We start from the raw sequence: 144,179 nt of genomic DNA, 5'->3' as shown, positions 1-144,179 counted from the left end.
TTGGCAAATGTCTTTGCCTTGGGACACATATTATCATTTTTAGATTTATAGTACGATCTAAAACCTGAGTAATATATCTTAAAAAAAAATCCCCATTATTTATTTTTGCACAGAAGAGCAAAGCAATTCCTTTTAAACTCCAGTACCAAGAAATGAATAGATTAAGGATAAAATAAATCTATTTTTTTTCCTTATTCTGACAAAATAAGTAACATTAATGCTAGCAGTGTGAGGGCTGAACATTAAGTGCTGCACACAAAATTCATTACAGAATCATTCAGCATCTTTATAAATCTAAATAAATATAAATATCCATCCTGAACCTCCTGTTGCTGATCTCTCTCTGTCCCTGCTGCATGTTTTTTACATAACATTAGGCATGTGGATAATGTGGGTAAAAGAAATACTAAATGTTGTGAATAAACTCCAAAATCTTTGTGAATAACCTCCAAAATCGAGCTCCCGGTGCTCAATACATCTCCTGAACTCGCTATTAGCACTCCTCACTGTTGAGCCACAGTAGTGGCTTAGTCACTATTTAATAAATTAAAGCACATTTTTGATCTCCAAAGTGTCATGCCTATAATTTATCTAACGAGACACACTTTCTTAATCCATCAAGGTTTGATGGCAGCTTTTAAAATTAGAACCATTAGAATATCTCAGAAGTTTCCCTTCACGCACACCTTTTCCTGTTGCCCCGTTCATTCATTTTTATGTCTTGGAAAATAAATGTTCAACTGATTTGTCTTAGTCTTATCATTCAATTTAAAAATGGGGCTCATAAAAAAGAGATGGGCAAAGACTTTTGCCAAGGCCTGTAGTGACAGTTCAAGGAGCAACAGTTTTAAAGTGAAAGAAGGCAAATTTTGATTGGATATAAGGAAGAAATTCTTCTCTGTGAGGATGGTGAGGCCCTGGCCCATGCTGTCCAGAAAAGCTGTGGCTGCCCATAAATATAATATTTTTTATTTGTAGGTGATGTAGATGATGTCTCTTCATTTTCTTAGCAGATTTCCAGATGGAATTTCAATATTTGAAGAGATCTGAAACACAGATTTACCTGATGATAATTACTGCTTTTGATCATGGCACAGGGAGACACCACTTTGGCATTTTCTAAGAGGCCAAATTCTGCTTCAATGTGTGAAAATAATTGCTCTGATTAGTGTCACTGTGAAAATAAGTTTTGATTAATTTCACTGTAAAAATAAAGGGAAGCTCATGATTTTTGATAATTCTGGGATTCCTCTGATCCTGAATTTATGGCAGTGTAATTTCACCTGGATAAGGAATGAAGAATGTTTTCTCCCAAGTGCTGTTGAGTGAAAGTGCTTTTATTCTCTGACCTCTTTCGCAGAACCTTTACTTTAGATAAATATAACTATTAGCTGTAATTTTGTTCCTCAAGACAGATATCTGGCAGCTATGACAAGATACATTTTCTTAGGAAACTCACATCTGAGCAGATATTTCATAGTTGCTTGTGTTCATGTAAGCAATAGAAAACTCATTTTTAGCCTATTACAAGGCAGTGTTTTTCTGGCCTACTTTGTTTGCTAATGTGTAAGAAAGGAGAAAAGAGGAAAAAAACTTTGTGTTTCACAAAGGAAGTCCATGATCAGATATCTGACTATGGAATTAAAAAAAAATTAATTAGGTGACTTCTGTAATAATTTACTGATGCTGTTGGTATTTATTTACTCTTCCTAATTTGTCATCAAAAATATCTGCAATTCCTGTAATTTTTCATTATTGTGAGGGTAGAAATGAAGCCATATTTTGTGTAAGTGGTGTGATCAGAGATCACCTAGCATCCTTCACTTGCATTCCTCAGCTCCTTCCCCAAGCACAAAATGAGAACTCTTCCAAATACTTTCGGAGCAGGAATTAACAATGCAGCCATATGTATGTAAATTTTATGCATTTAGAACAATCTCATGAAGTAAAACAAATGTGTCTGATAAGAAAACTCTCCTAGCAAAGATTGGTGTATCTCTTGTCTCTTGTTGATTGCTAATGGAGCACTTTCATGTTCTGAATTCACATCACCCAGCCATTATTTTGACAGGTCCTAGATGAAACACACTCCAGATATTTTTTTTTTCCTCTTTAAGAAAGTAACTTACGAAAAACAGATTTATTCTCCGCCTTGCTCATAAGTTTCAGGCCCATCAAAAATCCTCTTTTATCTGCCTTCAGATTGTGTTGGTTGTCAGTCTCTTTACAGTGGCTTGGAAAGCATTCAGGCTTGTCAACTTATTGAGAGTAATCTGAAAGAGCATAAAGGAATTTCAGACATTCCAAGGGCTGTGCGATGGTAAGATGCATCTACTACGAAACCTGAGATAAATTCATATTTACTGCTATGCAAAATAAGGTCATGCAATAGCCTGAATCTCTTAGAGCCATTTCAAGGTGTCTCACAGAGCTGCAAATGCATTCTGGGTGTCTGCAGGCAGTGCAGGGGTATAAGGACAGGCCCTGCTGCGTTTGTGACACTGGGGAATGGGTTCAAGAAGGCCAAATCCTGGGAAATGCTTGTACTTTGTTTTAAAGATGACAAATCTCTATGGTCTACTAAAAATATTTTCTTAGACCGAAGACAATGTATGGAATGTGACTGTTTATTGAAACATTGACGCTCTAAGGATGCAGAGTGGAGATGATTCCATAACAGAATGCAATATTCAGTCATTAATGCTGCAGGGAAATATTAATTTCTGAAACAGCATCAGTGGGATTTGTGCTCCCAGGTTACAGGCATGAACTTGCCCAATGGTGGGAATTGTTTTGGTGTACAAATCTGAAAAATGCATTGTTCTCTCCTACCTCTTGCAAAAAACGTGGCAGGAGCTGTTTCTCTCTGCTGGTGGTGATCCAGTTTGTGTTTATTGGGTAACCTGCCCAGTTGTGCTAAAAAAGATAAATTTTTTAGGCTCTGCTAAAAAAGATAATTTTTAGATGGTATGAAAAAGCCAGAAACCTGACTTACCACAAAGGTATAGGGCAGGAAAAAAGGTAATTTTGCCACCATTCCCTCTGGAGGTTGATTATCTCTGAGAGCACAGTTTAATGACTCTGGAATAGTTTTCTCCTTGGAGCCTTTTCAAAACAGTAACTCATTCCTTTTTATCAGATTCCAGGAGAAAGAGGGAGCTTGACATTATTGCTGTTAGAGAGATGTAGGCAAATGGGTTAAGGAACTTCTCCAGCGAGGCTGGTGTAAAACCTGACACAAAAATCCATAAATAAAGCACTTGATCTACTGGAGGAGCAGTTTTAAAGCACACCTTCAATCTGCTGGGCTTTTCTCCCCTAATGTGTGGGGATATTGCTTTATCTGGGAGATAATGGGCACAGAGATAAGCACAGACATCCACACAACTCAAACTGAAAAAACTTCTGGTTTTGGGGGATTTTTGTCCTCATATTCTGAAGAAATAGTGTTAAATATATGAATATTCTGAAGAGTAAGCCTGTAAAGGGATATATTTAATTTCCTTCCTAACATGCTAGTGTGTTGATATAAGTGATATTCATTCAGATCCCTATCTGTGATTTCAGATTGGTCTCAGCTCCTACTGGTGGTGTTTTCAAAGGAGTCTGAGGGCTCTGAATGGTTCTGCTTTTGCAGAGTTTCACTGTAACTTTTGGGCTGGCTCATGGAAATTTATACATTCACATAAATTAAATTTTTATGCCTGCCTAATGGCAGGTTCATTGGTTCTGGTCTGAGAAGAATTTTGGTGGGGTGCCCAAGGACTGGAGGTGTGACCCTGTGGATATTTATTTTATTTTTATATATATATAAAAATAATTTTATTTTTATATATATATAAAAATAATTTTATTTTTATATATATATATATATATATATATATATATATATATATATATATATATATATATATATATATATATATATATATATATATATTTATGTGTATATATATATGAGATATATTTTTAATGTATATTTATATATTTATTCTATATATTATTTATTACCACTGTGCAGTTTGTTTCTGCTCTTGCCCTCTTTAATGCCAGAGTTCTGGATCATGTAGGATCCACCATGCTTCCAGAATTTATCCTGGAGAAGTCACAAAAATAGGGCTTTACTCCCTGCCTATCAGCTCTGTCAAGAGCAATAAAGTTTTCATCATTTCTTTGGGATGAAAGACTTATTAAAGTGTCTTATCACCATAGCCAAGTTTTATAGAGCCATTGCATACATCCCAAAATTACATGAGCAGGGGGAGTGTGAGAGGAAAGCTGTAGCTGCTGTAGTAGCACAAGACAGCACCACAGAGCTTATTTTAATTTCTAAAAAAGTTACTCAATAAAGAATTTTAAGAGCTTCTCTTATTTTTTAATTTCAATACAACAGCTAAAGTCAAAGTAAATGTATAAAAGCCACTTTTCCCCACAAAGTTAATCTCATCCCATTGTAAGTAGTGCTTATTTTTTAATTGGGGCAAATATCATTTTATGGCAATGAGTTTCTTGATTGGAATGAAAGGAGATTTCCATTTTGAGCTGTGAAATGCACAAGCAGAGGTTTAACAGAAGGAAATGGATGTGTTTGTGGAATGGGGCAGTTCACTGCACAGAGGAGTGAGATGAGGCTCCTGACATGGAACTAAGAAAACTGTGGGATTGGCATCTTCCAGGAGTTTGATTGTTCAAAAGCACTCTGGGGACCAGTGAACATAATGTTCTACTGGATGCCCCTTTGAAGATATCCCAGTCTGTCCGAAGCAGATGAATGTGTTGGTAGTTTGCTCTATCTTTATTTCCATGTTTATTTTTACACCTGGGATTCCAAGGAAAAGGAGCAACCTCTTTTAGGCATTTGGTAAGATTATTAAAAATAATAACTTCTAACCGGAAACAAATGTTATCAAAATTCTGATGTAGTCAAGGGGACAAGTAAATCTAATTAATTGTTTAAAGAACAGCTCGAGTGGAGAGGGTGAACAGATTGATTGGAATTTCCAGTACAGCTGTGGGAACAAAGCAAATCCACAGGATGAAATGGTCTAGATTAATGAAATGATTCTGCTTTGGGGCAAAGCTTATTCAAAATAAAGACAGAAATATATCTATATCATCTTTAAATGCATTTGAAAACTTTAGTGTGACTTTTCCTTTAGGCGAAGAACAATGGCCAGATAAAATTGATTATATTTTTCATATTATGCAACTGATTAAATTTTAAATATTTATATGTATGTGTTGTTCCTGTTTGGTTTACACCATTGGAATTATTCCTGATTTACATTGGGATAAGACTGAACTAAGCTCATGTTTTGAAATAAGCAAATAAACATATTTTTAAATTCTAAGAATATGTAAATAAAAAGATGGACAGGTTAAAGAAACCTGAACTGCCGCAGTTATGGGGAAGAAAATTAGGAACATTCAGTAGCTTCTCTTGAACACAACTGTGAAACTTAAAATCACTTCATATTGTCATTGCATATGTAATTATTAATTTAAATTCCCAAGAATGCTGTTCCTTTGGGTTTGTCAGGGGAAATCTCGTTGCATTTAGGGAGCATAATTGGCTCCACTGCCTTTGGGAGCTGCAGTTCCCTCCCATGGGCTCCCAGCACCTTGCTCAGGTGGGCTGGGGAGGGCTCAGCTGGGGTCTCCCTTGGTGTTGTGTTCAGAGGTGGAGAAAAGCTTCAGATCCAAATAAATCAGAAAACCGGAAAACCAGAAAACCAGAAAACCAGATCCAAATAAATCAGAGCTCTTCTGGAATCTTCCTTTTCCTGCACTGTTTTCAATTAGTGACTTCATTGCGAAAATAAATGATCACTATGAGAAATATCACTCCTCAAAAAGTGATCAGAATGCTCAACTTTTGCTTTGTACCACAGGGGCTCGGTGAAGTACAGAACATTTATGGTTCCATCTGGAAAGAATCTGCAGTAATGAACTCGTGTTGTTGTTTTGCCAATTTAACACTTCATGAAATGCTGAAGTGCCTCTTGCATGTTCAGAAAGGATTTCTGTTAGTGATTTTGTGAGAAGCAATTCAAACTGAATACAGTAATTTTGAACTGTTTGTTTAATAATATGAAGAGCAATAATAGCAATCATAAAATCATCTGCACTTGTATTTTAGCATGCAAAGAATCAGGATGGATGTAAGAATCACTCAGTGCCTTGGTGTGTGAGCATTGGCCCCACCAGGCTGATTTGCACCCCTGAATGTTTGGACTCTGCAGATCTCCACAGATTCAGGCTGCTCATATCAGCTGGGGATTGTCTGTTGCCTGTTTTCCAGGGCTGAATAAATCACAACAACAGAAAAATAGAGCTGGGGACTATTCAGTTGAATTCTGAATTGAATTCACACAAACCAGGCTCATGGACTTTCAGCTGACTTCAGATTTGCTCTGAAAGTTAAGTTTTTCCTGCATGAGAGCAGATAGGAAGTGAGAACTCAAGTGCTGGGAGCACTTGCTGGAAGTAGACTCATCTTCACTTAAAGTGGAGCTGATGTTGATCGGGGTAACATCTCAAGAATCAATGGAATGAAAACGTGAGAGGAGAATGAAAATAACTGGCTTTAAATACATCACAAACACACAGCTATTTTAGGAGATCATGTGATTCCTGGCACTCTTGGGACACAGTATCCCAAAATTCTTAAGTAATCTTCACTGTGTGTCCAGGATCTGAGCATATCCATGTGGTACAACCATGCAAATACAGAATATCTACCATAATTCTATTAAATTATGGAAAAATAAGTTTAGAAGCAAGTCCTTTTTTGGAAGGACAAACAGCACTTGGCAATTCTCATATCTATTTGCCTCTAAACAAAGAGCAAATAATATTTATTTTTGGGTTTTGTTTGGTTGGGGTTTTTGGGGTGTTTTTGCTGTGTAGGTGTATTTTAGCTCTCTAGTCATTCAGCTGGTGAGAATGGCATAGCAAAAATCCACATGCTGTGTGGATGGTTAGTTTGCATGTCCTATTTGGACTTAAATAAGGACACACCAGATGTTCTTTCAGGTATGAATTGTCTTCTTGTGGCTGAGATTTCAGGTTCCATGGCAGGCAGGTTATTGCTAATCACAGCAATTCTGAAGGCTCACTGAATTAACAGTAAATAGTGATGCTATCAGTGATGGTAATAGTAAGGACAGAATGATTTAAAGGAAAACCTAAAGCTTTTCAGACCTTGGTGTTTTCAAAGTCTCTGGGGACATCTTTTGGACAGTGTTCTCCTGGGGACTTGGATTCCCTGGCTTTACTGGGCTGAGCAGGAAATGTCCTGACAGAGGAGGAATGGAGATGTAGATGCAGCAGGGGAGCCTGGCATGCGTTTGACAGCACTGGAACTCAGTTTGCAATCCCAGATTGGCACCATCTGGATTGCACCACTCGAAATGGGATCATATGTGTACATGCAATTAGTTTATGTCAGGAGCTGTGGGGATTAGATGAAATTATGGAGCAGTAAACACTGCCTTGGAACCAGGCTGATTTTGTAAACTCCACTTGAAAGCCACTCTAATTCTGGCAACTGCCCCAGGACTGCTGGGCCTGGAGGAGAAAGTGGCACTTTCACACTCACAGCACATCATCCCTTCTGCTGGAGCTGAACAGCTTCTGCAGTGCAAGGTGATTTTCTTTAAAACTGCAGAAATACAGGGTGGGCAATCAGAAACTGAAGATAAACTGGTGTAAATGAGTAGTGAGAATGATGACCAGTAATCCTAAAGTAGTCACAAGAGAGGGAGCAAAAGCTAGAAAACTGGAGAATAAACAAATCTTTAGAACTGATTTCTTTATTAGTGTGAGAATTCCTGGCAGAGATGTGCAGCCAGAGGAATTTTTAGCTAATGTCTGCTTTCTTCTCTTTAGGGAATTAGCCTGAAATCCAGCGTGTGGATGAACATGGGGGCTTTTTCTAATTATATTGACAATTATTCAATGACTCTTTTCGTGTAATAAAAATCAGTCTGGAGTAAACTTAGAGGCTGAGTTGCTCTTCCCAAAGGAGAACAGGTGAAACTCTGAGATGATGTCAGTACTGAATCAACTGATGTTGACATTAAATCTCTCTCAGTGCTGAAATGACTCACAATGCACATCCAAATTGAAATCTCCTATGAAATTGTTCTGCTTACCTCTGGGGCTCACAGGACTGCTCCCTGTGTTCTTGCCAATCTGTCAGAAGCTCAAAATCTTTATTATGCATGCTGGGCTTTGTTTTAAATGGAAAATAGAAGGGGGGGAAATGCTGCTCTCTCATGCAGGTAAGATTCCCTCAGTGAATAAAGCCCCAGTCATTTTGCTTCTGGTCGCTCAGAGAAGCAGAGTGTCTGCAAGTAAAAAGAGTCTGAAAATATTTAATTTGGGCATCTAGGAAATGAACACACAGAGGTGCACACAGACACATAGAGACAGAGGAGTTTTCAAAGAATTTTTGCAGCAAACATAAACAAATCTTTGGGCAAATGCTGTAGATACTGATTTTTTCAGGAGGCTGAGGACTTTAATGGCTGTTTGGTTTTCTGTGTTATGGTGGCTCTGATACTTAGAGAAGAATGAGTATTTAAGAAAAATTTAAGAGACTATTTCTAAGTAATAGTTTAAGTTTTTCTGTGCTAGATTTTTGATAAAAGTTACATCTCTGAATAAGCACTAAATGCTTTTTATATAAAAATGTATCTTATGAAGTTTCAAAATTATTTCCTTTAATTTCTTCACAGGTAGTGAACTAAAGAGGTAAAAATAAGCTCAAATTAAAGAAACAAAGGGAGGGCTCAGTTCAAAAATTACCATAATAGATTGCAAATAATATAACCTGCCCAACTTAGAAGCCATGCTACTGAAATGTTCCACATCACAAATGTATGGAACCTTTGTTCCATAGAGAAATCTTTCCTAAATTTTGTCGGTGTGATCAACATGCATCAGTTGATATCAAAAAGTATATATATATAAAAGTATATATTTTATATATATATATATATATATATATATATATATATATAAAATATATCAAAAAGTGGGAAAAAAAACCAACAAAAAGACCTTACTAAAATAATGTCATTTCCATAATTATTTTCCTGTGGTTTGGCTAGAATGCTCTTATTCATTTTCACAAGGTATGCAGAGCTCAGAGTACCTGTACACCACTCTATATTTTTCCTGCTGTCATAATGAAAAATTGTATTTACTGCAAGAAGTGACATTTTTTGCCTTCTGACAAATTCATGGAAATCTCTTTTTTTACTTGCAAATATTTGCAAAGTAAGAATTGATACCTTTGCACAGATCTGCCTTGTGAGGTGCAATGACACTTAGAAGTTCTTTGATCATTTTGCATAGTTTGTCACCCTCCAGGCTGTTTAAATATACTTGGGCATGTTGATAGACTTATAAAACTGGCTGGGAGGGCTGCCTGGGGAGCAGAATTCATTATTCTGGGATGGGATGTAAGAGTTAGAACAAAAGACTGGAAGTTAATAACAAGAATTTGCAAGTTTTACAAGAAAATCTAAAGGTGACACTGCAGTCAAACCTGGGCGCTCAGCTGTCTTTAATGCCATTAAACAAATCCTGCTGTAAATGAAGTGTGGAACCTGAAGCGAGGTGGAGTTTCCTGCTGTCAGTGCTCCACTTGCATAGTGCACAGCAAAGTCTGGGTGCTGATGGAAAGATTCCTGCAGTGATTTCCCTGCAGCTCTCCCAGCAGACCACAAGGTCAGGGCAGAATGAGGAATTCACTCACTGGTGAGAGTGAATCCATCTCCATCACCACGAAAGTGCAGCCAGAGCTTTTTGGAAACATTTCTGTGTGCTGGGGGAGGCTTGAAGAGACAGAGAGAGCCCCTGGCAAAAGGGACCTGCTGGGATCCACGCTGGAGCAGGAGCACAGCTCTGCACTGCTGACAGGTGTGACTGCTTTGTGCTGCAGAACGCACGAGTGAAACATCTGTGCCTTGACCTTCACAAATACAAAGTCTCCAGATGTGGCAATGTGCAATTTCTGAACCTTTCCACGCTGTAGGAATTGTATTCTCTCTGCATAGAAAATATACATAATATGGTGTTCTGTAGTAATTTGTAGTTTCTGTCAGGCTGGGTGTATAAATACATAAATATGGAAAGTATTTGCTTTAAAAGATGCCCGCGGTGCTTTCTCAAACTTGTATTTATCAGTGTTTAGGAGAGGAATAATTAATCAGACAGATTACTTAGCTGTAGTTACATCCTTCACTGAAGAGCTCCAGGTCTTCAGCTCCAAACTGTAAAATTAACTACCAGGCAGTTAAAAATATGTACCTGGCCCATTCTTTCATATTTAATGGGAATTCATCAGAAATCCATCAGTCAAAACAGACGTGCAGAAGGAGAAACATTATTCTGTCACTTTCTAGTTCTTTCTGAGGCTCTGCAGCACCAGCTGCAGCTCTGAAATAGCTGCTTGGCTCTGGCATTTGGTGTAACTAAGCTGGTTTGTGCCCTCTGAGAACCTGGACCACACTCATTAGTGAAATTTGTTTTGCTTTGTTTTACCTCTGGTTATACTCTGATATATAGAACTTGAACAATTAGCCCAGAAGAAGTGTTAGGCGATGTGAAACGTCCCTTCACTTGAAGAAAATGGGTTTTTGTTGCCACCATAAATTTAGTTCACGTTTCATTTTCCTTTTGGCGTGTTCAAAAGGCACCTTTCTCTTTTCCCATTGTGGGAAATGCCTGACTCTGAGCACGCCCTGCAAAGCTGAAGGGTTCCTTCTGCAGGGAAAATGTCTCATCTGAAAATGATCGCCGGGTCTAATTTATAAAAATGTGTCAACATGACTAATTGTCAGATGAGTGGTGAAGCTTATTATGTGCAGCACAGTGCTGAATATCTTCCCTGAATGCAGCAACATATTTCAGCTGTGGCAGTAACATCTCAAACCCTTTCTCACAGCAGGTCAGGAAAATAAATGTGATGCTGCTTCAGAATAAATGGCACAAATGGTTCTAAAACACATGACAACTGGCAAATTGATGTTTATTCTGTTTAAGGACTGAGTCATATTTTAAATATGTATTTCACAGTGGTCGTTTTTGATAGAAATCTTTTCCATTTGTATGCAATTTTGCTGGAACCTTTCTGTAACACTTCTCGCTTGTTTTTCTCTGTATTTTCTGAGCCTCCTAGGACAAAAGACAACACAATTCTTGAGGGAGAACTGAAATGCAGCTGTTTCTACTGTGCTGGCATTGCAGTTAAGCTACTAATGAATACATATTCCCCAAGAGATGTGGATCCCAGAGCCACTTCCCTGGTTCAGTATGTGTTAAGAAGAAAGGGAAAATTAGAAAAGTTCACCCTGCCACAAAAACAAAACAAAGCAGTTCAGCTTCCTGTTACTTTAGAAATTAATCTAAGCAAAAATAATGGAGTCTCAGTGGGAAGGCTGTCAGCCGGGATCAAAGAGCTGGGGGAATGGACTCCAGTCTGCCTCCACTTTGCCTTTCACCCTCTCAGTTTTAGGAAGTGTCTCTTGCAACCTTCAGCACTCATTGGCTTCGGTAGAATTTGAAGTTTTCACAAAATATTTAAAAATAAGTGTTCTTTTGGGTTTTTGCATGGTTTTCCCACAGGTGGCAAGTTAAGAATCTGATCAAAAAACACAATTAGTCATTTTTTCCAAATCTTCTTTTTTTATTTCCCATATAATACATTTTTTTTCTTTTAATCACATCCAAACTCCTTTCATTCCCATTAACATTCCAAAGCTTTCTCCTCAGCATTCCCATTTCTTTACAGCTTTCCAAATGAGGCCTGTCACTCATGTCTCCCTTGTTGCTGTACAGATGAGATCATCCTGCATGCAGAGATTGATGCTCTCTGCATACTCAATTTTATGGCACACTTAGGACTCTCTAAACTTGTGTGACCTTACCAGGAGCTGTGAGGAGAAAACTGAAAAAAAACTCCAAACCACTCCTGCTGTGGTCTGCAGGTGCAGGGAGGGCAGAGCCTGGCACTTCCAAAGGTGTGGGAAGGCAAAAGTAGATGAGGGAAGCTGGGATGGGTCATGGAAAAGGGTGGAGCATTGGCAGCTGTTTGATGTGGGAGCTCAGAGACTTTTGAGAGAGCACCATTCTGATAAAATCTTGTTTTCTCTAAAGATGACAGTCCTTGGAATCCAAAGCAAGCATTCCACACTAATACCTTTTCTTTCTAAGTGAAAAGGCCCTCAATGTCTTTATTTTCTCTGTATCATCCAAGACTTTTATCAAAATGTTAGTCTTATAAATTATTTTGGCTTCTGGGAGGAAATATTATGATATTTACACGTCAGGGCTATTAAAATATAACTCTGGAGTGTCAAACCCAAGCTTCCTTCCCATGGAGTTTTCAAAATCTGTCACCAATGCACTCTAAAGAAATCCAGCTCCCCAAAAGTTCTGGGATGACATTTCTCCTGGCAAGCTCTTGTCAAAAAGCAATTGAGCAATTGTACAAATTCATTGCCTGCTGTAATATTCCATCTGGGGGGACTACCAGGGAACTCAGGCTCAAGAATTCCTCAGTTCTTGCTGAATTAAGCCCACTTTGCTGTGCCACCTGCACGGCTTGATAAAGTCTCAGGCTGCTGTTTCCTTGCCTCATCAGCTTTCCATCTGCCTCTCCTCCCGTCTGAAAACCATCTCCTCATTCCATACCCAGGTTTTCTCTTTGTGCTAGTGCTTGCTTTTTGGTTTTAAATTTTATTTTTATTCAACTTTGTAAACAAACCAAGTATTTGGCTAAAAGGACAAAAAAAATGAGTGTTTGTTTGTTTTTTTTTACTGCAGAGCACAGCATAATCTATTTAGTAATTCCTGCCAGGCAGAATAGTTTATTACTGTTAGAACTCAAAACTTTTGCTATAAACTTTTAAAACCACATAGTTGAACTTTACCTCATTTCATAGGTTGGAAATCAATCTATCAATCTTTAAACACCAGGGTGTCCCTTAATTTTTAAATATTTAGGAGTGGATTTGGGACAGATTAATATACCAGAAAACCAAATTGTGTGCTGAAATCCAGATTATAAAGGATGAAATATGACAACAAATCCTGACATACCTCATGCATAGGAAAATCACTGATACCATAAAGGTGAGCAGGAATCTCAGCTGTGTGCCTGCTGCATGAATTATTTCCTTTTTATAAACCCCCCCACACTGTTAATAATGAATGTGTCTGTTGATTAGAAACAAATAACTCTGAAAAGAAAGATTCCCTCTCTGCCACTTCCCAAGGAACAATGGGTGATTTCATGCTGGACATCATCTTGTAATCACAGCAAGACTAAAAGTTTTAAATCGTCATGCCTGCTTCTTTAGGACCCAAAACTGTGGTGTAATATTGGAAGAAAGATGTTCTCCAGCAGGTGCATGATTTTCCTTACTCACTGGACCATTGACTTGCTCTCCATAAGTTCAATTTTTCTTCAGAGATCTCCAAAGCCCCGAACACATTAAAGGTCTCAGTAGAGAACACCCCAATGTCTATTAAATTTAACAATAACAAGTCCCCAGATGAGAGCAATTAAGCTGTGAGGATTTGCAGACAGCTCCCGTGGATGCCTTTTCCTCTTTCCAGAGAGAAAGCACTCGAGCAGCAAAGTGAAAATGGAAATAAAAAGCACAAGGTTTGCTCCAGACATCCCACATTCTACACAGCCCCAGCCACTGAAACACCACAAAAAAAAACCACAAAGTGGGGCACTCCTCACTCTCAGCTGACAGAATTCCTGCCAAGTTTCTTGAGGGTTGGATGATGCATTTCTTGCTTACTCAGGTCTCTGGGAATGGCCCTGTGTGTGCATTGAGATGAGTGTGGCATGTGCAGGAATGTAAGGATTATCCACCCCTGATCTTTGCTGGAATCTGCAGGCTCAGGAGAAAGGAAGAAAGCAGAGGTGCTGCCAAAATTGTGCTTTCAGGCTGAGATTTTTCAAAACTGTTACATTTTTCAAAATTGTTGTTGAGATAACTGGCTCGCTGCTCAGAGTATTTTTGAAAGTTTGGTTCGTCTTGCTTGCTCATGGTTCTTTTAAAAATAAAAATCCTCTTCATGAAAAAAATAATTTTCATAATTATTATTTTATACGAGCTAACGTGGTTTTATGGTTACGCATATGTAATGGAAAGTGGTTATTCTTGACTCTTGTTAGAGAGCTAGAATTAATTTCCCCACTCTCACAGTTTCTATAGCAACTTCAGTGGAAATTGCCTATTTGGATATTTTTGTTCTGAAATAACTAAAATTTTCAATGTCACTTCAGTTGCTTCCAGAGTGATGCATGTTAGAAGAAGGGATTCACATCAGAGAGCAACATCTCACATGAGTTATATATTGATATACCAACAGCATTTTCCACTTGTGTCCTGCCTCTAGAGTATTTTATAATTTTATTTTATAATTTTATAATTTTATAATAATTTTATAATTTTATAATTAATTTTATAAAATACTCCTCTGGAGTATTTTACTGAGGTAAAGTTCCACAGGTCCAGCAAAGCTGTGGCTGGAGAGAGGACAGGCAAGGGAAAGCCACTTGGACCTTTTCTCATTTTGGAAAAACTCTCTCAGATTTGTGTCAGAATGGGCCAAGTGGATTTAGGTGGTTGAGGTGACACTCTTGGAAAGACAGCAGTGTCAGGGACCCTTGTCTTGGTGTCATCTTCGTGTTTATATGAAAATCATACACATTAACAATAGTTAGAATTTAATCTCAAGGCAGATGAAGCAAAGGCAAAGACATGTCTCCGACCCACTCCTCTTTGTTCTCAGAGAAAATCAAATATATTGGATTTTTTAAATTATTATTTATTTTTATATCTCACCATGCAGATGAGATATCTCAGCAGAGCTGTGGAAGAGCCATCCTCCTTCCCCTGTAAGAGAGGAGAAAAGTGGAGCTGCAGTTTTCATAGGGAGGAAGATGTTTGGGGGTGTCTGATCTCTGGAAATCTTGGACACCAGCACAGCTTAAATGATTCCTTTACAAAAGATAGAAATCTGAGCTGAAAAGTGGATGTTCCAGTATTATCCACATAATCCAGTGCTTTCTGGGAAGAGTCCCAGTGCTTGGGAAGCTGATTCTGTCTCTTAATCCATTGAAAGCATCAGCTCTTTCTTGGACTGTAATGGGAAAGAATTGTGCTTTCCAGTTTATTTTTCAAGTTAGGTGAACTTTTTATCACCTATTCAACTCCTTTATCAATGGAATGATACACTCTAGCTCCAGCTTAAGGGATAAGCAATTTTCCCTAAAATAATCTGAAGCAACTTCCTGATGTCCTGCTTTGTAGAGTCAGAGTTTGGAAATGTGGATTGTGTTTTCCTCGGATGTCAGCGGATGAATCTCTTCTGACTGAGTTCATTAGATGGTATAGTTGAAATGCTATTTAAGCACCAAATCCCAGAGATAAAATGATGATGTTTCTGGTAATAAGGAGGATGGAAAGGAATTCAAAAAGGCAGCTGTTCTCATACATTACAAAGAATCAATATTCAAATCAAAGCAGATGATCTGAGTTCATTCAACTCAGAACCACATGTTAGCAGGAGTTATTTTGAGGATCAATGCTGCAAAATAAAAATGGTGCTTGAAACCAAAAAAAGAAAATAAATCCACAGGTGCTCTTTATGCTTTTAATCTTATTCATGATTTCTTGTTGTGTTGTTCTAGAAGTTTAAATGATTGTGAAAGATCCATTTCCTTTAAAACTTCAGTGCTCTTTTGAAAGGAAGTTTAATTCTGTCATTTCAGAGTGCTGAAGAGTAAGAGGAAGAAAAGGGCCTTTGGGAGAAAAGTGATGTCAACTGAAATTACATTTTCAGTTTGCTTTTGCTTCCTAAATTTTCTTTTAATGACTTTTTTTTTTCTTTTTTCTTTTTTTTTTTAATTAGCAAATGTCTCATTAGCTTATTAGTGGATTGTTTTACATCTGAGCATTTGTAAGGAAAACGAAGGAGATAAAATGGGCAGAAAGTGATATTCTTCTCATCAAATAGTTCATAGGGTTCTCAGTCAGCAAACAAGAGAACCAACGTTGGTACCTAAAATGTAATAAAATCAGCTTCTCATGTTTCCTCTTTCCAGAGAGTTTTTAATCAGTAAGATAAATTCAGTGGGAGGTATTTGATGCTTTGCTTTGTGTAAAATAAAGAATGAGGCAGTGAAAATGGTGGGGGGTTGAGATTGACGTGGGAAGGTTCTGTGACCCAATTTCTGTAAGAATCTCTAAAGTTATGCAATCTGGAACCTGGGATGGGAAAAGGGAGCTGAGCTCCCTCTGCCCACCCAGCAGAACTCAGTGTTTGCTAAATTCTGTAAATACTCAGCTCTTTGTATGGTCCCTAAATCATGAAAAATTCTGACAAACAGGGTGTGCCTGGAAAAACAACAGCAAAACAAAGCAAGGTTCTAGAAGAATTTCTTCAGGATGTACTCTTGAAACCTCATTTTCTTGATAACCCATTTTCATCTAACATTTCATTTAGAAGAGGAAAATAGAGTGGACCTGATTAACAGTAGTGATCAAATTACCCTTTAACCAAAACCTAAACCTTCACAGAAAGAACAATTTCTATATAAAAGGACAAAAGACTGTTTTCAGTTTTGAAATAGGCAATATCAGGCTAATGGAAAAGGCACTCTTAACTTTTCATTCCCGGGTGCTGAGGCCAATTGCCACAGCTCAGCCCTGTGCACAGGTTGGACTTGATGGTCACAGAAACCTTTTCCAGCCTCATTTTTTCTGTGATTCTTTGACCAAACCCCTGCCTGCCCAGTCAGGGTGGCTGCACCTGAATGGCCTTTGGGGAGTCATCACTGGAAAACTCCAACTCCCTGAGAATTATTTGGGATAATGCAAATTGCCTCAGGCCAGAAGCATTCCCTGGTTATTTTACCATGTTTCATTGCCTGGTGTCATTAAGAGGGACAAATGTAGCCACAAGTAGAATGTGGGAAAAAATTCCACTGCCAAGGCACCACATAAACATAACAGCCACGACTAATGAACAATTAGGGTCGTGTTTTTGATGGCTGATGACAGTAGACGTTGTAAAGTGCTTTGAAATCTAATGATAATAAGCTGTGTAGAGCTGTGTGATGTTAATTGAGGAAGTAAAAATGGATTAGAGATCAGCATTGCTGTGCCTTCGTGGCACAAGTTCCTCTGTAGATGGGCTCTTTGTTAACTGCTTTTGCTCAGATCCCTCAGGATACTTTATCATTCAGCTTACAAACATTGTTCCAAATATGCTCTTTTTTTCCTAATGAATGGAAACGAAAGCTTTGAACTGACAGTTGAATCTTCACATCACTGAGAACCTCATTATTAGTTTGCAGTAGCTTGTGCGAAATTGCATCTTGATTGCAGGAGTCACAAAAGCACATTTCAAACCCTGGAAATATGAAGCTAATTCTAAAGATCGACCTCAGATTTTAGAAGAACCATGGGACAAATAGGGTTTCAGAAGAAAGTTTTTTCAGCTATTGAGCCTTCACACGTGGTGATGCTAAAATTAAAATGGGAATAATTCAGCTGGAATAAACGGAAGGATTTATCAATGCTCGCTGAGCTATTCTTACCCAGCATCTGTATAATTATAGAATGTGTATGTAAAGAAAGGGGAGAAAAGGCACTGATCCACCCTGTGGCCCTAATTAGAACAGATTTGCTCTTACACCAGACCTGTGTCTGTCCACCAGAGTCATTGGCCGGGCAATTACAGGAAAATATCTCTGAACAACACAGATTAAGGGAAATTGTTCCTGTGAGCAAACAGGGGGCTTTCTGACTCAGACTGGAGCATGAACACATAATTACTGATAACAGATAATCCCAGACCATTCAGACACATAATTACTGATAACAGATAATCCCAGACCATTCAGGTCCCAAGGCTTTGATGGTGCCCAGTGGATGGCTCAGAATGCAAATGGTCATTGTCCTTGAAGCTGCCATGAAACAGCTTCCCTTGGAGCCAGGCCGGGCTTTGACGTGTGTTTCAAAGTGGAACTGGCAGCACACTTTGTTCTGGATCCTTTTCCCTGTGCCACACTTTGTTCTGGATCCTTCCTCTATGGTACACTTCGTTCTGGATACTTTTCCTACGGCACAGTTTGTACTGGGCTCTTTCCGTGTAGCACATTTTGTTCTAGATCTCTTTCCCAGTAGCCCACTTTTTTCTGGATCCCTTTTCCTGTAGCACATTTTGTTCTGGATCCTTTTCCTATGGCACACTTTGTTCAGGATGCCTTTTCCTGTGGCACATTTTGTTCTGCATCCTTCCTCTATGGCACACTTTGTTCTGGATCCTTTTCCTGTGGCACATTTTGTTCTGGATCCTTTTCCTATGGCACACTTTGTTCTGGATCCTTTTCCTATGGCACATTTTGTTCTGGATCCTTTTCCTGTGGCACATTTTGTTCAGGATCCCTTTCCCAGGGGCACACTTTGTTCTGGATCCCTTCCCTTTGTCACAGAGCATCCTTTGATCCAGCTTTGAATATCGATGAGCCAGCTGCTCATCTCTGCTTGCCATCCTCAGCCATCACTTGTGACCTGTGGAGGTTTATGGATTCCTGAAGGGAGACACTGTTGGGAAATTAAAAACACAGGAGTGTTATTTTTGTAGTGCCTCCAAAGGCTTCTTCCAGCCATTCAGGGTTCTCCGTTTGGAAATAGTGTTTGATAATACAGGGCAGCATAAATATGTTTGATAATGTTTGGAAATACAGATTAACATCTCTCCTGCTTTCATGCATCCCCTGTACTTCTGAGTGGTCTGTGCACAGATTTCCAGAGGAAAAAGAGACAGGATTGATTTGTCTGAGTAAAATTAACTGGTACAAATGGACACTAACAAAAAAGGTTAATTTGCTTTAAAAGATCAACAGAGCTGCTTGCAAATCCTTTTGGTTTTTCATGCTAAATGAGCCAGGTATTGCAGTTCATATAAAAAGGGGTTTTGGTTTTTAATCTTGCAATGAGGGAAAGACTGAGATCAAATAAAAGGCTCTCTTGGGCAAAAGACAGCAGCAGAAAAGATACTTGACAGGACTTGTACATATGTAAGGCCCTGCTCCTTTTGAAATCTCTGATAGAGGTTGAAGCCCATAATATTCATCTTGTGGTCATTTAAAGAGACTCCATTTAAGTGATAAGGGGCTTTCTGATGATCCTCTGGAAAATTAAAAATAACAGATCCAATATATAAAATTTTATTAGTACTTTTCAATTACCTTTCAGTTTCCTTTCATTAATCATGCATCTCCATGAACAAGATGATAAATTATAAGTGAATACTCAAATATAATAATTTTAAAAGTGATTTTTAATAAGAACTCATGGCTGACATGAAATACCCTGCAGGAAAATATAAAGAGCAGTTTTGATAATTCCTCAGGTTTGTTTTCTCTAAAGTCTCATTGCTTTGCATCAATGACACGAGAGCTTGAATTTTGTGTCTGATGATGTTCTTGCCTTTTTGCAAGGGAATAAATGTTGCATTTTCTGGAGGAATTACAGCTGATCTATAGATCATGCTTATATTTCTGCATAACTATTTGCTTATAGATAGGCTCAGTGAATGGATCAATATTTGAAATAGGAGATACCAGCTCTATATGTTCCCCTCCTACTTAAAGCATTCAGCAGGGAAATAATTACTCCTGTTAATTGCTGGGTTTGATAGATAATGAATGATTTGGCCAACAGAGTTTCCCTCCCGATTTTGGACTTTTAGCAAAAGCAGGAGTTAAAGCTATATAAAGGAAAATTCAAAGTAATAATGTAATATAAAGTATTATAACAAAGACTTCATACCATAAATCATAAAATTTTACATAAAATTTTTCTCATCCACTCTGATCTTTGTTTCCTTCTCATCTGTCCTCTGACACACACTGACACATTCAGGCAGCTTTAATGACTGAGAATCTTCCAGATTTAAATAATTCTGATAGCATGGCACAAGAGACAAAGCTTGAGTAGAAAAACTAAGAAGTAGGAAGTTGAAACTGGGAGGGAGAAGTGCAGCTTGAGAGATCTTTGGAGAAGGGAATCTCCTCCCCTCCATCTCTCTTTTAGGTCATTCAATCATTGATTAAAAGGCAATTTCTCTCCTAAAATTCAAAAAAAAAGTATTTTATGGGTTTCTAAGATGTTTATGTGGCACTGAGCGGTTTTTAGACATGATTAAGCACCTCAAATTTGATCACGTTTATTAGTTTTCAAAATGCCATTTTACTTTAAAAAAATAAACTGAACCAAGACACAGCCAAGTCAGTCAAATACATCATGTGTACCTGATGTAAAGTAAAACACCCATTTTTTTCATCTACATTAAAAATCAAATACGTCAGATTCTAGAATATAATGTTGTAATTAGTAAATAAAACAAAAATTAACCAGATGATACACAGGTAAATTTCATTCTAAATTTCAGAGAAGGAATAAGAAATTCTTGCTGATTGATATCATGCTCAGAAATACATCAGGCTTTATTCTTTTCACAATTTCTATATGGTTTGATTAAAATGTTCCTGATTTTTGAAAGTAGTAGCTTCATTAAAGAGAGGAGCATTGACAAGTTAAAGGCAAATAGAATTCCTTGTCAATTATCTAAAAAAAAAATTAAAACTCTGGCAAAGCTGTTTTTCAGATATGCTACACTTAACAAAATTTTGTCATTTTCATAACACTGAATAAAATAAATCGTTTATTAGGCAAGTTCAATATAGTTTAATAAAAACATTAATTTTCAGTCTTGTTATAGAAAGTACCATAACTCCCTAAATCACTTTTTATAGAAAACACCATAACTCCCTTAAATCACAAAAGTAACAGGGAAGGCTTTAAGCAGATTCTGGGTTGGAAAGGCCACAATTTGCTGTTGTCTGCAAGGGTAGTTTTCTTCCAAGTGCTTTGAAAGATATTCATTATGCACTCATCACATGGAAAAGAAGAGGAAAACCAGCTTGGGAGGTTTTATTGTGGTCAAAACAATGCAAAGTTCAAATCCTACACCACTTTCTGAGAGCTATAAAATGTTCCTCACGTGTCACCAGGTACCAGAGAAGCTTTGTAGGAGCTGCTCTGTCTTTGGTTGATTGCATTCCCCTCTGGTTTTGTTAGAATTGACACTGCCCCTTGTTTATCATCTCTTTACATTTCCTAAGTGATTTGTCCTTTGCAAATGCTTACTTACCAACAAAATAAAAAATCCAAGTTCAGCAGTCAAGGATAATCAGGAGGAGAGAAAGGATAAAAGAATCACTTGGAAGCTGATCTGATGCCTCGGTTTGCAAAATGCAATCACGTGGTGATGGGACTTGGAGGGTTTGGAATGGGGGTGGTAAACTTGCCACATTATAGAATTAAATGAGAAATACACTCAAAAGGGGTTTCAACCACAAATCTTCCTAGATAGGGGTGTTTTATTTAGAAAATGATTTAGGAGGAATGGGCTTACCTGGGTAATGCATCATTAGAAATGACAATAACTGGATGAACTGTTGTGGAAGAAACATGTAATAGCACAAAACAGACATGATTAGAAAAATATTTGATGGAATCAATTTCTTTGGTTTTGTCAAGGTCACACTTTGATGAAACGTTGAACAAAGGCATTTTGAGTCGGGAAATAAAATCTGTATTTAGAGAGAAGAATGGGTGCATTGAGAGCAACAATTTTGGTTTTGTTTTCATTTTTAATTGTATCTATATCTATCTATATCTATACTATCTATATCTATATATATCTATAGCTATAGGGTTTTTTTTTGTTTTTTTGTGTTTTTTTTTTTTTCTTCAGAAAGATGCATCAGTTTCAAACAATCATCAGCTTGTACTTGTTGGGAAAGCAGAGAGAGGAGCAGGGGAGGCAGTGTCCAGGAGCATTTCAAGGCAGTGTGTCTCTTCATTAGGCACACTCCATAAATCTCAGGTGCCAGGCACCACAATGCCTTGTGCAGGCTGCATTAATCTGATAGATAGCACAGTGCCCTCAGCAGGATCCAAATGCCACTTGCATTTCTCCTGCCTGACTTTTGGGTAGAGCCATGCAAAGGACCAGGGCTCTGTCTGGGCGAGGATGAGTTCCCAGCATTTTCGTGCCAGGTAGGACAAAACTCAGTAATTCAAATATTCCCTGAGTGAAAGGCTGAAGTTTCAGGTGAGTAAGAGAAAGTCTTTGATTAAAAGATGGCAGCAGCAGTAATTTTGATAATGCTTTATCTTCTCTTTGATTGTGCTATATAAACTAATAAATTCAACTAAAACAAGCTTATAATAAAATAGAGTAGGGATTTTTCATTCCACAACAGTCAAAGGAGTTTCTCGACCTTTTCTGAGCTTTTTGACCTTTTCCCTTCAGTTTATCCCCTAACTAATATTGGTAACCACATGATTAAATGTTTCAACCTCAGCAGTTATTGAGCACTTCTAGAAAAGTGATTTGAATGAAGATTCCCACTTTATTTTGGGTTTTTTTTAAGGAAAATGGGAATCCCATAATGAATCCTTATTGGACATTAGGAATTACAGCTGACTTCCCTCCCTAAACAAGATCATTCTTTCCTTCTTACCCCATTAATTTAACTCTGGGTGCTTGGGCACTCAGTAAATAAATGGCAGCCTGATGCTACTTGTTTCTTCATTAAAAGAAAATAAGGCAGAACATTAAAATATTATGGGACAAATTCAATTACACACTCTGGTGTCAAAAACCATAATTTCTTTTCAGGGAGTAGCCAATTCCTAGAGCAGGTCAAGCAGTGTATGAATTTTGTTTTATGAAATTAGGTATAATTCATGATTGCTAATGCTTTTAAAATATGCCTAAATGTGGAGAGCTCAGAAGGATTGGTTGTGTAACTTAGTGCTTTTGTAATAATAATTTAAGGGGGAAAAACCCCAAAACACATTGCTCTGAGGAGCTTTTAGACCAATCTAAGGGAAAAAGGAGTTTGTGCATGGATTTTGGAAAAGGCACAAGGCTGAATGTTAAAAAGGTTTATACCAACTACTCAGTGTCTTTATTTAATCACTTTGAGCAGTTAGGAAAGATAAAAGTAGTGACAAGAAGTGTTTTAATTACTCTCTAAGAAGCCTTATGAACTAAGGCTTCCCACTGTTCTTGAGCCAAAGAGGAAGCCCTTTAATACAAAGTGCACAATGCAGTTTGAAGTCCCATTTTTTTAGGCTACATTGTTCCGTGCATTTCCATAAAAATGAATTAAATGTAATTAAAAATCTTGCAGCAGTTTGAGTAAACAGGCATTCTTCCTGGCTCCAGTTTGATTCAGTGCTCTGCTGAGGAGAGATGTCCTTTCCTTGAGATAAGATCCAGGGTGGAAATACAGAATGTGAAATTCTGAAGGTCAGCTTTGAATCACACAAACTTGAGCTTAAAAAGGCAGCCCCAGTTCTAACACACTGATTTGTATTAATTCTGCTTTTTAAAATGCATGAATCCTGTGTGTTAGAAGCAGAAGATCAGAGAGGGAGTGCTTTTGTTTTCCATGGTTGTATCTTTCAATTTTTATGGTGTCTGGACCAATAGGTCACTCTGCTGGCAACCAGGGATGAGAGGGAAGGCACAAAGTGACACCTCAGGGAGTGTTTACTTGATTCTCCCATTTTACTTTTGTTGCACAGCATGGGATGTTCTTCTTGTCTGAAAAAATGTTTGTGCATATATTTATGGGGCTGTACATTTATGTGGGTTCATATAGATAGAACTTTATATAAATATGAGCACATATATATATATATATATATAATTGTATTATATTAAATATCTAATATTTAGAGGTCATTGCAATGCATTGTGTTTTAGCCAGGGGATGGGAATTTTCTGCCTGTCTTTTCTGTCTTTGGAATATTCTTGGCCTTGTTGTGTTCTCACTGTGTGGCAAGGGGCAAAGAGCTGTTGTGAGGGAATAGGGGATGTGCTTTTTTTGTGTTTTTTTTTGTATGCCTACAGTTTTCATTACCACTCAAAAGCACACAACTCGTGCAAGAGTTGCATAGTAAAGTTAGGCTCCTAGAAGAGGAATTCTGTTTGGTTCCAGGCTGGTGGCTTGTTAGAAGAGCAGAAGGATGGTGGGTGCAGTGTTGACTCTGATTCAGATCCTCAGAAACAGCCTGAGCTGTGGCCAGAGCTGCTCTGGACTCTGAACCATGGAAGCATTTCCACAAATATTTAGAAAACGCCTTTTCTTTTTTCTGTCTCTTGCATGCTCCATGCCTCTGTTTCCTCAGAGTCTTCCAGCATTAAGTGCAGGACCTGAGTTCTGATTTTTTTTACACAAATTAGCACTTTGAAATGTCTTTAGATGATGCAATGAAGGTTTCCCCATAAAACACAAATTTCAATTTTCCTGCCTCCCATAACTGTCTGTAATACCTGGTATGAGCCTCCTTAGTAACACACTGAGGGCTGATGAACCTTGTTTTACATTAGGTCTGTTCTGGGGATAATTAAGTTCTAAACCATGAAGGAGTAATGAATTACTCAAAGAGTAATGAATACAACAAAGTGTTCAGGACTTGGAGAAGTCTGATTGTGAAAAGATGGAAATGTTTGAATACACACACAGAGTGCCTTTTGCTATGTATATATGCATTTATCTATATGTCTATCTATTTATCTATCTATATCTATATATCCATATATCTAGATATCTAGATCTATCTATCTATATATCTATATATCTATATATAATCTATATATCTATATCTATATATCTATATGTCTAGATATATCTATCTATATCTATATATTTATATATAATCTATATATCTCTATCTATATATCCATATATCTATATGTCTAGATCTATCTATCTATATATCTATATCTATACATCTATATATCATCTATATATCTATATCTATATATCTCAATATCTACATATCTCTATATATGTGTGTATACCCACAGAGTAGTCCAAGAATCGTGGAAAATATCAGCAATGAGAAATCCTGCATTTTTTCCTGCTACTTTGGTGGTTCACAAACAGATGTTCTCCACTGAAGGAAGCACATGGGGCTGTCAGGTGATTCTTTCTGAGTCCCAGCTTTGCCCATGTCTTGCTTGGATTCCCCAGCAGGACCCTGGGCTGGCTGGTGGTGCCTCACATGGTGTGAAAGATAAATAGAACCGACTGCTCCCTCCATATGCTTGGGATTTGACTTCAAGAAATCCCTCAAGTACAAACAGAATTTCTGTAGGACAGAGAAGCAGCGCAAACCTGAAAGAGGACATCTATAAAATGCAATACTGTGTCCCCTGAAATGTTTCCTGTGAATAAATGACTTATTTTCTCAGACAGGTGTTCAGGTTCCTTTTGCCAGAGCCTGAAAGCAGATGTGAGTTGTGTGACCTCTGGCTGCAGGTGATTCATTCATTAATATTTTTATCTGCTAATCTGGGACTGGAAGGGGTGTAGGAGGTGGGCAGAAGAATCCATTGTTCCATGGGATTCTTGCCTTTGTCACTGGAAGGAAATTTAATTCTGTTTAATAACTGGCAAGTCCAGATGCATCAGAAAAGAGATTCATTTTTATGAATTGTATATTTATATATACAATTCATATTGTATATATATTCTTTTTTATAGAATATATTCTATAAAATATATTCTATAAAATATATTCTATAAACCTATATTCTTTTTTATGAATTGTACACAGTTGTTCTGCTTCCTAATATATTTCTGTGCCATAGTGTTTTGTATATTACTAAAATTGCATAAAATGCAACATGTTTGACTGCCCAGTAGCTGCAGAAGAATGGGAGTTTGCTAAGAACTCTAAAAGAGAGACAAGAAAAAAAACTATATTGGTATTTCAGTGTGCAATTTAATTACAATGGATTGTTTAACAAATGAAAGAATGGTGGGTAAATGGATTATGTCTCCAAAAGTGTGCTTTTAAAGGAAAATTCCCCTTAAATAGGAAAATGATAAAGTTCAAACACAAAAACACCTTTGGCATCAGCAAACCCCATCTGGAATGTTCACCAGCAAAAGGAATTTGAAATCTTCCTGTTCCAGTTTGTGAATGTGCTACTTTGTTTCATTATTGATTCAAAAGCTAAGCTGGAGAGTATCAGGAAAATATTTGGTTTATTTTGGTCTTTTATTTTGTTTTGGGGTTTTTTTAAGTTTTTTATTTTTTTTTAAACAGACTTCTCAATCTGTCATGGTGATTTCTTTTCCATGGACTTGTTCAGTTATTTTTTGTTATAAAATAGCTTTGGAAATGTTTGTGTCAACTGTAGAACTGAAACATTTTGCCTCAGACATTTTCACCAACTTTCATAAATGTTAATTTTCTTCTCTGATCTTTCAGTGTGGGAAATAAGGCAAATGTTGGGGTTTTTTTCCCTCTCCTTTATTCTTTTTATTTTCTTCTAAAGGGGAGGGATCATGGATTATTAATGAAGCTAAAGGGAAACAGACCCTTTAAACCTTTGTTTCCTATTTGATCTTCTAACATAAATCACAACACTTTTCAATCACCCACTGATTGTAATTCTTCTGAAAGTCTCAGTGTAACCCAAAAATCAATATTAACAGATGTTGTTTGTTTAAGTCTGAAAATGTTCCAGAAAAATGCTCGTCAAACGCATCCCATCTATGGTTTCATAAAATTTCAGATTCTCACAATCAATATCAGCAGATGTTCGCTACTTTTATTTTATTTTATTTTTTCCCAAGGCATTGCAGAAGTGCTTCTTGCAGCATCGTTTGGAAGGCAAATGGAAAGCACAGGGTCTGTGACAGCACTTTCAGTGCTGCCAGAGTCAGAGCTGGTCCTGGAGAGGCAGAATTGTCTTCATCCACTGCCACTGGAGACCAAGAATTAAACGGGAAATCTCAGGTGCCCCATGAGTGATTGGGTGAATCAATCTGCAATGTGCTGTCCACACATGTTCATTCCATACCAGGGCTGGATTAGCATTTCTTTATCTGGGGAGAGCATTCATGCAGACAGGAAATGTCCCAGAGATGGAGAGGGGACTCCCTTCCGTGGGTTTTGGATGTTGTGTGGGTTCCAGTTTGTTCCCCTGCCGTGAAAATTATAATTTCTGCATTTCCCAAGGCCTCTGTTTGAAAGAGGGATTTTCAAAAGTTATTATAAAAGGGAAACAAACCCCAAACCCTCCCATTGGGCAGTTTGGAGGAAAGAGTGAGAATTTAAATGTACATTTCCAGAACGTAAAGCACATAATGGGTATTTGCTTACTAAAAGCAACAGGAATTGATAAATTTTCCAGAAATTTGAGCCCTCATTGCAGTTCTCACAGTCACCTCTGTCTGCTTTGAGCCACACTTCCATTTTGCAGTGAGAGGACATCCTGGGATTTATCCTGGGATAAATAGGTGTAAATAGGTACCCTAGGATTTATCCTGGGATAAATTGGTGTAAATAGGTACCCTAGGATTTATCCCAGCATAAATTGGTATAAATAGGTACCCTAGGATTTATCCTGGGATAAATTGGTATAAGTAGGGACCCTAGGATTTATCCTGGGATAAATAGGTGTAAATAGGTACCCTAGGATTTATCATGGGATAAATAGGTGTAAATAGGTACCCTAGGATTTATCCCAGGATAAATTGGTATAAATAGGTACCCTAGGATTTATCCCAGGATAAATAGGTGCAAATAGGTACCCTAGGATTTATCCTAGGATAAATGGGTGTAAATAGGTACCCTAGGATTTATCCTGGGATAAATAGGTATAAATAAGTACAATATGATTTATCCTAGGATAAATTGGTGTAAATAGGTACCCTAGGATTTATCCCGGGATAAATTGATGTTAAAAGGTACCCTAGGATTTATCCTGGGATAAATTGGTATAAATAGGTACCCTAGGATTTATCCCAGGATAAATTGGTATAAATAGGTACCCTAGGATTTATCCTAGGATAAATGGGTGTAAATAGGTACCCTAGGATTTATCCTAGGATAAATGGGTGTAAATAGGTACCCTAGGATTTATCCTGGGATAAATTGGTATAAATTGGTACCCTAGGATTTATCCCAGGATAAATTGCTATAAATAGGTACAATAGGATTTATCCTAGGATAAATTGGTGTAAATAGGTACCCTAGGATTTATCCTGGGATAAATAGGAGTAAATAGGTACAATAGGATTTATCCCAGGATAAATTGGTATAAATTGGTACCCTAGGATTTATCCCAGGATAAACAGGTCCAATTCCCACTGCCAGCTGCCAGGGACTACCGCATTTTGCAAGAAATGGGTATCAGCAATAGCTGAGTGCAGAGTTGTTGGAATTGAGAGGGGAAAGTTTAAAATTAGCAGAAATGATGAATGCTAACATATCATAAGTAATTTCTACCCAGCTTCATCAAGGACACAGCTGCTGGAGTGTGTGACACCAGAGAGAAAGTCACTGGATGTTTACTTGGTGGAATGAAATATAGCAGGAGTTTGCAGATTACATTAACTGAAATAATGTTGCATGAATACTCCTTTTCAGGGATTGTGAAATAATCAGGAAGAAATGGAAGAAGTGTTTCACAGATAAAACCACTCGGTGATGAGTAGTGAAAAGATGGTTTTCTTTAAAACTGTGTGGAAAAGGAGAGGAAAAGTTTTTTAAAGGCCAGGTTGTTTAGAGAATTGATATATTAGGACTTTACGTACAGACAATTTACAATGCATAAAAAGCAAATTCATTTTTTTTAAGAATTTCTCTAAAACCTATTTTTCACATTTTCACAATCAGCTGAAATAATCAGATAGGAGTTCAGGTAGCAGGAAAATTACATCTGTGACTCTTCAGATTTTCCTGCAAAATATTAAAACCAACTGTCGTATTTTGAATTTCGGAGATTTTAATAGTTTCTTTTAGACCAAGGAATGGCTCGGGGGTAAGGGAAAGATGTTTTATAATGACAAATCTACCTTTATTTCAAAGAAAGAGTCAATTTTAGAGAAGAAAGAATAAATTTTATGAGGGTTTTCAGTATAAAATAGTTCTGGAGCCTCTCAAATCCATCTGCCTGGGAGTGTTGATGGCAACATTTGTTCTGCCTTGGGAGAATCCTTCTAGGCATGGCAGAGAGGTCAGAAGGGGTTTTGTGGCAGGCTTGGCCTCCACTCGGTGCTGGGCTACAGAGTCACAGATTTTATTGAAGAGAAGAATTTTGCTTTCCACGTGGATCTGCCAGTGTATTGAATTAATTAACATTAAAACTGTGAGCAGTTCTGTGATCTCACTAAGGAGTTTGCCCTTGAAAGGAAAGAGGTTGAAAGAGTATGGTTAGGATTAAACAGTCAGAAATGGATTGTGCAAAAACACGATGAGCTCTTGGATGAAATAATTAGTTCTAGAGGTTCATTAATGTAAAAATGAAGTGCCCAAACGCAGCGTGGGGATGGAGGGCTGGGCTGACTTTGGCACTTGTATAATTTGAATTCTCTGCTGTGTCCATTTTCTATTGATTGGCATTTGGCAGATGATGAAAATTGGTTTCACTAGTGAACGTTTTGATGGTGGTGTGAGGGAGAATTCCTGTGGAATTCCAGCTGAGGAGGGGCTCTGAGAGATCCTGAGAACAGGAAAAGGAAACTTTTGGAGGCTGTGACATTCCAGAGGCACAGCTCATCAATGGTGCAGCCCTGCTGCATCCCCTGAGAGCAGGGTCCTGCTTTATGGGGGGAATCAGCTTGGGCTGATGGGCCTTGCACTGGGAGAGTTGAAAAAGTAAAAAAAAAAAAAAAAAAGAGAATTTTGGAAGTGAGAAAAGGCAGATTTCCAAACAGCAGCAGAGAATAATGAATTGAATAATAGTCCAAGGAATTCAGGCTGCTGCTTATCACTCTTCAATTAACTCTATTAGGGAGATCTTTGAAAAGTTATTAAAGAGTGAAAATAAGCTGCAATCTCCTTTTCTTTTCATGTGGTTACTGGTGAATAGCTCAACTCACAGACCAGCTGCTGGGCAAAATAAGGAACCCTTTTATTAAAGACCTTTTCCAATAGGCAAATGATAGAAAACTATTGATCCAAAATGTTCTATTGCGCTTTCAGATACTTATTTGAAACTTTTAAATGCTTCTTCGTGTACATTTAGTATTTGATTTGATTTATTCAGGCAGCAAATTTTGTTTATTCAAATTGTGCCCTTCGGAAGGGGAAATAGAAGTTCAAAGCAGCTTCGTGAAATCAGCAACTACCCTGTGTGTGTGACTCTATTTCTGCTTTTTCAGAGGAGGATTCTTGATCCTCTACAGTGAAAAGACTTTCCAGACAGCCTATCAGAACTCAGTGTTCTTTTCCTGTCTTTTCCCCCCCGGACATCATTGCTCCTCGAGGTCTGTGCATGTGTTCTGATGGGGATATTTTCAGCATGATCCCACAGCTGTGTTGCCACAGTTGCTCTGAACCACAGTTTGCTGAGGTTGTCAGCTTCAAATCACTCATTTAAACTCTCTATTCATCTCTGCCACAGGTCTCAAAACCAGCTCTATGGAGACTTTTAAATTTTATTTGGCTGTCTAATAGGAATGATAAAAATATGCCCGTGGTGGAGAGTGACCACGTATTTGAAGTGTGATTCATGACTCCTGCCCAAAAGGACTTCTCACTTGAGCCAGCATCTCCTTTCCTCTCAGCTGCTGCAGCTGAAACTGTGGAGGGGGGATTTAAATTCAAGGCGAGCTTCTTATTTAGCACTTCTGCCTTGCCAAATGCATCAGAGACAGGAAATCACTCAGCTTGCCAAAATTCATCATACTGTGTCTCCAAAAGTGAAAACAGGTTTTTCATACAGCAAAGCGAACGCTGTGTTTTGCCACAGATAATGTTTTGAAAGTTGGTACAAGGTATCTTTGTAGCACAGATATATTTTCTTTTCCAAACTGATTGCAGACTTCAAAGGACTGAGCTTTTTGAGATCCTCTTAAAACTAATTAATCAACTTTGCAAACTGCGTGTCTTCCTTTCAAGTAGAACCCACAATCCCTCTACCTTGGGGAATAATTTTCTTGTTTTCCTAGCATTTTCCAAATCTAATTATTGTACATCTAAATAAGAGATTTGTTATTACACAATGCGATTAATTAGATAATGTTATTTCTTTATCAGGTGAGAAATCACCACAGGATTGATGATAAGCTTATGAAATCAACAAAGACTGTATAAGGCAAAATGCAATTACTTCTCAATTAAAAATCCATTGGACATATTTGAGAGATTAATAAACAAATTGGATTTGTTTCTACACAAAAATTATTGGATTTTTAAAAAAAGACGAATCGTATTTGATGCACCTCATCTGAATCTAAAACATAAACCAAAGCAAAAGCATAAACTCAGTCAGCTAGAGGTAGCAGAGACTTAATTTTTCAAACATGATCTCTAAAAGGGCTGAATTTTAAGTCAATATTTCACCTGGATGCTGCTATATTCATTAATTTGCCACTTAATCACATTTAAAGTCTTTGTTGGAAGTAGGGTACTGCATTTTTACTTCTATAATCTCAAAAAAAAAAAAAATGCCCAAAATGCAAATAGTCCCTAATTAAAAGTTGAAATAAGATTATTTTCAAAGTTTTAAATCCTAATGCAAGTTTAGGAATCCTGATTGAGCAGCATCTGCTCTTCATTCCTAAATCCTCATTTTGTCTTCAGATGGAGAAAATTTTGATGTCTCTGCATATTTCTTCCTTCAAGCGTTCAGGATTTCCCACAGGGACCTGCTTGTGGTTTGCATCTGCTCCTCAAGTCCCACATTACCTCCCTGCCTTCCATCACAGGTGGGGGACAGGAATCCTGCAGGGGTGAAGTGGAAACGATCTGTGCATCAGCACGGCAGGACAATATCTCCAATAAGCAGAATTTAACTTTTTTTTTGGCAAAAGGGAATGTTACCAAAAATTTTAAAATGTATTGACTGACCTTGAGATTTAAAAAAAAAAAAAAAAATCCAACTTCAGTCATGCAGCTGCCAGGATCTGACATCAGAAAGTATTTGGATTCATTGGAGGGTTTTATACAGGAGGAGAGCTGCATATTCCCCCTGTCTGCCCACAGCTAATATCCCTATTGCTCATAGCCTGCCCAGTGCTGTGTCGTATTTCTTCCCTCTATTGTGCAATGAGTGTTTGGATTTGATCCTGCATTCCACTTGGAGCTGCTTTCTCTGGAAATGACAGAAAGCCTGGGACTCTGATTGCTGCTGCAGCTTTTGCTGGCTCTTTGATCAATGCCAACGTGAGCGAGTGCTCTGGGATTTGGTTTCATTGCAGTTTACTAAAGGCCTAATACAAAACCTGTGGAGGCAACAGAAAAGCTTTTGTCTTTGGATTGGGCCCTAAAGAATTGCCAGTATCTGTTGGAAAACCACGTTGTACTTTACAAATGAAAAGATCCCTCACGATTTCTAACAGACTGCAGCAACACCTCCATTAAAATCAGATAACTTTGTATTTTCTATCATTAAAAATGAGATTTTTTTTTTCCCTTTGAAAATTCGTGAGGTAATGCAGACTACAAACTTTTCTTTATATGAACTAATCAGTTTTTTGGGGTTTTTTGTTTTTTTTTTTTGGTAGTCTTAATGGCATGAAGCTCTGGATCTTTTCTCCTCCAGCCTCAGCAAATGAATACCTCGAGGGACAGAAATTTCATATACTCCTTTTCCCCCAAGGTTATCCATTCTGCTGACTGCATGGCAGTCTCTCTAAACCATCCTATCAATTGCTCAAGTGTGAATGCTTTGTAATATGTTTCATATCTGGAAGGTTGAAGTTTTCTTCTCCTACTGGGAGTTTCATATTTTGATTAGACAGTCTGAGTTTCTTTTTTTTTTTTTTTTTCTCCTAGGAATTCCTAAAAAATTATCTTGTTGTACAAATAGTTTGGCAGCTGAAACTTTGTAGTTGCTTGTGTCGGATTTACTTTCCTCAGTAAAGCAGCAGAAGTACCCTTCAATTTGGATTACCTTCCACATCAGTAATGCCAGACTACAAGTTTTTTGCTGTAGTATCTTACTCAAATATGCATTTTAAAATATTATCTCCTCTAAAGGCTTTGGTCTTCTAAATAACTTATTTATATTAGTTATGCACTGCTATGCTGTTCAAACCTCTTGGGCAGCAGCAGTCTAAGACTGGAGAAAACTGTCTGTAATTTACAGCTCCTGCCTTCTAATTGCACAAAAGCAGATCTGGGGAACCTGCTTTGTTCTGATTTATGCACACCAGGATGGGGGCTCTTGGTCTGCCTGAGGACTCGGCTGTGCAGGTGCAATGCAAGGAGCAGTGAGGCCATGAGCGAATGAGGCAGCAGACAAACCTCTCCAGCCAGCAGGGCCTGCCAGGCTCACTCTGCTCCCTTGGGCAGGGACTCACTCCTGCTCAAACACTCCGTAGCCCGGCAATCTCAGAAGCTGCCAAACTCCCATGGTTGGTTTCTGGCAGTCTGCAGTGCTCAGAAGAGCCCAGGCAGGTCCATACCAGGCAGGGTCATTGATCAGAGGGGGTGATGAGCAGCCCTGAGCTTTCCCAGCTGGAAATGGTTCCAGGCTGGGAGTGCCTGGAAGGGCAGGGCTGGGTGTGCCTGCCTGGCCTCCCCCTCCTTATAGGGCATCCCCTGGGGCTGCTGCTGCTCAGGAAGGAGAATGAGCCCAGGGAGCTTTACCTCTGCCTTGGACAGAGATTTTTATTGATTTTATTTTCTTTATTTTATTCTATTTTTTTAATTTTATTTATTTTTTATTTTATTTTATTGTATTTTATTAAGTTTTATTTTATTTTTTATTTTTATGTTTTACTTTTTATATTTTATTCATTTTTTCATACTTAATATTTTATTTTAATTTTTATATTTTATTTTTCTATTTTATTTTAGTATTTTATTTTATTTTTTTATTTTTATGTTTTACTTTTTATATTTTATTCATTTTTTCATATTTAATATTTTATTTTAATTTTTATATTTTATTTTTTATTTTAATTTTTATATTTTATTTTATATTTTATTTTATTTTTCTTCTGTTTATCTGTGTGATGATGGGAAGAAGGAGGAAGGTAGGAATGCCTATAATGCTTTATACAGCTTTTATATTGCTTAATTCACTTTTTGGGACTTTTTTGCCTTTTGGATTTGAGTGACCCCAGGGGCTTTTCTGTGGGCATTAATGAGGGAAGAATTCTCCACTCTGTTTGCCCAGAGTGCTCAGTCCTGCTCAGAGAGATGAGCAAGGGGGTGCCAGGGCCTGGAGCCACCCATGAGAGGCTGTGGCACAGCACTGGGGATGTTCCTCCTGCCCCCAGATGTTCCTCCTGCCCCAGCAATGCCCCAGGTGCCAGTTGCAAAGGGAAAGGTTTGTGCATGGATTGTTGGCTTTGGATCAAAGCTGCTCTGATGAAGGGTTCATCACTGAAACTGGGCAAAGCCCCTCTTAAGCTCCCTCTTTTGATATTGTCAAATACAGATCAGACTGAAATGTGGGGTGTTTCAAAGACTGGAAAGACTGTGCTTCACTTATTGACTAAAGGAAAATTATCTGTGACTTTACATGAAAAAAAAGGATGTTGTGACTTTCTCTGACTCTTCTTCCACTTACTACCCCCAAAAATCAGTTTAAATTAACATCATTATCCACTGGCAGTGCCTCTCTTTCAGTGCTTTGTGTGGCAGTGGCTGGTTGTTTGGATTTCAGAATAAATATATTGTATAGAGCAAAAGATTCTTTTATGGGAATCTCTTGCAGTCAGTGATTGATGGTTTACTTCTTTTGGCAGGGGTTTATATCAGTTTCCACATTTGTGGTTCATTCCATTATCATTTTCTATCCCATTTGAACACACATGTACTTTTATTTCCAGCTGGTCTTGCACAGGCTCATATGGCAATTAGTTCCACAGGAAAACTGATGTAAGAAATTTGTTTTATATTTAAATCAGTCTTTTAACATCTTCTTAGCCTTGTAACCAGAAAAAAAAAAATGAAACAGAAGTACCTGAATTGCTTCTTTAGTATCTTTTTATTTTTATTTCCATGGCACTGTGATCAGTTCCACCCCAAAGGTATTATGGAGAGCATCCTCTCTGCTTTTCACATATTTGGTTTTTGGTTTTTTGTGGTTTTTTTTTTTTTTTTTTTTTTATATTGCCTGTACTTTTTAAAAGCTGTGTAATTTAGAATTAGATGTGAGACATAAGAAAGTTGCTTTCCATGGAGCAACAGCCAAATGTTTCCTTTCACTGGTGTGATTGAGAGCAGAAGACACAATTCCTGAAACACAAATAAGCTTTTTAGTTTGCTTTCATGAAGAAAGCAGATGTTAATTTTAGCAAAGAGGACTATTAGTTTCATATTTAGAGCTGGAGAAAATATTGTGGTTTTTAAGGACAGTCTCATTTGTAAAGAATGAAAATATGCATTCTGGAGAGATTAAATCCACTCATTTATAACTTCTGCCACATTAAAGGAGCTGAATATAAATTGATTGGATTAAGCAAATATAATGTTACATTCTTTTCAAATATGTTATGTATATGTAATTAAAACCAGATTTTATACATCTACAGTGTTTGCAAAATATAGATTTGATTTAAACACTTTTTGCATTCAGAATGGTGCACATGCTGTAATGAGTGTCTTGAGGGGAAAAAGTCTGAGTGCTGGGGCTGAGTATATATTTTAATATAAAGTGAGATGTGCACTGGGTCTGGAGTGAGATCTGTGCTTGCAGATGAGGAGAGCTGCTCATCCTAGGAATATTAATCCCAAGCACACCTTGCTCAGGATTATCTGACCTCACCAAATCTTGAGCCCAGCTGTTGAAACCCCCCCTTTGCCTCTCCCAAATGTGGATCAAGGCAGCAAAGGCCTTATCTGGGCTCCAGCTGGCACAGCTCGCCCTGAGAGCTTCTGCTGATCTGCCTGAGGAACTGAAATCGTATTTTAAATGCTATCAAAAGACTCTCAGGAGTGTACAGGGATTTAAGAGCAAAATGTTTGGCCATGAGGGAAGAGGGATGCAGATGCTTAGCTAGAGCTTTTGGGGGAGTTAGCAGGTTAGGTTCAGTTAGTTCTGTGGGAAGAGATGGAGAACTTGGCAGCAAATCTGTTTTTTCCATGGCATATGAAGGCAATGCCAGCATTCAGCAAGAACACATTGGTGTGAAGATGCTGATTTTTCTGATGCATGGAGAACGTGGGATTTTTAATGAGTATTTGGTGGTTAGGGGAAAAAAAAAACCCAAAGAGATGCATCAGAAACTGCTCAGACAAACAACCCCGTGCTGCTGCCGTTTGTGCAGTGCCTGACAGAGGGGTGGTACATTTGTTTTTATGTTTTTTCCTCAGGACCATGCTGTTCTGCCATGTTGCTGAGGACTTGTGCAGTCATAAACCATCTGCAAGGTTGCCTGAGATCAACCCCTTGTGAAAGCCAGGTAGCACAGCAGGAAAATTATCACATTGCTCTGGGGCCCCCAGGAGCCTCAATCCCTGAGCTTCTTGAGGGCAAAGCTCCTTAATGAAATCACAATATTTGGATGGCACGGTCCCCAGGATATGTAAACACGCTGCCTAAACAGCTGTTAAATAATTGCCAATGTTTATTCGGGCTCTCAATCAGGGAGAGGTGGATTTGAACACACTTTATGGTGCAGGGCTCCGTAAAGAACCAAGTTAATCCTTCTGATAGGGAAGCATTTCAGAGCTGCAGAGCTCTGGTTTTGAAGTCACTGCTCTGCTCTGTGCTGGGACAGTGATTTCCACACATTTTCACCCTGCTTTGTTCAGAAGTTTTGCTCTGATGCTGGGTTTAGATGATGATTGGGTTTATTCAGAGCAATGTGAGTTTCTGACAGGCCTGAAGTCCCAGCACAGTGGTCCCCAAACAAGGCTTGCTTGAACCAGTTTGTGGCCAGGTTTCCAGGCAAGAGTTTGCACTTGTTCAAGTGCCATGGCCCAGCGTGGGATGTGAATATTTGCTATAATACATCTGTACAGTTGTATGCTGCTGGATGCCTAAGGTTAGACTGGATGCTCCACACAGAGCATAATTTATTTTCAGACAGAAAGATGTTCCAAGTGGCAGAGCATGAAGTTAGGAGCAATGTGTGAATCCACTAAAAGAAAAAAACAGCATTTAGGTAAGATTTGTGTGTTTGTATCTCTTCAGTTTTGCACCTTTTATTCAGGATTTGTAAAGTGAAAATAGGGAGGGGAAAAACCCCAACACATTCCTGCATCTTGTGAGTACTTCGTTTATAAGTGGAAGATCTAATTTTCACAGTAATATCACTTATACAATCACTCCTTATCCTGATGTTTTGCACTGGTATAAAAATTAAAGGTTTAGTTTTACTTTATGCTTTGAGGAGCACGTGAAGTTTTCATTGAGAGCTTTATAGGAACACAGGAAGACAAGACCATGCTTTCATTTTATAGATCCAAAAGGGTAAATAGAATATGAAAACTGTTCCTGGATATAGGATCTAAATGTATGCAGTGTGATTGCTCTTTTCTAAATATTAACTGTCTGCCTTGGTGCTCTGCTCTGTGGCGTGGTGACAGCAGGAGAGCTGATGTGATATAAATGATGCCAATCTCTGCTCTGTTGGCATGAGCATCTGTCTCCTTGGCAGACTCCAAAGGCAGCTCCTGGCAGCTCTGGAGTTGCCTCTAGGTCTATCAGATGGTTAAGCTTCTGACTTTTCCTCTTTAGCTGAAGTCCACTCCATCTGGAACCTATTTAATTCTCTTTCACCTTTGATTCTGGAGAAACGCTGATGGAAGCACTGAGGTCTCTGGGCTGAGGACTCTGGAGTTGTTTGGGTGTTTGTGGATGTTGCACTTCTGCTGAGATATGAACCAAACTCTCAGTGTTACACACCAGAACTGAAATCTGAAAGTGGAAGAACCCAAAACCAGTGTTTCATAGAAAACTAGCAAGGGAATTACAATGCAATTTCTTCTTTTGTTTTGTTTGGGGGTTTTGTTGGGTTTTTTATGGCTGGCTCAGGTCTGCTGTAGTGTTGTCCTGCCTCTCAGTGCTGCCTGGGCTCCTGGGAGCAGTCTGACCTACCTGGACAGCATCGAGGAGTGGGAGAGAGGTAAAATCCAGCAGCAGGTCTGAGAGAGTGGTGGGTTTAGCCAGGAGGTTGCCACGGATCAAAGCAGAAAGCAGCCCAAAGATTCATCCAGCTTGGCAAATGGTTTGATGCAACCATGGGCACTCAACCTTCAAAGTTCTAGTGTAGACCAGGGCCACATTGCACCACATCCCACAAATCTGAATTAATCTCCTCCTTCCTGCTTCTTGGACCAGTTTCTTTGGTCTAAACACCAGGTATGAATTGTTTTCCCTTACAGCTGTAGTGGGATATGGATTTCTTAGAGACATAAACCAAAGTTTTCTAGAGAGATGAAGAAACTGTCAAAACAAAGTGGTCATTAATTCTTTATTAAATCCTGTTCTTTCTTTCATGCTGTTATATTGCCATTTAAACCACCTTGTTCTTTCACAATCTCATGCCAACATCAGGGTCTGGCACATGAAAGGGAAAGGGTCATCACCAGTGGAATAGTTCAAGCTCATAGCTCCTAAAATACCCCAGTAAATCTTAAAATACCCCAGAAAATCCTAAAATACCCCACCTTTGGTCAGAAGTGCAAAACCAACAAGAACAGAGTCATGTGCATTGGAAAAAACCAGAGCCAGTGGAGGACGGGAACAAACAGCTCCTGTGCAGCAAAAGCAGACAGCTTGTTCCCTCCTCCTCTGGATCCCAGCACACTTCCCAGGGTCTCTGTGACATCTGGCTCACTTGCTTCAGTTTCTCTTGCCTCTTTCTCTCCCACCAGGAGAAGGCTGTACATGCTGCTCCATCCTGCCATGCCAATTACAGCAAGGGGATAATGACACTGACTCCATTCCAGGGCTGCCTAGGCTGAGAGCCCATTAGACAGATGGGCAAAACATGGGAAAGACTTGACTGTAACTTTGAGAACTGGCATCTGAAAAGCCAGAAACTTATTTTTGCTTCTTGCCTGGGTATAGCATGGGCTTTCACATTGCTTTCATGTTGGTAGACTCAGATTTCAACCAAAATTCCAGTTACTACCTCTTTTTCTGACTTGTCTAATGTAGCCCATCTCCTCTGTCTGTGAGGATGACTTATGGAAACAAAGGGAAAAACATTCTTGGGAGCTGCTGTGTTGATGATCCTTATCTGAGGTTCTTCATTGTCTCTTCCTGGGCACACACAGTGCATTTGAATGCCTGGGCATCAATTTTCTCAGCACAGCTTGAGCCCCACTGGATGCTGTTGGTCTCTGAGCATTGTTCAGATTGGTCCAAGCAATCCCTGAACCTGACATCAATTTGTCTGCCAAAGCCACCAGTTTAATAAATAATGTTCTCAGCCAGGTAATGTCCCTTTAATATTCATATCCTGCTTCACTCTGCATTTTTATGTCTGGTTTGAGCAAAGACAGCAAGCTTGGGAAGCTCCTTTAGAAGAGAGCAGTGCTGGGTACCAGGCTGTCACACTGTGTGATGTTTGCCCTCCTCTGCTGCATATCAGGGAGGTGAGAGGCTTCTGAGAGGGAGATGGCTGAGGAAAGACACTAATTTGGGGTTGGCATTTGACAGACAGAAAGAGATTCAAGATAAAGCATGTTGTTACAGGTACAAAAATGAGCAAGGAATCAAACTGGTCAGAAACAGAGAGACACGGGTGACTCACTGGGAAATCAAGGAATCCAGTGAGGATGGGTTATTTTGGCTCTTCCCTTGCTTTACTTTGTGGCTTTGAAACCATTCTGATTCCTCCTCTAAATCAGTTCTGACCATCTCGATAGTTGGAAGTGAAAAACTTTCTCTTCCACTAAACTGGGTACAGCATCTTATTTACTTGTTAATGTAGCTGCCAGATTATATAACTGCCAGATCATGCAACTCCTACACAAATCCCCAAGAGAAACAGGATTAGCTGAGGGTATAAATACTTCACAAGTTGCTCTCTTTGCAGACCACGAGTGGCAAAGGTGCAACAGGAAACTTAATCCACAGCCTTTAGTCTCTGCATTGGCTTGTGTTTCAAACTGAGAAAGAGGAGGTTTAGATTAGATTTAGGAAAAAAAAAATCTTTCCTGTGAGGGTGGCACAGGTGCCCAGAGAAGCTGTGGGTGCCCCTGGATGTGCCCAGGGTGGGGTTGGATGGAGCTCTGATCAGCCTGGGATGGTGGAAGCTGTCCCTGCCCATGGCAGGGGTTGGAATGAGCTGGGCTTTCAGGTGCCTTCAAACACAAACCCTCCTGTGATTCTGTGACTGTGAGAAGGGCTCAGAGAATTAGAATATCTGTAAAGTTATCATATAAATTGGTAGATTATTGTAAGATCAGAGGACACGCTTTTACAGAGATGCAGGAGTACCCATGAAAATACCAAGCCTGCTTATATAAAACAGATATTTAAAGAGAGAAAAATACTTCAAGGAACCTAACAAATATTTTTAGAATACTGATGCCTCTCCTATTCTCATGCTGGGAATCCTTTGGTGCAGCTCTGTCACTTTTCTCTTGATGGATGAATTTTGTTAAAGGCATCTTGTGGTAATAGATGCTGGAAGTGCAGCCTGCTGCACAATACCAAGAGCCATCTCAGAATAATGGAATGTTTAGAGTTTGAATCCATCTGTCACAGGAAAAGACTACCTTAGATGTGGGAATCAAATAAATGTCTGAGCAACTTCATTTCTTTTGTGCTTTAAAGGAGATAAGGGTGGCTTTCAGGCTAACTTCACCAAAACAACCCTAACCTTAAACTTCATCCTTAAACTACATGTCAACAAAGTCAGGAGTGAACGAGAATAGAACATTTTCCTGCACTTCATTGGTGTATTTAGGATTATTCTTTTTTTTTTTTTGGGGAGGGGAGAATGAAACAAAACCCCAAACCAACAAAAAATAAACACACAAAAACTCCCCACATGAAATATGCAAGCCGGGGTTTTTTATTATATTAAAAAAAAAATATTCCTTTTATGTGCCAAGGGAATAAGTCAATTTGTGCTAACTAGGAAAGAACATGAAAAGTGCCTGAAGATGCAAAGGTTTATTTTTCTGCAATATGTGCCCCTGGTCATTTCTATCAACCAGCAGGGAAATGTTAATGGCTCATGCTCTCCAGTTTAGAGTTATTTGTCAATATTCATGTTTTGCCATTTTGCTGCTGTTCTAAAGTAACAAATTTAGAATGTTCAACCCCTGCAGTTGTCCAGGCTCAGTTCAGGAATGTTGTGGTGTAGCCTGGTCAGGAAAACTCCAGGAAAATGCTGTCCCACACTGGAGGTCAATGGAGGATGTCTCTGAGTTGAGGATAGAAACAAGTTTGTTGCTTAATCTTGACTGTTCTCACTTTTATAAAAAAAAAAAATATTTTGTGGGGAGGGAAGTGGAATAAAAAAAAAAAGGGCTTTTTTTATGCTGATTGAGAATGAGAAGGTAAAATATATTTTCTTGGGAAATAAAATCTTGAAGCTTAACATGGGTTTTCCTTCAGCAAACTTGCTAATGACCTGTTTTGAAGACATTTAGAAAAAGGAGCTTCCCAGTAGGAGACATTTATATTAGAAAACAGTTCCAACTTTTTGAAGTGTTTGATGAGGGAGAGCAGCACATCTGAGAAAAGGAATAAAATCTGAGTGTTGCCTCTCTCTTTTAAATGCTTATACAAACAGCAAAGATCCCACTAAGCTGCTGTTTCTTTTCAGGTGCACATAATGTACAGTTTTGCTTTCATGTTTCACAGGGGTTGTGCTGCCTGTGTGGGATTGTGGATGCTAGAGATAGAAACAGAATTCCTGATTTTATATCCCACAGAACCCTCACATCACTGCAGAACAGGGTTCTGCAGCAGGGCCAATAATGAGCTCTGCACTCAAAATACAGGAAATCAATTGGTGCGCGTCTTTCTTTTGAAATTATTTTGGTTTCCCTTGAATTTCCAAACTTTTTCCATAGTAATTTCTCTAATCATTGCTCTAAGAGTTTTTTAGAAGCTATTTCAAAGGTGGAAGAACCACAGGTATAAAATCCATTTGTGTCTTTGGAACTTTTTTCTCATTAGTTTTAAGATAAGTGAATATCTCTGTGCCTAACCAGGTCTGTGCTCTAAAAATTAGGGTGGAAATTAGAGTGATAAAGAAATAACTGAAAGAAAGTGGGGAATTTGAAGGCAGATAAAGAATGTATACTAGCACGTGGAAAGAATTGTAAATGGAATATTGCAGTGAACTTTCTGCTAAGACCAAGAGGAAAACTGACAAGTTCTCCAAAGGGGGTGTTAGAGATTACTGAATAAATTTCCTCCATGAAAAACCCATTCAAGCTCTCAAAAAACAAATACTTAATGAGTCAGATAGTCTGACTCATTAATTGAGAAATTTGAATTTGCAGGGCAGTGACTAAAGGTCCTGCAAACTCCCTGTCCCAAAATCTGAGCCCCCAGCCCCTGCTCTCTGGCTGGCTCACTCATCACCTTGTGTCCCCTAAGCAGCAAAACCAACCTTAGAGGGAGGAGAAGTGAGGGCAAACTGGGAAAAGCTTCCAGGAGGTGCTGAGCTCTCTCTGGTCCTTTTATCTCCATTAGGGTAAGATTAAAATACTTTAAAAATACTTATTAAAAATACTTTCCCAACTGGCAGTGCTGCAAAATTATCAGACTCTCCTTATCAATAACATCCTCCAGTACCAGTCAGTGGCCCTAACACAATGATTTCCTCCATTATAAAGTGAATTATGAATTCCTTATTCATCTGTGCAAGGATAGTTACACTCTACAACCAAAACACTCACCTGCCTTAGGATGGAACATGAAAAAACCCTGCAAAGGTTCACATCATCTATATGGGCAAAATTGAGCTTATCTAAGGCAGACAAGTCTGCTCAGGTCATCCACTATCCTAACAAGTATCTCTTGCCTAAAATACTAATGTCAGCATAATGGATTAGGACAGCTGTGTCAAATCCAATTACTCATTTAGCTTAGATTCAGTTTCCTTGATGGCTGTAGAACCAATAGGGAACAGAAACTTGATATGATAATGAAAATAAGTTTTGAAATAGGGAATAAACTAATAAATCACCAAAATATTATTTTGTGACTAGCTGGCACGGTGGGCTCCGAGCAGCTTGGTGGCCAACTTGACATCTTCTTGGTTCTGAAATGTATGTGGAAATTAGAAAATAAATCCTGCAGACAGGTACTGTGGAATACCTGACAGTTCTCTCCCTCTGTCCCACTTTGACAGTAGGGATGGTTGTAGATGGTTATTTCCAATGGAGAAATAAGAGAAAGATGGGTTTCTTTGTTTGATTTGAGGCCTTTTAGTGCCGAGCTAAATGTACGTGAAGCAGAGAGAAGAGAACAAAGCAGGTGAGAGCAGTTTCTGTTCCAGGTGTTAAATCCACCCCCTGCACCCCTGCTGAGGTGGGAGGGATGGAACACAGGGTCCTTTCAGGCTGACACAGGTAATTGTCTGTATGGCAATATATTCCTGGAATTCACTCGTGGGAGCTGCTTTGCTGAGCCTTTGGGGCTGAACTGAGAAGAGGGAGGAGTAGAAAATCATGGAGGAAAAATGTGGCTTGAAGAGAATAGACTGGAGGAAAAAAGCGACATAAGGGGTTTTGTGTGCTGCTCAGAAAGACTGAGCTGTTAGCAACCTTGCTTGGGCATTTCTGTGAAAGCTTTTCTAAAAATCACGTGAGAAATGCAGCAATGAATTCCAGAGTCACACATGATCATGTGCTCTGTTAGCCCATTCCTTCCTCTCCTGGATGGAAAGAGCAATGAGGAGGGCAGAGGAGTTTCCCTGTGTGTTTGTGACTCGCGCGTTTCGGGTCACTGAAATCCAGCTCCTCACTCCTTGTCTTTACAAGTTGCAATTTTCTGTCCTCTGATGGTCATGGCAGATGGATTTGTGTATGTTATCTAGGACAAACTATCTAGGACAATTTAGAATACAGACTTGCACTAAAAAACCCGGACTATTTCACTGGAAACAGATGTCATTAGTCTTTTACCCAGTCAATTGAAATTTCCCCTAAAATGATCACGTTACATCCCTGAACCCATTCTATGGAAATCTAGATTTCTGAGCATATTCTGTGTTCCAAATCCTGTTTTACAGGTGTGTGTGTGTGTGACCATTAAAATTAAATTTCTAACATTTAAAATGCTCCGAGTAAAAGCAAACAAGATTTCATCTCTGTGTGTGTCATATATTTGTAGCAAAGAGGAAGAGAGTTACAGAGATGGATTGGCTGGATGAAATGTTGGTATTTACAAAATAATTTACAAATATGATAAAATAACTCCAAAGCAGAAGGAAAACAAAACCAATGTCCAATTGTTAAATGCTGTCATGAGCCAGAATTGTAAGAACCATCAGGGACCATGATATTCATCCCCTTCTCAGTTTTCTGCACACAAATTAGGAATTTTCACTCGGAAAAAGGAAGGTGAAGATCATTCCCAACTTGTAAACTGAAACTCCTCCTGGTAGCAGTGGAGAATGTGCTGTGAGCAAGAGCTTGAGGTCGTTCTCAGGCTGGAAGTGCAGCTCAGATGAAATCCTGCAGAAACCCTGGAGGAGCCCTGCAGTGCCAGAGGCAGAGCAGAGGGCGGAAGGGATGGGATAAAAACTTCTTTGTTTAAAATTCTGCCATAGGCAGGGATGGATGGGGTCTGGGTTGGAAAAGCAGAGAGTCCAGCAATTTGTATCATCTCTGCAATATGCATGGTACAGATTTGGATGCTCCTAATGTGCCACAGATGGTCTGGTTGGGCTGCAGGACTGCCAAAAGTGAGTGTATGAAATTAATCTCTTTTTCACTCTATCACACCATCTGTTGCCAGTTCATTGCGTCTGTTAATAATAACAAGTAATTAATAATCATTTCAATAATTTAATTAATAAGTTCCTGATTGATTTGAAACCCTTTTTATTGGGGTTTACTGGTTTAGTCTCGGGTTCTTTTCATCTGTGCAGTTTGCAAAAAGAAAGTTTGACCTGTTTTCTAAATGACCAAACATATAAGTTAATTTAGTGTCTACCATTAATGCTGATCTATCAAGTTCTAGCAAAGCAGAAAGTCTCTTATCAATGAGGCTGAAGAGCAGATTTTAGAACTTTGCTGGATTTTGATTATCATGAGTGCACCTATGTTAATATCAGGTACAACCTGGCTACAGGAAGGTGATGGTCTCTAACTATTGTTATGCTGTTCTTTCAGAGAAAAAAAAATTCTATTTAACTTGGAAGAGATAAAACTTTCCTTCAGTTTATTCTCTTTCCACAATATTTTTCTCCCACTAATATACATTTCTAATTTATTTTTTATTGTATGCATTATGCCCTTTACAATGGTTTTTTTTATTATTACCATATAACTCTTCACTTTCTCTTTGCAAATCATTGCTCAAGAATTTCTGATACCATAATTTTGTATTGGTCCTACAAGCTTTTAGGCATCTAAAATAATTTATTATGGGTAATAACTGCAGTTTTTTCATCTTCTCCTTATAAGTGTGTTTTCAAACTTAATTAAGCATAGCCATATTTATAACAGGATGAAAGGTTCCAAAAATAAGCACAAACACCGTTCCTCATGATTTGAATTCTTTATATATGTATGTTAATTCAATAATTTTCCCCAGGCAGATTGAGTTACTTATTTTATTTCCTTTTACATTAGATTTTTATTTTTCCTCTATGATGTTTTATGTCTCTCTGCTCTTTCTAATATCAAAGTTTTGTCAGAGCCACAGGCTGGGGAACCAGGCAAAAATCAGAGTAGTGCCCCAGCCCCCACTGTACTCATACAGGGGAGTATCTCAATTATTTCTGGTGTTTTGTTCCTTGGCAAAGGCCAGAATTGAACCTTTCCCTCCCGGTTTATCATCTTTTACACATCCACCATGCATTACCCTGCTATTGGTTTGTAATGTATGAGCACTGTTTACTTTTGGCATGTTTAAAAGAAGTGTTTTGATTGATGCCATGTGAAACAACCAAATTATTCTTTTTTGATAGCAGCATCTGCTGCTTTTTATTTTTTTTTTTCTTTTTTGACAGATATTTGCATCCAGGGATTCTAATCCCACAACGCCCCTTTTTTTTAGAGAACAGGTATTATTAATTCCATAGCACATTCAGTGCTGTTTACTTTATCATTATCAAACTCATCTGTTTCAGATGGAGGAAATGATGGAGCTATGAATCAGGTCCTACATTTGAAAAGAAAATCCCCTTTCCCCTCTCCTCCCCACACTTGAATTTAGCCCATAACTCGAAAAGCAACATTCAGTTTACAGCTGGGTGTCAGTTCTTGCATCAGAAAGCTCAGTAAGAGCTTCAGGCTTTGAATTTAGAAGCCCCAAAGAAAACATTCCTGGAATTCTTCATAGCCCTCAGTGTAAATGCTTGCTTTTAAAAATCCACTTACCACGAGGTCTAGAGCACTGCAGCAGTGGATCCCACATGTTCATTATGCATAAACACACCAAAAAAAAAGGTGGGGTGTGTGTTTTAGACGGGTTTTGGAATGGGTTTTGCCTCTTTCTGTAGTATTATATAAAGTTTTGATGAGGTTTCCAAAGAATGATGCTGCAGAAAAGTAAGATGGGAGAAGGGCATTGGCCAGAAGAAGGCTCAAGAACTGCTCTTTTTCCTTTTTACAATGTGTTTTCATTAATTTTTTTATCAGTCATTCTACCTACTGTCTTCAAAAAGGAATCTAGGAGACTGTGGAGGCCTCACTGCATGGGAATGCAGAGAAATCTCTTTTTGTTTGTACTCAGTAAGTGTTTCTACATCCCAAAAAAGCAGAGCACACAGAAAAAAATGGCTTTTCTAGCTTTTTCCTTCTGGAAGCCTTAAAAGTAGATACGGAGCAGTAATCTGATTCAGAATAATGTAAGTGCTATATTAAAAATGAAATGTGATATTAAAGAATCATTTTGAAAGCTTGGGAAATGGGTTTCTAGTCTCACCATTTTCCTAGGTTTCATTAATATTGGTCACATACAATCCTTATTTTGTCTTCCAGGCCAAGTGAATTTTTATCTGTGCGTGTTCACAAGCACTGCTGAGAGGGGAATATCAGAGTTGAGGAGCAACATGAATTGGATGTCATTTTCTCTGCCACTTGTGTAATCTCTAATAACAGAGGCATCTAATAACCTGCATTTCTTCCTGACAGCTCACTGAGCTGGGAATGCAGGTTCCTGCTGCTCACCAGGAGCTGTTTTATTGACTGAACTCTGGAGAACTTGTCTCAGATTTAAGGGTGTGCTGAATTACAGCCAGTTGCACTGAGCAGAAATCCTCAAAATCTGTTTTAATTATGGCTTTTACCAGTACCTGAATGCAGAGAGAAAAATCCCACTCTCTCCATTCGCCCCCAGGAAGGAAATCTAAGCAAGATTAGGGCCCAGCTGATTCTTCCAAGTCTGGGCTCTGGCTCAGGAGGCAGTGAGGGGGTTCCATAATTCCACAGCCTGTGCAGTGAATTTCTGCTCTGAGGGAATGTGCCAGCACAGAAAAAAGGGGGCTTAATCACCCCAATACACTGGTTTAGTGGTTTTAGTTGTGTTTTAGTTGTATTTAGTTTTGTTTAGTTGTATTTTCTCCTTTCAGCCTTGACAGAGGAAAGTTGGAATTCGATTCCAAAGCTTCCTGGCAGGACCATGGCCTGAAGTCCCACCCTACAGCTGTGCCTGTGTTTGGTGGGGTGGCATTCCAGTCAAGGAAAGGGAATGTTATTTAAGAGGATTTTCTGTAAAGCTTTGAGACTGAGAGAATATAATTCATGGAGATGTTTTTAACCAGGAAACATTACCCACATAACATTTAACCACAAAACATTTTAAACCAGGATAAAAATCAAGCAGTAAATATCAACACAGCTCAAAGGAGCCACCAGCAGGCCTCCAGCACAGCAGGGTCCTGGCAGCTGGAGATTTTGGGGAGCCATCTGAAAACCAGATTACTTTCTCTGCAATGGTGTGAAATTTTAAAATTATTTATTTATTTTTTTTAATCTATTAAATTCTTACTACTAACATGAATCCAACCTTTGGCTTCCTAAAGCATGATATTTAATTTGTCATTCCCAGCTCCTGCTGCGGCCATGTCCTGCACAGAAGTATTCTGTGGAGGTTACAGCCAGCAGGATTATGCAACTACTGATAACACATATTCCAATATTTCTTACTTGGTAGGAAGTTGACCTGGCATCAAACACTAAAATAGCTGATTTATCATTGTTGAATAATAAAGCTGTTGAGTTCTAAACTGAATTTTAAGTGAAAAATCCAAGCTAGTCTTGAGTTTAATCAAAAGGTACGTGTTAATCTTGGAATGGCATTAGGGGCAGGAGCTTTGGCTTCCATTTCAGGTGGGTTCTTAACCCACCCCAGGGTGAGGTGTGTACCTTATTTCATCATCTGGACTCACTCATGGCTCCACGTGAGCTCCACCTGCCTCCTCTGGGTGTTCATTTCACCCCAGACATTATTTCATTTCTCAATATAAAAACATATTTTCAATATTTTTGAATACCTACAACTATTTCATTACTTCCAGGTGCTTTTTTTCCTCCCCACAGGCCACGACTAACTCAGAACAGATTCTTTCCATCCAGATAGCTCCAGTCAGATGTCAGCACTCATAGCCACTCTTCCCAGCATTAATTCAGATTTACAGCTGCATTTTGTACTTACAGATGTATGTATAATGTACACAGAGCTGTGCAAAATGGGATTTCCTTGTCATCCTGCCCACGGGGGCTCTCCAGGTGAGCTTCAAACACTCTTTGAAGGGTTCTTGCCAGAGGCAAAGCTCTTGCCCTCCAAAGTGTGGCAGCTCAGCACAAAAGCCTGGTCAGTCGTCAAGGGGAAAGAGCTCCATTGCTGGGATGAGAAAGAGCAAACAGAGAGAATTTATCAGTATTTCAGAAGATTTCAGTGGGAATTGATGTGCTGATGGATTTGAATGGATATTGCTGGGTGTTTTTTCCTGGGGGTTTTGCTCGTGGTTGGTTTTGGTGCTCAGGCCAGTGTTCCACTAATGCCCATTACCATTGAAATGCTCTTGAAACGTCTGAGGAAAGGGAATTTTGACTCAGGCAGAATGCAGAGAAGGTTTTGTGCTTTTCCAGCTTCCTAGATGTGTTTTAGGTGGAAATAATCATCCCGTTATTAATTCATAATTTGTTTCTTTCTACAACCCATGGAAATTCCAGATAAACATTAGCCAGAAGTCAAATAGCTTTGTGTGCTGCAGAGATTTTTTTTCCTAGAGTTTAATTGTTCTTATTTTAGATGTTCTTTCTTTTGTATCATTTTATCCTATTAAAATTTGCTGTCCTAAAATACCATTTTAAAAGGATTTGACAACAAAAGAAATGCGAGCTCCACTGTGTTTATCCCTGCTGAGACATGTATTGCTCTCATCTTAATGCAGGATTTAATTTCACATGCTTCACTTTATGCCAAGTCAGAGCAAATAAATATCTTGTTCTTTAGAATCTGTCCTGGGCCTTTTGTTTCTAATGGATCAAAATTCCTCATTCTAAGGCAAAAGAAAGAAAAAAAAAAAGTGTGAGGGGAGAAACAGAAGTATTTGATTCAAACAATATGAGCACTTTCCAAAAGAATAGCACAGATATAATAATTTTAAAAAAAGGGAAAAACAAAGAAAAATCTGTATTTGGGAGAGGCAAAAATGTCTTTAAAGAGGCTTTACTTGCTGTACTTTGGATATCAGAAAAGTGACTGAAAATGCAAGGAGAGGTGCAGCTCAAATCTTGCACTTCCACATTTCATCATTCTCATAACATGATAATGAACAAATTCTTTTGCAGTTGTTGATTTCTAAGTTCTGCTTTCTCACTTTGATCCTGGTTTTGATGCTGAGAGGCTTTTTGAATAAATAGAACTGGTAATTGTAAATAATTAACTAATTGTCACAAATAAATAGAAGGAAACCATAAAATTCTTTTCATTATGACCTTTATGGAAGATAGTAGGCAGCATAATTAATTTACCTGTAAGTTAATTTGCAGAGTGATTGCTCTCTGATAGGGTAAATAGGACTGTGGATCTGGAAATCCAGATCCTATGATTTAGGTCATTATTTATTTTCATTTTAAATGGCTATTCTTGGCACACTGAAAGCATGAAGTTAAAAATATTAATATCAAAATAAATGCTTTAATGGGCAAGTTCTCTAAAGTATTTTACACTTCAACCAGATTGAAATGTCACAAAAGAGGCAGCTCTAGTTTGCCCAGGTTCCATTTCCATATAAACCTTCTTTACTTACAAGCTACAAAATGAAGGACAAATTGGGGTTGTTTTTCTTTTTCCAGTTTGACTTAAAATCATAGAAAAATAGCAAATCAGGAAGTTATTTGATGTGAGGAAATATATTTTTTCCCTTTCAGGTGATTTTCAGAATTAAATTAGTAGCCATAATTTGCTGTTCAGGATTATTTCTCATAATAAAAGTCTAACCTATAACCTACTGAATGATATTATTAAAATATTATTCAAAATTATAACTGATAATTACACTATTGTTAACTCTTTAATAATTTTAGACCAGTGTGCAATGCCATAACTCACAGTAGGACTGGCTTTGTTTAGGATCCTTTATTTTTTTATGCAGTATAAAAAGTGGCAAGTTTCATAGGTGCATTTTCAATATTCAAGAGAAAAATCCAAACAAACAAGGAAATAAAATTAGGCTGAATGTGCAAAGTAACTTTGTTTTGACATGGAATATTGAAGCTCTTTGTTATTACTCTGAATGAAAATGGTAATTTGATCCTTTACTGAGGAAATTATAATTTTTAGATTTTGCAGAAAATATCCCACATATTTTACAAAACCCATAATATTGTTTTCTGAGCATTTGTTGCATCTCCTCGAAATTACACTTTTGAAATGAATTATTGTCTTGTTTTGATGAAAGTAGAACATTTGGTTTCCTTCTTCTCCAGGCATTCTTTGAATGCTCAGGCAGTTTTGCATAGTTACATTGAAATATTGTTGATATATTTAATGTTTGCTTCTGACATTTCAGAAAACACTCTGAATATTCTCATGGTGGGAGGGGTTTTGTGCATATCTGAGAATTTTGCACCAACAACAAATTAAAACATTTGTGAGATTTTGCAGATTATCTTCTTATTTCTACAGGAGGAAGCTTTGCCTGCTTCATCTGGGGGGGGATCATTTATACCTGCAAGTTCAAACTGAATAATATTTAGGCAGAGAATACAGTTTAATTTAGAGAATATGATTTTATTTAGCCAGAGAATATGGTTTATAACCCCTCTTGTGCAAGAAGGAACAGTTTGTTTCGTACTTCATGATCTATCAAATTTCTGCTGTGGGATCAATTCCCCCACTCTGTTGCAGATGTACCTGAAGAGGCCAAGGTGACTTTTGTGGGTGGTGCTGAGTGTAAATTTCTCCATTTAAGTTTCTCAGGTCTGGCTGATCCACGTGAGAGGGGTAAATTTTTACAGATGCGAAATTTCCACAAAAGTCATTTCCATTCCACACAGAACTGAAGCATGGAGGAAATTACAGATGAAAATGTGACCCTAAAGGTACATTTTGAATAGCCACTAGAAAATAAAAGCTTTCATTTCTCTTGTGTTTGCAATGCAGCCAGTCCTGGATTTTATTTTAGCACACACTTTAGTGACATGAACAATGTGTGGTGGATTGAAGGTGATGGAGATGAACATTCTCTTTTCCATCAAGAATTATGAATAATAACCTGATTTTCACCTGTTTTTGAGCTACTGACAGCTCTCAGGTGGATGTCCACAAAGAATTGAGAGAACAATAATGATAATTTTCTCTCCTTTAACTTCTACTTACCTTAAACTCTTCCTTTTCCCTCTATCCTCATCTGCCATTGACATAAAAACCTTTGTTGAACAGGAGGCAACAGAAAAATCTTTAAACTTGTGCTCATGCATTTGCTGATTCTCCCTCCTTGTTTACTTCAGTCACTTCTGTAGGTTTTGATTTTAATTCTTTACAACTTCATGAAACAATTGTCTTGTAAAGGCAGAAATAAATAAGAACATCGAGGAAAAAAAGGGGATCTGCTGTGTTTTAATCATCTTAGACTGCAAATTAGAGCAGTACGAATTTTAACTTCCCCTTGAAGAAAAGAATCAGGAATTGGAGAAAAGAATCAGGAATTGGAGAAAAGAATCAGGAATTGTTTAAAAGTTATGTTTTAGTGATGATGCCAAGCCTTTATCTATTTTCTATTTGGCTGTTGCTGGACCCGCAACAGCCAAAATAATATAATAATTATTTGGCAAAGCCAAATAATAATATTGTTTAACCATAATATTTATGAGAAATCCAAAGTACTTTCAACCTAAGTAGGGCACCACTTGCAAACTGAGAAGATCATTGAAGTCCAAGCTGGTTCTTAATTTTGTGGGGATGGAACACCCTCGTTTTAGAGATGCACTAAATATTCTCTACTGAAATTTGTGAAAAAAAAAATTGTCCTGGAAGGACTTAGAGTATTTTATTAGAGATATTTCTGTTAACTAACACTAATGGAGAAGATGAACGTGTGGATTCTAATAGAAAGGAATCACTACCATTAGGACTAAAAGAACCTGACACAAGTAAATACTACCAGAAACCCTGGTTTTTGTTAATTTCAACACAGCAATCTCTTGATGAATTGAGGATGAAGATTTAGAGCTGAAGAGTTCAATCTTCCCTCACTTCAAGCACTTATAAATATGCAGTGAGCCACAAAGGCTGGAGCTGCAGCGAGAAGGTGATAAAATGTATTTTGTGCTGTTTTGTCCTCATGCTATTGAACCTTGCTCAGCAGATAATTTATTATGCTGGCTCTTAATAAATAATTGATGGAGATCTGATAACACCGAATTTACAGAATATGGAGAGTGCTTTATTAGAACATTAATATGCTCCAGGTGTGTTTTATTGGTCAATTAACGCACGCCTCGAGGCGTGGGGTGATAGATGAGGCTGCAGTGGGAGCTTTGGGTGAGTGGGATGGTAAAACACATCCTGGAGGGGCTTAATGGCGCTGGAAAGTGAGGAGAGGTTCTACAGAAATTGCCCTGTGGTTTGGAGGCGCAGGCTAACTTTAAACAAGGAAGCAGGAGCTCTGGAAGCAGGCTAACAATAGCAGCGTGGGGCTTTTATGTAAATTGATTTACTCTGTTATTTGGGAGAAACTGTCTTAGGGCTAAGGTGGTTTCCATTAATTTCCCAGCTTTCCCAGCAAAGTTGTAAAAGTTAGTTTATCTCCCTCATGCTTTATTTACAAAGCCATGTTCAACACAAGGCTGCTTGTAATCCCTGAGTGCTGCTCTTAATCAAGGTGGGAATATAGCCCAGATTTAGGCTGCTTTTAAAACCCTTCTTTCAGAAATACATTTCTTTATACCCAACAGATAAGTGTTTTGGGGGTGGACTGGGCTGGTTTTCTGCTGGTTGGATGGGAGGTTTGTTTGTTTGTTTTATGGCTTCAGGTCTTTATTTATGTGATGCTTGTTGCCTTTTCCTCTACATTTTGGAAAGGCTCACATGATATCCCTTGACTATCATTAGATTTCTCCTTTTTTTCTCTTGTCTGGTTTTCATTCCATGCACAGCAGCAGTTCAGTAGCTTTGGGCTCCCTTTTTGAGCAGAGTAGGGAGGATGGAGAACGGCTCCTTTGGATGTCTGTGGTTCCAAGGTGAAACTCTCCTAACTACGTGCAAAGGGCTCTGAGAGCAAAGGGCTTCAGCAACAGCTCAGTCCAAGAGTCCAGCTGGCCCTGGAGAAATCAACAGATGCAACAGGCAGCAGCAAAAAATGCTCACAGAAAAAGTGTTAGAGCAGAGCAAACACACAGATATTTCTCTAGGTATGGCTTTTCATATTTTTGTCTGCAGTATTCTTCACCAGAATATTACATCCAAACCATTTTGCTTAATAGCACTTGAGGGAGTTCTCTTTCATTTTTCTAAGAGGTTTTTAATCTTTCTGCCTATTAACATCCAACCTGTCCTTTTGGAAGGTATTCCATCATTTTAATTCTGAATTTTGAAGGACAAGTTTGATTTACACCTTTGCTCTTTATGTTCAAGCTGCTGCCACATGCTCTCATCCCTATGGATCTTGTGTGGTGAATTATCAATATACACTCAGTCATCCTATGTCCCCTCTCTGTGTTCTTACCCATGCTGAAGAAGCCTCAGCTGCTTTCTCTTTTAAGCAAATTTTGTCACTTTATTTTTTTTTTCTTCATTGTTTTCAAGTAGCTTATGAATATATGCAATACCAGGGGCTCCTATGAAATGTTCCAGGGTTTCTCTGTCAATTTTTAACCCCCCTAATTGGTTTGTCCTATTTCCTACCTGTTTACTAGCACACCAGGGAAATTTTTACCTCACACTGAACGTGTCTTTATTGTGTAGTACAAAATAGTTGTTTTGGGAGTTCAGATGTGCACAAACCTTGTTTTAAGTTCTTGGAAAATTCCTTTATGTTTTAAAGGCCCTCTGTCTGTCTGTCTGCAAAGATCCAGATGGCTTTTTTGCTGTTTGGTTTAGGCCATGGTAAGTGAGCCCAAGCTGCCATGTCCAGCTGAAGGTGAGAATGGGCTGGACAGAGTCACCAAATGTTCTGTCTGCCCTGGACTCTGCTGCTTGCTGGGGTAAAAGAATGGAAACACCAAGAAATGTGGGATTTTTATTCTCTTACTCAGGAGGTAGCTCCCCAAATTCCTCTCTGATCTGTAGCAGAACAGGAAGCAGAGAGGGAAGGTTTATTTTAAAGCAAATCTCTTCCTCAACTCCCATTCAAACCAGATGATCACCAAAACACAAGCCCTGCATTTGCACCCACCTGCTATACCTGGGGTTTTTTTCTGTGTTGCAAAGGCAGATGGATTGCTTGAAACATTATTTTTACTTCAGCAGGTGATTACCCAATTAAATGCTCTACCTGATTAAATGCTGGAAAAAGTATTTAAGATCATTAGTGGTAACAAGACTGGCAGAAGGAAGGTAGCATGTAGAATGAAAACAACCTGCTGCCCTCCCTCCCAGCCCTTCTGTGAAGAGACAAGTTGAAAATGAAGATTGTGAGAGGAGCTGGACCAGTATCAAAAGCAGTGTGGCTTGCAGAATTTCAAACCAGAGGCAAAAGCCAACAAACAAAATGAATTAATGGGAGCTGATTTCCCTTTGTTCAGAGGTCCAGGGCAGGAATGGTTTTGCTGTGACTGAAGTGCTCACTTGTTCTATAGAACCAGACTCCCTGCATGGAGATTTATTTTCTGGTTTGTTTATTCCTGCTTTGCCCTGGGCTTGCTGAAATCAGTGGAATTATTGAGCAAAAATGCTCTGAGTGGAAACCAGATGCCCAGGTCCTGGAGTCTGGGAGGGAATACCACCTAGCTGCTCCAGTGGATGAAAAGCTGAGTCCTTCTGAGAAACGGTGGCTGGAGAGCAAAGAAATGCCTCAGGGTTTGCCTGAATGTGGTTGATTGAGGACTCCCAGCCTGTGCTCACCTCCTGAGCACACCTGGAGCTGCTGCACTTCTCCTGCCCCTCCCAGCCTGACCCCAGACATGAAGGCAGCTCCTTTTATTTATTCATGCATGCATTTCTTTAGTTTTGGCTGTTGCCTGCTCTTTGCTGGGCCACAGCTTTGTTTCTACCTCTTCTGTCAGGGATCCAAAATCTGTCTGTGGCCACCACTGGGGGAAGCTGCTCTCTCAAAGCTTGATGTGATCTGCCCTCTCTGCAAAGGTTTCCTTATTATTGTGTGCCTGAAATTAGCACTCCCATGTGGCTCATCTGAGTTATTTAGTTCTTCAGGATCAAAGCTCTATTCAAACAAAAAATGGTGCTCAGATGATTATTTGAAACTTTTGATATTTAATGGGGGTGAGGATGTTTATGTGCCCAAACAAAGCACTCTATAAAGAAAAAAAGAGCAGAAAAAGGGATTTTTCTGCTGAATGATAATGCAGATCATGTTGTGACTGACTAATTTTTAAATGGGAAATATTATTGATAATTTATTGGGCAGGCAAGAATCTTCTCTAGCCCTGCCTGGAAGCCAGAAGGGAGTGATGGGCGGGGGGCTTAGAAGGGAATATGATATCCAGACAACAAATACCAGCACTGCTTTTGACTGCAGATGAACCAAAGTTGTTTATAGCAAATACCTCTGAGAAAAAAAGTTTTTTGAGAAAGACTGGTATTTTGGCTGTCAGATCTGCTTCAGGTCTAGCAATTACCACCATCTTAGCTGCTTCAATTCCCTGATGAGCTGCCTTGAAAACATGAGTTTTATAAATCACCTCACAGCTCTGCACTACAGAGCCCTGGTGATCAGCAATGCAGTGACCACGTTTATGGGAAGAAAAGACATCATTTCAGGGAATAATGTGAGTGTATCAACTCCACACATCTTGATTGCAGACTCTGCAGGTAGCCAAGGTTTCTGTGGCTCACTCCTTGACCTTCACCTTTGCTTTCACAGGCTGCAAGCTTCTCAGAGACGTGCATGGTGTGAACTGCATCTTAATGGCTGGAGTGCCTGATGGAGAGATTCCCTTCCATTCTTAATTGGGAGGTGGCTGTGGCTGTGCCATCCAGCCTCACAAAGATCTGCTGCTCCCTGCCTGCAGTTGCATAGCATCCCTGGGGAAAATAGGACCATTTATAACAATGAAAGTTGCCTTTAGAGTGCATATTTACATTAGGATCTATAAATATTCCCACACTTCTCACAGATGTTAAATTTTTCTATTTTTGCTTTGCTTCCTATTTTATCTCACATCTCTCTACTCTCTTTAGGCTGCAATGATTTTTGCTACCTATCAATGAATGACAAATAGCAATTTCAGTCCATGGTGTGCTTTCCCAAGGACAGGGCTTGGATGGGTGGCAGAGCCAGCGTGCCTCCAGCACACAGAGCTCTCCACATGTGGGTCAAAGTCAAATCCCTGCCCTGTGTCACCTGGACACCCACGTGGAGGCTGAAGGGTTTTCCCTTTTGAGCTCCCCCTGCTGCTCCCACTCCCCCCTTTATGGTGAGAATGAGAAAAGGTCTCATTAGACAAAGCAGAATCATCTTCAGATGACCCAGGCAGAGTGTCCAGAGATAAACCAGGCCTTGTTATCTCAAGGCAGCTGCAAAAGGAAGGGAGACAGGGATGGGGATAGGTTAGAGCTGTTCAGCTTTAGGTTGGTAGACCTGCTGAGCAGATGTGGGTTGTTACACTCTCTGTTCATCCTGAAATCCATGGGATACAGTGAAAATATTTTAGCAGGCAAGCTTTACTCTCTTCTAAACTCATTCTTTACAACAGCTAAATATAATCTCAGCCCTTCAGTGTAAATGAAAGTGATGTCTTTGAGGCTGAAAATAAAGGCAAGGGTAAGGATATCTGTGGAGAAGGAAGCCACAAACCATTAGAAATGGATGGTAGGGGCAGAAATGGCAGGATAAAGTGATTTCAGTGAAGTTGTGCTGCAGTACCAGGCTGGGCCGTGCTTTGCAGGGAGCTGTGCTGGTAATTATGGCTCTGCACAGCTGCTTCTCCTCCCAAAACCAGGAGAATGAGAGAAGGTAACCAGGCTCTCAACCCTGCATTGTCGCATTGAACACGTCAGACCAAGATTTATTTTCAAAAGGAGCAGAGATGTCTGCCCTCTTTCAGATTTCTGTACAATTACCAGAACCTGTAACTTTCTCAATGGCCAGGTTTCAGGTTTTTGGGTGGTTTACTTGTGCACAGTGAATCAGCTCCAGATCTTTTGGCTTCATGGTTCCAGCCTCTTCTCTGGCTCACCCTCCCTCAGAGGTACAGGGCAAAATGTTAATTAGGCATCAGGCTAATGGACTTTGGCAATCTGCAAATTGCATCTCTAAATCCACTTCAGATTTAACTAAAATACTTGGAATCTACTCCCTTTTTAAAAAGCTCTCTTAAAAGACAACTCACCCACTCAAATGGCAGCAATGTGTTTCAAATGTTTGTTGTGTTTGTGGTGTTTTCTGCATGCATGAGGCAGCTCATTCATACCAAAACCAAAGTCAGTCAGCAGTAGATGTCAGAACACCAATTCCTGTCATGTTCCCATAGAATTTGTTCCCATGGTGAAAACTAAAAACAAAATTAGGTGAGATCATGAAATAATCCTAATAGGATCTCCAGAACTTAATATTTCTTTATTTTCTCTTTTTTTAGCCTGAAATATATTTTTCTACTTTTCTACTAAGATAGAAAAACGGTATTTTTTTCTGTTCAATATGAAGGTATATTCATGTTCTGTTATGGAACACCATCAGAATTGCTTTGCAGGCTACTTCAAAAGAGAAAGGAGCAGACCTTCCACACAACAAATCACCTAAGAGGTTGGTTTTCCTGTTTTTCTAGCCAGTCTTTCCAGTAAAACCATATTAGTTCCTAATCTGAGGAACATTTGTACTCTGAGGGAGCCTCTGAGCTCAGCTGCTGTTCCCCAGTGTCACAGAAATGTGATAACCAGCAGAGTGCTCCCAGCCAGGTGGAATTCCTGCTGGGTGGAAATTCGGGGTTTATGATCAGAAATCTTCAATCCTTTGCCGTTTGTGAGGTCCCTGGTAGAGGACAGGAGGCAGCACAGGGTGGCAGAGCCGTGGGGAGTCATTGAAGCCCAGGAGTTTGTGGCTCGATCAAAGCCACTTCTGAGGTGGTGACCTGTGAGTCCCAGGAGGCTCTGCCCAAACCAGGGGGGCCTCAAGCACAGACCTGGGTCAGGTGTTGTCAGAGAATTGCAGCCACAATTCCTGTTTGGAACGCTGTGCACCTCTCCTGGCACCGTCTGTGATCAGGGCAGATGGGATTCCGTGTAATCCTGCCTGGAGTGGCACAGACAATGGGATTACACAGCTCCTGCAGGGAGCCTTTCCTGCACCAGCACCAATTACAAAAGAGCCCAGGGGCTAATCACTTATCAAACTCCTCTGGAAACTAAGGAGAGAGGAAAGATAAAATAACAAAAAGATCTCTGCTGCTGTCTGAGTGATAAGAATTAGTGCAATAATACCTAAATTCTCCCCTTAATAAAATATAGAACAGAATTTTCAAAGCTCTGAATTTTTTCCTGCTAAGAGCAACTGCAGCATTATGATTAAAGGAACAATTGGCCATTTTCAGTGGAAAATTTCAGCTGCCTCTCTTTTCCTGGGGAAAATCTAGTTTCTGGTTGTCTGCTCCTCATGGTTAATTTGGAGTTCCATAGAATATCTATCAACCTGCACATCAGATAATCACCTGCCTTCAATGATGGGTATCAATCACACACGGTTGGGTGGCATAAGGAGCACAGGAAAAGAGCACAAACTGACAAAAACTTGGAAATTTATTGGGTGGATTGGGAGGGAGTTGGTGCTGGAGGCTGCAGGAGAGATGAGGCAGGTGAGAAGTCAGTCCTGTGTAAGAGAGGCTGAGATCTCCTACAATGTGTTTAATGGGAGCTGAATGCACTGAATTGGGCACTGAAAGATTTATTCACTGGGTTGTTTTCTAATGAGATAGAAGAAAAGATCACAGATGAGAAAAGTAAAATATTCAATAGTTTTGTGATTGCTCTCCAGAAGATGATCCTCACAGTTAATAAAACATGGTGATTGCTCTCAATTTAGGGTAGGCTAATTTTTTAGGCTCTTTCAGTCATTTAGTATGAAAAAGCAAAAAATTAAACATTAAAAACATTTTTTTAATGAAAAAGTAAGATTAAAATTCAAGTTCATTAGGTTTTCTTATGGAGCAGAGAGGCTGTGAAACTTCTTTTAGTAGTCAAGTTCTTATCTCTATTCCATTAGACTCAGGTGTTTAAAAGAAAAAAATGTCCTAGGGAGAAAACATCTTCAAGTAATCTTAATTTTTTTCCTCTCTAATAATGTCATAACAGAGTTTTGAGATAAATATATATTGTTTTGGGATTATCTATGGGATAGAATTGATTATCATCTTGCTGGACCCTTTTATAAAGCTCTCAGTAAAACGTGTTTGCACTTTTTGGGTGTCCTTAATTCTAACATGCCCCACTGCCAACCCCCATTGCCTCTGCCCAAGGTGACAAAGAAAACTGACACCACCTCTATTCTGGTTTGGGGTTTTTTTTTTCCTTCCAAGAGGTTTTAATTTCAAAGGCCTTCCTAATGGAAAACCTAGCACCAGAAAAACCAGATGGAAAAATTAGGGAGGGTTTTATGATAATCAGATTAACAGAAACATGGCTGCATCTTTTTTTTTTCCTGGGTATTTACTGACAGATGGATTGATATTGAAATTTGTATCAGCCATTGCATTGCACTCTCATCCAAGCCTTTTTTAATAAAGTCTTTAATAAAGTCATCCTGCATTATAGAAGCTAAAGAGGCTCCCCCTGGTCCTTGCAATAGGCAATGGAGATTTGATCACAACCCTACTTAGAAAAATTATAGAAACAAGACTGGCTTTTATTAAAAGATTCTTTTTTTCCCCTGAATTCCATGTGCAATTTGCAGCTGTGGATGAAATGTGTACACAGATGAAGAACTGAGGAGAAGCAGCTGCACTGCTGCCCCAGTTAAATCACTGAACTTGTGCTTCAGAGAAGTTTTGTGTGACAGGAGCGAAGGCAGCAGCACCTCAGGAGCTGATGCAGAACTGGAGAAGGTGATTTCTCCAGCAGTCACACATCAGCAGCAGAAATTCAAATTAACTGTGCATGCTGAATAACAAGTTTTATGGGGATCAATCAGATACCATCATAAATGCTGTTCTGTCTGCCTTGGTGCTGAGGAAGTTAAGCTCCACTGGAGAAGTGCAATATTAAACATGCCAGAGCTGAAGTGTGAGGAATTCAGGAAATGTTGGGCCAAAACACCTGACTGGAGTGTTTACATTTCATTCATCACCCTGCTCTGTCGTTCTGAATGCCTTTTTTTCTTTCAATAAGGTGAAGAACAAACTTATCAGTATCTTTGCGAGGATTTACAAACTTCCTCAGAATCCCCTCAGTTTTGTGAAATGCCAGCCTGGTATTTGCACTGTGCACTGCATTCTGTCACAGAGGTCACTTCCCAGAGAAGGTGGTGGCTGGGGGAGAAGAAAAGGAGGAAAACATCTTTTCTGTCAGTTTTGTAGCTGTTACTGCTGTAGCTTGTTCAGTCTTGCACAGTTCAGTCAAGTCATGCTCACTAATCTAGGCTGGAATTCCTGAAGGCTTTTAGTGTCTCATTTTCTGGAACAGCTCTTCTGGATCCTTCCCTTCAAAAGAGCATTTGCCAAATCCTTCACCAGAGAAGGTGATTCTGTTCTGTGTTAGATGCACATGAATGTTCCAGAAACACTGGGTTCATCTAAAAATTGGTGACACGCTGAGGGGTGAAACCTTTGTGCCTGCTAACTTGGATTAAAGTTTCTTTACAGCAAAAGATTTGACAGATGACAAAGTAACAGTAGAAAACCTGAAGGTGCAGGAACACAGGAGCTGTGTGTTGCACATCCATCATTTTCATTGCTGCTATTCCCCCATGTCTTCATTTCTGCTTCCCATAAAGGAGATTTCAGCTGAGAGCCCAGGGCTGGGGTGATGCTCTGGCTGACCATCAGCACAGGCAGTACCTGGCACATCACATCTGTCCTTCCTGCCCTGCTCCTCGTTCCCAGCCTGTCCTGACAGCTGTCCCCACCAGAGCTGCTCTGCAATGGGGTTTGCCCTTTGATAATATTATTATCTGCCTGATAAGCAAATTGTGCATCAAAGCGTTTAAGCTAGTTGGCAAAAGAATAAAATTCAGTAGGTGTGACTGAGGAGCAGCTGAACAGGTGACAGCACAGAAATGGGATTTTGTGAGATGTGGACTTGTCTCAGAGGCAGTTTCTGTTAAAGATGGGGCAGATCTAATAAAGGCAGCACCTGATCAAGTTACTGTCAGTTTGGTGGGAAATTATTGACATCACAACCAAATTTTCAACTCGTCTGTGTCATTATGGAAGCCTCACAACTTCAGTGGATTTGATTTGCAGGGAAGCAAAGCAGATGAATTGTCCTGGAAGACAAATCACTGTTTCATGTGGATAAGACCTGATTACTTCTGTTTTCCTAGCCAGCAACAGCAGAAGATTGTATGGGTATATGACTGAAATTAAAATGTAGATTTCCAGAGCAAAGAGCAGTAAGAAGGACTGACAGCTGACTGATGCTGTGCTCCACTAGAGCAGTAATTATTACTGCATTCAAGCTTTCACATATTCTCTATTCTCTATTTCTCTTTCTTAATATTTCTGAGAGGTTTCTGAGCCATCAATTTGCAGATTGTGAGCATGATGAAGTTCTGTGCCTGGCCAGCCAAGAGGATGCTCAGCCTTTGCTGGGCTCTGCTTCTTGTGCACCCTCCTGCTCTCATCTTCCCTCGTTGGCTGCTTGGGAAAAGAACCTTTTCCCTGAAAAACGGGTATTATCTGCCTTGAGATGCTGATTGGTGCCTTACAGACAGCAAATTCGCAGCAGAAAAAGTTTGCAAACAATATAAAAAATAAAAGGAGAAACTTTAAAAATCATTTTGGATGCCTCAGGAATATCTCATGCACCAAGTGCCTTTTGAAACTGCTGTGTCTGGCACCAATTTTTTTTCTTCTGATGTGCATTGTTTGAATGGAAATATATCACTAAATTATTCTTAAAGACATTTAAAATGATCAGCGAATCCCATTTAATTTGAGATGTTTGGCAATTCTTCACAATGTCATTGAAGAAAAGGAGGATGCCCTCGGAGTAAGATGCCACAGATTCCCCAGTTCCTTTTTGTGCAGTGTCCAGGTCCATTTGGGCTTTTTCTTGTTTTCAGGCACCCATGCTGCATGTAAACCCTCAAAATGTCTGCTTGAATAACCCCTTGATACTATTTCATTTTAAATGAAAATAGTTTTGTTTTTGTTTTTTTTCATTTTAAATAAAAAATTCTTAATTGTTATACTTTCTATTTTAGGATAACTTCTGATTATTCTGATCATCAAATTATAGAAAGATTTTCACTCTCTCCCTTCATCCCTGCTCCTTCACTCAGCTGGATTTGCAGGGGATGCATTTAGCTAATAGAACAAGAAATTACAAGTGTATGAATAATTGTTTTTAAATGCTATTTAAAGTTCTATATATAGCATGAGTTTCCTGGAAATCTTTCCACATACTGTTTGGTAGGAAATAGTCTCCAAGCAGGTTACAATGTTAATTTGATAGCTAAACCTTTCCCAATAGTTGTGTTCTTGATTTGCTTATAAAAGAAATCCCATTTTAGGCTGAGTGATTGCAATCAATTTGCTGTTACCAAGTTATCAGAGAAAGGAGCTGTACCACATCATATGAAAAAAATAAAAAAATAAAAAATCCCAAGCAATTAATGTTAGCAAAAGCATTCTTAAAATTCCATCCTGAAATGTGTGATTCAGGCCAGTTTTTGTCCCAACTGCTCAGTAAAAATGCAAAGAGAGGTTAATATGGTAAAATATGGGCCTACTTAAGCTGTTAATTTTCTAGCCAAGTTTAGATGAATATCATGGACTGGGATGCTAAAAGCCATCTAACATAAATGTTTAATGAACAAATAAAGCTGTCAAAGGCAAATGTGCCCTGCACATTATGGATGTATTTGCTTTGGGTAGATCCTGCAATCAGAGCCATTGTCTGATCAAGGCCCAAAGTCTGTTTTCCACCACTTTAGTATTTTTTAATAGTCTGCTCACAAGCTGGTTCTGTAGCCTTGTGTGGCCTGTTTTCCAGGCCAGAATGACAGGACCAGTTGTGTAATTCTTCAGGCTTTCCAGGCTTGCAAATATTTTTATTGACTTGACCAAACTTCAGCTGTGAGCCTTCTGCCCAACTTCTAAAAAACCACAGAAACGAGGACAAAAATCTCCTTTTGCACCCAAGCACAGGATCTCTGGGCTGGAATACTTCAAAGGATTTAGCAGAAAGCAGCAAATTCCCTTGTAAAAGAAAATATTGTTTCTACCTCAAACACTTCTAACACAACCCACAGAACATCACCACCACTGCAAAGATCCATTTTCTCTGTTTAATAATAAACCTTGAAGGGGTTTCTACAATATGTTTTTTACGGCTCCCTAGAACCCATGTTTTCATTTCCATTTGGATATGTTTCATATAAGGCATTATTGATTTTCCAGCCAACATGGATCTTTGGGAAAAAAAAAAAATAATGATTTAGCCTTTCACTATGGATTCTTCTCATTTAAAGGCCTGTAGAGTGGTTTTGGAATGCTGACTCACTGAGGATTTTTTGCTTTTTAATTTTTTTTTTTTTTTTTCCCTAGGGAGGTGTAATGCCTACCAAAACCCTAAGGTATGTAGTGAGGGAATTTCTTAAAAGAATTAAAAATTGTGTGCAGAGTGGAAAAATTTCTAGTGAGGGAATTTCTTAAAAGAATTAAAAATTGTGTGCAGAGTGGAAAAATTTCTACAAGCTCTGGTGAGGGTGATTATATGCATTTTCTTCAATACATCAGTAGAAACGACAGTAATTTCAGCAATTCCTTGTGTTTAAAAGGGCATCACTTTTGTTGCAGTCTTCCTACAAATATTGTAATCAAAAGAGTTACCTTTGAACCCAAGGACTTCATTTTACTAAGACCTGGGAAAAAAATGAACATTTCTCTGGATAAAACAGATAATATGACATTAAAGTCTGAAAAGTTGATGTTCCACAGTGTAGAAATAAATGGCCCAAACCTGGCAAACAGCATGTTCTACAAGAAAATAAATTAGAGTGGCATAACTATAGTGACTGCTGAATTTGTACTAATCATTTGTAAATGAAATCCTCTTTTCATTAGCATTTCCATGCTTGCATGCATAATTTACAACAAAGGTTTGCAGGCACTAACACAGTTTTCATAAATGAGTCGTAATTTTGGTGCTGCTGGAATCTTGGAAACTTTTTAATGCAGTTGGATTTTTACATAGGCAGAAAAGCATAACCTTGATTTTCTAAAAGTCAGATTTAGTGTTTAAAATGTATGCAACAGACCTGATTTCCATTCTGTATTTCTTTTTGTAGCAGCCTGAATGCAAAATAAGTATAAAAAATGACCACAGCTACCAGATAGTGGTGAAATAGTGGGTTTAGAGCCTGTTTCCTGCAAAATGCTGGAATTGTTTTCGAGGTGGGCACAGGCTGAGAATAATGCAGGCTGTTGAATAGGGATTTAATACAGCTTTACCTAATAGAAGTAGGAAGTTATATTAAGTCCCTGAGAATTTAAATTATCTGATGTCTAGAATGCTGATCATTTTCTATTATTCCTGTTGCAATTCTGATAGGGGAAGTTCTTTTAGGGGATCTGGCTGACTTAATATTTTGAGAAAATTTAGCTGTGGTTCTGGTCTGGAAATGTTCAATTATGCTTCTAGAAACAGGTTGAAAACCATAACTCTAAGTAGTCATTTGACCACATTTTGCAAATTGGCTGCTGCATATTTTGTTTTCATTTTTCATGGTTCCCTTGTTTTTGCTTTCACTTGCCCAAATGTCCTTGAAGCAGTGGGGAAGCTCCTTGCAGCTGGGACACAGAAAGTGGATGGGCTCCTCTTCACCTCTTTCTTCTTCAGCTCTCCCTGATCCCAGCACTGGTGCAAGGAAAGGAACAGAAAATCCATTTCTGTGCTCCCCTCTTCCAGCAAAAGCCCTGCAGGAGCTCAGAACTGGCTGGGAGCAAGCGGCTGAGGAGAGTGGGATGAGGTGGGATTGTGTCCACAGCCTTTGCAGGGCTGGGAAGGGCTGAGATCCCCTGCCCTGTGTGATCAGAGCCCTGCTGGGCACAGAGGGCAGCATGGATTATTTTTATGAAGCAGAATCCATTCAGAATTTATGGAATGTCTGTGTTGTTGGCTTCAATGGATTTTGCCTGGTGGGAACAGCAAAACATCTCAGTTATTGTTGGTGGCCCTGGGGCTGCCCCTGTGCTCAGGAGGGGGAGCAGCACGGGAGTTGTGTGACCATTCAACACAAGGAAATTAAAGATTGAGAGCCTCTAAAATCACATTTCTATGTGGTTATGGCCTGTGGGAGCAGCAGCTTTCTGAACAATGTGCTTAGAGCATGGTGCAGACTGAGGATGGGCATGGCCCTGCACAGGGGGCTCTGATGAGAGCAGGGTGAGATCCTCCTCTCATCTGTGACTTTGATTTCTTGGGTGGTGCAGGTAAGATAATACAACCCCTCCAAAAATCAATATATTTATCCCATCTAGATTAGAGTTTTCATTTCATGGGGAAAGCCAGGACAAACCTTCCTACAGCTCTGCCTGGCAGTGGGGTGAGGGACAATTTTAATGCCCCTTTTTTAATCAGTATCTGAGTGGGAACCAAATCTTGCAGCCCAGCCATATCCTGCAGTGATGTCAGGCAGGCTGTGCTGATCCTCTGCTACTTGTGGATGTAAATTGAATTGTGACAAATACACAGAGCAGTGCATTGCCTGGAGACTGAAATCAATGCTTGCATGTGCTCAAACAAAATTATTTTTCACTTGCACCTCTTTTAAGTGAAGTCATTTTAAAGGGGCTGCATATTTTGTACTTTGCATGCATTGCTTTTCCCTTCCTCAAGAAAAATATCTGAACAATAAATCATCACCAGAGGAAGTTTTGCCATGTTTAGTGATTTCATGAGAGGTGTTTTTCTACCTATATATTATGCAAATACTTCTCATGCATATAGGAAACAGAAATTGGCTCGTTTTCTACACTCAAAGATCTGAGTGTAAAATGTCTGTGGGTTTGAGGTTTTTTTCTTTCTGGGCTAACTTTACAAACCAAATCGGTTGACAGGAATGTGTGCATCAAATTTTTTATGAGGTTCAGAGCTTGAATTTACAGCCCCCATTACCTCCAGTGAAAGATCTGCCTGTGTGTTTTGAACACCAAATTTCAAAGTGTTTTTTGGGCAGTTTTAGTGTAGTGTTATAAGGAAGAATTTTAGTGTGGTAATAAAATCTTACATCTGCTTTATGAGAGAGACAAATGTAGGTTTCTTAAGCAGAATATTATCATGTAGAATGTTTGTAAGATTTGTTAGAAAATCAAACTTAAAAGACTGTCATATTCTTTTGAGAGACAATTTAGATGACAACATTACCCAAAAAAATCTTACAACTCTAGTTAAAGTTAGTAGAAAGAACTCCCTCTAAAGTGCTCAAGCACTTTAAAGTATCCTGTTTAAAATTCATTACTTAAGTGGAGATAAATCTAAGCTAAATTATCTACATTCAGGCATTAAAGATTTGAGAAATTAAAATAAACACTTATTCTTCTTTTTTTGCCTTGCAAGGTGACCAAAGCCCAGCTTCCAAAGAGTTTAGAAATAGTTTAATTGTGTTGGTTTAATTGGTGTTGTAAAGCTCAAAATATCTGTGTGAATATTTTATTATTGATGACATAATATATGATATATGATATATTATATTGATTATTTTATCAGTGACCATGCAACACCCAGTGAGCTGTTGTGGGGGCAGACCAGTTTGGCTCACTGGCATTTCCCATGGAGAAGCCCTGGAGAATTCACCCAAAGACCAGAGCAACATTTCTGTTGTATTAAATGTACAATTCAAAGGAAAAATGAAATGGAGGAAAACATTTTCCTCGGATTTTTTCCTCTCTTCACCCATTTGTGAGAAGTATTTTTGTTTTCTGCATGGAACAGATCTTCAGTTTTCATGGAAACAGAATTGTCTCAATGGTGTGTATTGGCATTTCTGGATTCACTGAACCATAAATTCTTGAAAATTCTGCCCAAACCAATGTGATTGCACTGAAATGACAGAATTACTGAACAATATCTGAGGTCAGCCTGGGTCAATCTGTCCCCAGGGCACGAGGAGAGGATTGGGATCAGCAGAGGAGCTGTGAGTTCATCTCCTGGCCACAGAGAGCACCAAGGGCAGAGAAAAGCAGAAGGGACCACTTGAAATGAACAATTCCACAGTAATAGCAATAACAATAATGACATTGAAATGTGGGTGCACAGTTCTAGACTCCTTTAGAAGATCTCCATTTCAGTAGAAAGAACAATTCCTTCAAAATTCAAACCTTTTGGGGAGATCTCAAGTTGCCCACATTAATCCAAAGTTTGTTTTTTATGGTTTAGAGCCCCTTAAATGGAAAACTGGTGTAATGGACTTCAAAATGACTCTTTTTTTTTCTCCTTGCTGACCTTGTGTTTAAGTCAGAGGAGTTGAATGAGATTTATTGGCAGCTTTTATAATTGTTTTGAAACCACTCTGCCTTCTCACTTTGTAACTGAATGAGTTGGCAAAGCTTTGCAAAGGAGCCAAGAAGGTCACTGGAAAATCGCTGGCCTCAGCCTTACTTAAAACAACATTTGTTAACTTAAGTTACATTTACTCTTAAAAACAAATTCACAGTTTAAAACACTGGTAGAACATGGATTGGCCAATTATAGTGGAATTTCTCAAGGCACTCCCCATAATTTCCATCTTTTAGGGAATATAAATATAATTCCATATTTATAAATATAATAAACATGGAATTCTAAACATAAATAAATATGGAATGATAAATATGGAAATTATATCAATATAATTTCCATATTTTATTACCTTATCAGTACTTCTGTCCATCTGAGGAAATACTTCTCATTTCCACTGGCAATGTTGTCCTAGTCTGAAATAATCCCAATTATCCCATTGCATAAGACCCCCAGCTCCAGAGAAATTAGGCAAATGGAAACAAGGATTCTCTGAGATTTTAAAAGTTGCAACTACATTTTCCTCTGGGGAGGCTTGAAAACAGAAATATTGCAAACTAACTGTTGGCATTTCAGGATGTGCATTCAGAGCTGTGTTCAATTTTAACAAGATTTAGCAAATTCTCCTTCCTCAGTTCAGAAACTCAGCTGAAAAACTCTGTATCAACCTTTGAGATAGCTGAATAATTCCCTAATTCCTCTGTGTAACTCAGGTAACAAACAAAAAGGTTGCAGCAGCATGAAAACTTTAAAGCTTATAATCATGGCACATACAAATAGCAGTGTTGTATCCGATGTGTTTCTGTCACCAGATTTCCTAGGGATAAATTGACAATAAATTGTATTTTTTTTTTCTTATTATTTTGGAGTGCTGTTGCAGTTTGTCTTTCCCAAAACCTAATTAGGCTTATGTATCATACACCACTCAAAATTGTTCTATCTAGCCTGGAGTTAGTCTGATTTGTTCCATTCCAGGGTGAGAATTTTCCTTCTAATACTTCTCCTGGGAATCTTTAAGCAAGGAAGGCATCATTTCCATTAGGATTGCTTCACTATACTACTCACACCAAATGTTGGGGGTTACTGCATTCTTGTACATCACTGCTCTATGTTCTGAAAAAAAAAAAGGAAAATAATAACAGCACAATCTCATTACCTCTGGAAAAAAATATAAGGTTTTTTTTTAACTAATGCATCAATTCTGAGAATTTTCTTATTTATGAACAAGTTCAAATCATTTATATCAAAACTGAGACAATTCAAGATCTGGAAAAAACCCCAGAGTACATTTTGTTATTTGAAATAAAAACCCAAACATAAAGCATTTGTGTCAGGTGTGCCTTAATTCACTATAACTCTTTCAAAGTCTGTTTGGAACAATTCAGAGAACACAGCTGACAACCACGAGTATTTTGCTTTGGATTAACAACTCATTGGCTTGGGTTTTGTTTTTGAAACAGAAATCCTCCATCTCTGTGCTGCTTACTTAGGTAAGAGGATTAATTTGTGCACCTCAATTTTATTCCCTGCATTTGATAAGGGTGCAGCTTTACTGCTTGGCATTTCCATGATATTGAAGGTAGACACCAGAAATCCAAATAAGTTATTTGCTGGAAGGGAAAGCTGGGAGTCAAAAAAACCCTAAAAAGTTATTTTAGAATTTCCACTGTGCTTTAGAACACAATTTCCTTTTCATTAAAAAGCTTCTCCAGGACTTCGTGCTGCCATCCATGCCTTCCCTTCTCCTCTTCTCTTCTCTTCTCTTCTCTTCTCTTCTCTTCTCTTCTCTTCTCTTCTCTTCTCTTCTCTTCTCTTCTCTTCTCTTCTCTTCTCTTCTCTTCTCTTCTCTTCTCTTCTCTTCTCTTCTCTTCTCTTCTCTTCTCTTCTCTTCTCTTCTTCTCTTCTCTTCTCTTCTCTTCTCTTCTCTTCTCTTCTCTTCTCTTCTCTTCTCTTCTCTTCTCTTCTCTTCTCTTCTCTTCTCTTCTCTTCTCTTCTCTTCTCTTCTCTTCTCTCTCCTCTCCGTCTCATCTCCTCACACTTCTCTTTCTCTCTCTTTCTCTTTCTATTTCTCTGTCTTCCCTTCCCTTCCCTTCCCTTCCCTTCCCTTCCCTTCCCTTCCCTTCCCTTCCCTTCCCTTCCCTTCCCTTCCCTTCCCTTCCCTTCCCTTCCCTTCCCTTCCCTTCCCTTCCCTTCCCTTGGGTGCTTTAAGTATTTTTTAAACTGGAGAAGTACAAATTTTCAGGAGGCTTTGGGAGAGGCAGCAGCAAACAGGAGTGAGGGTGAAGGAGCTGGCAGAGAAATCTCAGTGGTTTTGGCCAGAATTGTGCTGGGTGAGCTGGGTTCTGCTGACTCTGCCCTCTCCTGAAGGCTGCTGAAACACTCAGGCTACCTGAGAAGCAGCAAAGTCAGGAAGCCAAGATTCTCCTCCATAAAGCAATTCTAATTTTAACTCACAATCACATATGCAGAGGTTTTAATTTAAAACAGAATAAGGGCCTAAGGTATTGCTGTTCATTGTGGATGCAGATTGAAGCCACAGATAAAATTGTATTTTCTTTCTGATGTACTGCTTGGGATTACAATTTTTACTTTTATGAGACCATATATGTTCCATTAATTCAAATGGGAAATGGAAGCATGTTTTGCAGAGAGAACAGATTTCATTACTCTTGGTAGATTATTGTTCCCTGCTGTCAAGAAACAAGGTGGATATTCTGGTCCAGATAATTTATTTAGTCTAGTCAACTGAAACACAGCATTTTACTGGGTCTTTGTCAGAATTAATATCGTTTCCATGACTGAAGAGAATCTGGCTCATGAAATTTATAATTCTGTCTTGATTTCAGATTTATTGGCAAATCTGGTCCCTGTTTCTGAGAGCACACAGAAAATTGCTCCCAAACTGGAGATTTTTGTGAGCAATTACACAAATGGGAACTTTTAATAACTCTGTTTCTTTTGTTCTGGGATATCCCTATTTTTTATCCAGTTTTATTTTAGAAATCAATTATTACACTAAGATTGTAAAACAGTATTTGCTTCTTTAGCATTTCTTGAGGTTCTGCATACTAGGGCTGGAGTGAGAACGTGAAAGGTATTTAGGTTTCTTTAGGTCTTTGGACAATTTAGGTCTTTAAACAATTAGGCCATTGTCTTCTTGATAAGTAAACCATTAAATTCCTGTTTATTCATCAGTACAGTGTATAAGGAAAAACCAAGTGAATGACTTAGAATCATTATTTAATTCAAATATTGAGGGATTTTTTTTTCAGGAAGGTCCTGAACTGTGAAATTTGAAATGGGACCCAGTCCCAAGGATTGCCACAGAAAGGGAGACAGCACCAACATTGACCTCCACAGGAGCAGGGTGCCTGTGGCTGATGGGTTTAATAAGATTATTTGTCTTCCCTGCCTACTCTGGACGTCCTCATTTCTCTTTACTTTTGTCCTCAATAAAATGCACATTTCATCTTCAACAATGTCTTCTTAACAGCCTTTGTAACAACATTTTAAATCATCAGTGGATTATGTTCCCATTCTGATGGGAATTTCCCTCAGGTCAGCTGAAGGAACATGTGTTTCCTCTTAAGAACAAAAACTCTTTTGCCAATTTAGGTGTTGCAGATGAGGGCTTTTTAAGCAGCTTCTGCTGGGTGCTTTGGGGTGGTGGAGGAAGAAGTTGGATCTTTGTGTCTGTTTTACCCCATCAGAAGCTGCTTGGTGTAAGAGGAACCTGCATCACACCCTGAAAGCATCACAGGTATGATTACACGTTTTTCTTAATAACTGTGGATTTAAACTCAGAAAATGAGTTCTTTCCAGCTCTACTACCATAGACTTAAATACCAACAGTGTTCTGTTTGTAAAAGGTGGGGTTTATTTTTAGACCTTTCTAAAGTTTTTCATCTGAGTAAAACAGTTCAGCTTTTGTGCTGAGTCAGAAAAAATGCTGTGTTGCCAAATGAAACCACTTGTTCATGAACTCCTCTCCTTGCAGCAGACTTAATACCCAAGCAGGGCAGAAAATTTGTGTTTTTCTTTATGCGCTGAGTGGCTACCCTACCTACAAGAAATACAGAATTCCCCCTACAATTAATAATTGCAGTATCTTCTTCTAAGGAAAGGCCTCTCCTTGTCTGAGATAAAATTATGCCTGTAAATTGCTTTACAGCTGAACCAGAAGCTGCTCCTAATGCTTTAGTATCAGTGGTATCTCTTAATCAAACCTCTGTCACTGAAATATAAATTAATTCTAAATTGTGTTGTATAAGTTTTGTTGTCCTTTAATGAATAAGAAATTACGTACATATGGGAATTTTAAAACATATTGGGCTTTTCAATTTAGGTATAAATCATCTGCAGATTGTATTTCTATTGCTGGACCTTTGTTGATGTTTTTTTTTCCTGAGTATTGGGGAAGTGTTGTAATGAAACAAGTATTTCATCCTGGGTTCTGGTGTGAGCAGCTGTCTCTTCTCCTCTAAGTCTCTCCTAAATAATTCCAAATTATCTGACTGCACTTAAATCATCTTTCAAGCTTGAATTTCTCCTTGAAGATTCCTGGTTAGCGCCCAGTGTCCTACCCAGAGAATGCTCAGCAGGGGAGGGTCACAGGGCCACCACAGTGGCATTGTCACAGGATCATTGCATCCCTGGTTTTTGGGGCAGCTTTTCATATCAGGGTCCCTGAAGTGTCCATGAAGCCACAAAAATCCTCCCACACGTGGGAGAACCCCCAGCAGCAAACCTGGGGAGCTGGGAAGGTGCTGGAAAAACCTGGGAATCTCCTTCAGTGCTGAAGGAACCCAGCTGGGCTGCTTGGCTTTCCTTCACCACAAAAGTCATGGGAAGCTCTGTGAGAGCGCAGACCTGCAGAAACTCAAAGGATTTTGCCCTTTAGGTCCATCTGCCTCATCAGGAACAGGTTCCTCAGGGAAGTGGCCACAGCCCCAGGCCTGCCCAAAATTAGGAAGTGCTTGGACAATGTTTTCAGGCAGAGGGTGGGATCCTTGGGGGGTCCTGTGCAGGATGGGAGCTGGATTTTGATGGTTCTCGTGGGTCTCTTCCAACTCAGGGTATTCTGTGATCTGAAAAAATCACGGGTTTATTCTTTTTCCCAATAAAGTTCAGAAAATAATTGTGGAGGACATTTCTCTGGTGCACAGAATCTTGTGCCTGTCTGAGAAAACAATTTAAATTTGAATAGAAGATTAAAAAAAGCCTGAATATTTAATAACGTCAGAATTTAATGGACAGCAGCTTAAACCAAGTTTTCAAAGTCAGCATGACTGCACTCTGTGATGGTGTGTCACAGGTTCTGAAAAGCCCCTCAGAGGGAGATTTGATGAGAATTGATTGTAGCCTTATCACTGTGAATTTGTTATCAGATAGGAGCTAACTGGTGGCAGGTGTTTGTTTATCTGGGTTATATAAAGCTGCCTGCAAAAACGAGGAGATCCCTTCATGGACAGTGTCAGGGGGGACAGGGGATGTGGCAGGGCTTGTTATGAGAGAAGGAAAAGTTGTATTTTGAGGAAGTGAAAAGAAAAATTGTTGGGTTTGTTGGATTTTTTTTGTGTATGCTTTCAACTTAAATAGGTTTGCTCCTGGTGTTTGTACATAGTGCAAATTTCTGTGAATGAGCAAGAAATGTACTTGTAGAAGGGATTAATATTTGTATATTAATGCTGTGCTGACAATGGTAAAAACTCATTACTAGGGTCAGAAAAATGGAAAGAGCTGAGGAAAAAGAAGATAAATAAAATTATAATTTTCTTGTGTGTTTTTCTAACTTCTGTCCTAAAGGCTTTTATTCTCATATTGTCTTGGTCACTGTGATCTAATGAGGAGAAGGATGAGAGATTATGAAATGTTATAATCTTATATGTTATAATCTTAAATGTTATAAGGGAGGACGAAGTCAGCCTTCAAATCCAGTTTCTGGCACTGTGGATTGTTAGACTGGAACTGGAACTTGGTACCTGAATCACACAACACCAGCTATTCTCGCATGGCTGCTGGTATCTACCAGAGTTTAAACAACTGTGGTTTGAGAAACATAAATTAGGTAAAAGGTAAAACATAATTTAGCTAAAAGCCAGCCCTTAACTCCTTATGGATCACCACATTGCCTTGGAAGTCGAAATACAGTTTTATTCCAGAGAAAAACGTTATTACACACAATTAAATAGTGACACATTAAAAACTGAACCTGTAAAAAACCCAAAGATCTAAATAGATTCTAAAACTTCCATTACTTTGTGTTTTAAGAGCACAAATGAAGAGAACTGTACTTTATTCTGCATGAATTGTAATGCTCACAGTTGTTCATTTAATAACCCCAGCCACTTACCAGAGATGTCTTTATTTTTTTTTAAAGTCTGAGTATTCTAAAATATCCCTTGTGCTCCATAAATGTAATTAAAGAATTGTAAATTAGTTCTCTGAGCAGAGATTTTCCCTCCATGTTTATGAGGTATAGAGAACTAAAATTTGGTTAAATTTTATTTACAAATATATAAAAAATATAGTGATGTGATTTCTGCAAATGTTTATATTTTTATAAAACACTTAATAAAGCAGAGGCTAAGCTGTTTTATGAATAATTGAGGCTAGGAGAATGACTCCCATCAGACTACTTATTATTTTTCTGAGAAAATATCTTTTATAAACTATAAAATTTAATGATTCTTGAACCCACATTATTTGTGGAGCATTACCTATTCCTGCCTGCTTGCTCCTTCCATTTCTTTCTCTCACACACAGAGAAAAAGTATTTTATTAATTAAACTACCACCACACATTGTCCTGACATGTCAATCTCCTTTTCCAATCTCATTATATTCAGGTGCTGGATGATTTCAGCTACAAATTCCTGACATTTCATTTTGTGTCCTGTCACCACCCATGGAAAGCAAAGGACAGCTTCTCTTGATCAATGTCCCCCCAAAAAATAAAGCAGAAGAAGATTTGGTTAACCATGTGTTAGCCCTAGGTTTTCTCAGGCAGTTTGTAAAAATAAGGTGTAAGGGAATGTGTTGGGGTTTTTTTCTCTGAGAGCAATTGTACACAAATCTGATGATTGTGAGTCCACGGAATAAAGTGCTGAGATTCCTATAGAATATTTCTTTGTGAGAACAGATGCCTTGTGAATGCTGCCCTAGGACAGAGGCTAGATGGAGTTAAAGTAGGGATTTACTCAAAGGATCTCCTCAATGGATCCACCCTGGGCAGCACCAGAGCCCAGCCAGGGCTGCACCCAAGATGAACCAAAATGGCCCCAAAATGCTCGGCCGGGCATGGGGTCTCTCCCTGGGATCAGTTCTGCTCCATTTGCACCTTGCAGTTCATTGTCCCATTCCAGCTTTAGCCCCTGCAGTCCCACCCTGCTTGTTTTTCTCTCTCCAGCCCACGGGGTTTGTGCTCTTGGGCTGAGATTTGGATCATTTGTCCTTGGTGCCCAGCTGGAGCAGGAATTGTTTTGTCTCCCTGCTCTGTACAGAGATCTCACAATCCTTTAACATCAAGCTCAGAACTTCACACTAATCTTCGCACAGAATCTGAAAAATATAAAAGCCAAAACCTGAGGCATCACCTCTAGGTGTACATCAGAAGAATGTCCCAAACTGCAGTAACTCAGCAGAGCTCGATGGTGCTGCCTCACTGAGGTGGATTATCTTTTACAAGTCCTTCCAGCTTTGCTGTGGTGCTTTACATAAAAACAAAATTTTAAAGGATCCAGCTGTCTCTCCTCTCTTGGGCAGCACAGTTCCAGCCACCTCCCTTCTTGTGCTCATTCTCCCCTGGTGATTTGCATTTCAGGATGCCCTGACTTGGTGAGCCAATGTTTTGTTTGTTGAGCAGTGATGAATGCTGTGGAGGCTTTGTTTAGGAAGTTGAATTATTAATTCATCATACACAGAGTTATATCCCAAACAAAGCCTGGAGCTCAAAGCTCCCTGCTTCTGAGGAGGTTTATAAACAGGTTCTGCTAATCTGAAAAGATTAGCTCTCTTGTTATTAGAGGTAAATAAATACTTAACTTCAGAATTATTTTCTCTCCTTTCTAATCCAGAGGAAGGTTAGGATGCCCTTTCTGGCCAAGTTTTCTTCTGAGTATCTCCTCTGTGTATGTCTCCCGCCAGAATTCAAGGAGTTTTTTGGGCAATGCTGTCAGACACCTGGTGAGAGGCTTGGGCTGGTCAGGAGCTGGAATTTGGGATCCCAGTGGGTCCCTCCCAGCTCAGGATATTCTCTGTGCTGTCCATTCCATTCCCATCAATTTGTTTTGTGTATTTCCTAGGCAGACTAAGAAAGCCAGGCCCAGTAAAGCCTGGATTTCCAGCAGCTCTAACTTGTGGCCTTGGAGACATTTTTGGATAGCTCAAGCACCAGCAGTAAAAATCTCCCCCATACCATCCAGAGAGTGAAACGTGGAAGTATTTGCAAAGACAAGGATGGAATTAGGAAATTTGCCTCTTTCCCACAGTCAGCGGGGACTGAGAATTTCACAGAGACAAAATCTCTGCCACAGTCATCCCAAAGGAGATGATCTCCATCATAGGTGCAGGATGTCCCCTGAAAATGTATATTTTCATTTTTTTTCTCAGATTGTTTATATAACTTATGAATATTATTAATTAAAAGAAACTTCCTTTGAGGACAGTACTGAAAGAAAAGGTGTGCTGGGTGAACTCCAAGATTTGCTGGGTCCCCAGGATCCTGTCTCTGTCCGTGGTGACCAGGGAGGAGTGAGAACTTGCTGCGCCTGTCTCACCCCTTCTGTTTTCATGGTGCCTCAGAACTCCAATCCATGTCCTGTGCTGCAGGGCTGCAGGCCCTGGGATGAGTTTGAATCAAGCAGGGCGTTAATTTCCCTGTTTATCCATCACGGGAATCCATGCTGCCATGGTTGGATGGCTTTGAAAATCACAGAAGTTACATAAATCTCACCATACCGAGGTGTTTTCCCTGCTGTGTTTATTGTTTAGTTACTGGGTCAAGATTTTGTGTGTTTTTAGATCATTAAATTTGAGTAAGGCTTAAGCGTACCTAATGGCTGGCTAAATTGGCTATAGGTTATTTGTGTCAATAAGGAACAAAATTTTATTACAGAACAGTGTAAGTAGACTAAGACAGCTCAAATTGTCAATATGATGAAAATTACTCAAAGAAAGCAATTAAAACTCCAATCCATGACTAAATTGCTATTGGTTGTAAGTACAGAGAATCCTTCTACACATTTTATTTTTAGGATACTACATGATCAGGGGTACTGTGGCAGAGTGTCTTGTCAATAGATAATTATAAAAGCAAATATATCATCCTGCTAAAATAAAATGCAAATCCCAATCAGCATCCTTCCAAACTGTTCAATGGGCAGAAAAGATTGGGGAAAAGCTGAAAACTGCAGATAAACTAATCTTAGAACCTGCAAGTTTCTGTACATTTCTGTGATGAAGACTAAAGATATACATTTCTATACTGTAGTTTTTGGTTGTACCCTGCTGTAAATAGAAGCATGAAAGAAAACAAATGAGAATAGTTGTGAGGAATGTTGCAAAGATTCGAATTAGCTTAATATGAACTTAGTATTTGAGCTTCAGAGCCTTGCAGAAGGATGCTTATATTGTTTAGTAGAATTACAACACTGACATGCATTTATTCATGTCATGAGCTCAAAAAATAATAGACTAAAATTACCATTTCTTACCTGATGATTTTTTTAATGGATTTTGACACTGGGAGGGCCCATAGAGCAGAACTCTGAGTGAGCCCTCAATTTATTTAGAATTAATTTATTTCTTTTCCTTAATGAAAGTTTAGTAGTGTTCATGTTCTGAATGCATCTATTCAAACACAGAGTATGAAAGGCTTGGACCTGCAGGAAAATCAGGCAGCATCCAAATAAATGATGCATAAATTATGCATATCACAATACAGCTTGTATCAATATTTCTTTAAATTGTGTTATAAGACACTGGAAAATCCAGGACATGGGCTATGTGTGTAAAAACATGAATTTTTCACCAACTCCTGAGCTGTGTGAAAACTGTGTGCATCACTTTAGGTCTTATTAGGACAAGTTGAGAGTGGAGCAGAAAAATTGCAGCCCTGTGAAAACTGAGAGGGTGGTTTCAAAGCAGAGACCAAAACGTGGAAATTTGTGTACCATGAGCCTCTGGGGAAGGAGCTGCTGCTGATAAATTAGCAAAGCATATTTAGGAAACACAGATGCCTAATATTTTTGTTTGAACAGTAATGTGTTTTCTGAATCATTGCATTAATTTTAGAGTCTTGATTAAGATACTTCTACAGTAATGGAACAGATTATTTGCATTTTATGCCAAATAACTGATTATGCTTATTTGTAATTTATGTGTTGTGAGGTAAAAACTCTTTTGGTATCCGAGAGCAGTCTAGATTATTTAGCCTGACTTGTTTGATAGTACCTGTTGATTTCATGGTGTGTGGAGCTGGAAATAGGAGTAAAACTTAAAGCATTATTAAGGAAAAGGAGCAGCAATAAAACCCCAATCATGCCATTTGTCCACTGCATCAAGTAATTTTTTACTTGATGCAGTGGACAAATCTTCCTACACTTCTGCATATCACTGATAAAAATATAGAAAATGTTATGAAGAAAGAAAATTTGCTCTATGAAATAACGCCAACAAAAGTTGGACTTTGCATGCTGTTCTATTAAGACAGAAAATATAATCCTCCAGAACAGAGATTACAGCTAAAATTCAATATTTTTTGAGTGGTTAATGCTTTCAATTAATGGTATTAACTCGAACTTTAATCTTGAGAGTGTTGTGTTTTCGCTGTCCTTCAAACCCTTTGTTCCACCACTGTTCTGGTTGTTCCTATGCTGTGACCAATCTATGTTGGGTTGCAAGGAGAGTTTCTGCTCAGAGCGTTTAAATAAGGAATAATTCTGTACCTTTTAATTTATTTTTTTATGAAATATACTGGCCATGGGGATTTAAATTTCTTTGTACAAAATGTAGCCTTTTGAGCTACAAATGAAGCTTTTTGAGGCCTTTTCAGGCAGGCCAGAGCCCAGCTGGTCCTTCTGGAAATCAGGATTTCTGTCTTGCGTAGATTGTGTCTGGATGGCATTGGAGCAGCTCAGCAGGAAAGGGTTAAAACATTCCAGCCTGTCTGCTAGGAAAAAACAAGGAAGATATTTGGAATACTCCACTGACTTGCATTTGGAATAATAGTTGGGTGCGTATTTCCTGATTTGTTTGAGATGCGATAGTTTTGTGTTGGAGAAGAATTCTAGGAGAAAGCTAATTAACCTTTATAAAATAATTCATTAGGCTCTCAAGGCACAACAAACACAAGCCACTGGAAGCATGCAAAGGCTGGCACCTTCCCTTTTGTGATCTGCAGAAGAGAACCAGCTTTAAAAGATGTCTTTACAGCTGTGGCAACAAAATGAGTCAAAGCTTTATTTTGATTACGTCTGCCCATCTTTCATTATTTCTGTAAAGGCTTTTTGAATCTTGATTTTCAGCTCTGAATTTGATTTTCCTCCAGTATGGAAAAGTTGATTTATTTTGGAACAAATTTATTTTCTGTTCACCTGGTCTACACAATGAAATCCGGGCAAATTGGATTTCAGTCGTAGCTCACTCACAGGAGCAAAATGATGTGCACCTCTCTTGATAATGATCATGAATACATCTCCTGACACCTATTTCCTCTACACTTTTTTTATGGTTGTCTCCTCATTACCTCGATTTCCTCAGCGAAGTCCAGGAAAATAACATCAGTAGGTTTTATATTGTGCCACATAAAATTGTGCCATTAAAACTGAACTCCACAGGATGTGGATGGCACAAGCAGGAATGTGGAACAGCATTTGGACTTCTGTGAGTGAAGTTTTCCTCATTTTGGAAAACAGTTCCTTCTGTGTCCTTCTAATCCTGGTTCTTTCCCTGATTGTTCTTCTGACTCATGAAAATAATGGCGGCAGGGCTCCAGAGGATGCAGATGTTTTACCCATTATATGAATTTTAAAACAAACTAATGTAGACTGAATCATCTGCACGACTGAAATGCTGATTTTATATTTCTTTAATGTGTTATTTCTCTTGGAATAATTTTTTCTTGGCATTTAACTGTGTATCTGATGCTGCTGGAATTGAGTTTCCTTTGTTTACATCCCCTAACATGAATGCAAAGACGTCATGCTGCAGGTTTGCACAAAATGAGTGCATGTTTTCTGAGCATTTAGTGCTACTGGAGCTTTTGTGTGTCAGGTGAGAAGCCTTTTAAAAAGCACTGAGAGCAATAAAAATGAAGAAAGGCTTTTTCAGGGTATTTATTTTACTTATTAATGAAAATAGCAAGTCTCTCCTGTAGCTTTTTGTTTTGGCCTTTAACTTTTCATTAATTTCCTCTGTGAAACAAGCTTGTTCAAAGAATTAGTTCAAAACAGCCTCAAATTGCATTTAAAATTAATATATTTTACGTTTGATGTTTAATGTGCTGCTGCTATCCAAACCCTGACCTCTGCCAGGGGCGTTCTCGGGCTGGCAGCTGTGTGATAATGAGGGGACTTTGCTGGATTTACAAATAGTTTGGAGAGAGAGTAACAAGATTAGATTGCTGCTCCCTGGAGCCCTCCAACCCAGTAAATATTTAGCTGGCAGTAGATGGCAAAGTGAAGATGGAGAGACTTTGCTGCCCTGAATTTCCTGGTGAATCCCGGCCCCGTGCTGGTGTTGGGAAGCAGGAGGAGCTGGCGGTGTTTGTCTGTCCAGTGATCTGCCTGAGCCTCAGGGGACCAGTCCCAGCCCATCCAAAATCCCTTTGTCTCTGTTACTGCACGAGCACAGCCACGCTGAGGGGTTTGCTCTTGCCAGCTGGGTTTTATCATAGCAGGGCCTGCTGGGCCTGAGGGGGCTCCCTGAGAAGCAGAGAAGCTTTGCTAAGTGCATTTCACCATTTTGTGTCCTCTCCTCTGTCTGCCGCACACAAACTCTTCTCTGTGGCTGCAGCAGTTTGCTTCCCCTCATGGTTTTTTGTTATGAACTTCTCTCCCCTGCTCCCACTTGAGGAATTTTATTTTCTGAAGTCAGAAGATGCACAGCCATGTGTGGCTCACGCTCAGGATCCCTCCCAGCAGCACCGGGCTGGATTTCAAGTGGCTCCAAAGGGGAATGTGGAAGGAGCCAGCAAACCCTGCTGAGTGAGGTTTGTGAGTGTTGAGCAGTGTCTGATACCCAAAGCAGCATCTGCCACCCCTGCAGCAGGACATGGGGTGCCAAAGGTGCCAGGGGTGAGAGGATGGAGCCTCACCTCTGCCTTTCACCTTTTAGTTAATACAAGATAGGCAAAAAACTCTTCCCCAGGCTCTGCTTGATTCCCTCTCTGTTTCATCCCTAAAATATAAGGAAATAATCTGATTTCACAGACTAAAGCTCACAGACAACCTGTGCAGATGTTGTAGCTCCCCAGTGGTCAAAGCAGAAGGACAGTGCTCCTTTATGGCCATAAATAATTCAGCCTGGGTTTAGTCTGGCCCATGCAATGGATGATGAGTTGGAGAGCACTTCTCTACCCTCTATAATCTGTTTTACATTGCAATAGCTGTTTAAAAATGGCTCATTTGAATTTTATACTGATAGAGGCTGTATTCTGGTTCAGTTTCTCAGAAATTGACTTTATTTTGGGTGCAACCTCTTCAATTTCAGAGGGTATGGGGAGTTCTCAAAGCATTAAAAAGCTACTCTGGTGTTGCATATTAGATTTTGGGGGAGGGTGAGTGGATAGATTACGAAAAAACTGTTATCTTCTTTTTTTTTCTATTTTTTTTTGTTATTCTTCCATGTCACACTCTTTACTTCTAGATGCCCATGAACAAATAAAAGGAATTAAATCAAAGGCACAAGATGCCAAATTCATTTTAATAAGAGTTCACTGAAAGCCCGAAGGTGACAAACTTCAGGAAGCGTTAGGGAATATGTGCAAGCAAAAGGAAACTTGTGACTTCAATAAATAAATCTCAGCAATATGCCCTCTGAGGAACCTCTACCAGCTTCTCCAAAGATTTACACCACCACGTTTTTCCAGCAGGGCTATGCCATGCACATGGAAGAATATTTCTGCTTGTGACCAAAGCGTGCAGTGTGCTGGCCACACAAACAGCCCTGAAATCAGATTTTTTCAGGGTGAGCACTGCATGGTTGCTGTTTTGGCACTGCAGCTGGCTCAAGCTGGGCATGGAGCAAGTGGAAATCCCACCCTGCAGTTCTGCTGGTGCTGGATTGCATGGACAGAGAGGAATCCATCCACATGCCAAATGTGGAGCTCAGCACATGGGCAGCTTTCATGCACACTGGGCGAAGGTTGATGCCCAAACTCTGTGCTGAACAGCAAAGTTTAGGGCTGGTGGAAAAGCTCAGGGCTCGTTGGTGCTGGGTACTGGTGGGGATGGGCTGAGGGTCACGGACAGTGCCTGTCCCCCTGGCAGAGCCAATCTCTGAAATCACCCAGAAACATTTGGAGGAAAATAGCTGGAAATGAGAAATTAAGCCCTCATTTCAAAGGAGTTTTTCTGTTACTTGGCATTCATCACAAAATGTATCTGGTATTTTTAAAGGCTTGTTTGGTAAGCAAGAACATCAGGGTTACTCATAGATAACAGGGTTATGCTCAGCCCCAAATGCTTTTATCTGCTCCAGCCCCAGCTCTTACTAAATGAAAGCCTTCACCTGCCTACCTTGCCTTCCATTTGAAAAACAGAATATTCATTAGATATCTATAAAAAATAAGGCTCTATAGCCTCTTATATCTAACCAAGGCTTTCAACAGATCAAATGTATTTCCCAAAATAAAGATAAAGCAGAGTGTTAGTTTGTGAATCATTCTGTATTTCAACCACTTAATGTACTTCAAGCACACATACACAATCAGGACAAGAAAGCTGGCTCAGAAATTATAAACAAATTGCAGCTCTTTGAGACATCCTATAAATTTTTTTCCCCAGCTGCATTTAAATAATAAGAGCTCTTCCTTGTTTTGGGCATCCTTGTTTTCATATCTGTTTTGAAACCATTTATGCTAAATAAGGAATTGAATAGACAGATAATTAGCAGATTGCAAAGCAGTGTCTTAACTTTCCTGGTACTCCTTAGCTGCAGAAGAGGCTTTGCAAAGATCTTTTCTGCATAAAACCAGTCCACCAAGTTGGGCATGTGCCATCTAGTGCTCCACACAGGAACTGGAGCTTAAAATTAGATGTGCACTCGTGATAGCCACTGAATGAGTGCTCCTGAAATAAAATATTTGGGCCGTTAACAAATATTTGCAATTTGAAACTTGAAATTTTGAGTTGTGAAATGAAGTTTCTGTTAAGTTTTCCTTCATGAATTTTGAGCTGTGCACAGACTTTTCAATCATATGAAATGTTTGGTCATTTATGAGTTTTCTGTAACGCATAAGTCATGAAAAATTCTTAGAAGCTCATTGTCTGTACTTTCACAATTGTTTTCCTGCTCTTCTTAAAATGCTAACTGCATTCTTTTGAAGGTAATTCAAATGTTATGACAGAAAAGCAATAAAATAAGTAGTTTATGAAAAAAAAAAAGTAGGTTTTGACCTGCTTTGTTTGCAGGAGTAGTTTGGAAACTCTTTAAACTCATTGAATCCCAATTATAGATCTGTGTTTCTTCTCTCTGACAATGTTTGAAGTAGGTTTTGGTGTCGGGCAGGGGAGGTCAATGTGCTCTGTGGTGGCAGAAATGGACGTTGCACAGCCAAGCAGGAAGGTGAGCCTGCCCTGTACCTTTTACTCCTGCGGCTTTTGGCTCTCCTGGGTTCTTTGCTGTCCTGCAGAATTACTGCTCTTGTAATTAAGTCTGGTCTCAGCAATCCCTGAGAAGGCCACTGTACCAGTAGGAGAAACCTTTTCACACTGAGTTTCTCTGCACTGCCCATGACCAGGAGCTTTTCACAATGAAAGATTTTGTCTTGGAGGAAGCTTCCAGGTGCCAATTAAAGCTGGATCAGTCCAAGGCTTTCCTTGGGCATTAGGCTGCACACCTGCAGTAACATTACCTGTGCTCAGGAAAGATCATTTCAGCTTAGCCCATACAGTACCTTGGTGTTGAGAAGTTATTTTTTTATTTTTATTTTAAAATAGTTGAACATATATACTTGAAATATATACTTGGGTAGGACTATTCAGCTTGGAGATTTTCTGAAGCCCTGTGATATAAAAGTAATTTACATGGAGAGGCTATACAGCCTTTTTCTTCTGTACACCGTGAAATATTTAACTACACAACTGTGAATTCAGTGTGAGAGGTGTGAAAGGAGAGAGAATCATTACTTACTGCAGGAGGGTTTTATTAGGCAGGCTGCAGCTCTGCTGCTGGACAAAGTGCAGTAGATCCCTATTAACTATTTAACAGCTATCTACAACAGCAGACACCTTATAAATTAATAGATGGACTCAAAACACAAAGTGGCTGTAGAAGAAAAGCTCAGAAGAGGGTGTAGATGAACATCCAATTTAGTGGCTACAATTTAATATTGGATATCACAGTTCTGGCTTTTTCTCAGCAGCAGAGAACCACGTTTCTGGGGGAAGTGCTGGAGATGCTGCACTTCTAGGGTCTGTTTAGTGGCTCATTTTACTAAATGATGAGCTCCTGTTATAAAGCAGACATAAATTATTCAAATGAAGAATCCAGCAGGATTCTGCAGGGGAAGATGCTGCTGCAGTGTGAATGGCTGGGTGGTGTAAGTGGCTGATGGAGTTGGGGTGACCTGATTGAAAACACCTGTGCTGCACCTGGCAGTGCTAAAGAAGAGATGACAGCCAGCAATTCCTGCCTGTTATTTAAAAGTAGGGACATTAAACTGTCAATAATTAATTACAGCTTTATTGAGGAGTTAATTATTATAGCCTTTCTGGGTGCAGGAGGCTGCATGAATCTTCCATTCTGGGGTTTAGTAATTGAGATGCAGTTTAACATTCCCATCCTGACACAAAGCAGAGTGGAAGAAACTGCTTTCTAAACAGATATGCTGATACCTTCCTGCATTAAAATAAATATCCTGCTCAGCTCCAGTGACTACTTCCTCAGGGAAAAGGAGAGCAGTGCTTTCATCAGGAAAAGTTGAAGTAGAGAGAAATACATTTCTGTCAGCACTAGCTGGAGTGGTTCTCAGTGCAAGAAAAAGATTAAAATAATATGAATATTTGAGAAAACTGAGGAAACACTGAAATTTGGGCACTTTGTGTGGTGACATCTCCAAAACATGGCTGATCCCTGAGGAGACAAGGACTGCCTGAGGGGAACGTGGACCCAAGGCAATCCCTATGCTGAGAATTATTCTTCTACAAGACTCAAAGACTGAATTGCTTCTGCAAGGATGCTGCAGCTTTAGGAAGGTCATGATTAAAAGCATTAAAGCAAATTGGTGGTCACGTATCTCCCATTTGAAGCAGAAAATGGCACAAAGATGCTGCTGGAAGGGTTTAATTTGCATTTCTGTTCTTGAGCCCCCAGAGGTGAAAGTTCAGCCTGACATCACTCATTGCCTAATGTGAGTTTGACCCATTTTCAGTATGTGTTTTTTCCTTAAGTTTGTTATCAAGGTGGTAAATCTGTGACTTCATCACTTCAGCAGCCCATCAATCACAACATTACCTGAGTTTCAAATTCCATATAAATTAAAACCTTCTGTAGTCCGCTGAAAAGGGTAAATGTGTAAAGGCAAGGAAAGTGAACTTGGAAGTTTCTCCTTTGGGTTAGTTTCACTGATTTTTCATACATTTTGATAAGGCACTTGACTATTTCTGAATTTAGAAGCTGCTCTTAATATTTTGATTTCATGGGAATGATTGTGAGTGGTTAATTTAAGTTGTAGAGATTGCTGCTTTGGACTCCCACTTGAGCTCACTTATGTCCATTGAAAGGCCTCTAATGGCTTCATCATCCTGCTAGGGTTTTATTCCCCTTTCCAGCTCAATTCCCAAGCTAGAATGTTCTTTCCATGACTCTTTCTAAAGTAGAATTTTTTTATATAAAATTTTAATTTGAGAGCAAATGTGCCCTTTTTAAGGACATCAGCAATCATCCTGCCTTAGGAGGCTGAATACCTGAGCCCTGAAAAAAGAAGCCGTCAGACATAATTCATGGGCTGTTGGAATTTATTCTGCAAAATAGAAAATAGTGAATTTGTTCCTTTCTGAATGACAAAAGGAAGCTGAACATACATTTGTTCATTTACTAGAGTTCCAACAGAAAAGTTGATAAGTTAAAGCTAAAGTTAAAAAAAAAAGTTAGTAACTTAAAAGCTTGATAAGTTGAATTTTGGAAAGCTCTCTTTCAGAAGGAAAGCTAAAGTTCTGTTGTAGTTTTCCTGAGGGAGAATCTGTCCTCTAAACACACTGAAGCACCTGCACTTGCTTGGAGACTAAAGCTGGTTTAGAGGTGCTAGACTAATTTAGCAGGGAAATGTAGCTAATTTTGTTTGTAGTGAAGCATAAAATTAGATGAGACTGAGTGCAAGCAGAGCTTGTTTGTTCCTTATCTCTTTTTGCCTTGATGATTCTTCCAACCTCTGAATAAAAGCACTTGGCTTTAGTAAAACCAGCGAGTTTTGTGACCACAGGATTCCAAACAGGACAAAAATCCCCCTGGGACTGGGGAGGTTTCAATGCTGACCTAAAAACGCACTGATTTTGCTGATTTGCCCCCAAAACAAGGACGTGGGAGATGTCGCCAGGCACTGGTCATGGGTGGGCCAGGAGCTCTGAGATACCTTGGGGCTGTGGTGAGGAGCACTCTGAAGGATGTTTGCTGGCAGAGAGAGTTTGGATGTGGAGTTTCAGTGAGTGTGTCACTCACGGGTGGAGGTTGTGCTGTCCAGGCAGGAGGAAAATTCCAGCTGTCAATTCCTCTGCTCCCTGCTCATTTGAGTTCTGTGTTTAACGCTGATCAGGAGATGCCAGGAGGACAGAGATTTTTAGTCTGGCCAGATAGACACAGGGCTAAATCAGAGAATTAGATCAGCAGATTGTAATTGTTGAGATTAAAGTTGAAATGATATTTATGAAGGAGATCATTGGAGACAAGATTTAGAGCAAAGGAATCAGGGAGCCTGGAGCCAGCAGAGCCCCAACGAGTGCAGTCATTCTGAGGGCCCTGAGGGTTCAATTAACCTTGACAGCCTGGAGTCTCTTAAAAGGAGCAGAGCTTAGGAATGAAATGCAATGAAAAATTACTACTTTTAAACTATTGGCAGTTTAAAACCTTGTCTCGACAGCAAAACCTTCTCGACAGACACCTCTAAAACGCTGTGCTCTAAATGTGCTGTAAATTTATTCTTGTGGCAGGTTTATTTCTTCATTAAATATTAATGTTGGATGGGGTTTAGCATATGCATGACGTTGCTGTAAATTGAGTTAGAAATTTATCAGGTTAAGTCATGTTTGAGTCTAAAGGTCTCACTCTTGAATGTTCAGTCATGCAGCAAAGAAGAGGGGACCTACAAATAACAGTCCTCAAAGACAAATGTAATAAACTTTAAGAAGCTGCTCTATTTTTCAGTCAAATCATGTAGGTATCTGTTTGGGGATTTATATATATATATTTTTTTTTTCCCCCCAATTCCTATATGTGGTGCCTGACTGGGTACAATTTTCTCACCATTTTCTGGCAGACGATTTGTAAAAATTCTTACAGCTGTGCAATTTAGTACACAAAAAAGAGAATCTAAATTTTCAGTTCTATCTCTCTTCTGGTAAGTGGTAAGGAAGGCGCTCTTAGCAAGTTGTTCACAAATAACTCTTTCGTTTTTTGTTGAATGGAGAATTTTCCAGCATCTTGACAAAGGAGCTCTTTGGCTTGCTATGATACATACAGAGAGTTACCAAATATTGACCAGCTAAATGGTTCTCTGTCACTGGGAGGAGGTTTCCCTGCCATTGGATCTGTTTCTGTGCCATCCAGCTGCCACCAAATCGATGGCCCTGCGCTGTTTGTATTTAATGATTGCAGAGAGAAATGGATCAAATCCTGCCATGAGAAACAGGACGAGCAGTGCAGGGCCAGTTCTCAGAGGGAGATCCCAGTAAACCTTTGGAATACATGGAAATCCCCTCTGTGGATATGAATATTTGCCAGTAACAAGTGCCATGGCCTCAAGAGCTACAGCACAATTTATGTTTTTGTTTGGGAAAGGGAGGGAGACATTCCCAAATCCAGGCATTTGCTACTTGACCAGCTCTGGCTGACATTTTACTGAATAATCTTTGCAGCCGGGAAATGCCCTCAGGGATGTTTGCAGAAGGAAAGGCTTTTGTAACATCTTCTAGAAATCCCATCTGTGTCTCTGATAATGTTCTGGAACAACTTCAGTGGAGATCTCGGGATCCATATGGATCTTATTAAAGTCCTCTTGCTTGCTGTGGGACACTCTGGGGCCTGAAGTGAGTTGTAAAAGCTAAAATTAGCTAAACTCAATGTGATTAATTAAATCTTCAGATTTCTAGCTTTGTGTCCTAATGTATCTTTTTAATTAAAAGGGAAAAAAAAAAAGTTATTTGAATTCTCATATTTTTTTAAAAGAAAAATAAGTGTTCTTAATAAGTGTCATCTTTTTCTTTCCTTTTTCCTGGTGTCTGGATAAAAGACAACTAGAATAGAATAATAGGGCATTTGTGTTTATTAATTTTGCTTTATATTTGCTTTAACAAACCTTTTGCCTCTATTTTCACTAAATATGGGGGTTGTTAATTATCAGTGTAATGGCTGGCATTGCAGGAAGAAAAACTCTGACAGGGTTAGCTTTTTACCAAGGTGATTTCTGCCTGCCTAGGGTTTAAAAAATCAGTAACGTTAGGGATGAACCAAAGCACAAACTGGAGGAAATGTCTGTAAAGATAAAAGGTTTTGTATAAAATTACTATTTGTTGTAAGCTGTACACTTTGACTGCCTTAATTAAAGTTGGAATATAATTATTTGCAGCTAACCTGACCAGTCTGTTGCAAAATATTCCTGTTATCTTCTACTCTCCCTGAGCCAACCTCTCCCCTGTTAGATCCCCACAGAGTTCTGTGTCACAGGGGGAGGAATGCAGGAATTATCATGGTGATGTTCATGGCAGTGATTCCCTTTCTGAAACCTCCAAACTCATTTTCTGATGGGTATCTTGGTTTGTGGCATTTGCAGTTACACGGAGGCTGAAAAGCTGAATGTGTGTCTTGACTTGTCTGTCTTGGGTTCTTTGTGTCGTGCGGGATGTCACAGAGCATTTATCAGCCAGCAGCTTTTAAGGGAGAAGGGACAAATGCTGTAGAGACATTGGGCAGTTAAAATGCACAGTTCCCTTTCTGGATGTGCAGTTACCCCATAAAATGTGATTTCCACCCAAACAGGGCCTTAATCTGCAGGTAGGAGGTGGGAGAGGGAGCACCAATTACAGCCCCCAGTTCCCCAGGCTCCTGGTGGAAATGGCAGAGGGAATACTTCTTTCCACAGTTTAATAAAGCTTCTGTGCATGGTTAGTCTAAATTTAAATTTATACTCTTTAGCAACTATAAAATTCACCATTAGTTGCTGAACCAGAGTACTTCCACTGCAAAGACTCCTAATTTTTAATTCCAACAATTTACAAGGTAAAGATTGTAAATCTTGATGTGTAACTCCAGTAAGAGCAGGAGAATGGCCCCAGAATTCTGCCTCTGACAGTGACCAGAGGGATTAGAAAGAATATTTTTGATACAACCCACAGTACATTCACAGCTTAAACCTATTTGAGGTTTGGGAATATTTGGAAGCCAAATGGGAATATTTTTGTATATATGAACCCCAGGGGTTTTATGTGACCTCCCCAGGCACTGCTCATCTCCGTGGGATTTAGATGTCTTAGTTCCTGTATGAATCAATCATGATAAATAACAGGTTCTGCTTTTGATGTTGGAAGATTTTCAGTCCTCAATTATTGAAAATCTTAATACTCTGTCATCTGAAAAATGCTGCATTGCTCTTCCTTTTGTTATATAAAGCCAAGAAAAGCTTATTTGATTCTTGAGAAGATTAGGAGGGTAGACTAAGTCACAGATAACAACAATTTTCCCAGACAGAAAGCAGGGAGGAGGCACTTAGATGAGTCTCATTTTTTTTTTTTGGTAGAACTTTTGAAAAAGAGGCAGCAGGACCATGAGAAGAGTGAAATAATCCCTGTTTTTGTAACTTCTGTTGTAATCACACTCTGTATGTGGCTTGTGTAAGTACCACCTGCTTTTATACCTCGTGCCTGTGTGCATCACGCACTCCACATTTTGTTTTTCACAAATGGCCAGAGAACAATGGATTTTGGAGCAACACAACAGGCCAGAAATGTCAAATTGGAAAAAATGAAGTAAGAAACAGATAATTACTAATTAAAAAAAAAAATCTTTCAGGTACTTAACATTTTGATACTCTCCTCTCAATGAGCATTTCAATTCTGTGAAGCAATTGTTTTCCAGCTCATCTGAATGACAGGTGCTAATAATGAAAAATAAACATAATGATGATCTAATATGTGCATCTGAGGAGGTCTTGCATGCATTATTTGCTCCTAATGCCTGTTGAGAAGATACTTGTAATTAGGATATCAGGTCAATCATGTTTTACTCTAAACTGTGAGCATTAAATGGGCCCCAGGCAGGAGGTGGAGGTGTGTGACACAAACCAAATCCACACTCCTGGCTGGCATGAGGGAAAAGATAAAGATTTGTCTGTGTGAATTCCTCCAAAGAGACCCAGCATTTAAAAATCTGTGTCATTTCTCACGAGGGCTTTCCTTACAGACTGGCGGGGAGGGACATTTGGTGTCCTTCTGACCAGCTGATATTGAGGTCATGGTCTGGCCATCTTCTGATTTCAGAGATGGCATTTATAATGATCTGGACATCCTCTGCTTTTAGTGGCTTTCTGCTTTCAGTGCCAGCAATGAGATTGGGAAAGTGGGCATAGTCTTACACAGGAAACTCCTAGAAATGCATGTCTGGGTTTTTTTTCATTTAAGTAGGAGTTTGAACACATCACAGAGCATCTGGGCCAGACATTGTGAGTCCATAAACCATTGTTTAAATTTGTACCAATAGAACATGCTTGATTTTGCTCTGGTTCACTTCTATAAGAGATGACTGATAGGAAGATTTAACTTGCTATTTGTACTGAATTCCATGAGAAGGAATGCCCTGATAGGCAGTGTGTCTTGGAGGGGGAGGAAATCAGGAGCCGATACTCTGCTCTGTACCAGTGATTTGCCATTCATTTAAGCTGTGACTATTTGATTTATCTCTATCTATTGCTGCATTGCCACCTCATTTTTTTGTGTCCTGCCATCAAGCCCGGCCTTTCAGCAGGAGTGCTGTTATTGGTAGGTACCTGTTCAAAGGGAGCAGGTGACAAATGGAGCTTTAGCTCAGCTACCCTCGCTGTTATTGAGCAGCCAAAGCCATTAAAAGAACAGGAAGGGCCTGTATGAATGTTAGAGAATAGCATTTGCCACACACAATAGCTGTTATCCATCTCTTTCTCTGCTCAGCCTGGTTCTCCTGATGGTGGCACAGTGAAGAAGTGTTTTGCTATTGAGTTTTCCTCACCGTGGTTATCTCTGCCATCCCCGTGGAGCCAGCTCACTTTCACAAAGTCCTCTGCACCTTTCAGTGCCTGTCTGAGCAGCGTTGCTCCGTTTGGAGACTATACTTAGAACTAGTTCATTGTATGAAACAGTCATGATGGTAATTCGTTCAGGGGAAATTGCTTTTCCAAAGGTGGAGAAGTTAATTAAGTGTGTAACAGGAGGAAGCTAAACCTTACTAATTAGCGAGAAGGGTAACGATTATGGGAGAGAACAGATGACACTTGGCTGAAGATGAACTCAAGAAATTGCTTTAGCCAAAAGCAAGTTAGAAGAGTGAATAGAAGATGAGCTTTAAGAAAGCAAAGGCTCTGTCACTGTGTCCTGATGAATTACACCTCATTTATAGAGTGTCTGCTAGGTATTAATCAATAATTTGTCGGGGTGATCCTTCACTGGGATGCACAGACCCTGCTTGGAGTCAGAGGGAATTTCACTCCAAGCCTTTGGGTGCTCCCCAGGAGGATGTGCTGGGTAAAAGGGTGGCAGCTCTTACAGAAAACTGCAGGAATGCTTGTGAGGAATGTGGTGAGGAAACTGCAGCTCCACTGCTCTGCTCTGCAGCTCTGGGCTGCTTCTCCAGTGCTGTCCAACACTCTCACCCTGGTCCTCCACATCAGTCAGGAAGGTTGTTTGAAATGTTGGGTTTATGTTTGGTCCAGAGTAAATCTTTTCCTTGTGGTGTGTGCCCAGAACCAGCCAGCACTCACACTTTGCTTTTGACAGCATTGTTCTGGTCAGTATTTTTTGCTTATGTAGCAGTAATGTGAATCTTGGCTGGGTAAATACTTTATTCAGTTGTCAGACTCCCAATGAAGTGACGTGCTCTACCTACAGCAAAATCCAACCGTAGTCCAAGACTTCTAATGTGTTTCAGCTATTTTATTAAAAAAAAAAAAACAAAACAGCTATTTTATAAAAATAGTAAAAATATACGTACTATACTGAAGTATGATAAACATTTTTCAGCATTTTCTTTCCATCCTTAGCCCAAAGGAGCTCCATGGCAAAGCCCTGTCTCAAAGCCCACGTCCACACTGAGTTCCTATTTGTAAATCAGATGAGACAATTATAACGTTGACCTACATTGTTATAGTGATAAATCCATCTCAAACTGCTCCCAAATACTATTTTATCTTGTCAGTGAGGAGCACCAAGGCTGTGCTACAAGAAACTTGTGGCCTGATATTTTCAGCCATGTGACTTAAGCCTTCTTTAAGGCCAGTGCTCAAAATCCAGTGTACTGTAGGCAAATACCATCACAAGTTTATGACCTTTTCTGGTTTCATTCTGTAGCCAAGGACAAATAAGTGCAGTTCACCTTTGGTTTCAATATTTTCTGTGTCCTTTGAAGCAATAGGGCTTGCTTTTCATCAGTCTAGTAACTGGTACCTGCTTAGTGCAACCAGTTCTTTGGTCTTTTATTTGGAATTAATTGATTGTCAGTGTCCTGGAATGAATCAAAATAGAAGGGAGAAAAATCTTTTTTTCGTTGCTCAGTGTTTAGGTGGGAGACAGGAACACTACAGGATGGAAAAAGCAGATAGAATGTTTTAAACCATTAAATTTCAGTCCCCTTTGTTCAGCAGGTGTTTTAGGAAGTGCTCTTTTAAAGCATTGTCCAGTTTGGATTTAGTAAATTGTTGATCTCTTCTAGATAGTAGTTTTACTTTTTAAGAGAGTTATTAATAAATGCTGAAGATGCCTCAGTCCTGCAAAGGAGAAAGAACACCCTTAGAGTCCTCAGCTTTTCAATTGCCTTGCTGAGGTGAAAAAACTTTTAGGGCCAAGTGTATAATTTAAATCTAAACCAGTTTTTTTTATTAGGAGAATTCCTAATGGAAGGTGCTGTAAAAAAAAAAAAAGATGGAAAAAGTAATCAGAGTAGATTAATCATTTAAACTTTCCAGGGCACTATAACTTTAATTAGTGATGCCAAATAAGATAGAAAAGGTTCTCTGTTGTGTAGACATAAAGGATGAGGAAACTTCTGCATTCTGCCAAACATTGCATATTGCCCATATGATGCTTACTATGGCAAGGCAAGGAACTTAATATGGTATATTTTGTGCCAACCAATATGTTTTTATAAGAAATGACAGTTGAAAGAGATTTTTCAGCAGAGAGGGTTATCTAAGTTTTTCTCATTCACTGAGTGTTCATGACAACTTGTATTTACTCACGTTGGTTTGTGTGGGCTGCTATTTGTTTGCATTTTTGTAATGCCTGGAACTTTTCTTACTGTGTCGATCACATATTTTTGTGCTGGTGGTTTATAAATTATGACTGTATATAGAGGAAAGGTTTGAGTGCATCTATGTGTGTGTATGTACATTTTTCTGGGAAATATCTGCCATTAGTGAGAACTTGTGTAGCTCTGAAATAGGTGGGGAATGGGATTGTGTCATTCCTGTTACATTCCTGTAGTTTGCTTTAGAAAATTCCTCAGATAGTTTTGCCTCAAGTGTTAAACAATAAAACTGTTTGATAAACCAGTTTGGTGAGATTAAAAAATGCTTCAAATACAAAATAATGTCAGTAAAATTCCATGGGACATTATCTCTAAAAAGACTTATCAGGTTTAGCAAAGGAGCCCATGGCAAAAGAGGTGCAAATACAGAAGGGATCCTACAAAGAGCCACCTGCAAAAATGGAGAGAGGTTTCTGTTGAGAACTTGAGATTGATTTGGGTTCATCTGTGTTCCAGATGAGGGGGAAAGAGAAGCTAAATTCCAGAGAGAAATTTGAAATGAAAGTGAAAATACATTCCCTCTGATTTGCCACAAGCCTTTAAAAGCCTGGTCAAAAAGGTCTCTCATAGGAGAGTTTAAAATATGGAACTGATCCTTTGCTTCTATACATACATGGAATTAACACTTAGACTGTTGTACTCTATTTTTAAATCCTTTGCACCCATGTCCATCAAGAAAATAAGATCTAAAACATTTCTATTGCATGATGGAATAAGAACCAGAAACACTGATTATTTTAGAATTTATTTAGGGGGAAAACAAGGCAGAGGTAGGAATGAGATTAACAAATTAGCCTAAATTCATCTGCAGATAATAGGATTGCAGCAGGGATAAATTTATCCCCTTTTGTTTCCCAGGCTTTTTTTGTTTCTGAAACTTGAGCTCAGATCAATAGGAGCAGATACAAGTTGCCCATGAATGAGTTATAGGAGTTTGCAATGCTAAATGAAATATATTTAGGTTCTTTTAAATTTTGGGATGTTGTTAAAATGTAGAACATCCTCTCAGACTATTTCATGTCTCTCAGAGCTTTTGAAGGTTACAGACATTGCTTTCAACAAAGCTGTAGGACACAACTGAAGCTCTCTTCATTGTATCACAGGTTCTCTATGCTGGCCAGACAAGTCCCTCTTTACCTGAGGCATTTCAGACACATTGTTGTAACTGCAAAACTCAGAAATTTGAATACAAAAGGTATATCCTATAACTGTAGCTGCTTTCATGTTGATTTTTCAAAATAGCATTTATCAGCAGTGAACTTGTCAGCCTGTCATTTTTATTTGAAAAAGTTGGGTTTTTTTTTTTCATTTAAATAATCAGAACAGTCGCTGACACTGTAATGACTTAGAAGCAGGCATATTACCTTAGGAAATGTGTCTAGAAAATAAGACATTGATGCTTTTGATGCTGAGGATTAGATTAAATAAAATATCTCAGTTCTTCAGTTGTTGGTGTTTATATCCTTGGGGAGAAATCTGCAGTCCTTTGCCAGCTGGCCAGTGAAAAGTCATGCCACAGAATGATAACTCAGAAATCCAGAGCTGGGAAGGGTATTTGAAGACACTTGTGTCCATTTAATATGTGGAGATCAGAATTTTCTTGAGAAAAAATGCAGCAAAGTAATTCCTGTGAGGTGATTCAGGGGGGTTTAGTGCTGTCCTCTGAGCCATGACCACAAAGGGCAGTGAAAAAGAAGTCACTGCACCCTGTTCTTTGGGGGCAGGATCTGCAAACCCCACCATAATCCTTATTTGCCCGCAGGGGATGACATCCCACAAAATCTGTGTGCAAGGATTCGCTGCACAATAGAGGAAAAAAACACCAGAGCAGCTTTGCTGCTTCCTTCTCTGTCCTGGAGCCTGGAGGCAAAGAAACTCTCGGAATAAAAGGAATCCTGGCTCCTCTCTCCAGCCCTTGGCTTGCTGGAGTGTGAAGATTGCAGGAAAATACCACCCAGCTCGGTGGTGAGGAGATGGAGATGATCTCTTACTGCACACTTTGTACCTTCAAATAGATTTCTTCCAACATGGTCGAGTGGTTGGGAAGTATTTCATGTCTTAGGGCTAATCCTCAGACTCTGAACACATTTGATTCTTTCCACTCCTCTAAAAGGAATTGGGATGCTCCTCTTGTCTTCTTGCAGCTCAGACTGAGGTCCTGGTTGAGCTGCTGTGAGGCTGGGCCTGAAAGGGCACAAAAAAAGCAGGCAAAGAACAACTTTGCAGCTTACTTTGATGATACTGTGTCATGTTTAATCAGGGAAGATTGAACCAGTCACCTTGAGATTCTGAGAGCATTGTTCAATTCCATTTAAAACATTGATTTTCTGTAACTATGAATCCTCTCAAGTAGTCATTAGACAGGAAGCAAGTTACCTGGGGGGTTTTTAATACAGAAAAATGTTAGGAAGAGAGAGATCTAGCCTGGAGGAGGCAAGCTGCAAACTGAGGAGCAGTTTGTCAGACCTGAAGCCAAGGTGCCTCCCAGGACTGGCAGGGGTGATGGCGCTCAATTGATTCTCAGAAAGAGCTAGAACAACTTCCTGACCTTACCCCACCTGACAGCAGTACTTTTTAGATGACTAAAAGTGGACAGAGTGGTTAAATAAAAAATAAAAAAAAAAAAAGTCTTGGTGGATATGAAGAGCTAAAGCATGGATCTCTTTTTGAGAGCCAGCATTGGTTGTGGGTGCTGCTGCCAACAGATGTTGGCTATTGAAAACACTGCCCAAGACGATGTGAACCTTTACTGCAGCAAAAAGTTATTTTCCATAATCTCTCTTGGTGCCTGAAAATGTTGAGCTGAAAAAGAATGGTTGTTACAGGTGTTTATTGCAGTCACTTATCCTGTGGGTAGGAATCACACAGAGCACAAGCAACAGAGTTGTCAGGTGGTTTTTAAATTCAGAGGGCTAGAAAAGCAGCCATACATGCAAAAATATCAGCAGTAAAGAAAAAAAAATCCAAGTATATTTTTCTTTTCTGATGTGACTTGTATTAGCTGTCTGCTCCTGACAAGCACTACTTACCCAAATTACAGCACACCAGAACTTGCTGGGATCCTGCTAATCTGATAACAACCCCAAAATGGAATGGTCTGCTGCCAGAATTGGGAGCAATTTATAGGGGTATCCATGTATGCATATCTGAGGTATTGGGATTTTGTATTGATCCCATCCCTGTGGTGTGAATGTGGTGTGAATTTGGTGTTTTGAAGTACAAAGCCATTGACAGAAACTGCCCTGGGCTGGCAGCTTGTGCTGTGCCATGGGAAAATGATGGAAATTACTGAAATACTTCAGTGCTGCACAGCGAAACGGGGGCTTTGGGGACTGTGTTTGGATGTACTTCAACTTGGCCTTTTACACCAAAGTTGAGGCAGTCTGAAATCTATTTTGCCATTGTTTTAGAGATGAAAAAAGTGAACAGTTTGAGGAGCAGCAGTTTAGCTTCCATTTGCCTGCCTGGCTGTGGAAATGTGATGCCCTGGGGACGTTTCTGTCGGGCTGGGATGGAAGAACAGTTCTGGTGAACAACTTCCCAGAATCATGGAATCCTAGGATGCTTTGGGTTGGAATTCCCAGAATGGCCAGGTTGGAAGAGACCTTCAAGATCACAGAGACCAACCCAGCCCCAAGAGCTCAACCAAAACCTGGCCCCCAGTGCCACATCCAGGCTTTGTTAAACACACCCAGGCATGGGGACCCCACCACCTCCCTGGGCAGCCATTCCAGAACTTTATCACCCTTTCTGGAAAAAACTTTTTGCTCATATCCAACCTGCATTTCCCTTGGTGCAGCTCGAGGCTGTGTGCTCTGGTTGTGTCAGTGCTGCTGGAGACAGAGCCCAGCCCCAGCTGAGCACAGGCACCTTTCAGGAGCTGTGAGAGTGATGGGGGCACCCCTGAGTCTCCTTTGCTCCAGGCTGAGCACCCCCAGCTCCCTCAGGGCTTCCTCACAGGGTTTGTGCTCAAGGAAGGGACCTTAAAATGTTTTGTTCCAGCCCCTGCCATGGGCAGGGACATCCCCAGGCTGCTCAGAGCTCCCTCCAACCTGGCCCTGGCCTTGTGGGTTTTTTGTGGGAGTCTCAGCAGGAATTTCCTAAGCAGAATTAGCATCAATTGTGTGCAAATAGATTTGAACGTTTCTGTCTCTGCAGTCAATACTAAAATATTTCCTAGGACTTCACTATTGAGATGTAGCAAATGGAACCAGTTAATCAGGGTTTCTTGGGTAAGATTTGTCATTAATAGTTTTCTCTGTCCTGCTTACTCTCCTGTAAAATCTACAGACCTTGGTAAAGATTATGCATCATAATTGATTTCTGCATTGTTGCAAATGGTATAAATTAACCTCAAGCAATTACTTTGTTAAAGTTTCCAAATAATTTTTTCCCTTATCCAAAATGGTTCTGGTGGTTTTACATTTCTCTTTGAAAAGATGATTTTCTGCAGCATCTTTTGTTTTAGGGTGGCAGAATATATTTGGGAAAAAAAGAAAAAAAAAAAAAACCAAAGAGAAAGGGGGATTAGAAAGTAATTTTAATTACTTTAGTTGATTTAGACAACTTTGGTTGTCTAAACCAAACCTGGTTTTGAGTACAAACAGGATTTTGAGGAACACTGAGATATGACAGTGGATAAGCAAGTGTGTCTAATTGCCTCCCTGTGATTAAGAAGGTTGAAAAGGAACTCTATAAAAGCTACTGGTGGTGCAGGGTCTTTGTTTGTTGTGTACAGTGATTCCTCTGGCACCAGCATGAAAAAATGTTTATTTCAACATCATTTTATCTGACAATGACCCTCTCTCTGTACCTGCTTCAGAACATGCTAGAAAAATCTCTGCAAGCAACTCTAACTGACCTCAGCAGGGACTAATTGCTTCATTAGGAAAAAAATCAAGGGATTACAAAAAAAAAAAGGGTGAAAGAGTTCTGCAATTAAAATTGACAGCTTTTAAAAAAATTCTGTTGCAGTCTGATGAGAACTTTGGCAGTGGAAAAAAGGGGCAAGTTGAAAAATGGAAATAGTCTGTTTAGAAAATATTAGACTGAAAGGCACTGCGTGTTCTTTCCATCAAAATGAACAGCTTGGTGACAGTTGCATGATTTCATATAAACATTTCAGGTTTGTCATAGCCTTAGCTTAAACAGACATATTACAAGAAAATTGCACTCCACTATAAGGTGTCAATCTGATTTATTTTTCCCCTTGTCACAGTAGGCCTTTGGTTTTTATTTACTTTGGACAGGGATCAAATTTTTTTTTTCCTCCCTTGTCTTTTTTACCTGCTTTGATATATCTCACCTTGGTTGCTGCTGTAGAGGTTGCTTTGCTGGAATTTCAACTCCATAGCTCATTTTGAGTAGCTGGGAATGAAGGGCCAGTCATTTTTCACCTGCAAATGTATCTTAGGGAGCACATGATTAATCTATCATTAACTTTGATCAGCTGCTCTCAGAGATGTGCATATGCAGAAACCCAGAAGAGGCTGCACAAATCTCTCCATGCAGCACAAGTTTATTTGTCTTTTCTTCTGGAATGCTTTTGAGGCAACCATCAAGCATGTCTTCTTATTTTGAATAATGTTCATGGAACACTGCTGAAGCTCAGGTGATGAAATCCATGTGTCTGGCATCTGGATCACTGCTTATATTCTTGTGGTTTGCCCCCTCTGTGTGCACGTATCCATGAACAATATCAAAAAATATCCCCTCCTCTACAAAAATAAAACTTCATTTAATCTATAGGGGGAAAAAAAAGAATTTACTATGTATGAGTCAAAATTTGTTTGCATACTAACAAAAATCGGAAATCCATCAGTTGCTAATACTAAATATTTAGTCTGAAATGAAATATTCATTTGAACTCAGATGTGTGCACATAGGGTGAGCTTTCCATTGCTCCTGTGTTATTATTATTTTTTTATTTTTAATGACCCACTATTCTTGTGTAGATGGGCTGCCTGTGGCTGCTGAGTTGATTCATTGTTTTTGTGCCTGGACTCTTCATTGGGTAATTCTGGTCTGACCAACAGTGCAGCCCTCAGTGAGACTGCCCTGCTTGGAGGGAAGGTGAATGTGGAGAGAACGTGTTGACTTCAACCCTTCTTTCCCAACACATGTCCACTTTGTGTTTGCTTTTTTCATAAAGCTGGCCAAATTTTCCATACTCATATTAAATATCTCCTGTGGTTTGGTGTTTCTATAGAAAAAAGTTCATTTTCAGAGTAAACCTATTTATCCTAAGGAGAAGTGGCAAAATCTGGCCTAGATAGGAAGTGAGGCTGGTGCTCACTTTGAGGAGGCAAATGGTTTTATCTCAAATATTAATTAGATGTTAGATTATATATTATAATAAAATCAAATGTCCACATTGGCTTCTGTTCTGTTAAAACACAGAAGTTTTAGCCATACCATGAACATATTGCTCTGTCACCAGCTGTTCAACTGTTTCAAGTATAAAGGTAATTAATAAACGTAAAGGCAATTAATTCTACCTAAGATTGTTTCTAAAAAAATGTGCTTTAGCTGTGGCAGACACTATAGGAGAATCACAGAGCTACACAGCCACTTAATAATTCTTATCTGCCAATTGTTTCAGTTTTTCACCATCACTGAAATCTGTTGCAAGCAGCACTGCTGAGTTGTGGTGCTGTGTCTGCCACGGGCTGAGTCCCTGGGAAAGCAGAGAGAATCACTTTGGTTCTGCTTCATTTCCTGCAGGGTTTGTGAGTCCATTTCCAAGCAGGCTCTAAAATGTTGTTTGACATTCACTGTGCCACAGCTCCCAGGCATGGGGTGCTAAAGTCAGAGCTGAACAGCCCAGAGGTACCAGGAGATGGACACTGGCACCCAGGTGTGGAATACCCCAGTATGAGGGTGAGATACCCAAATATGAGGGTGCACCCCACAAATATGGACAAGGCTGGGGAAAAGCAGCCCCAGGAGCCTGAGCTGGTAGAGGAGGCCCTGGCACAGGTGCCCAGAGAAGCTGTGGTATCACAGACATCTTCTATGGAAAATATTTTCCTTAGGATTTTTTCTCCTGAGAAGCTGAGAGGCCTCAGGAACAAAATGTAACCAATGGTTATCTGCTGCTGTGGGATGCAACAGGTGCATCTGGGATTGGTCTTGTGTGGTTGTTTCTAATTAATGGTCAATCACAGCCCAGCTGGCTCAGGCTCTCTGTCCCAGACACAAGCCTTTGTTATTCATCCCTTCTTTTCTATCCTTAGCCAGCCTTCTGATGAAATCCTTTCTTCTGTTCTTTTAGTATAGTTTTAATATAATATATATCATAAAATAATAAATCAAGCCTTCTGAAACATGGAGTCAGATCCTCATCTCTTCCCTCATCCTCAGACCCCTGTGAGCACCAGCACAGTCACACTGAGGCTGCCCCTGGATCCCTGGCAGTGTCCCAGGCCAGGCTGGACAGGGCTTGGAGCACCCTGGGACAGTGGAAGTGTCCCTGCCCATGGCAGGGTGGCACTGGATGGGCTTTGAGGTCCCTCCAACCCAAACCAGTCTGTGATTATTTGGTTTTTCTGGTGGTATGAAAGGAAATAAACCAGTCCATCCCTTTTGGCACTTGTTAGGAGCCGGGAGTGCATCACAAGCAGTCCCTGGGCTGTGCCCTGTGTGGAGGGAGCTGCTCAGCTCTCAGGCAGAGCTGGCTCTGTCCTGCAGCAGGAGCAGCTCTGTGCAAGGAGCTCAGGTACCCCGGGCACAGTCACACCTCATTACTCAGCTCTTTTTAGTGCAGAGCTTGCCTGGGGCTCGCTGTGTCCCAAAGCCCTTCCTGGGCTGCTGCAGTTTACAAGGTGGCTTTTGTTCAAGGCTGTGCCTGAAACCACCGTGCAGCCCTCGCTTCTAAACAAGCCAACACCTCCTTTCTTGTTTGAACATTTCCACTTTCAGCTCTGACATTAGCACATTTTGTGGCTTCTCGGAATTAATATTTAAGTTTTAATGTTGTTAATAGCTCAGCCTTTAATTTACCTGTGTTGCTAGAAACAATTAATAATACCTTACTGATTCTCCATGAATAGCATAAAATATTGATGTGAGAGCAGAAGGACTATTTATACTCCTGGAATTATATCCCCTCATTTCACTTGTCTATAACAGACAACTTTAATAAGGCTGTAGGAGGAGAGTTATGTTGGCTTCTCGTGTATTCTCAGCCACAGTATTTGATTTTATTCCAAAGTGTTTTATCATTAGCTGTTTGATATGTTTTTATATTGGGTTTACAAGGAGCAAATGGGTAATATTTTTTAATCCCTGTTCTACAGCAGGTGACACCGGCTGATCCTAACATGTCACATCCACAGGCAGATAGTGGAACTCAACTGACTTTGAGTTCAGTGCAAAGCTCAAAATTCTGCAGGAGAAATGGTTCTAAGTCTATTTTGAACAGAATTTTGAGGGGGAGAATTTGTCAAATGCTGTAAGTCTGGAGATTAAATAGAACTTTTTGTCCATAGAATAAGGCCCATGTCTGTCAAAGCTTTGCAGGTGAAGACTAATTGAGAATGAGGAGAGGTGAGGTTCCCATTCTGCAGCACTGCTGGTGAATAATGAATGCCCATTTGACAAGCAATGCTCACAGATCATCCTGCAGAACAGAATGTGGCTGTGGTGTGAATATTATTCAGCAGAGGAGAAGACAGATCACCCCTTCATGCTGAATAAGTTATCAGAGAGGGCAAAGGGAAGGAATACTTCCCAAAGGTTTGTCCCCATTGTTCCATGGCAATGAGAAATATTGTTTGTGTGATTCTGAGTTTGAAAAGCCCTAAGAGCCTTTACTTCTGCTCCACAAGGATTTGTCACTAATTCTGTTTTCTTCAAATCTCCTCAGTGAATATTTGCTATTAACCCCTTTTCATATGTATATGTACATTTATTTCCCCCATCCTGTCTAAATTATAACTGGAGTCAAAACCTCATGTTTGTCAGTACTAAGATTACTTTAGATATGAATCTGGAGCTCAGCTAAAACTGGGGAGCTGAGAAGACACATTTAAGGCAAAAAGAGGAAACAAGGCCCTGTTATTAAACCTCTTATTGCAGTCTGCTTGCTAAAATGCTGAAGCATAATTTCATCTCACAAACATCAATGCACAGGTGACACCTGTTCAAACACTTTATTATGGTCCTCAAAATATTGCTATACTGTGAAATTAATTCAAATAAAAATATCCAAAGGAGCAAGAAATAGGAGAAAGGAACTCTCCTAATTCATATTCTTTCATGCCAGCCTTGCATAAGAATTCTGAAAAGCCAAGAGTACATTTTGAAGTATATTTCAAATTTTCATAATCTCAGTGGAAGGTCTGTGAGAAAGGGTGGTCAGCGAGGGTGGAACCAACCTGAGGCTTCTGCTTGGCTCTTCTGCACCTTCTCTGGGAAACAATTTTGGGTGTGAAATTGGAAAGTGAATTATTCTCCACGTCCCTCAGCCCTCTCAGTGGGAATGGGGTTAAGAGAGTTTTTGTGTCTCACAGAGAATTTAAATTATAAATGGCTTTATAAGGTGCTCAGACTCTCCAGGAAATGTGTGTGAAGTGTGAAATACACACAGGCAGGGACAGTTAATGTTATTTTAATAATATCAAATCAGGAACCTTCCCTATCAAAGCAGGCTAAAGCTGTATGTAATAATGGTCACTGATTGTTACTGGTGTAATTTTCATTCCTTTACATTGTACTTTACATTGCCAACACAATTAAAAGAGTTTTCTTTTGCCAGAAAAACAGTTCTACTGAATTATGGCAGGCTGGGTTACTTATGATTTTTGTAAACATTTCAAGTTTTTATGCTTTTTGAGCTTAAGGACAAGGGAAAAGAACACCACTTTTATTTTCATAAGTATTGTGACATTTTAAGCAATAGAGAAAGGTTTCTCAATAAAGCCTTTCCAAGGAGCTCCAGGGATCCAGGAATTGCATGTTATCTCATTGAATGGTGCAGGTCTTACATACATTGTTCAAAATAGAATTTTCTTCCTCTACCTCCCCCAGGAGCAGATGGTTTCAGTGTTTTCTTTCTTTGTTTTCTTGTGGATTTATGATTATTTCACTCAGTTGCCAAGACTCGTATGAAGATTGGAACTTGACCTTTTCTTTTAATCAGGCTTTTTTTTTTTTTTTTTTTTTTGTTATCTAAAAGGCAGGAAGGTACCAAACTAAACTTGAACTCGGAAAAACACTCATTTTTTTCACAGAGAATTATGGATTTTATTCTCTTATGAGTTCTACAACCCAGGAGTTGCGTGCTGGAGTGGCCAGCTCCCAGCATCCAAGGGCTGGAATCAGGAAGCCAAGCAGAAGAGGGAGCAGGGCGTGCAGGAGAAGCTGTGAACGTGGAAATGGCAGAGAGGAGCACGATTCCCCTGGCAGGTGATTTCTGTGTCTCACCCAATAGATTTCATTCCTCAGCCCCATGTTTCAGGGCGTTCACAGGACAGAGGCCTGTGAGCAGTGGGAGGGGAGGGTGGCACATCCCATGGATGTGGATTTATGGCCCTTGCAGTCACAGCTTTATTGTTTGCTGTCAGTGTGGAAATCTGCTCCCTCTGCAGTGGTGTTCAGCAGTGTCTGGGGAGGATGGGAGGGTTTGGGCTGATCCCTCCTGGAGGCACCTTGGAATCTGAAAAGGAGTAGTTGGGATCCCCTTCTCCCTAAAAATCCACCTGTAGAAATTCACCATCCTAAACCTTGGTGCGAAAAACAAGGCCTGATGTTAAAAAAATTGCTGTACTCTGACACCCGTGTGGTGACACACGTGGCAAACTTGTACCACTTTAAAACTCCCTATAAAATATTATTTATGGTACTTGAGTCAAGTATCAGGGCACACTCAGTGCTTCCAAACCCCAGTAAATTAATTCACCTTGTCATCCCTTTTGGGCAGAAATGCAGGAAGTGATATTTAAGTAGATTTGAAAACAGCAGCAGTATTTTTCTTCCTATTTTTCTTCCTATTCTTGCCTGGCATTGTGTGTCAGATGTGATAAAGAGACAAACATGTTGTCTGCTTGGGAGTGTGGCAATATCTGTGAGCAAATCCAGATAACTTCTGGGCTGACAAGGGAGATAGACAAGTGTCAAACCCTAATTCACATTAGACCAGCAGGCAAATGTCATCTCCTGCTCATTTCCACATCACAGCTTTTGCTCTGTGCTTAGTTATTAGGAAGAAAAAAGCAGGTATATTTTGGGGGGTTTTGACAGAAAAGTTTAGAACAGATGGATGGATTAAATTTGTCAAGTGAAATATTCCCATTTTAATTTGCTGCTATTGAGGCTTAGATATGGGCAAGGTGAATTTATTTTGATTTTTCTATGAGGAAGAAAATTAGAGGCTAATACAAAGGTTATTTAATTAGCTGCATAATTCTTAGCAATAAAACAAATGCTGAACAAGACAGCACCTAAAAGGTGCTAAGTCTCAAGAAAAACCCAAATGAAAAATTCACATTTTTTAAGGTTTGAGAATATATAACACCTATTGAAAGTAACATGTGGTTATCTATAGCCCAGTTAGAAAGGCAAGATCATAATATTTATAAAAACAAATAAAAATGCTTATACAAGTAGTGTATTTATAGTCACAAATCAGTGTAGATTTCAACCTAGGAATATTTTTAATAGTATTTAGTCTTTGATTTTTCCAGATCAGCCATACATTCTGTCAGGTCACTATTCCCAAACCTCTATGGCGGTTTCCAATTTTCAGCTGGCTGCAGTTAATATTTGTGTATATCCAAAGCAGAAAAATAATTACTTTTGAAACCCAGAGAACAGCTTTGTAACAGAATTCTGGTGTTCTCTTTTAGGTTTATGAGACAGCTTTGCAATGAAACATTCAAATCACACCAATGTGTTCTGCTTTCTTTTTGGAAAATATTTCTCTTTTCTACATACTGCCTGGAAAATCTTACAAAGCTTTCACTCAAGAATATGAGTGTTGTCAATCAAATTCAGTTTCCCCTTGAAACATTGATAGATTTTCACACTGATGTGATCACAAGGGCACATGAGGTTCCAAGCAGGTGTTTTCCTGAATTTCTGTATTTTTCCTGCAGCATGCAGTTGTTTTCTGTGATTGTTTAAGGCAATTTGTTAAAATCACACCAAGCATGATGGTAACGCTTTGTTGACCCATTTGCATTTTGCAGCACTGCACACATGAACATTTTAAAAAAGACCCTGGCTCAGTTTTGATTGTGAAATGGCTTTTTTTTCATTAGTACTCACTTATGTAACCTGTGTAATGCAAAATGGATTTCACAGGCAAAATGAAACAAAGAGAGCAGCTCAAGAGTTTTATTAGTTCATATACAGTTTGAACAGCATTTGCTTGATAAATCCTCAGCTGCAGATTGAATGTTTGTTTCTTTATGGATTACCATTTAGTTTGGAAAGCCATATAATTTAAATTAAATTTCATGACCCAGTCATCTGTGTTCACAAAGAAGAAGGTCTGAAAGCCAGGCTGAGAGCACCTGGCCAGAGCATTTTGTGCTGGACTGACAAAGAAGCCACTTAACAGAGCCACTCCTGCAAAGCACATCCAGAGATTTGCCCAAGGTTATCCCTGTTTGCAGGCACCAGAGAACAATGCAGCCCTTAAAAAAACGCACCTCTGATTGCTTTTATTGCAAAATTCAAGATGATGGATTGGAAAGAGAAGAATTAGGTGTGTTATAGGTTATAACAGATCCCCTCATTTCCCTTGAGCCATTAGGAGGGTGCAGAGAAGCATTTGGTTAAATTAAAGCCTAATAAAAGTCGTGGAATACTGAACTTTCCATGACTTATTGGAAACCTTTCATTGGGGAAAACACCATAACTGCATATGTAAAATAGATCTCAGAAAGCAAATTAGGTGATTACTTGTGAAACAAAAGCCTGTGTGTAGCTCTTATCCATTTTTTTCCTATGGATTTGAATTTATTTTCCATCATGTCCTGCAGTCTTCTCTAATCTGCCTTTGCCACTCCCTGTGCTGATCTCATGGATGCACCTGCACCCTGCACCAGCTCTGGAAATGCCCTTGTACATTTTTTAGGAAGAGTTGGGCTCAGCTGAAGGGCACAAAGAAAAATTGAGCCAGTTTGGGATCCCTGACTGTGGCTCTGCCCATGGCCAAGGCTTGCCAGAACATTCTAACAAAAGCTGTCCTTAATCTTCATTGTATGACCAGGAGAGTTCAAGGTTATGAGGAATTCCTGCTGCCATGGGCATGTCTGGATTAAGGACAGCCCCAGGCTGCTCTGTGCTCTCACCCACCCAAATTTCTTGCTGTACCTGTGGGGGAACAACCACACAGAGATTGGTTTGGGCTGATCAGGGCTAAGAGAAAAAATGTGTGAAGGAAAAACTGGGTATTTTCCTTGTGGCAATGTATCTGTTTGAGGGAGCTCTGGCCAGTGACTAAATTTCTGACAACAGGGAAATACTTTGAAGTACTGGGAAGGATATAGACAATTACAATGATGATATTATTACATAAAAATAGGTTTATGAGAACAGAAACCACCCTCCAAAATTTGAAATATGAAGTTGTAGCTGCACAAGGTGAATATTTTTTTGACCCATTGCAATGCACTGCAAGACTTGTAAGGTGGTATAATGTGATGTGCTGCCAGTGCAATGGGTAAATATAAATTTTGTGTGTTTGTTAAGAATGTGGTGAATCCAGTTGTGGCTGAGGTTTTAGATTTAAATGTCAGTGTGAAGAGAGACATTTTTTGATGTCAGATCATCATCAGTGGGTGGGTTCATGCAGAGCACCTCTAATATTAAATATTTCTCCCTTTCTGCTCTCTGTGCTGTTTTTGGGATTTCCCCTCTGTTACCCCCCGAGGAAGAATTTTTGAGGCACCTTGGAAGGTTCCCCAGTCTGAACAGAAAATTCAAACAGCTCAGCTGTTTGGCACTGGTGGATGTGAGAGGAGATGAAAGTTTCAAAGGAGTGACAGCAGATTGTGCCTGGCCTGGGTGCTGCAGGCACAGGGAAAAGGTGCAAAGTCAAATAAATTTCCTGCTTATTTCATTGGTCACTTCTGCCTATTTTGTTGGTCACTTCTGCAATATAGAGCAGATTGGAAGCACAAATTGCTAAGTGACAGCTCTTTAACCACACTGAACGGTAACCAAGCAGGCATAAGTTCTTGGGACTGGTTTTAATCCATTCCCTCTCTGCTAAAAGCTTTTGTTTGTTTGTTTTGTAAAGAGAGAAGCAGATTTGACCACTAGCCTTCCCATCTTTGGCTGAAAATTTCAATGAGATTAAGTTGATGTTCTCACCTGGCCCATCAGTTCTAAACAGCTCAGTGTTTTTAAACAACTCTATACCACTTTTTAAAGGCAGGAAATTCTGTTCCTTAGTGAATTTCGATGGGTTGGCTTTGTTTTTAAATTAGAGGTGCTAATTTAGATTTGGATCACATTTTGGTATTGATTCTCTCTAACAAAGAATGAAGATTTCCTGTGAGTTCCTCAGGAAGGCAAAGGATTACTTGTCTGCTGGAACTGTGCCAGTGTGTAATGCAGCATTTTTAATGTTAAAATGAGGAGTGATAATCCCTTCCAGAGATTCCTTAATCTGCTTGAGAGGCAGGGGTTTCCCCTTAGAATTCTCTGCAATTTTTAACTGTGTGGAGCACTGGTTTGAGCCTGTGTTAGATGCTTGTCACATCCTTGCCCAAGGACATTGTTTTGAGAGAGTTACTGGAGAATCCACAGCAGTTGTTTTAAATTGGAATTGTCCTGAAAAATGTAACTAATTGGTCAGACACAGAGGGCAGGAAGATCTATTATATCTAAGTATTTTTAAAAGATGTTGAAATATGCTATTTTGCAAAAAAAAAAATCAATTAGATGTTGTAGTTTTGAGGAGGGCGGAGGGATTGTGTGTTTTGGCTTTTTTGTTTTGTTTTGTTTGGGGTTTTGTTGGGTTTTTTTTCTTCTGTGTAACTTATTCCAAGGCTTACCAACCCTCAGAATCAGGTTTCCCCACCACATAACCCTATAAATGCAAATAAAGCTGGGTATGTGTAATTTAATCAGCTTGATATATGGTACAATCAGTCACAGACCTGCTACTGGGGACATTTTAGATACTGGAAGATTTTCTTTATGTTTATATGTTCTTGATCAAAGAGCCTGGAATTCTTTCCCCATTTTCATGGTGGCTACAGCTGAAACTTTTCCAGTTCTCTGCTTCTCCTTCTTAAGCTTTAAGTGCCCTCAGTTTGGTGACACTGAGAGTTCGTCTAAGAATATAAAAACCCATTTATCGGCAGATAAACCCAAAGTTGTGAATAGATGTTTGTTGTTTTTTTTTTTTTCTTCTTGCTAAAACCTTGCCAAGGTGTGCTCAAAGTGCCTAATAGATAATTCTGGTGACTCCCCCCTGGGCTCTGTGGATGGGATTGCAGTTTGCTGATTCCCCTCTGCCCTCACTCAATTCCAGGCTCGACCTTCTGCAGCCTCCTGTGAGCAGATTCCCCTCCCCGCCCTGGGAGCCATCGATCTGCTCTCTGCAGCCCGGACGCCTCTTTCTGTCTCCTGGCCTTGCTCACTTCTTAAGAGCTTGTTTATTGTTGAGGTGTGAAGCCACGTCCCATTTCACCTTTCCCAGTCCCTCAGCTGTGCCAGCCTCTCCCTTCCCCTCCCCGCTGCCCCCTTGCCAAGTGCTGTCCGTCAGTCTCAACGTTCCAGCAAGGCCGTGGTCGGGTTGGTGGCGTTCAAAAGATGCCCCTCAGCCCTGGGGTCACTGGCCAGTCCAGGTGTCACTGTCCCCTGAGCCTGCCCCCCTCCCACCGGGTTGGTGGCTCACCTGTCCCTTCCCTCCCCCTTTCCCGGGCTCCATGGTCCCTGGATTGAGGTCCCTGCCCTTCGTCCAGGGACCATGCGGTCGGGATTCTGTGGGAGCTGTTACCAAGATTTGGAGACCTGTGACCATGGAATGAAACTCTGGATCAACCCTCCGGCAGAATCCATCTCCTTTTCCTCTTCACCTCACCTAAAGCCCTTCCATTAGAGGTAAAAACTGAATTCCTGCTTGCCTGGACTTGTCCCAAGTGCCAGCTGCAGCACCCAGCCAGCCAAAGGTGTCTCTGAGGTGAAACCACCACAGCTGCCGCCTCTGGTCAAGCAGCAAGGGCCAGAGGAGCCCAGGCACGTCCCACCCGGTAACATTGGGATCATATTCCAGTAGTTTATGGTTGGATCTGAATCCATTCAGTGATTTGGCTTCACCTGCCTCGTTAAAATCATCAGTGTTATTGTTTGCAATAACATCCATGTTCACTTGAGTCCCAAGCACCATTAATAGTGAGTTTGCATTAATTCTGTGTGTCAGAAAAACGTGATTCTGCTTTTTTGGCACAGAGGAGAGCAAGGTTTAATGCTGCCTCATTACACAAATCCCAGGCCCCATAATTCTTTTGTCAACCTGCTTTATAAAATAGATAGGGCATTTGCCAGCATGGCAAATCAAAGGATTAAATATTTAATCTTTTAGAGGCTTTGCTGCTTAGGATCTACAATCAAATGATAAAGTCACTTACTTTTGCTTTGAATGGAGAGTTCCTTAATGGGGAATGTCAGGAGATGGAGTCTGGAGAAGAGATGAGAAGGAGCAGTCAGGAATAAAGCAAGGACAGGCTTAATATATGGAAGCTTGATGAAGGTGGCACACAGAAAGGCAGGGGACAGCTTTGCTTCTCTCTGCAATGCACAAAAATGAAATTAAAATGCACTTATATGCAGGGTATGAATTACTTGCCCAGCAAGGGTGAAAACAAAATTCTGTTTATTCTCTTGATGTCTGTGCTTTCCTGTAAAACTCAGTTTTGTCATTCCTAATTCCCACTGATTTGGTAATAAAAGCAGGTCTCAAAAGGCTTATTAGTGCCTGCTTTACGGCCTTTGCATTTCTGTGTGTGGATGTTGTGTATGGCTGAACACACACGAGATGAACATTTTTATTTTTAATGTTTGCATAACAAAGCTGGTCAGTCCCCCTGCTCTTCCTGGGGAAGAACACTTGTTTGGACTGAGAGGAAAAACAGAGTGGAAGAAAACAGCTCCAGGTATCATAATTTACAACCCCAAATGCTCATGAATCCCCTGCTGAAGCTTTTGTGGGGCAGGAATCACACCTGGGCAGGAAAGGGGCAGGAGGGCCTAAGCAGAGTGAGGGCAATGTGAAGTTTTTCTGCGTTCCTTAGAGTGGGGGATAATACCAAGAAATGCCAAATAAATTCCTCCTGCCTGGCAATAAGAGCCGGAGAATCTCCCTGTGTGTCTCTGTTGGGGGATCCTGCTCACAGTGGAGTGTAAGGCACTCATGGACTCAGTGCTCATCCCTCCAGGGAGGTACCAGCAGTAAAAAAGCCTGGCCCTGCAGAGCCCCTGGACCCAATTTTCCAGAAGAAATCTGATCAGTAAACAGAGAGATTCCTTAGCATTTATCTAACCAAGTTAATTTCTGAAGGGGAGGAGCAGTGGAACACAAAAGCAGAGTTAATTTAATGCCATCTCTCCTAGCATTGAGTATTTGCACATGGGCAGATGTTATGAGAGCCTACCAAAGCACTGCTGAGAATCAGTTCAGTTCCTGAAAATCTCCACCTCATTAAATTTCTATGTATGGAAAGCAATTTTTTCACTGTAGATTATAATTTTATTAACACAGTTATTAGCACTACAGACTCTGACAATGAACCCAGAGAGTTAAAGGACATTTTCTAAAAATAAGCAAATTTACATATGTAATAATAAACTCAGGACTAACCCTTCCTAAACACCAGAAAAAGGAAAAAGAACTCCAAATAATAAAAAAATCAAACTGAAATAAAGAAATAAAAGATCTGACTAGAAAGAGCCCAAGCTTATTGATGGCAATAAGATCTTAATGCAACTGTTTTAGCAGAAAACTGTAAATAAATGTGGAACTGTAAGAATTGGTGGGAGCAGGTTTCAAACTGGATGGTGCATGTGGAATAAACACCAGTGAGCAGTGGTTACAGGGGGAAAGCTTGAGGGCACAAACTTCCAGAGATAAAATTTAAATAATGAAAGAAAATTAAATGACCCTATTAGTCTCAATATAGGGAGAGTAAGGTAAATCTTGATATATTGAATTTCTCACATATTTATTCTGTGTCCTCACTCCTTGCAGGGGTTTCAAATATAGGCCCAGCCAAGCAAGATGTTGGCAATATGACCTAATACTTGTGCCACCTACTTTATTTGCAGAGGAATTGCTTTCAAACGTGTGCCTTTATGATTTCAATGCAATACAAATGTTTCTTCTACTTTAAAATTCCTGTGAGCCTCTGTTCCCTCCTGCCAAATAAAAAGGAGTGCAGTTAGCCAATGCATTTCCTGTTTAGTCTCATTAACACTTTGTAGCAGTGCATTTTCAGTTTATAAAACAATGGCCAAATTTTCTGGTTGACATTTGTTGTTATTGAAACTCAAGAGCTCCACAAAGAAGCAGCACAGAGTAGGGACAGCAAGAGGACACACAAGCTGAAAAAACAACCATAATGTGGAGTTTTTTTTTTCCCTTTCTCACCAAAATAAACAATGCCTTTTGTTTTTTCCAAGAAATTTTAGGAATTCAAACCTGGTGGCTCAGAAAGTATTTTTTTTTCTGATGTCTGAGAAATCCAGTGAAATGACTCTGTGTTTGTTTATACCTATGCATTGACACATATGCACACACACACATAAACACAGAGACTCCCAAATATACATTCACATGCTGCTAACAACCTAGACTAAATAAAAAGCAAGGAAATACAAAATTCAAGCTGTTTGCTTTGCCTTATCTATTTCCATTATGCATGGTAAATATTGCAGATCATATGGTCTATAAAATCACACGCTGCTTGGAGACTCCTTCAGAGCTCTGCCACAACAGGGGACTCTGAGCGTGGATGCAGTAGCAGCTCTGAGTTTTCTGGACTTTTTTTATTTAGTTGGACTTTCCATGATATCTGAATTTATTTTTTTGCATGTGAAGTTCCTTTATTTCCTGCGGTTTTCAATTTAAAAAAAAAAACCCAAACAGCCACAACCCAAAAATATGTTGAGGGAGGGCAGGCAGCACATGGGAGACTTGAAGTTTTTCTTTTAGGATGTCTGAGTTTTGAAGGGAATGGAATGCAGCAGTGAATAATAGTGGATGATTAATAACAAGGTTTGCTATTTCTTTTGCTGGGAGCTGCTGCCTGCTCAGAGTCTGGGTCCCAGAGTGAATGTTTGAGTTTCTCTGAGCCCCAGGTCAGCCCAAGTCCAGGGGCAGCTCGGGGTTTTCCTCATGAAAGCATTTAGGCTTTAACTGATCATCCATAATTGCACAAGAGAACTGTGTTACAAAAGGACAAATAACTTTTCAGAAAGTTAAACATATAAAACTATTCCTTGAAATCCTGTTTGTGTGCTTGCTGAATAGGTGGATAGCCATAAGTAAGGTAGGAGTAAGATCTTTCCTTTGGTGAATATTTAATATTCCCAAACCAACACAACCAGTCACCTTCTCTGCCCAAGATGAAATTTATTCCTATTTATTCCTAGAGAAATGCTGGTGTAATTGTAGGGGATCTATGCACAGGGTTTTCAGATGATTTTATGGTCAGGTTTTGATTTAAAGCCAGAAGTTATTGTAAATTGTGGTGAGTAAATGCCAGCATTCATCCACAGGAGAGAACTGTTAAAAAAGTTCATTTGCTGTGTTAGACATGTTAATATTAATTCTCTCTGATAATGGGATAATATTTTTAGGCAGAGTTATAAGATTATGATGCAAAAGTGGGAATCTCCTTTGGTTGGTTAATTAACTTCTGCTATTATTTTCATTTTATTAGCCTAAACTCAGATTGAAAATAGCACTGAGCATTACAGCAAAGATATTTTAGGCAATTTTTTGGGGTTCTGTGTGAATGGGATGAATGAGCGAGCCCAGAGCTCTGTGGGCAGCCAGATCAGCTCCTCTGGGTGCAGCTTGGGGTTAGGTAAGAAATTCTGTCCTGGATCCAGGTGATTTTAGGGTTTGTTTGACCATTCCCTGATTCCTCTCAGCCTGGCCCAGTTTGCAAAGCCCCTGTGGGAGTAAATTGACATTTTCTCCCTGTGGTTCATTGGCTCAACCAGGGCAGCACCTGTTGAGATCTGAAATTCAACCTGCAGCGCTGAGACTCCATCTCTGCAGCCCCCAGAGGGCTCAGCTAACGAGTGCATTCCATTTCAGATGGTGTTGGTTTTGACTTTGCATTTTTTTGGGTGCCTATGGATGTGTTTAAAAAGCTGAATTTGATGCTTTGTTTGCAGCCTGTGAGCTGGCCCAGAGGACAGTTCATTTTCAGATGAGCACCCAAAGAAGTTCTTCTCTTCTTGTTTGTTGAAAATTCATTTTCCATAAAATATAAATATTTAGCACGTCACTATGCTATGCTCAACAGAAGAGAAAAAAAAAAAACTATTAAAATTATGCCTACATAAATTTAGAGAAATAAAAGAAAAAAGAGATCATAGCCTTACAGAGCAGTGAAAGTCAGATGAGTATGTATCTAAGGCTGACAATCTCAATAGAGGGTTTTTTTAATTAAAATAATTCTGTTTTATTTTAAAAAATCAACACTAAAGGTTCCCACAATTACATTTAATATTATGGATTACAGGAGAAGGAGACATCTATTTTTTATGGCTAAATTCAGCTTATCACTACCACACACCTTTTAAAAATTCCTGTGGCTCCCCCTCAATCTGTAAGGCTCTCTTCTATGAGTTATAAAAATACAGAAACTCTTATACATAAATTAGGAAATAGTTTGATTTCCTCTGTCGTATGAGAACCTTCTCTCCTTTTGCTTGTAAAAATATCTGCATATTCAATTTTCTTCTGCACTTTCCAGCACTTCCAGAACCCAACAAAGGGATTTTTCACTGTGTTAGTTTCAGCGACTTCAAAAGCATTATGTCAAATATGCACTGAGCCCTTTACAAACAGCCAAGCACAGAAAACCTTTCTTTCAGGGCTGCTTTGAGGCTGAAAGTAATGAGCTCTGCTCCTCCTCAGGGGTGAGGATGGCACTGGCTGCACCCTCAGCTGCTGCAGTGAGGGAGCTCTGCCACAGTGCCAGGATGGCAGCAAATTCTGCAAGAACTGGGAAATGGAGCAGAGCTGTTTCTGCAATGTGCTCTGTGTTCTGTGTCCTCTGCAGCAAAATTTGCAGGGGCTTGAGGAATGGCTAGGAAATACTAGAATTCATTTTTCCAAGAGGTGAAGTGATTTTCCTGCAATTTTAGTATTTCAAATATTTCAAGAGCAGCCCTGCTGAGAAGGACTTGGGGGAGAGGCTGGACATGTCCTGGCCCAAAAGTCACCCATGGTCTGTGCTGTTTCCAAAAAAAATTGTTGGATGGAGGATTGTGCCCCTCTTTTACAAGGGTGCGTAGTGACAGGAGAAGGGGGAATGGTTTTCAATTGTAAAAGAGCAGGTTCAGATGAGATGTTGGGAAGAAATGCTTCCCTGGGAGGGTGGGCAGGCCCTGGCACAGGTGCCCAGAGCAGCTGTGGCTGCCCCTGGATCCCCAAGGCCAGCGTGGATGGAGCTTGGAAGATCATGGCAGGGGATTGGAACAAGAAGATCTTTAAGGTCTCCTTTCAACCCAGGCCATTCCATGGTTCATTCTGTGATTCTGACATTCAGCAAATGTCAAAAATAGGGCATTTCCCAGCATGTTCCCTCCAGGCAAACCAGCAGTACTGGTTCACAGCTCAGATCAGCAGCCTTCATGCAAATCTTGGACATGTTGTGCTCAGAAGCATCAACAGCTGCTTTCAGAGCAGAGTTAAAAGCCCAGTTCAGGAGAACAGCACTGAATGTTCACACTCAAAGTAGGAAAAGAAATGTCTCTCTTTGCAGGAGGTTCCTGCAGTTCATCCAACACAGGGCTCATCAAGTCCTTTGATCTGTGACAATAATGACATCTACAGTGGTATGAGATCAGAAATAAGTGATCCTGAAGACTAAAAGTCAGGGATGCTGATCAGGGCATCCTTTTAAACATGTAATTACAGCAGATGTAGCTTAAGGACAGGCAAATGTTTGCTGGTGGTTTGGCATTGGGACAATGAAGGTGCTGGAGGCTCAGCTGCCAATCCCAGCTCTGCTTCTGGATGAGTGCTGGAGAGGACAAAGTGATCTCAAGCACTGCTATTGTATTTGCCTACATTCCAATTTCTGTTAATGCCACTTATGATAAGACTGCAGCATCTGCTCAGCCTCCATTAAATTGATAAAAGCCTGTTCTTGCTTTAATGGTGCCACTGCAAACAAAGATCATCTCACCTTCCCTTGGAAAGAAATGTGAATCACACCACTTGAGGTTTTATTGCGACGAGGCAGAAGTAAAAGTCAGCAATTTCTGAGTTTTAGACTCAGCTGGGTTTCTGAGTTTTAGTCCTGTTTTAGAGAGGCCTTCGATGAAAAGGAAACTTCTTGTAAAAGAGAAAGGGGATGGTGGATATCACTGTGAGCATCTGCTGAAGGTTTGGGGTCCAGTCAAGTGCAGCAGGCACTGCTGTGTGCTCCAGCACAGAGTGTGGGTGAAAACATCTGGAGTGGAGCCTTGATCTTGAGCAGAATTTGACCTCAGTGGGAGCAGAAACAGGAACCCTTATCTTGGAGGCAATTCTGGGCATGAAAATTCTGGATGTGAGAAATCCTGGGATACAGATGCTGACTTTGAAATATCACCCTGCAAGGATACATACAAGGCACTAAAAATCAAACCCTAAATTACTTTTAATCTCTTCACTTGGAGAGATGGAATTTCCTTCAAGGGAAGCAAATAAGCAGATTTTTTAGACACAATTTTTAAAAAGTATCTAAACCTAGTGGCGTGCAAGTGGAGATGAGGTCAATGCAGCATCTTCTATGAACAAATTTTATGGAAGTTGGACATTTTCCCTACCTATTTAGAAGGAAAAACTAAATCTTTTTATCTGTGTTTCCTAATTGCTCAAAGCTGTAAGTATCATGTTGCCAATATGAAAACCCAGTTTTAAAAGGAGGGAAAATATTATTATTTATAGAGAATAAACTAGCTTAGGAAAAGAAAAAAATAGGGTTAAGATTTATGTCTTTATAATGTTTTATACAAATTTCGGTTTAATGTTTTAAGTAATGTAGCAACAGTCAGTGAAGTCATGGAATTGTCTTGTGTAGTCTAAACTACAGCATGAAATTAGCAAAGATGGGAAAAAGTGATTTTTTTATCTTAAAATTATTGTCTCAACCGAGCACTTTTGGAAAAACAGGGAATGAAAATTGCAGGTCCTTGGAGAAGTGTTTGAGTCATGGCAGAGCCCCAGGGCTGCTGTACACGCAGCATCCTACCAGGAGCTCCTGTGTGTGTTACGAGCACCTCTTACACTGAGGTGGAGTAAGAAGATTTTCAGTTTTTCTCATATTTCTGGAAATTGCTTTTTAGAGGTATTTATATCCTTTTGTGCTTCCTGGGGTGGAGGAATGGTTCAGGTTAAGAGCATCCTCCACAGATCAGAGGGTATGGGATAAACTCCCTGAATATTTGTGCTGATTAAGCAGTTACTAATAAAAAACCCCACAAATAAATCCCCTGTATTGTTCTGGATTGACCTGCTGGTACTTAATAATCTAATTATTAACATTATAACACTCTCTGAACTTTAGAGTGCTCCTGCTTTCCTCAGGCAGAGAAACCATCCTGTGGCTTTTCATCCTCCCTTTTCTGAGGTATCTGTGCTGTTTCTTGATTTTTATTTACTTTACAAAGCAATTGATTGCAGAACGTGTGACTAAAAATAGACATGCCTGAGAACACTTCTGTCAAAACAATGTGAGAAAGCTGCTACCCAGATAAATCAGTTTCTTGTACTGACTTTCTCCTCTAAAACTTCCCCTCTCTGCATGTTTAGTGAAAGACTCAGGAGTGAAGTGGTTTTTATTAAAATAACACAGAACGAGGCTGGCAGCTCCACAGGCCTTTCCAAGGCATCCAGCTCATTCAGGAAAAAAACACTATGAAGATTAAATATCTCTGAGGTAAAATCCAAAGCAGCAATTTTTCATCACATTTCAGGAAATTGGTCCCTAAATAAGTTAATTATGGAGATTAATAATTTTAGTTCTGTAAGTTACATCCAGTAAGTACAAAATCCTTACTATTTAGCTAAAATATGGAGTAATTTAGGATTTAAAAAAGGTTAATTATCAAAGGAACAGTGGATATTTCATTATTTAATTAAGACATTTTGGGTTGTTTATTTCTGTCAGCAGAAAATATCTGGTTTTCTTTAGCTCAAATATATCTATCTATATCTATCTATATATATCTATATCTATCTATATATATATATATATCTTTTTTTTTTTCCAAACTAAGAAAAATGTTATTTTCCTGACTTTGCTCTGGAGTGAAGAGACTTGTTTTATTGCCATGGCTGTTCCTGATCCATTGTCTTTGCCTGGGAGTGCCAAACACAGGCCCCAGCTCTCACCCCGGTTTTTTGCAGTGAGTGCAGACGTTGCTCATTGGAAATTGGATGCTGCCATCAACCCAAGTTCCAGGCCAGCAGGAGGGATTTATCAGGGCTAATCACAGGCTCCTTTATGGGGCCATAGCTCCTGTTTCAGCTCTTCCCAAGGAGGGAGCGGCTCCATCAGTCTGGTCGATACCACAATCCCCTGGAAGGAAATACAGCTGCAGAAAAGAGTCTCTCTGTGTTTAGCAGGTGTTTATTTTTCCCCTCGGTGACAGCAGCTCATTAGTAGCTCTGGAGTCAATGAAATTAGAGCACTGTCAGTCCAGCAGAGCTAAATGGGGTTTGTCTCTAATGCTGGGACACTGAAAGTCTTTATCCTCCAGAGCTCCTTCAAAGGCGGAGCTTCAGCCGGCCAGCAAAGCTGTTCCCTTTGTTGGAGGTGTTATGCAAGGGGAATATTACAAAAATGTGCTATGTAAAAGTGATGTTAATGATGCCCAAGAGTTGGCAACAACAGCATAGACTTTCTCAATGCTTTCTTACTCCTGTTAAGAACTGAGGAGTAAGTTTGGTTTATTTTTGTAGCTTAATGGTCAGGAAAAGAATTGTTTGAGCAATCATTCGTTGCTGCTGGATAGCTCTCCTCACCCCTGTTACTTATTCCTGGTTAAATTGTTTCCACACCAGTCTGCTGTTATTTCTGTAAAAGGCTTTAGAACTACATGTTATAGCAGGCTGTTTAAAGGAGAAGAATATTTGCCAGTTCCAAATATGTTTTTTCATTCTTTATTCTCACAATGAACAGGTAAGGTACAGCGAGTGCTCATCATTTTCATACTAGATTTGTAATTAACTTTTGGAGGCCATCACTAAAACGTGGTTAAATTGCTATTTCCATTGAGTGCTGTGTCAGAATTTTGGCTGCTGCTGCAACTTAAGGCTCAGTTTCTGTGTGCATTGTGCAGTGGCAAATAGCAAATTAAGGCTGGAATGCTGTTGAGAGCACTGCTAAAAAACTTCCTTTGACTTTCAAAAGAGCAGTATCAGAACTCCACCACACTTTGTGTGTGATTAGGAACTGCAGTGTCAATGCTAAAGGATAAACTGTTAGACAAAATTCATCAGTTGCACTCGATTACGTGCGTCAGGAATCTAAAAAAAGGCTCCCAAATAGAATGTGTAATTTAGCTATGAATGGCAGCCTCCATGCCCCAGTACAGCTCAGGATCTGATAATGTGACTTTGTGCTCTATTCTGAAAGATCCCCTGGACAGAATTTGCAAATATTTTAAGAAGCTGCTGTTGCCAGTGTCAGTGCTGAGCAGTGCTGCAGATTGGATTTGGAATTATTTCAGTTCCAGTTCCTAACTCCCGTTTTGGATCAAGATGGAAATAACAGTGGAATGTTTCCTAACACTGCCTTTACTTCCTTCACTCTGGCCTCTGCTATTCCAGTTACTCCTCCTTCCACGAGGGGGAAAATGTAGTAGAGAATCACAGAAAAGTTTGGGTTGGAAGGGACCTTAAAAGTAATCTTGACTGGATTGAAACAAATCAAAAGAAAGTTCATTCACTACCGGCTTGAATTAATGTAATTGTGTAAATTGACACAAAGTGAGCAGAGTTTGCAAAGGGCAGAAAGGGAGTCACTGATAAAAAGCAGAAGAAACTGAGAAAAAGCAAAGCCTGTTTTGTGTATTTTGCTTTTCCAGATGCATTGTAATTGTCTGTTCCCACATGATATGAATTATTCACTTCTATTATTGTGCCAGGCCTGTGGGAGCACGCTCATTTACCGTTGGTGCATGCGTTGTTACCGACCTACACCTTCTGCTTGGCTTAGCCAGAATCTGCAGCTGAGTTTGATTGAGCACTTCCTCTGTCAGAGCTCCTAATAAACCTATAGACCACCCGGGTATTAAAACAATTCCTGATTTTTGTAGGCTGCTTCAAAGTCAATCCTGGAAAATCTGTGTATATTTACAGAGAAATAAAGTGGGAAAAGCAAGAAATCTCTCAAAAATCAGAGGAATTGATTAGCAGTGTAGGATGCCATGGAATCCCAGAATGGTTTGGGTTGGAAGGGACCTTAAAGCCCTTCCAGTTCCAGCTCTGCCATGGGCAGGGCCACCTTTCTGGGAGTCAGCAGCTCCCAGCAGGACCCAGAACCAGGCACTCCCTGGAAGCAGAGTCAGATCTATTCCAATTAAAAACGTGGATAATAACTTAGGGTTTAGAGGAAGGGAATTAGTGAGTCCTCGGTGTGCACGTAGACATCCTTTTAGTCAAGACACCTTCTGTGAATTAGCATAAGAATTATGCAGATAAGCTCTTTATCTCGCTTCTCTGTAGTTCTTTGAAGTCCTTAGAAGTTTAGGAATTTAGCTAAAGGAAACTGAATAAGCAAGCAGCATTTTGTTTGTACAAGAGATTAACTTTGCTTAAATACAGGTATGGCTTCACATTGCTATCTACTGACAATCATTTTTCTGTATGCCCATGTAAAATTAATTTTATATCTAAGATGAGTTTTACAATTCACAGCGTGTTGCTGTGAGTTGAATTCAAATTAATTTCTTAAGGAATAAGAGTATTCTCATGATGAATTTGGAACAGTGTTAGTCTTTGTGGGACTCCCAGAGAGAAGAAAATAAAAGGCAAATTGCAGCAGACAAACTTTAGATGTACTTATTTCGATTTGCAGACAGGGAGGGAAGTCTGGGATAAATTTGCAGACAGGGAGGGAAGAGAGATACCAACCAAGAAAGGAGAGTGGAAACCTAAATTCCACAAGAAGAATTCCAAAAGACCTCAGTTCCAACAGGGGAATGTTGCCACCGTTCCCAAATCTCTTACAGTCTTTTATCCTGGGCCAGAAGGGTTTAGCCAAACCAGGATGGGAGGAGTTGGGTAGGGATGGAAGAATGGGAAGAAGAATGGTGTCCAGGTTTGGGCTGGGGCAGAGCCACTCTCAGCAGCTGGCACAGGGCTGGCTTTGGGCTCCGTGTGAGAATGATGCTGATAACACTCTGCTGGCTTGGTTGTTGCTAAGTTGTGTTTATCCTAAATCAAGAACTTTTCTGTGTCCCGTGTTCTGCCCATGAGGAGGGACCAGAGCAGGATCTGAGGGAGCAGAGCTGGGACAGGTGAGCCAGCCTGGCCAAAGGGATATTGCACACCACAAACCCAGAGCCCAGTGCATAAACTGGGCACGTCCCAGGAGTGGGGTTGATGCCTCAGGTTTTGGCTTTTATGTTTTTCAGATTCTCTGCTGCTTTAGTGTATAGTTCTGAGCTTCACATTATGGGATGGTGAGCTCTGTGCACAGCACAGAGAGACAAAACAATTCCTGCTCTAGCTGGGGACCAAGGACAAATGATGCAAACCTCAGGCATAAACAATGTGGACTGAACAGAGAAAAACAAGCAGGATGGGACTCCGTAACTTAAAGCTGGAATGGGACAATGAACTGCAAGATGCAAATGGAGCAGAACTGATCCCAGGGAGAGACCCCGTGCCCGGCCGTGCATTTTGGGGCCATTTTGGTTCATCTTGGGTGCAGCCCTGGCTGGGCTCTGGTGCTGCCCCAGGTGGATCCATTGAGGAGACCCCTTTAATAAATCCCTGCTTTATTCTTTAATTCTGTCCAGCCTCTGTTCTAGGTCGGCCTTAATAAAATGTCAGGGCCATTTGGGACAGGGTTGGCACTGTCAGGATTTTGTGAGCAATTGTATTTTGCACCACTTGTTTGTTTTCCTTCTTTTAATAATCCTTATTAATATTTACTAGCATTACAATATTCTACTTTGTTTCAATTATTGAACTGTTCTTATCTCCACCCACCAGTTTTACTTGTGAGTGTCCTGCCCATCCCTCTGGGGTGGAGTGAGGAGCTCTGTGGTGCTCAGTTGCCACCTGGGCTTAAACCATGACAAATCTTACTCTGAACTTGGCTTCCCCTGTTCTGCAGGCAAAGGATTTATCCCAACAGGTAGCAGGTAAATGCCTTAAAAAATCAAAAGCAAAACAAACTTAATATGATTCTGTTCTAGGAACACAAATTTTCCACTGAACTAAATTTATCAAAACAGATTATCAAAGTTTTATAATTAACTTCCTAGCAAATAGGAATTAGCATATATTATATGAGTGCTGTGTGTTAATCAAAGGATATTTAGTGAGGCACCCACCTATGCATGCCCAGGAATTACAAAGTTAATGAGAGACAGCAGCACATGTAACTGTAACTAATTAAGCAAGACACAAAAAATTCCGTAGATGTTTGACTGAATATGTTAGAATTTACTCATTATCATATTTACATGGTGAGTTTATTCCAGTATTTAAGTTTGGCAAAGATATTTAAAGTTAACTTTCTGTCTGCTGTGCAGGTACACTCTCAATGTATTGCTCTGGTTTGCAACTCCTGTATTTTAAATTCAAAAAAGGTTAAATACCTGAAGGGCTTTGACCCTGGGTAGGTTGAATTAGCACAAGAGGTTGTTTTTCTTTATTGCAGAAGGAAACTTACAGGCAATAAGTGCTTAAAACCCAGGCATCAAGAGCCTGCCACGAGGCAGGTGGACTAAAACAAGATCTCAAAGAGGTTCCACAGGGACTAAAGCATGTTAGAAATAATTAGGCTACACTTAGAAATATTTTTAACAAAAGTTCAGTAATTTTATGTCTCTTCTGTGATTCTACATTGAACTTTTTCTACTTGTTTTTACATAGATGAGTACTTAAAATCAATTTAAAGGTATAAGTAATGATTCCTTTTTGTAGAGGAATGAACAATGACAGTATAAACACCCAGACAGTTTCCTACACCATTCTCCAAGAGAAGAAAAGTGGTTGTTTTAAAGGTATGTCAAATAAAAATGTCTAATATATCTCTATAATAACAGTCTGGGTTGCAAAGTGTTGTGTAGACACTTAGGTATGAATATGAGGAGTCACTAAATTTCTACCTCTCACAAATAATGTTTTCTCTCTTTAGACTGAGTTGTCCAGCATTAAATCAGAAATAATGTGTAACCCTAGATTATACAGAGGTATTTTTGTCTGATGCTTTGTGTAGCTATTAAGAGAACAATGTGAAATTATTGACAAGATGTTTATTTGTTTTCAGATAAGGAAAGGCTGCTGTGACTCCCTTTTAGACAATACATAAGGGAAAGAAAAAGTAAAATGTGTAGAAAATAATCTGTAATTATAAAACAGAAATGGAGCAGTTTAGATGAGAAACTAGCCCTGTTTGTGTCCTTAATTTACTTTCATGATTTTCTGTATTAGAATGTGAAATGCTCTAGCTGGTTTTAATTAAACCTGTAAACTGAAGACTGCTTCTTTTTACAAAAAAATATTGTTGGTTACAGAGCATTTGTCGTTTATCTAGACTGCAAGCTCTCACTGTTCAGGTGTGTTTAAGTTTTCTTTGTATCCAATTTGAGCATCTGAGGGGGTTCTTGGTTGCTTTTTCCCATTAAAATGTCTCTGGGAAGTGAAACCCATTGGTTAAAATGCCTCTCCACTGTTCATCAGCAGAACTCCGGTGAGTGGCTGGCTCATGTGCTGTCACTGAGAAGGATTGAATATCACAGTTGCTTCATGCACAGAAAAAACCCTGATCTTTGGTGTTGTCAAAGACCTGGAGGAGTTGAGGAAATTGGCTTTCAGCTTTGCTTCCCATGGAAACAAAGGTTATGAGATTTCTGCTGCCTCCTCCTTGATAACATTTCTAATCTCTTGGACAGTTTTAAACTATTTTGACTCAAAGTCACCATGCTTCCACAGATTTGCTGAATCTATGTTTGGATTGATGTCAAAATAGTTCTGTTGAGGGAAAGCTGTAGTCTGAGCTCAGCCTTAGTACAGAACATTACAAAATCCACTTGACACAGCCATTAGGGTTTGCTTTGGGATCAGACTTTAGGGAGTGTTTACTGGTTTTTTGTGTTAAATTACGGTGTTTCTCTGTGAGGTTAAAAATGAGGCCCTGAAACAACAAAAAGGTTCTTAACTTACATCAGTAGAGTAGAAATTGTGTTCTGTAGTGTGGTGATGAGGTATTTGAAGTATCATCTATGGGAGGAATACTGATAATGTATAGAATGTTGTATCAAAAGAGGGGTTTTTAATGCCACAAGCCTTTCAATTTTTCGTTTCATCCATTTTCTTTTCTGTTTGAATTTTTGTGATCAAATGGTTTAATAATTTCACACATGGTAGATGTGATGGGGATCTGTTTGGCCAGCTGGTAGATGTGGGTTTGTATCAAAAATGCAATCAGGGAATGGATTCATTCCTCCATTGTTGAACAATGGAAGGCACTTGCATATCCATTTTGCAAATGCAGGATTTTACTTTCTCTTTCACAGAATTAGTACATATTTTTTTCTTATTTTTTGATCTTATTTTCTGTAGAAAAATAAGTCGGACTATTCGGAAAGAAATTACCTTTCTCTGAGAAATCAAAGAATAAAAGTTGACATTTCAAAGATGTTCCTCTTCCAGTAGATTGCACAAAGATGGTACAAAAAAAATCAGTGAAAGAGAGATCTAGGAAAGGTGTTTGGAAGTGATTGGGCTGGTAATTAAAGTGTTTTATTTGGGGAAGATGTCGTTTTGCAATCTCCACTCTGCTGTCCTCTGGGTGGTGCCCTGGCAGTGCATTATAAAGGTGAGTCCACAGCTGGAGTTTGAATTTTTAATAAACTGGGGAGAGCAGCTCTGAGGTACAAGAGCTTGAACTCCATGGCTCTGATCCTTAAGATCTTGTTCCTGTTGTAAGATTACAATATTTTATGCAGCAAGGTCAGGTCTTGCACTGCTGAGGATCATCACAGGGGGCAAAGGCAGAGCAGGGCTTGGACCTGAGCACAGCTCCAGCAAATCCATTGCTGTTGCTGCCATCACTGCTTTGAAATATCAGCAGCAAGGATGTGTTAATATCCAATTTTTAAATCTGATTCTTAATTAAGTTGTTTTATGGAGAGGAGTGCCCGGGATGGCAGAGGAAGGTAATACTTACTAGAGAAGTTTTAAGTTACTTCACTGATTTTGCTGGGTTTTTTTTTTTTCTTTTTTTTAGAGATCAGGTCTGTCTTACTTATAAAATGTCTAATTTCAGTCTAAAATGAATAAAAAGTCATTCAGACACTGAATGGTGAGTGATCAGTGTGAGTGATCCCCAAAGAAGTGCATGAGAGTTTCTCATTCTTCAGTTGAAAGTTGAGTTCAGGGAATGAAGTGTTAAATGCAAAAACTGAAGGCTGTACTCATCACTAAGTGTATTTTTTCCTGGATTTTCTTTTCTTTTTTTCCTTTTTGCTGTACTAAATTACAAGTGAAACCTACCAAATGCTTGTCTTTGCATGGCTGCTCCATGAGAAGATCTCTCATCTCTGTGGACAATCAGGTGTTCCACAGGAGAAGTCTGAGCATGCAGCTGATTTCTGTGATTTGCTGCTGTATTTTTAAATACTTGTGGATATTAGTGTGTACAGAAATATTACTGTACTCTTAAGAAAATCTAGTGTGGCTCAAAAATAGCATAGAAGGGCTAGAAGGGTTTTTTTATGTGCCAACGTGATGCTGGTGGCTGAAAAATGGATGTGAAAGACTGTCAGAGAATGTGCTGTTGAGTTGTGGAGAAAGAGGTCATAATGATGTTAATAAATGAGTTAATTATGATCATATTTAAATAATGTCCATGTAATGCACTCTAGTCTTCTCAATTCTTTTTTTTTTTTTTTTTTTTTGGACACCACTCCTTGTATGTATTTAAAAAGAAGGTGAAACATTTGGGATTCCTGGGCAGCACTGGGCAGTGGACACCAGGCAGAGCCACGGGGCAACAGTGCCACCTGAATAACCACCGTGGCAGCCTTGAAAGTCAAGAATTCAGATTCCCCTCTGTTTCCTCCAGATGCACAGAGGTTATTCCTTCCACATTTAATTTGAAATCCATTCTGTATTTTTCCTCTGTGCCTCTGAGTTCTCTGTCAGCACACAGCAAGGTACAAGTGACTTTCTTTAAAATATCTTTGTTCTGAACTTTGAGATGAAATCAGATCAGACTTTTTTTCCCTGTATACTTTTTTTTTCTGGCGCTTTTGGAGGGATGAAGTAAAGGCCTTTCAAAGCAGATTGGCTTCATTCCAGCGCCAGACAATGCATTTGATTATGAGGCCCCAAGATCAAGGCAGGTTCTTGAAACCAGCCTCAACTTCAAACAAAGCAGGGCTGAGATGTGCAGATTGGTTTGATCTGCATCTTTGTGTGCATCCATCTTATGGAGGGGTTTTTTTTTCTCCAGTGGAACATTAGAGGACTTTTTCCAAAGTTCCCTTTTCCAAGTTCACAATAGAATTAACACCCCATTTTTTTTTTCTTGACTAATTTTTGCTGTTCCACAGGAATTAACAAACTTCTCAGTTTTATATAGAGACAGCAGGAATGGTCAGTGATCATCAATTCCTAAAATCTCAATTGTCGAAGACTTTAGACCAGTGACTACAAACCCTTAATTTTTTATTTTTTTTTCAATAAGGGTCAAAGGTTTTACATCTCTTGCCAATTCTCTCTCAGTTTTTGTCCTCGTGGCTCAAGTGGGAGGTGGTGTGGTACTTCAAACACCCGATTTGTGGAGGCACTCGATTAAGAATCTCAGCTCTTACATTTTTCACATGAAAGAGGCAATGAGAAAAGAAGTGGACTTATCTTGCTACTGCAGTTTACCATTGCCATTGTGCTGCCACAAATGTATATCATATTTTGATTTTCGAATATCACTTCCATATTTCCATTCTATTTTAGTGAACTGGAGGCAAGGTGATGAAAGCGAAAATACATCTGAATGAGAAAATGGGCAGAGAGACTGAGAGGTAAACCTGTGACACAAATTGTTATTTCCTCAAGCTGTTAGATAAGACAGAACCAAGAAAGCAGGCAATAAAAGCAGACCAAAATGGAAAAACAGGAGGTTATTGACATATGATCTAAATTAAAACACCTTGTGTTTACCGAAAAGTCTTTCCTTTTTTAAGCATTCACTTTCTACCAGTTTCAGAAATTAATAAGTTGTCCACTGTCTCCAAAAGAATTTAACCCTTCAGTGTCTGTCCATTATTATACATGCTGTCTTTTTTAAATGGAGAAGCACAGGAGAAATTTTATGCTTTCAATATCTCTGTTGCCTAATTCTGTTCTTTGAGTCAGAATACTGCTTATTACCCTTTTTTTCAAACTTGGATATTTCCTTTTTTTGTGTGTGTGTGTGTGTGTAATGGTAGCATCAAAAAGACTGAAAGATGTTAAAATAATAATGTCTGTTAAAATATTACAAATCAAGCCCTCTCCCACCTTCCATCCACAGCCCACAGCCCCCTTCTCATGGGATTGAACACAATGACTCTCAGACCTCAGTGTGTCTGCTTTGGATACAGTCTCTGCAGATTAATAAAAATCAATGGAATATTTACCTTAATTGCACTCCAGCCTCTCCCTTTTAATCATGTTTAATAGATCTAACAGCAAGTGCTGCTTCCCACTAGTGGTTTTCTCATTAGCACTCAACTGGAAATAAAACTTGAGGATGAAGGTTGGCCCCTAAAGCAGCAGAGGATTTAAGGTAATGTTTCCTGGGCTTTCCACAGAACATTCCTAAAATAAAAATAGAAATAAAAATGTCAATCAAAGCTCTATCAGAGGGTCGCTGAGGCTGGCACAGGGTTCAGGCTGTCCTGTCCCCTCTCCCTGCTCAGAGCAGGAGCACCCAGAGCAACCAGTGCAGTCCCTGGACTATTTTGGATATCTTCAAGGAGCCTCCACGACCTCTTTGGGCAATTTGCTCCACTGGTTCACCACTCTGGTCTTAAAGAAATTGCTTTTTTTCTTATGTTTAAATAGAATTATTTGTATTTCACCCGCTTGTAGTGGAGGAGCTCTTGTATGAGAGGTGCCTTAAGCCCCTGACCATCCTGGCTGCAGCAGGCAGAGCTTTCCCAGCAGCTCAGGGAGGGCATCCTGCCCCTCTGCTCTGCCCTTTGGGGCACTCCCGGGGTCCTGTGCCCTGTCCTGGGCTCCCTAGGACAAGGGGACATGGAGAGGATGATCATGAGAAAGAGGATGGAGGGGCTGGAGCCTCTCCCTTATGAGGAAGGGCTGATGGAGCTGGGAAAGGAAATTAAACCCAGTACCTGGGTTTGATTCAGTTGTCTCCCAAGTGAAGACTGTAAACAAATGTGGAATTTAAAGGAGGATTAAAATATTTTGATTGATTCCATTCTGCATGTTCAATATCAATAGTTTAATTCCAGATAGAAGAATCTAAATAAAGTAGAGAGATCTGGATTAGATCAGGATCAATGTCCAGTTCAGGAGAACAACAGTATTTACTTGGTTCTATGGTTCTATGGAAGTAATGACTTTTTAACTTTCTTTCAGTGTCTGCAGATGTTGCAAAAACCTCACTACTGCCATTGGGAGGTAAGCATGAACATCAAATATGGTTCTGTCTAATTCTCTCTTTATGTGTGTATATAAAGAAGTGTATGCATATATATACATATATTTATATTATGTTTGAGAAGACTCTATCATTATCCATCAAAACTTAAAGCGTTCAGGTGAATTCAGGACCCCTTTACTGACTCTCCATGTATGCACAAAGAAAAGGCTGCACTGAATAATCTCCTGGTATTTTCCTCATAATGGTAAAATCTTGATCTTTTATGTCAATTTTGAAACTTAGCTTGCTTATCAGCCAATTCTCCAGCTTCATCTTGTACACTTCAAGCAAGAAAAGTCACCAGGGAATTTTGTAAAAGTTGTGGTAGTTCAGAAAGGTAAACGTCAGGCCAGGTTCATCTCTTGTTCTCAACTCTTCCCAGCATTAAAATTGATGAGGAGAGGATTTATCAGGATGAGGAGTATTCAGCCATAACATGCAGGAATCCAGGGCCCCATGCATGTCCTCATTTGTCTTTGTCTTTAGTCATTTGTCATTTAGGGTCATTCCATAAACATGGCTTGGTGCAGCCATGGTTTGAGTTCTGTTTAGAAAGAGCTCTCATTGCACATTTGTAGAACCCCCTCTGAAATCTCTGAAAATGAGGCTCTGCAGTCTCAAATTCACACTTAAATTTATGCAGGCCAGAGCATGCTGTTATGTACTGTCTTCATTACTTCTTTCAGTGAAAACACTTTTTTCCTAAGCAGGAAAAGAAAATTTTGTCCTATTTAATTATTTGTTTGTTTGTTAGTTTCCCAGAGAACAAAGTACTTGAAAATAACTTGAATTTTCAACTGCAATCTTGTGAATTTTCATAGTACTTTATATGAGGGTCAATCTGCTGATAAGAAACAATGCAGCTGATCATCTGATTAATTGAACTAAACTGTAATTAAGTGCTAATGAAGATCATTTGGAAGCATATGGAATGCATTTAATTCTTAAGTTTGATTTCTAAATCTTGACAGTTTTCTGTTCTACTGATTTTAAGTTTTCTCTTTGTTTTGTTCGGGTAGGTTTCAATGCTGCGTTTCCTGTTTGGAAAGAAATAGAGAGAGTAGAAAGTGAAAATTGTTTTGTAAGGAGGTTGAAACAGGGCTGTGAACATCTAAAAATGTGTTGGAAATTTATTTCGCTCTCTGATGGATGAGGGAGGACAGAAAATTATCTGGACCAAAAGTTATGCCAGGAGTGCACCCTTCAGCTGCCAGCTGTTCCTTGTAGGAATTCCCACAGGAACCAGCTCTCCTTAACGGGAAGGTGCTGGAGCAGAGATCCCTTCCAGCAGCTCCCTCAGAGGGAGGGGAGCAGAAGGCAAGGTGCTCCTGATGCCTTGTGAAGGCTGCCTGAGAACAGGGGCCAGACAGAGTTAGAGAATAAAGCAGGGATTTATTCAAAGGCCTCCATGGATGCTCCTTGGGCAGCACAAGAGCCCAGCCAGGGCTGCTCCCAAGATGAACCAAAATGGTCCCAAAATGCACGACCGGGCACGGGGTCTGTCACTGGGATCAGTTCTGGTCTATTAGTATATTGGTTAATTGTCTAATCAATAATTGTATAATTATTATAGAGTTAATTGTCCAATTACAGCTTTAGGTTATGCAGTCCCATCCTATTTGCTTTTCTCTCTTCAGCCCACATTGTTTCTGCTCTTGGGCCTGAGATTTGGATCATTTGTCCTTGGTCCCCAGCTAGAGAAGGAATTGTCTCTACTCTGTGAAGAGCTCTTACTATCCCCTAATGTGAAGCTCAGAACTACCCAGTAAAGCAGCACAGAATCTGAAAAATATAAAAGACAAACCTGAGGCATCCCTCTCCAGGCTGTGCTGGTTGGGATTGGTCAGCCTTAAGAGGAGAAGCCAAAAAGAACATCCAAACCAGCAGAATTTAGGTATTTTGCTCTTTTGTCACATCTGGTTCAAAATGAGGAGCAGAGATTTGTGAACAGAAAACTATAACTTTAACTAGACTTTGGGCAGCTTGATGTCTGTTAGAAGCAAAAATAATAGCCCATACTTAAAAAATGATAAACACCAAATAAAGTCTGAAGAGAGAAAACACTCAAATCCCATTAAAAATCAATGGGCTCTGATTTCACTCACACAAACAAGGATTCTTGTTCTGGAAATTAAAGGTAATTGACATTTGTTTTCTTGTTTGGTTTCAATTTAAAATAATGATGCAGAGTTAATTCTCTGCTGTCTAATATCTGAGTCTTACACACACACAAAACCACAAAAATCTCATTTGCACCAGGATTGCCAGTTAATGATTTTGATCAGAGAATTGCACTGTGGTTTCATTAACTCCAACAAAAACTTTTGGTAATTGTGCTTATGCCAATTATAATTTGTTTTGATAAAGGCAGGAGTTGCTGTACCAATCTTAGGGCCATTTCTCACTGGAAAAACAAGATATTGAGGATTTCTGTTTAGCACAGTTACTGTTCCACAAAGTTAGAGTGAAGCATAGTTCTGTGCTTTCAATAACTTGAATTGCTTGAGAATACACATAATTACAGAGGACTCAACCTTTCTTTAGTATGGGTTAGCATACTGCTCTGTCAATAAGGCAACAATAATAATAATAATAACTTGAAAAAGTAGCAAAGCCATTTTGATGCCATGGTAAATGTTTCAGATAAATTGCTGGCTTATCCATTGACCTTCATGGTAGTGTTGGATGATTATACCCAACTTGTCAAACAAAACAACAGCTTATGATCTCAAAAAATTAAATTACCTCAGCATAATTTTTTAAAAATGGGGGGGGGAGAAAAGACAATAAATGCAAGTAGCTGTTCAGGTCGTGTCTTTATTAATAGCATGTCATTAAGCAAACTGAAAAAGCATGAACTGTGCCATATTTAGAGATGAAGTGGGAGCAGAACCTCATCAGCTGTACCAGGAAATCTCAGTCAGATGGTGGCAGGGCTGGCAGCACTTCACTGAGTGCACCTGTAGAGTCCATCCTGACTAAAGGGTCACAGAGAGAAAAAGGCACCTCGAGCACTGCAATATCTAGGGATGGTTTGGGCTTGGGCAGGGATTAAGGAGCTCCAGATCTCCTCCAAAATGGCCTCAAGCAGTTCCAGTGGTGAGAAGAAATTAAAAAAAAAACATAGTCAAGGGTAAGCACAACAGTATAGAAAAGCCTTGATTTTTGAATATTTGATATTTTACCCTATTTTATTTTGAGATGTAAGTGCTGGCATCATTGCAACTGGACTCGATCTTTGGACCTAGACTTGGTCTAAAATAAGAGTAATTTCTTGGCTTTGCATATTAGGTGTGTTCCTTTTGCTCATACCAAAGTTTTGAGAGCAAGAAACACGATTTTAAGCAAGACATCACAAACTGGTGGGAATTTGTGCAGCTTGTGCTGTAATTTGGATGAAATAAATTGCTGATGACTCCAAGATGTGCCTCCCATAGTTAGTAAAATAGCCAGGATCACCCAAGTCCTTCCCTTAGCAGGAGCAGATGAGTAGGGTTTTGAACAAGAAACACCTATGAGAGGAGAGATTAAATCTGTTTCTAGAACTATAAAGTTTGCCAATTGGCCCCATGGATTCAAGCTCCCCATAAGAGCTGGCAGGTACCAGCCAGGTCTTTTCCAGAAGGGAATCCAGTATGAGCCACCATTGCCTGTCTGTAGTCCAGAAATACTGCAGTCTATCTTACAGCTGAAATTTTTATACATTTCAGTAGCTGATGAGTTTTATAATCAGTAAAGATGTCCCAATCCTCTAAAATGTAAACTCTTTTAAATAACTAAATTCACTGCATCTATTTACTGTCCATAAAGACAAATAAAATGTAAATATTTCTCAGCTGAAATGCAGAACTGCTTAATCTCTCTCCTGGTGCCATATTTTACTTCAGCTGTGTCTGACTGCACATTGTCCTACCTATAAATAAAGTCATTAGATTGTCCACAGAGCCTTGCAGACATGTCTATAATCAGCAGTGTTATAATCCGAGCACTTTCTGCTTTGGGAGCTTGATCTATACAAACACGAATACAATAGTAGAGGGATTTTAAAAGTCAAATAAATGTCACTGGAGTGCAGTAGTAAATGTGTCCAAGGAATGTGCTACCTTAATTGAAAATTCAAATTACTGAGCATTGCTCCTTTTCAATAAAACATTCAGTGCTGTTGAATGAAAAATCAATAGCTGCTTTATAGTGCATTTTTCTTAAGCAGTAGGCAAGAACTCAATTCCCCTTCAAAGGGTTTTTATTCTTCTACCTTTAGTATTTACTTCTCTCCCTCTTTTTTCTCTCTCTCCACAGCAAAATGGTCTTCAGATTCTTTTGTAAGCCAAAACATATTTCACTGGCAAAATAAAACCAGAGCATGTGGTATTCAAATTTGTTAGCTACTGTTGTAGTTAAAGTCATTATAAAGTCAGGTGCTTGGGTACCTCTCTTTTTCCTGAGTGAACACTTAATTTAGACTGTGCCTACTGAGGTTTCAGGAAATACTCTAGTTCACATTGGGATAGGATAGGATTTAATTTTAAGGCAGGAGCTTTGACATCCTTGTAGGGCAATTTGAGATTTGTCCTTGATATTCAGAGGGAAAAAAAAAAAAAAAGGACAAATTTGTAAAAGCTCAACAGGAAATGTTAAAAATGCGCTGGAGATTTGTAGGGAAAATGGAAAGGAAATTGTAAATGCCTGCTAAAGCAGAGATCTTTGTGGAACGTGAAGTTCTTGGGGGAGATTCTCCGTGATGTTTGGTAGAGGCTGAGAGTCCTCCTGTTGCTTTTGGTGTTTGCTCTGAGCACTGACAGCTTCCATGGGGGCAGGCTCTGCATGAAGAGCCCAGCTCCTGGTGAGGTTTTGTGCTCTGCTGTTGGCACCTGCCCCTTCTCCCCTCCTTTTCCTGCACACCTGGGAGCCAGTGAGGCCTTCCAGCGACTCAGCCTGCACCTTTGTGCCTCTGGGAGAGGACACACCACATTTCTGGGATTCCTGCCCCAGCTGTGTCCCAGCAAACGCTCTCATCTCCAGTGTGGAAACTGCTGCAATAATCTGCACCACAGTGATGAGAAACATTTCAGATTTGCCAGATAACTTATGGCAAGAAAAGCCCTCATGTTGCAAACTGCTGTGCACAGAGGCTGTTGGGAGTTTGGAGTCAAAATTATATTAATCTTTGAGGGTAAATATGGAGGAGGTCATTAAATCCCAGCATATAAATCACAAATATTGATTATTGCTGGTACTTGAACACATAGCGTCACTACATATGCCATAGCCTGAAGTTGTGAATATATTGCACATTGCCACAGCTTTTTGAATTAATTCTGAGCATCCGTTGTTTTCTAAGAGAGGAGAGAGAGCAATGACAGTAAGTGTTACTTAGAGCATGAGCTCCCAGGGAAATGTGCCTTGCTAAAAGACCAGGAATGAGCTTTAATTTAACTTTGCAGATCAAAATAATTCCTTGGAACATAGATGAAAACTGTGTGTGCCAGTATAGACTGGTTCATTTAAATGGAACTTGTCCTTTCATAGCGTTGCACTGATGTCACTTAGTAACAAGGATCATTAGTGTCTGAGCTAAAAATGAGAGCAGGAAAAGAGCCAGTTCAAAGTCTGCATTACAGCAGGAAAACCACTGCTGCTGCTGCTGCTGGAAATATCATTGCCTTTCCCCAAGATGAAGATTGCTTCTACTTGTTGTCCCCAGTGCCATAAGCAGCTGGTTTTTGGGGTTTTTTTCCCCTTTCCTTTTTGTTTTGTTTTGTTTTGTATTCTGCAGCTTTTCAAATTAACAGGTGCTTGTGGAGAAGCATGAGCAGGCTTAGAGACCTAAAAATTCAAAGATGCTTTAGAGACTGGGTGTGTGGGCTGATGCTGAAATTCTCCCATGTGTAGCAAATCATGAAGAACTTATGGCTGGCCACCCAGAGGCAGAATCTAATCTGTGTTTGTGGTAACAGATGTAAATTCTGGAAGTTTTTCAGTATCTTATACAGTTTGTTTTCAACCAGCTCAAAATGAGAGCTTGATTTTTGACTCATCAGTGAAGTCAAAGAGTGATGAAAGAGCCAAGTCTGTTATTTTATTCCCTGCACAAAGTCAGTGTCCTTAAGTGACTTCTGACTTTTTCAGCCAACATATGATGCTTTTCTCTCTGTGCTGAGCAGATCCACGAGTGGCAAACAGAGTTCAGAGCAACTTTGCTCTGCCTCTCCCTCCTCCCCTCCCCGGCCTCCACACCAGAGGCTGCTTCCAGCACGGGGTTACTGCCCAGGACATCCTGGGGGTTGGCTCTTGGGACACCTCTGTGCTGTGATCCTGTTCTGGTTCACCTCCCAGAATCACAACAAGTTCCTGTCCCTGTTCTTCCTGCAGCCCTGCCTGGTGTGCCCCCCATCTGAGCATCCTGCTTTGGGCTGGTGTTTGGAGCAAAGCCAGGCACAGCAGGCACCATCCTGCAGTTCTGGTCCAGCCCTGCCCAGTCTGGGGACATCTGGCTCCATCTGAGTCCCTCTGCTTGGAGGTGGGAAGAGGAATTTGGGATGGGGAGGGAAATGGTGAAGGGTCATTCTCTCTGTGGCGTGGAGATGTGACTGCAGCATCATCCCAGCCTCCCATGGTGCAGACACAGGGTTGCTCCCCTGTAACACAAAGTTTGTTTAATTTGTTTTAGGAAAATTTCCTAACTCTTTATTCTCTCCTGAATCAATGTGAAAAATAGTTATTTGTAAAAGCAGCATGTGAATGGGAGAGTTTCTAGCTGACACAGGTTCCTAATATTTACTGATTTGGATGTTGAAATATAGTTTTTTTCAGTTTTATTTTTTTCCCCTAGGAAAATCTATTTTCTTTCAAAGGAAAAAAATAATAATAAAAAAATAGAACATGGAAGACAATCTACCACCAATTGCAATGGGCCAGAAGAGATAAGCAATGGGAAAAAAATGAAAAAAGAAAGAAATACTTGATAAATGATTGATAACAGTGAGGTAAGGTAACAGTGAAAGATGGATAAAATCACAGTTTGGTTCTGAGCCAGTCTTGTTAACAAAACAATTCATAGAAGGTGATATCTGGAGGGCTGTGAGATTATAGGTCATCTTTAAACTTGGCTTAGCCTTGAGGAATTTAATTTAAGTCAGTGACTTTGTAAATAAGTTTAATCAAAATACCTTTAATGTTTCTTCAAATGTAAGTCAGAGATATCATCCTGAAAAATAGCAAGAGATGTGAAAATAGTAATGGCGACTCTTCTAAGGGAAAGATGTGCAAGTTCTGAGAAGCAGTAAAAGAATGTAAAAAAAGCTTAAATTTAAAATTTTATTTATTTTACTTTTAAGACAAAACAAAAAGAAATGTTTTAAGTTTCCCCACATTTATTCTAACCTCCTAAAACTTAGATTTATTTATTTTTAATCTGCTGAGCTGTAGGCTTTCATTCTTTGTGATGCCTGTATCCAACAGGATAACTGAGAAATGTTAAAAAAAATCAAATTGGTTAGAACATGTTTCCCCAGAGTGACATAAATCCTGGCATTTGAATGTTGTATTCTGTTACCTTACCCTGAGCAGAAAAACGAATGGCTACAGCTAATACAGAATCTTATTGTCGAGCGATGCTCAACAGCTTCCTCAAAATTAATTTCAGACAAGACAAACGATGCGGAGGAGCCAAGCCAGTCCCCCCGTGACCTCCCCTGGAGGCTTTTCCAAAGTGCCACTGCTCCTGCTTGTAAAGCAAGAGCTGGGAGCTGTCGGGGCCGGAGCCAGGCAGCCGGGGCAGGCAGCCAGATCCCGGAGCTGCAGGCGCTCAGACCCCGCTGCCGCTGCCAGATGTTGGCTGAGCCTCTTCCACGCGTGGGGATGAGGCTTTGGGAAGGAATTCCTGCCACAGCAAAGGTCCTCGATTAGCATGGTTGGGAGTATGGCTTTGTATCAGGGGCCTCTCAAGTCCCTGGGGTGTGTGAAGGGCTCCCAGAGATGGCAGAGGGGCAAAGGAGGAGCCCCACGCGGGAATTGCCCTGTGTGGGGTCTGTGGGAGGGGAAAACTCAGATATGGCTGCACTGGTTGTTGATGTTGTGATAGTTTCTAAGTCTGATGGAACAGATTCATACATCTTTATATCCTGATTTTCTATTCTAAGATTCTGTTCTAAGAAGTGTGGGTAGAAAGGGAATCTGAGTGGTTTTGTGTCCATGGGATAACCATTCCAGAAGTTCCTTTTCCCCATTCCTACAAATCCCACAACATGAGCACCAGAGAACAAGGAACAATAGCCAGTAAACATTTCACATTTCAGGGGAAGGAATTAATCCATAACACCAAAATGCTTCTTCTTTCTGTTAATTCTTTTCATTCTGTTAAACAATTTTAAATTTTCCCTATTCAAGCATATGGGGCATTATAGCTGATTTTAGAGCCTATACATGGCTTTGTTCTGCCTGATTTCAACATAGCCAGAACAAAATGTGCTAAACTGCATTAAGTATTAACATCAGAGGGTGGCCCAGCAGACCACATGCAGCTTTTAATTAGACACATGCAATTGTGTGTGAGCTGGTTGGCTTGCACAGAGTTAAATGAGAGCAGTTTGACCTTCTGGCTGCAGAGTGCCAAATGCTGTGGCACTCAAGCCATGGTCACACAAAGCACTCTGCTCACCTTCCCATCCAAGCCAGCCCAGCGTGGCTCTTGCCAGCTGGGCCAGGTGAACATTTGGAAAGGTGTGTTCAACAGTAGCCAGACCCCATTCTCTTAATTAAGCAGCTTTCACCAGTGTGCTGCACTAAATCATCCCTGCCCAGGGGTGGTATAATTACTGCTGGATAGCCCGGTGCTGAATAACTTCATAAACTGGAGGCAATAATTATTCCCAGAATGCAGCTGTTCCACTTTGCCTGTTTACCCCTGTTCTTCAGAAAAATTATCCCCTGACTTCAATGCTCTTCAGGGCACTTCTGGTCCTTGCTTTGAATATTTTGGTCACAAGCTCAGCCCTTTGAGAGTAAGCTAAAAGACTTCCTTAGAAGACTGAAATGGTAATGGAATAAATATCTTCAGTAGCTCTATAGAACATATTTTTAATTATGTCATGGTCATGCTATTCATTTTAATTTAATCTCTACTGCCAACCCATTTCTTTTGAATTGCTCAAAATTCTTTTTTCCTAATTTGAAAAAAAATAAAAAAAGCTAAACTCACAAATCCCAATAACCAAAGGTCACTTTTATCTTTAATATTTTAATAACCTACTTTAATTTGCATTTGCAACTGGAGGATTTCCATCAGACCCAGTGCAAGATATTGCTCCATTTCTTTCAGGCACGTGGTCCTTTGCTTGCTTTGCACTTGGTGTGAGTGGGGGCAGCTCATTGCTGTTATCCCTCTCTCCACTTAACTGCTTTTGTCACATTTCTGTTCAATACTGTGGTGATGCTGGTGGTACCAGACTTTTCATTGATGTGTCAAAGGCTTTTCAAAAAGTTTATCCTGCAAATGCAGCTCTGACAGGAGAATTTTCTCCAGATGAGAGGCGTTGGTTTACCAGAGTGGCATTAGCATTAACCCTCTGAAGGTTTTAGCAACTAAAAATATTTCAAAACTCTAAGCTATTATTTAGTATAATTTTAATTATTTAAAATCTGCATCTCCGGGAATGGATTTTGAATATTTTGCCTACTTTCCATTGGAAGTGTTCAGTTTAGAGTTATAAATGTGTGGTGTTGATCTATCAGTTTGTGTCTGACAGTCTGGCCTCAGTGTTGTGTGCTAATTATCTTGAGAAATAACCTTTGGGTCTCACCGTGATTTGACAATTAATTTTCACTTAATTTTGTTTATCATTGTCTGTCTTTAAGATATGAAAAATACCCATATGAAAGGAAACACTGGGAATTAAGAGTTAAGTCTATACAGGCTCACACTGAGCTGTCTGAAGATGGCCCCTGTGACCTCAGCAGTGTTTATTTGCCCAAGGTACAAAACTCCTTGTACGTGACCCCAAAGTGCATTTCTGCATTTCTGTGCATGTTTAAACGCTGCAGCAAACAGTTAAACTCCCGAGAATAAGTGGGGAATGGATTCTATTACTTCAGCAGACACTCATTCTAAACCATATTTGCTTATAACCTTATCTGAATAAAGGCTGCCCTGGTTCTGAAATCTATAATGTTATTTCATTACCCTCACATTCAAACACGCATACAAATCTGACAAGCAGGAAATTCATTGGCTGAAAGCAACTTCCACTTCAGCAGCTGTATCTATTTTGGTTTATTGTCTTGGAGGCTGTGTCAACGAGCATCCCTATTCAAGTGTTCAGTATTCAAGTGCTGAAGTTTTTGATTGGAAGCAGACTAATATTAATCTTCAGTTATCAAAAAGTCTAATTCATCATCTATTTCCCCAAGCCCCCTGTAAAAAAAAATGCCTTTTTTTTTCTTTTGTATGTCTGACAGAAATTCATTTTTATTTGCTGAAGTAAGATTTTATTTAAACAAAATCACCACCACCAGAACAGGATATGAAACTAAAGAATTTAAGTGTCTGATGTTATGGCATGTGAAATCAAAAGCATCCTCTGTACCTTGGAGACCAGACCTACCAGACCAAAGTCAGATAAACTAATTAGTGTTGAGCAAAGAACATTTTATATATGATGGCTCTCTGGGCTAATTTTACCCCTTTTGAGCTACTCATTATGCAGAACTCCTTAACTCAGTAGGACACAAGGCACTGTACTGAGAGCAAGGTCAGTGAAACCAGACTCTTTTGGGATATAATGAATGGAGACAGAATTCTCCAAGGGATCTTCCTAATGCATGTCAGGAGCACAACAGATCACTCAATAGTGATCATGTATCTGTAGGTCTCTTTTTTTTTTTTTCCCCAACTGCTGTTTCCATATTTTCTTCTTGAACACTTCTAAACTGAATTTGAGAGTTTAATAGGAAATTCTCATTATCTAACTCTCTCTTCAAGGGAAAGAGAAAAAGGTGGACACGTGGAAAAAAAAAATCCGGAATATGTTCCTGTTGGGTTAAAACTTGAAGTTGATGAGCAGCTATCTAATAAGGCATGGATTCCTTTTTTTATGGATATCCTTAATTGCAGAATTCTTTCATGTAGGCTGTCTGAACATGCAGGAAAAGTCCAGCAAACTCCAGTAAACTCTTCACAGGCAGTAGAGCTGAGTTGCCGACTCATCCTAATCTCTATTTTATCTTTGTTTATCTCTAGTAAACTCTGTGTCTCAGTGTGGAGTGAGATAACACATCCAAATCATGCCAGATGCATAAGCAGAGAGATTATGAATTCCTTCAGGAAACCCAAAGAATAGGCAGGACTTATTTTGAATAAAAGAAGAATTGATTGTTTTTGGCAAATAATGTAAAACCCCAAAGTAGATTTGCATAATTTATAAATAAATACTACATCTGCTGCTAGCCACTAGATTGTCCATCTCAATAGTTACAAGAGATTTGCTTTGGGGCTTAGGTGGTATTTGTCAAAAATATTTCAGTTAAGAAAATGGAAAAAGGGGAAAAAAAACAACTAACCAAAGAAAAGGATAAGTAACTTAAAAGAGAAATCTAAAACTTAAGAAATACTGCATATTTTCCCTGGAAATCATATAAAAATTCTCACTGACTGTGTGTTTTAGATGCATAGATGTTTGTTGAGTCTTGAAGTAAATGTCATGTAAAACCAGGAAAGAAAACAAAAATGAATAATGCATCTTGATACAAATTATCCATTAGATTTCAGAGATGTGCTTGACCCATCAGTGTCTACTAACTCTGTAGAATCATTTTTGTTCCTTTGTAGAATCATTTTTGTTCCTTCAGATTTATTTCCTATTTGAGAAGCATGACTTGTCCATACTGAGCATGAGAAACAAATCTTTTTTGTTATACAAAGCACAAATTGGTAATCTGGAAGAAGCAAATATCTATATACATTTCTGATTTATGTCTGAAGACAAATATGAAGCAAATATTTCATTTAGCATAACCTTGTCAGTGTTTTGCAGGCTGCCTTCAGTCACAGAGGCACTTGCACCACTATGGTCTAGTCTGTCTCTAATGATTTTTGATCCTTAAGAAGCTATTTTTCTATGAACTGCTAAAAGATTTTATACCCTGAAGTACCTCTACTTTCACCATTCATAACTAAATTGGAACACTCAATTTTGAAGTAATAGTTAGTGTGATTTATTATTTACCAAGGCAGCAATGAAGAAATGTACTTGAAAAGAAGCCAGTAGCAAATTACAATCGATTTGCACAATATAACAAATAAAATGTTTTAGGGAGGCAGACTTGCTGCTTGAAATGATATGTGATCCATAATAATATTTCCAAGATGTCTGCTTCTTTATTACTGTCAACAATTCATTAATCATCTTCCTACAAAGAAAGCAACTCACCCTTCCCCTGGTTCAGACATCTAAGAAAGTGCAGATTGTGGCTCTGGGATTTGCACTCATGTTGTATAAAATGCTGTTGTTTTGGTAAAATAAACATAACAGAACTTCTAGGTGGCCATTTATGTGCCTTTGGGGTGGAGACAGGGAAAGTTACTTATCTTGTGATGGAATCACAGTATGATTATGGTCATATATTTGGTGATATATGGTTGTTTTCCAATAAGGTAAAAGAGTTATATATGGATAATTTTTGTAACCAAGAGAGAGGAAAGATTCAAATCACAGAATCAAAGATTTGGGTTTCGAGGGACCTTAAGATCACTCAGTTCCAGACTGCTTCCCATGTTTTACTGAACATTTTCCTGTTTGTTTTCTTCCTGAGCAAGAAAAGGAATCAGAAGCCCAAGATGCCTGAGTTAAAAAAAAAAAACAAAATGTTCTATCCCAGTGATAGTAATGTGCCTAAATGAGGTAGAGTACCGAGCAAGGTTTGTTGAATTCTCTGCTGCTTGCTATGGGTATTTCTCAGATTGTGTTGGACATTTCACTGCATTCTTGAGATAACACAGAAGAGTTGCAGAGGAATGAATTTTCTGCTTCTAGTAAAGCCTAAATGAAAGATTAGATCAACAGAGATGTTTAGGCATGCAAAGATAGAGATAAATGCTGACAGGATCATCAGAAATCCCATGTTTAGGCCAGTGAGTTTATTCAGAATTAAGTGCATTATCCATGTAATTCACTTTTGAAGATATCATCCATCACCAAGCTGGATGCTTAAATGCCACTGTAAATCTGGACTAAGTCATTCTTGTTGGTATCCAAGACTGGGGGAAAAAACAACTGCAAAACTGAAAGAAAGCAATGATACAAATAGAGCTACTGCTTTATTTTGTCCTTGAACAAAACAGAGGCTACTTTCTAAACGCAGCTCATTACTGTAGAAGAGATCATTCTGCCAAAAACACGGAGCAGTGCACTAAGTTATCTAAAAAGCCTCAGGAACTTCTTGGCCAGACAGCACAATCTGTTCAGGCACCCTCTGATATGCCATCAGCAGACACAGAGCAATCTAGCTGTGCCTGCTCCCTCTATCACTCTCCCCGACTGTTGCTGCTCCCTGGGTTCTATTTCTGTGCATATCCATGCATTTAGGAACCCTTAATGGATTTCCCTTACATGAATTCATGCAATCCATCCTCGACCAGTGCACAGGCAGGGTGAAAAGGTGGGGTTAGAACCCTTCATTCAATCAAACCGAGCTGGAAACTGCAAAATGTGACATTAGGAGCAATTAATTTAACCATCTGCAGAAGGGTTAACTACTGCTCTTGCTGTGTTGTGCTCCTTGCAGAATAAAAATAACAACTGGGCACTGCATCAGGACTGCTGAAGAACAAAAGGGTAGAACCTCCTCATTCAAGTCAAACAAGTTGCTTTCCAAGTGATGGAGTGAATAAAAGCTCTGTCAAAATCTGTAAGAGCGTTTGCTGAGGCAGCTGTGGCTGAGCAGCCTTTTTTTGTAGCTCTAAACAAGCACAATACTTATACATTAATATAATTGCTGCTATTCATTGCCTTCATTCAAGGTGCTTCAGGGGAGGCAATGTGAGGATAAACAGTATGAAAGAGCAGAGCATCACCAGAGCAATGTCTTCCAAAATTCTCTTAATCATTGAATTTTCATTTGCACAAGAAATCTTTCATAGGAGAAAGGGCTGCACTGATTTTTTATTTTTGTTTGAATGCAAGTCATTTGCTTTTGGAGGTCTTTTTCATGGGTTTTTCCAGTCTTTAATTTTGGAATTAAACTCTGCCACTTGGATAAGGCAGACAGGCAGCTAATTAGCCAAGAAATGGGCATTGAGAGCTCTTGGAAAAAAAAAACCACCACGCTTTTGTAAGTAAAATGATTGCTGAGGATATGGTATTGATTTGATAGTTTTGCAGCTGAAAATGTTTGCTAATTGGAGAACCAATTCTGTATTTTTATTCTCAGCACAGAATCAAGAAGCTTCTGAATTAAGCATCAAGAGCAAGTACTTGCTGAAGGAAAAATGAATCCAATAAAAGCCCAGGATGTGATACTGGGTGACACAAGAACCTGGCAGCTGTGCTCTGGGCATTCTAAAAGTGTTCTGGACATGAACAGGTAGAAATAATCATAAATATGAATCCAAAATTAATAACAATGGATGCTAGTAGGCAACTATTGCTGGCCAAGCTAATAACATTTTTTAGCTCTGGTTTTCATCAAAAGGGTCCCTGGGTTTATAAGT

Source organism: Molothrus aeneus, chromosome 14 (genome assembly GCF_037042795.1).
Source record: "Molothrus aeneus isolate 106 chromosome 14, BPBGC_Maene_1.0, whole genome shotgun sequence".
Classification (NCBI taxonomy): domain Eukaryota; kingdom Metazoa; phylum Chordata; class Aves; order Passeriformes; family Icteridae; genus Molothrus; species Molothrus aeneus.
The sequence above is the reverse complement of the archived record's forward strand: the minus strand, read 5'-3'. Positions refer to the sequence as shown.